This window comes from Macaca fascicularis, chromosome 19 (assembly GCF_037993035.2).
Source record: "Macaca fascicularis isolate 582-1 chromosome 19, T2T-MFA8v1.1".
In the NCBI taxonomy this organism is placed as follows: domain Eukaryota; kingdom Metazoa; phylum Chordata; class Mammalia; order Primates; family Cercopithecidae; genus Macaca; species Macaca fascicularis.
This window is the reverse complement of record NC_088393.1, coordinates 63,582,264-63,720,683: the sequence shown is the minus strand read 5'-3', so window position 1 is coordinate 63,720,683 and position 138,420 is coordinate 63,582,264. Positions and strand designations below refer to the sequence as shown.

Here is a 138,420-nt window from a genome sequence, read left to right as displayed (position 1 = left end):
GGCGGCCGGAAGTGAAGCGAGGGGCTCCCAGGACGCACAGTGCAGTGTCGAACCTCTCAGCTTGCTCCTTCCTATTCTGGCTGAAATCCCCACTTCGGAAGCTCCTCAGGTCTTCAGAAATGATAAGATAGTTGTTGGCTGTGTCCACATCCAAGGTCATATCCACTGTGGAAATAAGAACCAGCAGCTCAGCAAAGACACAGTACAGATTCCCTCTGCCCTTTTATTGCAAACACTTGAATACATTATTCACTTTTACTTTTATTCTACTTTCTTTCCCAAATCAAAATTTCCTGGGGAAACTTGTTTGGCCGCCTGATGAGGTTAAATTTTATCTACAGATTGCATGAATATAATAATAATTGTAACAAGTCCACCTTATTCATAGTAGAAATTCCTTTCGAATTAAGTTGGTGGATTTGATTAAAATTATTTTTCCATTTAGCACATAAGATACGTGAGAGAAGACAGTAGCTTGTTCTCCAAAGTATTGTACAAACTCGCACAGATTCCATGAAAAGCTATACTCGAAGGTGAGAACTGCTGTTGTTTGTGAAGCACAGAAGTTTTGGATGCTAGATATCTGCTAATGCCTGTGTTTAATGAAGAAATGTTTGAAAGTCGTTTTCCCAGTGCCTTTTATGGGTTGTGGCAAGTCATATAGATTCCTTACCTTGAAACTTCCTCATCTTTGGGTTCATTGTTAGAATAGATTTCAGCTTGGGCTCTAGTTCCTTGATGATGGAAACCAGCGCCCTCAGCTTGTACTTGGGCTTGATGTCATTCTTCTGAGAGACCACAGAGCAGAAGCGGCACAGTAAACCTTCCCCATCGGGCTCCTTCTGCAGTGCATTGAGGCATTGGAGGCAGCAGACATATCCGCATTTCAGCTGCACGGGTTCTTCAAGATCTTTTAGACAGACAGGACATCTAATGATTTGTTTGAAGTGTTCAGCCATGGCAAATGTCTATAGAAACAAAAAATGAGCATGGTATTAGAATTTCCATGAGCTGAATGAACAGCTGATAGTGCTTGGGATCTTTTATCTTTACATGCATAGAGTTTTCATTGCACGATACTTACAATCACTACTGCTGGTGACGAAGACACAACATGAATACAAATGTAAATGACTCGAGGCCCTGAACTTCTAATATCTGTAATACTCATTGGAATAAAGGGCATGATTCACCGAAAGACTTTGAGTTGAAATAGTAAAGGGGTCTACACCTGAGCTGTTTGATATGGTAGCCACCAGTCACAAATGGCTATTGAGACCTGAAATGGGGCATATCCAAATGGAGATGTGCTGTGAGCAAAATAGTGTATTTTAAAAATTTTAAAGACGTAATGGGGAAAAGAGAATGTAAACTATCTGCTTGAGAACGTTTAAAGTTGCTCACATGTTAAATGATTATATTTTGAGTTAAAATTCATTAGGCTTGTTTCTTTATATTTTATGTGACTACCAGAAAATAAGTTTACAATTACGTATATGAGTTATCTTGTGATTCTATTGGACAGTGCTGGAGTACATTTGAAGACCTTCTACTTCCCCAACTGTGCAAACTGGATGTGGTGAAAAAAGCCTGATAGCACACCAAAAGGACAAGACACAAAATACAAATTAGTTGTACCAGGTATAACTGAATCTTCTGCATAGCAAAAAAAAAACAGAAAAAGCAAAAAAACAGAACTAAAAAAAAAAGTAGCCATATATATGACAATGCATTAATATCCAAAAAATATAAGAAATTTTTTCAAGGCAATAGCAAAAAGAAATAAAACCCAAATAATCCAATTTTCGATGGGCAAAAACCTGAATAGACATTTCTCTGAAAAACACACAAATGACCAGCAAGTACTGAAGAACAAGCTCAACTTCACTCACCATCAGAGAAATTCAAACTCAAACTGAGACAGGAATACTGTGTGGTCACAAGAGAATCGAGAATGTATCAAGTGACAATTTCACATAAGAGCAAAAGAGTGGCTGTTAAAATTAGCCACTTGTCATTAAAATTACAAGGACAAGGAGGGCCCTGGGCTGATAAGGTGCTAAAAAAAACAGGAGGGAAACCATTACCACACTAATTACCATGGTCATTACCACACTGAATCACACACTCTCCAGGGTCACGGCTGACCCCAGCATGCATGCCCATATTTAGTATAACAACAGGTGCCTCCCCAATTCTACAAAATATCTGTTTTTTTTCCCTAGAAAACCTAATGATTAGTTCACCTCCTAATTAGAAGGTAACAAACCTGCACATTGTGCACATGTACCCTAGAACTTAAAGTATAATTAAAAAAATAAAAGAAAATCCGAACTCTTTGCATGCCACCAGCTCTCAGAATCAAACCCACACTTCTTCTCTCCTAAGCATGTACTTTTGCTCTGGAATAGAAGCTTCTTGCCTTTCACTTCATTCTGGCTCATCCCTGATTTCATTCTCCTGACAGCATCAAGAACCTGGAAACTGGCTGGGACTGGGGTCTCTCTGGCATCCAGGGACCCTCCTGAGCCCTCCAGCAACAAAACCGTGATGAGATACTACCTCCCCTTGCTAGGATGGCTATGATCAAAAAGACAAAACATAAGTGTTGGTAAGGAAGTAGAGAAAGGGGAACCCTTGTACACTGTTGGTGGGAGAGAAAATTGGTACAACCACTACAGAAAATAGTAGGGAGGTTTCTGAAAACATTAAGAATAGAACTATGTTCCAGCAACCCTACTTCTGTGTTTATGCATGAGAGAAATGAGGTCAGCATGTCAAAGAGATGTCTGCACTCTTAGGTTCTCTGCAGCGTTATTCACAATAGCCATGGAAATAACCCCAGAGTCTGTGGGAGAAAAATGGATAAGGAAATGGTGATATATACAATGAATTATTCCACCATAAAAAAGAAGGAAATCCTGGCATTTGCACCAATGCAGATGAAGGCTGAGGGCATTGTGGGAAGTGAAATAAGTGAGGCTGAGGGAAATAAATACTGTATGATCTCAGTTACGTGGAATCTGAGTTGACTGATCTCATAGAATCAGAAAATAACAGAAAAATGGTTGCCAGGGGTTGTGGGAAGGGGAGAATAGGAAAACAATACGAAACCCATAGGAAAACCTGACACTGAATAACCCAACCACCGAACTTCTGTTCATCATTTCAGAAAGTTTACCAAATTCTGATGAAATTCAAGAAAATAGAGATTGTCATTTCTCCAGCCTTGGTATTGAAAATCTAAGACTTACCTGGCCGGCACCGTGGCTCACGCCTGTAATCCCAGCACTTTGGAAGGTTGAGGAGGGCAGATCACCTGAGGTCAGGAGTTCAAGACCAGCCTGACCAACATGGGGAAACCCTGTCTCTACTAAAAATACAAAATTAGCCGGGCGTGTTGGCACGTGTCTGTAATACCAGCTACTCGGGAGGCTGAGGCAGGAGAATTGCTTGAACCCGGGAGGCAGAGGTTGCAGTGAGCCGAGATCACACCATTGCACTCCAACCTGGGCAACAAGAGCGAAACTCCGTCTCAAAAAAAAAAAAGAAGAAAATCTAAGACTTACATAACGGCTACCAGGGCAGAGGTCCCATTATCCCCCAAATATACAGTATGTCTATCATGGAGTTGGCCTCAGACAACACTGGTGGAATCAAGAAATTATTGCATTCCCCCAGACTGTCATACACCCTTTGTAAAAATGAATTCCATAAGCTTGAACTCACCTCTCCTTCCGGAGTTTCTCCCCTGGCCTCTAGCTGCTTCTGCGGACAACTCAGAGCTGGAGTGACAGTTGGCTGCCAGCAGCTTTTATAGGAGAAGGTCTCTCCACTACCTTAGCCACACCCTTCCCCTCCTTTTTAATCCAATCAGATTTTGATTTAATTCTGGCATCATTATGATTGTTACTATTGGATAGGTTTTTACCATAAAGGAAGATGATTGTGTTTTCAGAGTGTTATTTTTTAATTAACAAGGACAAAATATTGCCATATAATAATTTTTAGATAAGATCTTGAATATTATGGCTATTGATAAATTTGGAAATTAATTAAAATTAACATTTTAAAAATTGGGGTAACATTTAAAATTCCTCTAAAATGAATGGTGCTACTTTCAAATAGTTTTTTATTATAAATGTAACACCTTTTCACATTTCAATAAAAGAGATAAGTTAAACCTACTCAGAAGTTGTTACTAACAGAACACTCCACAGACCACACTCAACTCTCAAAAACATTTTCTCTATAATGTAAAGATTCTAATTAACAAGCTTAGAAAAGAAATCCCAAAACTGTTTCCAGACAATCAGCCAGTGAAAGTCCTGTTTTTCTTTTTTAGTTATACCATCTAAAATTAAAGGTAAAAGATATTGTTATAATCTTACTATTTCCCTTGCATCACAACATAAATAAAATGAGATTCATTTCTTTTTTTAAAATCTTCAAAAATGGGTTCCTCATGTATTAAATATATTATAGGTGATCAGAGTTCATGGATAAGAATGTAAAATCGGGAGACTGGAGGTAGGATGGAAAAGGATTTGATTACATTAATGTGATTAAATTAATGGTCTTTAATCATCTCCATAGTAATCATTCTCTGGTGATTGCTAGATTCTCTTCTTTCACATTCAAAGCCAAGGCAGTTCTCAATTCCTTTTGTCTCATGAAGGCAAATTGAGAAACGCAAAACTCTTAAGTTGTGATGCATATATTATTTCAAATCCTTGCACATTGCATTTCTTCATTGATTGGGATCTATAATATAATCTGCCACATGTATGTCCATGTATATACACATACCATATCTACACATACACATGCAGAGAGAAAATTCTTATCTCTTCTTGCATAATTCTAATTTGTTTATTTTCTTATATAAATCCTTTTAAAATACACTTACATTTATGGAAGTAGTTATTCTCCAACGCATAATTTTACTGACCCATGCTCATGAAGCACTGATCCCTAACATTTTTTAAATTTTATCTGCTTTGAGTAAATCATGAACAAAATTTATATTCTCTTTGGGAATACCAGGTGGCCTCAGTTGTGGAAACCACCAAGCCCAGTGGGTTGATTTGCCTCTAGAATGTTCTCCCAAAATATCTTTCAGCCTGCAATTGCATTCATGCTCATGTCCTCACAGAGGAATTCTTCCATTCAGAATTAGCGAATAGTGTATTAGGACTGCCAGCACACTCATGGAGTTGGTTTGGGTGTTGGATACTTTCCGTATCTTTTCCAATTGCATCTTTTCACAGAAAGTAGCTCCGCTGGCTTCTATGAAGACAGTGGTAACGTTTTCCTTGCCCACTCTCATGTACAGTTCAGAACTTTAAGGGTCTTCCATGTTTGAATAAACTTGTCCTTCAACATCCCAGTCAGGGAGGACTGTGTTCTCCATGCCCTGTCCCTGCAGGCGTGTCACAGAACCTCACGTAAATGGTTGGCGTCGGTGGCTTCTGATCCCCAGGCCCTGTTCTCTGCCACAAGCAGACTTCTGTTTTCTTTTTTTCTTTTTTTAATTATACTTTAAGTTCTGGGTTACATGTGCAGAACGTGCAGGTTTGTTACATAGGTATACACGCACCCTGGTGGTTTGCTGCACCCATCAACCCTTCACCTACATTAGGTATTTCTCCCTAATGCTATCCCTCCCCTAACCACCCTGCCACCCCACCCCGAGAGTTCCCAGTGTGTGATGTTCCCCTCCCTGTGTCTACGTGTTCTCATTGTTCAACTCCCACTTATGAGTGAGAACATGCAGTGTTTGGTTTTCCGATCTTGTCATCATTTGCTGAGAATGATGGCTTCCAGTTTCATCCATGTCCCTGCAGAAAACATGAACTCACCCTTTTTTATGGCTGCATAGTACTCCACAGTGTATATGTGCCACACTTTCTTTTTTTTTTTTTTTTTTTTTTGAGACGGAGTCTCGCTCTGTCGCCCAGGCTGGAGTGCAGTGGCCGGATCTCGGCTCACTGCAAGCTCCGCCTCCCGGGTTTACGCCATTCTCCTGCCTCAGCCTCCCGAGTAGCTGGGACTACAGGCGCCCGCCACCTCGCCTGGCTAGTTTTTTTGTATTTTTAGTAGAGACGGGGTTTCACCATGTTAGCCAGGATGGTCTCGATCTCCTGACCTTGTGATCCGCCCGTCTCGGCCTCCCAAAGTGCTGGGATTACAGGCTTGAGCCACCACGCCCGGCCTCACACTTTCTTCTTTAACAACGAAGAGAAGCTCCGAGTTTCTGACAACCCAGGACTTGGCTCAGTTTCTAAAGGAAACTGTCTTCCTTTCTCTCATTGTCAGTGTTGGAACAGCAAAGGGATTTGAGGTGAACCTGGACACTGTGGTCTGTCCCTGAGCCACTGCCCAGCATGTGGCCCCACTGTCAGTCCAACCGAGGCATGGCTGAGGTGGCTCAGAACCAGGCAGGACATGTTATTGCTCAACCGTGGCTCTGAATTCTTTTGTTCACGATTCCTTAGGTTCTGTGTTTTGCCTGGAATGTAAGGAAGCACTCACCTGGGTCGTCTTGTCACCAAGTTCTGTGAGGAGAAGCGTCAGCCGGGATGAGCTGGGACCACAGAGAAGAAAAAACAGAATTTTTGCAAAATAGTTTCATTAAGTCCAAACAAAACAAAACAAAAACAGAAAACTACAGCCCACAAATATAACAAAAAAACCTGTGAAGTTTGAGAATCTGATCTCCTGCATTTGCCACACAAAATTTCCAATTGTCAACAAACAATTATGAGGCACACAAAGAAAACAGAATGTATCAAGATGAAATAAATGTCTATGAGAAGTCAGGCCATTGGGCTTACTCTCCACAGACTAAAGTACTTGTCTAAGTAGACCCGGAAGAACTAAAGAAAACAACGGGCAAAGAACTGAAGTAAATTAGAAGAACAACACCTCACAAAATAGAAAATATCAACAACCAATAGAAATTTTTTAAATGAACTAATTAGAAATTGAGGGCCATAAAGCAAAATAACTGAAATGAAAAATTCACTAGAGAGGTTCAACAAAAGTTTTGCAATTTTTTTTGTTTTTGTTTTTACAAATGTTATTAAAATCTAATTCAAGGCTAGGCACGGTAGATCTTGCCTATAATCTCAGCATTTTGGGAGACTGAGGCAGGCGAATCACTTGAGGTCAGGAGTTTGACACCAACCTGGCCAACATGGAGAAACCCCGTCTCTACTAAACATACAATAATTAGCCCAGCATGGTGGCACACACTTGGAATTCCAGCTACTCAGGAGGCTGAGGCAGGAGAATCACTTGAATCCAGGAGGTGGAGGTTGCAGTGAGCCAAGATTGTGCCACTGGACTCCAGCCTGGATGACAGAGTGAGTAAGACTCCATCTTGAAAAAAAAAAATTTAATTAGAGTAAAACAATCTTCACCAATGTAATGTGTAAAATTTGATTATTATTTAATTTTATTTAAATTGTTAGATAATTATGTATAATTACTTTATACACCATAATATTTTGAAATATATACACAGTGCAATTGCTAAATCTAGGCAAATAATATATGCATTTTCCCAAAAAGTTATTATATTTGTGACAATAAAAACTACTCCCTTGCCATTTTTCAAGAATGCATTATTTTGTTAACTATAGTCGCCATGTTGTACTCATCTTTTGTACTCTTTTACTTATTCTGTGTAAGTAAAATTTTGTATCCTTTGATCAGTATCTTCCCAACCTGTCTCTACATCAACCCCCAATGACCCCATTTTACTTTCTAGTTCTATGAGACCAGCTTTCTTTAGATCTCACATATAAGTGAGACCATGCAGTATTTATCTTTCTATGTCTGGTTACTTCACTCGGCATTAAGTTATTCCGGTTCATCCATATTGTTGCAAATGACAGAATTTTCTTCTTTTCTATGGGTGAACAGTATTCCATTGTGTACATACATCACATTTTCTTTATTCATTCATGCATTGATAACACATAGATTTTTTTTCCATATGTTGGCTATTTTAAATACTGCTGCAATAAACATGAGACTGCAAATCTCTCTTCAACACAGGTATTTTCTTTGTATTGGATATGTATCCAGTAGTGGGGTTGCTGGATCATATGGCAATTCAATTTTTAATTATTTCAGGAACCTCTGTACTGTTTTTCACACTGGCTATACCATTTTACATCACCACCAACAGTGTACAGTTGTTCCCTTTTGCCTACATCCTGTCCAACACTTTTTTTTTGTCTTTATGATAATAGCTATTCTGACAGATGTGATCTCTCATTATGGTTTTAACTTGCATTTCTCTAATGATTAGTGATTTTGAGCATTTTTAAAAGTATCTGTTAGCTATTTGTATGTCTTCTGTTGATAAATATCTATTCAGATCGTATGTCCATTTTTTATCTGGTTGGTTGTGTTCTCAATTTTGAGGTGTGTTTCTTATATTCTGGATATGAATCCCTTGTAAGATGTATGGTTGGTAAATATTTTCTCTTACTGTTTGTGTTATCTATTCACTTCGTGAATTGTTTCCTCTGCAGAAGCATTTTCTTTTTTTTTTTTTTTTTTTTTTTTTTTTTGAGACGGAGTCTCGCTCTGTAGCCCAGGCTGGAGTGCAGTGGCCGGATCTCAGCTCACTGCAAGCTCCGCCTCCCGGGTTCACGCCATTCTCCGGCCTCAGCCTCCCGAGTAGCTGGGACTACAGGCGCTGCCACCTCGCCCGGCTATTTTTTGTATTTCTTAGTAGAGACGGGGTTTCACCGTGTTAGCCAGGATGGTCTCGATCTCCTGACCTCGTGATCCGCCCATCTCGGCCTCCCAAAGTGCTGGGATTACAGGCTTGAGCCACCGCGCCCGGCCAAGCATTTTCATTTGATGCAATCGAATTTGTTTATATCTGTTCTGTCAGCCTAAAACGAGGAAGCTGAAGAACAAAATATAATTTAAAGAGTTAACTTTTCCAAAGTGTGGACAGCTGCCTGAAAGACCCAGAACCCTGTGATCTTGGATTTGAGTTCTCTTCAGCCTTTGTTACAAGAAGGGGTTTTTTTCCTTTGTTTTTTGAGGGAGTCTCGCTCTGTCGCCCAGGCTGGAGTGCGGTGGCGCGATCTCAGTTCACTGCAACCTCCGCCTCCAGAGTCCAAGCCATTCTCCTGACTCAACCTCCTGAGTAGCTGGAACTACAGGCGCCCGCCACCATGCCTGGCTAATTTTTTTTTTTTTTTTTTTTTTTTTTTTTTTGTATTTTCAGTAGAGACGGGGTTTCACCATGTTAGCCAGGATGGTCTCGAACTCCTGACCTCGTGATCCGCCCGCCTCGGCCTCCCAGAATGCTGGGATTACCCGAGTTAGCCACCACGCCCAGACTGTTACAAGCAGGTTTTAAAGGCAAGTAGTGGAAACAGGCAGTGGACTGTTACAAAGTTGGTTGTCAGAAAATCTCATTGTCTGACAGAAATAACATTGATTAGTGATTGCTGATATATCGTTAAGCTATAAGGTATGGATTATAGTGTTCAGTGCAGCATTGTTAGTTTAACTATAGCTACTGTGGCAATAGCAAGCAGTTTCAAGAGATGAATACACAAGTGGGGGCGGAGGGGTAGGGTGTGATCGTGATCTCGTTTTAATGTCTCTCTGGGTCGGATAATTAGGACTCACATTCTTAAGATAAAAATTTATTTCTCATTTTCCCCTTTTGATCAGAAATATTTCTTCTTGAAAACACTGATGATCAAAATCTGATTCTCAAGGTGTCCCTCATCACTGGGAAGGCTCTTTTGAGTAGTCCTGTCAAAGTTATTGTGCCATAGATGCTGTGAACGGTTGAATTATCGCTAGTCTTCAGAGTACCGTGAACTTAGTTTTTTTCAGAAGAAGTAAAACCAAGTGAGATACAGAGTAGAAATATAATTCGCATAAGAATTATAATTTTAAAATTTCATATACCATGATGGAAAAAATCTATTCCATTGGGGAGTCCATTAAAAACATCATGAAGAAAATTAAAACTCGTTCATTTTTTAGGGATTCGTTGTAGCAAGAAAACAATTCAGGATTTAGTTCAAATTGTAGAAAAACAATATAAAAACAATGTAGAAATAATGGACCATCTGGCAACAGATGTACTATAGATTTCTTCTGAAAAACGATTTTTCTTTTTCCATTTCTTCATTTTTACTAAACTTCATTTTTAAGATTTACTATAAATCTTCACAGAACAAATTTATTTGCAAAATACGTTTTAGTATTATTACATTTGTCCTGCTTATTTGTACAACGTGCAATAAGAATAGTAAATCACAGGCCAGGCGCAGTGGCTCAAGCCTGTAATCCCAGCACTTTGGGAGGCCGAGACGGGCGGATCACGAGGTCAGGAGATCGAGACCATCCTGGCTAACACGGTGAAACTCCGTCTCTACTAAAAAAATACAAAAAAACTAGCCGGGCGAGGTGGCGGGCGCCTGTAGTCCCAGCTACTCGGGAGGCTGAGGCAGGAGAATGGCGTGAACCCGGGAAGCGGAGCTTGTAGTGAGCTGAGATCCGGCCACTGCACTCCAGCCTGGGAGACAGAGCGAGACTCCGTCTCAAAAAAAAAAAAAAAAAAAAAAAAAGAATAGTAAATCACCACAAAGTCTCTTTCCAAGTTGGTTTTTCTGGAACTTTTTCATAAGGAATCCAGATTACCATTTCAAATGCCTCAAGGCTAGGAAGCCAACCCAAAGATTTGCCACCAGACTCTGCCTGTAATACCTATACGAAGTAGGTGACTTTCTCTCTTCTTGAGGTCCCACAATATCTTGTTTTTCCTGTGCCTGTCTGAAAGTAACATTCTTCACTTACTGCAAAGTCATAAACCTTGCAAGGAAATTGTGTATACAAGGCATCAGCCCAGTCTTTCCAAGAGACATTTTATCATTGCTGTAACGTTAACCTCCATTCCTCCAAGCAGTCTGGTCATAATTGAAAATATGCCATTCCACTAAAAGCATTGATAAAATAACCTGTGTATCTAATTGTGTCCTGTTAAAAACCAGTCCTTTGGGAGACCGAGGCGGGTGGATCACGAGGCGGGGAGATTGAGACCATCCTGGCTAACACGGTGAAACCCCGTCTCTACTAAAAATACAAAAAATTAGCCGGGCGTGGCGGCGGAGGCCTGTAGTCCCAGCTCCTCGGGAGGCTGAGGCAGGAGAATGGCGGGAACCCGGGAGGCGGAGCTTGCAGTGAGCCAAGATGGCGCCGCTCACTCCAACCTGGGCGACAGAGCGAGACTCTGTCAAAAAAAAAAAAAAAAAAAAAAACCTTCTTATTAAACTTATGCCTACAACTATTTTCCCATAAAATAAGAATACTCACAAATGGTTTCCAAGTCCTGGAGAAATCAAACAGAAAGATAAATGTTTCCATTGTGCCCACAAATATATACTTTACCAAGTTTGTTCTAAGCTATAAATAGCTCAAAATAGAATGTTCTTGCCTCTGAAGACAAAACATAAAAGTAATTAGGCGCGATTTAGAATAAAATAGTGTAAGAATATCTAGTTATCTATTAGTTTAGCCTCGTGTAACTAATTCTGGTTCCACTTGACGTTGGGTTAGCAATCGGGTCATAACACTATTTTCCCACACTGCCAGGATTCTCACACTCGTTTCTTCTCATCTGGAGAAGCCATCACTTCTTAGTTTTGAATTTGCTCTCCTAGGGATAGGACTTTCCCCTCACCTCGATGCACCCACTTTGCATGTTGGGTGGGGTCCTGAGGCTTCACTTCTGAGTGCTTTCAGGCACAGGCTCTGTATGAATTCCTTGGTTGTAGATAGGCTGGGTGTGGCGGTTTTCCCAAATGCTGATTATTCGTGCGTTGTAATGGGCATGTGAGCAGGCTCACTGCCTCCTGCAGGACTGGGAAGGTGGAGCTCTCTAGAAGCTTCCCTCATGCCCCAGCGCTGAGAACCGTCAGTGGGTGTTATACGGATTTGTGCAATTTAACCTCCCAGCCAGCAGGTGGAGCTTGTGCGTAGGAGTTGACCCAGCGCCCTGCTATTGCGTCAGTCCCTGTAGAAAGGGGCCATGCAGGTTGACCTCCCAGCCAGCAGGAGGGGCTTGTGCATAGGAGCTGACCTAGCACCGTGACATTGCGTCAGACCCTGTAGAAAGGGGCCATGCAGGTTGACCTACCCGTGAGCAGGAGGCGCTAGCAGGAGGCAGCTTGGTGCTGGTGGGATTCACGTTTGGCCTTTGTTAATCAGGAGAAGCCCCCGGGTGTCCCAGCAAAGGGCAGAGCGTGGAACTCTCAGAGTCCGCTATTTCATGCTCTGCCTGCCAGGTGGCAAGCACTACCCCAGCAGAGGTTGGGGGACAGGTCCCAGGCCCCTGGGACAATTTTCCAGGAAAGGGAGGGGCCTCTTCACTGCCCCCAAGGAGCCCCAGAGGGGAGAGGGGCAGCTGGAACCCACAGCCCAGCTGGTGTTGGTGGGACCCGCCCAGCTCCCCCTGGCCCTGACTTGGTGGGCATCCCTCGGGGGTCTGGCCTGGCAGCACACAGCCAACCTAGCCCCAGCATCTGCATTCAGTTTCTGAAGCTGCCCCGGGCTGCCAGACTCCCTGTCTGCAGCAGAAACTGGGGCTCCCAGGCCACAGTCTTCCAGGTCAGATTCTAGGACAGGAGGGGCTCCCACCTCCACGCTGCACTGTCCTCTCAGATCTGACCACTGGGACTCCTCCTCTCCAGTCAGATCCTAAATCTCATCCCCATGCTCCTGGACAGCAAGCTGGGGCCCTAGGGGGATGGGATTAGGCCAGGGGACTTGTCCTCAGTTCCCCTAGATTCGCGCTGGATGTGATGGGGCTAGGCTGGTCCCAGGATGGGCAGTGCTGGCTGAGCTGTGGACCTGCCACTGGGAAGGGCAGGCCCCTCTCCATAGGAACAGCCATGCAGACAGCTGTAGGAGAGGCTGGCAGGCTTGGGGTGCGTGGTCTGATTGCTTCTTGGTTCTGCAGCAGCCCACAGCAGTAGCGGGGGAACCTGCCCTTGGGGCACAGGAGATCACTAAGCCTCCTCTCGCCTTTCCTGCCTGCAGTGGGCAGTGGCGGCCTCAGGGCAGGACCCAGAGCCTTGAGGGAGGGACGCCCAGAATGGCGCCCTGCTGCAGCTGCCCACTCTGGGAAGCCCATGGGGCTCCACGTGAGTTTGAACAGTGCCTCTGTGTGACCTCCAGGCGGCTCCCTATGCCAGTCTGGAGGCCTGCAGGGGTCGAGGGCCCTCTTGCACCTAGGATTGTAAAGGTTCATGGTGGGAATGGGAGTCTTGAGGGTCTCTCACTTATTCCTTCCATGCATGGTCCAGGCCCGGGGGCCGCTCCTAGCTCCCAGCAATCCCGTCTGAGCAGGCAGCCCCACTTCCCCCTTTCTGCACCCTCAGAGTCTCCCGTGGCCTCTCTGGTGAATTCTGATGTTCCTGCTCAGACAATCTATTTAAATTGTCAATATCTACTCCATATTTTGGATCCCCTCCGTGGCAGAGAGGCGCCCCAGCTGCACCTAGTCAGCCATCCTGAGCCTCTTGCTTTTCCTTCATCCCTGTATACATGTCTTAGATGGCTTCTTCCTAGTGCAAGTCCTTGAAAAAACAGGGAACACCTGCGACTCGGAGTCTGGTAGTCCAATGACAGACACAAGAAATTAGGGCTCTAGGGGTGTCTGGAGAAGCAAACTATAATCTCCCTGCATGGGGATGACCAGCAGCTTCTGGGGAGAGAAAGAGTGGCTTCATGTGGCTTATTTTCTAGACTAAAGAGACCAGGTGCATGTGTAGCAGTTGTGGAATTTAACTTCGCAGGAAAGACCAGACTGCAGATCGCACGGAGACGTTCAGTGTGGAAGGATTTGAGGTGTCAGCGTGATTTTTGGAAAAGGGAAGCAGCGTTGAGGGAAAATGCCCACTTGGAAAAATGCACTAGTCTGTGACCCACTCCTGAGTGTCCGTTGCACCCCTATTAAGACATAGATTCTGGGCCGGGTGTGGTGGCTCACGCCTGTAATCCCAGCACTTTGGGAGGCCGAGGTGGGCAGATCACGAGGTCAGGAGATCGAGACCATCCTGTCTAACACAGTGAAACCCCGTCCCTACTAACAATACAAAAAAAATTAGCCGGGCATGGTGGCGGGCGCCTGTAGTCCCAGCTGCTCGGGAGGCTGAGGCAGAAGAATGGCCTGAACCCAGGAGGCGGAGCTTGCAGTGAGTCGAGATCGCGCCACTGCACTCCAGCCTGGGTGACAGAGCAAGACTCCCTCTCAAAAAACAAACAAACAAAAAACAAAACCAGACTCATAGAAGCAGAGAGTAGAGAGGTGGCTGCCTGGGGCTGGGAGCAGAGGAAATGAAAAGATGCTGGTCAATGGGTACAAACTCTTAATAATAAGATGAATAAATTCTGAAGCCCTGATGTACAATGAGATGACCATATTTAACACTACTGTACGGTTTACTTACAATTTGTGAAGAAAGTAGATTTAAGTGTTCTTATCCCACACAAGCACAAAATGTTAATTGTGATGATGTGCTAATGTAGCTGTGGTAATCATTTCACAATTCCTATGTATAATCAAATTATCGCTTCAAACACATCGAATAGATATAATTTTTACCTGTCAATTATATTTCAATAAAGCTAGGGGAAAATCTTTTAATAAAAAAGAAATTAAAATATCATTTATTTTGGTTACTATTTTTTGGCAAATAAAATGTTCAGAAAGGTTCTTGTTTAGTTTACAAATCATTTCAAGACAGTTTCCAGCTTGTTTAAAAAACTTCTGGCCGGGCACCGTGGCTCACGCCTGTAATCCCAGCACTTTGGGAGGCCAAGACAGGCGGATCATGAAGTCAGGAGATCGAGACCGTCCTGGCTAACATGGTGAAACCCCGTCTCTACTAAAAATACAAAAAACTAGCTGGACGTGGTGGTGGCGCCTGTAGTCCCAGCTACTCGGGAGGCTGAGGCAGGAGAATGGCCTGAACCCGGGAGGCGGAGCTTGCAGTGAGCTGAGATGGCGCCACTGCACTCCAGCCTGGGCAACAAAGCGAGACTCCGTCTCAAAAAGAAAAAAGAAAAAAAAAAACTTCTGAAAACAAATTCCTGCAATTAGAAAAATATATCTGAAGAAACAATTTTATCTTCTGAGTGAGCTTTTAGGGAATATTTGTGAATAGGCTTTATCAAAAGGGTCTCTAACTACATATTTGTTACATGTGGATAAGATGCAACTTCCAACTTTTTGCCAAGAGACTTTTTTTTTTTTTTTTTTTGAGACAGAGTCTCACTCTGACACCCAGGCTGGAGTGCAGCAGCATGATCTTGGCTCACTAGAACCTCTGCCTCCTGGGTTCAAGCAATTCTAATGCCTCAGTCTCCCAAGTAGCTGGGATTACAGGCGTGTGCCACCACACCGGGCTAATTTTGTATTTTTAGTAGAGACGGGATTTCTCCATGTTGGCCAGGCCGGTCTCAAACTCCTGACCTCAGGTGATCCGCCCGCCTCGGCCTCCCATAGTGCTGGGATTACAGGCGTGAGCTACTGCACCTGGCCAATATTCAATATTTGTAAAGTCGTATGATATTGTAGCAGTAATAGAAAATAGACAAATATAGTACAACAAAATTTACAGAAAGAGACAAGGCAACAGGTGGGCATTTCATATCAAGTGGATGGCGCCAGAGAATTGGTATGGGAAGATAGGCTGTGCAATATATATGTTGAAGTAATTGGTATCAATAGATAAAATTGAACCACTACATCACATTATGAAGATTTATTATGTATAAGCAAATTGAAAATGTAAAAAGAGATGTTAATGTGTGAAAGAAAATATAGGGAAACAGTTGACTTCCTATAAATAGGAAGTATTTATATTACCCACAAATGATAAGATTAATAAAAATAGACATTAATACATTTTAAAACAACTCTACCCCTACAATACCATAAACAATAAATAGAAAAGCTCAAATTTTGGAAAAATTTATGATTTTGTATTAACTGGAAAATCGTATTTTGCATAAATATACACACAAAAATATATAAAATCAAGTAAATCTTTAAGGAAAAGAACAAGCAATTCACAAATGAGAAACTGAGTGACAGCTCAGCCCTCCCTTCCTGCCCGCCATCATCACCATCATCACCACCATCATAATCTTCATCTTCACCATCACCATCATCATCACCATCATCACCATCACCACCATCATCATAATCTTCATCTTCACCATCACCATCATCATCATCACCACCATCATCATAATCTTCATCTTCACCATCACCGTCATCATCACCATAACCATAATCATAATCTTCATCTTCACCATCACAGTCATCACCATCATCATCACCATCACCATCATCATAATCTTCATCTTCACCATCACTGTCATCATCATCATCATCACCATCACCATAATCATAATCTTTACCTTCACCATCACCGTCATCATCATCATCATCATAACCACCACCATCATCAATATCATCATGATCATCATCCTCTTCATTTCACAGAGGAGGAAAAAAAAAGTGAAGTTAATAAATACTTGCCCACAGCCACACCAACAGTCTAGAATAGAGATTGCTGTTCCAGCTCAAGTGCTTAACCACTTCTAACCTTCTATGCCAGATCCTGTGGCAGCTATCAGAAAAACTGAAAAAAGGGAGATCAAGACACAGCCTCTAATGGATGCACGCTGGCCCAGCTAAGGATGGTTTAATCAGTCAGGGTAAAGAGGTCAGGTCAGAATTTTGATGGTGAGTAGCTGGGTTAAAGAAAGGCCAAGATCCTGGAGAGGAAAGATTCTTTGAGTCTCTTAGCTCAGTCTCATTAGGTAGAACTGAGCCACATCTTCCCATAGATCCAACACAGACCTTCCTAAGCCTCACTGGGATCAATGATGCCCGGGAGGCAGCACCATGGAGCGGTTAAGGTTAAAATTCAGGGTGACCAAGTAGGAATGTTCTCAACTGTAGCCTCCACCCTGATGGCCTCAAGCGTCTTTGACAATGGGAATAATAATGCTATCTACTTCAGAGGGCTGTGAAGAGAAGGATCTTGCAGGAAATGCATTTAGCTTAGCGGTAGGGCTTTTACACCATTAGCATTCAATTAATGTTAAAGAGGGTGGAGACAAGAATGGCAGCTGTGGGTGGATAATGGCGATGAGAGTGAAGAGGGGACAGCATTCACACAGGAGTCAATGATGAGGGTAACAAGACGTTGGGAGACACCTGCAGATTCTAACTTCTGCTTCAAAGCCAGTTATTCAAGCATATTCATCGATTTCCTTATATACAAGTGCTCCTTTTGAAGTGCTCAACTTTTAAAGCGAAAGTTGAGACATGCACAAAATCGGTTCCCTTAGGAAGCTCGTAGGAGGAGTCACATACTCAGATTATGAGCCCAGTGGTTCCCATTACTAGTCTCCAAAGTAGCTCCTATGGGTGGGGAGAAGATAGTTCGCAGAAGCCCTGTGATCATATTATATTACATAGGGAGATAATACTGATAGCAGCACGGGACTTTCCAGGTGGGGGGAAAGCATTCACACCTGAGGAGTTAAAAACAAACCTAAACAATTGCCCTCTGGGTCTAGTCATCAATATCCACCACAGCCAATGAAAAGGAGAGATTCTGTGGCCAGTCACGGAGCAGCCAGGGCCTTTTATTCTTAGTTTCCACAGCTGTTCTTTGTTGAGTTCCAGCCCGGAGGACCACGGACTGGGTTGGGTAAGTCTTCCCCACCGGCCTTTCTTTCTTCTTCATTTCCCTGAACTCTCAGTGCTTCCTGAAGGTCTGGAGTGCATAAAGAACAGGTACGAGGGCACCAGAAATGATCAAGTCTTGACCTTTTGTTTTGGCAAGGATGCACTGTAGTGAAAAGCATTTATTTATTTATTTATTTATTTATTTATTTATTTATCGTTTTGAGACAGAGTTTCACTTTGTCACCCAGGCTGGAGTGCAATGGCGTGACCTCGGCCCACTGCAACCTCCGCCTCCCAGGTTCAAGCTATTCTCCTGCCTCAGCCTCCCGAGTAGCTAGGACAACAAGCGCCCTCCACCTCAGCTGGCTATCTTTTGTATTTTTAGTAGAGACGGGGTTTTGCCATGTTGCCCAGGCTGGTCTCGAACACCTGACCTCAGGTGATCTGCCCGCCTTGGCCTCCCAGTATGCTGAGATTACAGACGAGAGCTACTGTTCCTGGCCTGGAATGAAAACCAGATACATTTGCAGAGAGACTGTGTACCCAGCACTTTCACTAGTTACTCTTTTGTGTTTCCCAACTCTAAATTAGGTGAGAGAATGGGACTCTTCCAGAAGGCATTGTCTCCTCCTTTTGTTTTTTCTAAACTTGAATTCGAGATACAGTAAAGTGGAGGTCTTGGAGAGCTGAGGAGAAACGATGAAAGTATCGAAAACTGAAGGTCCATTTTCCAGACTCGGTTTGTTGGTTCTGATTGAGGGATTCAGGTAACCTGGGGAGGCAAATAATAAAACAACGAATCTCAGGCAGTGAGGAGTGAAGTGGGGGGAAGGAAGGTTGAGACTCTTGATTTGGTGACTTGGCTGATGGGTTTCGAAGTAATATTTTCTCAGCCAGTTCTAGGATGTCCTAATTTTATGCTAAACGACATATTCATCCCGTTGTCAGTAATGTTTGCTTTCGTGAGAGTAGGGGTGAGCCGGGGGTAGAATCTGGGAGGAATGAGGAGATTGTGCCAGGGACCTTGGATGGCAACAACACGAAATGGTAGTGGGTGGTGGAGCCTAGTTAAAGTCTGTGAGGTGCTAGGACGCACCGGCGAGGGGATCTCTCCCTTATCTGGACTCAGCAGCAGGAAGAATGAGGCTGATGAAACGTCAGCAAGGGAGAAACGCGGGAGATTCAGTGTCTGCAGAGGGAGGCTTCCCCTAGGGCAGGGAGGAGAAAGGAATGTTCAGAGAAGAGACTGAGGGGATGTGAGGGATTTTTTCTTTTTCTTTTTTTTTTTTTTAAACTTTTGCTGAAATATACATAAAATTCACCATCTTAACTATTTTTAAGAATACAATTCAGTGGCATTAAGTACATTCACATTGCTGTGCAGTCATCACCACCATCCCTAGAAGCTGTTCATACCAAACTGAAACTCTATGCAACGTCCATCAAACAACAACTCCCCGTTTCTTCTCCTCCAGCCCCTCTAGTCTCCCTCTGATTCCATATAATGGTCCGACTGCACCATAATATTGTCCCATTACTTAACTGTTCTTTTACTTATGAATATTTAGGCTTTTTGCCTTCAACAGTTATTTAAAAGGCTGCATTGACCATTTGTGCACACAAAACTCTGGGCACATTTGCAAAGGCTACTTTGGAATGGACACCAGGGAGTAAAATTGTGGGGGTGAAGAAACTCTTCATTTTCCATTTTACTAGAGGTTGCCACATTTTCCTCCAAAATTACATGCATTTATATTTCTTCCACCAGTGTTAAACATCCATTTCCCCATATATTACGATGAAAATTATGTATTTATTTATTTATTTGTTTGAAACTGAGTTTTGCTTTTGTCACCCAGGCTGGAGTGCAATGGCATGATCTTGGCTCACAGCAACCTCTGCCTCCCAGGTTCAAGCAAGTCTCCTGCCTCAGCCTTCCAAGTAACTGGGATTACAGGTGCCTGCCATCACACCCTGCTAATTTTTTGTAGTTTTAGTAGAGTTGGGGTTTCGCCATGTTGGGCAGGCTGGTCTCGAACTCCCGACCTCAGGTGATCCAGTCACCTCCCAAAGTGATAGGATTACAGGCGTGAGCCACTGTACCCAGCCTACAGATTTCAAATCTGGATGGCAAATGAGCTTCTAGGAAATTTTTCCTATTTTTAACAGCCATTTAAGTTTATTTCATGAAGTTTTTCCATTCCTTTCTCAATAAGTTAGCTTCTTACTTGCCTGTTATATTAAAATGTACACTTAAAATTTAACAATGGATTTCCATGCTTTTGCCTTTATTTTCTAATTTTATTGTGATTGTTGAATGAGACCAGTGATCTCTGATTTAGAATGCGTGTTTCTCTTTCAGTTTTTATTTATGCCCAAGATAAGGTCAAATTTAGTAAATGTCCCATGTGTGCTTGAATGGAATGTACATATTTGATTTGTAATGAAGCACTTTCCCATTAAAAAATATATACATATATTTCATGTACATACGCCACAAACTCTTTCTTGTGCATTACCTAAATAATATATTAAATTTTTTGGTTTTGCTTGGTGTGGTGGCTCTGGCCTGTAATCTCAGCACTTTGGGAGGCCGAGGTGGGAGGATTACTTGAGGCCAGGAGTTTGAGACCAGCCTGGGCAACATAGCAAAGACATCAGCTCTACAAAAATAAAAAAAAAAAAAAAAGTTAGCTGGGCCCGGCAGTGTGTGCCCGTAGTCCCAGCTCCTTGGGAGGCGGAGGTGGGGAGATTGAGGAGGTCCTTGAGTCCCAGTGGGTGTGGGGGGCGGGGGCCGGTTGAGTATACAGGGAGCTATGATTGGGCCACTGAACTCAGCCTGGGCACAGAGCGAGACCTTGTCTCAAAAAGTTCATTGTGGTAAAATAGACGTAATACAAAACTTAACCATCTTACCTGTTTTTAAGTGTACAGTTCAATGGTGCTAAATACATCTATAATGTTGTGCAAGCATCGGCATATCCATCTCTGTAACTGTTTATCTTATAAAACTGAAACTGTCCTCATGAAACAATAACTCCCCATTTTCTTCTTCAGCCCCTGGCAACCATCTCATTCTACATTGTCTCTGTGATTCTGACCCCTTTAAGTACCTCAGATACGTTTAATAAGACAGTATTTGTCGTTTTGTGACTGGTTTATATCCCTTAGTACATGTCCTCAAGGTTCATTCCTGTCACAGCATACATCAGAATCTCCTTCCTTTATTTACTTATTTGTTTTTTTCAGACGGAGTCCCGCTCTGTCACCCAGAGTGGAGTTCCATGACGCAATTTCCTCTCACTACAACCTCCAACGCCCAGGTTCACGCCATTCTCCTGCCTCGGCCTCCCGAGAGCTGGAACTACAGGCACCTGCCACCACACCCGGCTATTTTTTTTTTTTTTTTAATAGAGATGGGGTTTCGTTGTGTTGACCACGCTGGTCTTGAACTCCTGACCTCAGGTGGTCCACTGACCTCAGGTGTTCCACTCTCCTCAGCCTCCCAAAGTGCTGGGATTATAGGTGTGAGCCACTGCGCCTGGCTTCCTTCCTTTTTAAGGCTGTATAATGCTGTATTTATAGACCACGTTTTGCTTTTCTATTCATCTGTTGATGAACACTTGGGTCTCTAAGGCTCCTATTAACATAAGTGTCCAGATAACTCTTTGAGAGAGTCTGCTTTCAATTCTTTTGGGTTGCTGGATCTTACGGTAATTCTGTTTTTATATTTTTCAGAAAATACAATATGGTTTTCCGCAGTGGCTGAAACATTTAACATTTATATGTCACTAGGATATAAGGGTTCCAGTTTCTCTACCTTCTCATTGACACTCGTGTTGATTTTTTTGTTGTCAGTAGTTACCATCTTAGTGGATGTGAGGTATTATCTCATTGTAGTTGTGATTTGTATTTCCCTAATGGTTAGTGATGTTGAGCCTCTTTGTATGTGCTTATTGGCTATTGGCCATTTGTATATCTTTGGAGAAATGTCTATTCCAGTCCTTTTCTCATTGTTAATAAGATTGTTTTGTTACTGAGTTTTAGGCATTCCCTGTAATCTGGAATTTAATCCTTTGTGAGATATATGCTTTGCAAATATTTTCTCCCATTCTGTTGGTTGACTTTTTACTCTTTTGATATCATCTTTGTTTTTGAGACAGAGTCTCCCTCTGTCACCCAGGCTGAAGTGTAGTGGTGCAATCTAAGCTTGCTGTAGCCTCCGCCTCCCGAGCAGCTGGGATTACAAGCATGCACCACCACGCCTGGCAAATTTTTGTATTTTTAATAGAGACAGGGTTTCACCGTGTTGGCCAGGGCTCTCAAACCCCTGGCCTCCAGTGATCTGCCTGCCTCGGCCTCCCAAAGTGCTGGGATTACCGGCGTGAACCACTGCGCCTGGCCGATACTGTCTTTCGATGCACAAAATTTTAAAATTTGTATAAAGTCCAGTTTGTCTATTTTTTCTTTTGTCTGTGTCATATTCAAGAAATAATCGCCAAATCTGTGCCTGGAAGCTTTTGCCCTACGTTTTCTTCTAGGAGTTTCACACTTTGAGCCTTCCGTTTAGATCTTCAGTCCATTTTGCATTCATCTTTGTTTGTCGTATCGGGGGTCCAGATTTATTCTTCTGCATGTGGCCGTAGATGGTATGTAATCTTCGCTAATCGTTTGTAATTATCTGAAAGGTATATTAGCTCGGATACAATGATATTGTATTTGTCATTATCTCCTTGTGTGTAAAATGATATTGCCAGGTGCACATATGCTCATGAATTCTAGATCTTGGGGAACTGAATCTTGGTGTTCAAAAATTCTTCGTCCATTTAGTACTTTCTAGCTTGAGTGTTTTTCAATGCTGATATTTTTATACTGTTAATACTTTGTTGGGTAAGAATTTGCCAGGCTTTTTCTTCTTCTATTTTACTTTTCTGTGTATTTTCTAGGATTCTCTTATAAACAACATATAGCAAGATTTTTATTTATCCAATGTGAGTCTAGATATTAGTAAGCAATTTTATTTCATTCATATGTGTTAAAATTATACTGAGGCTGGGTGCAGTGGTTCACGCCTGTGATCCCAGCACTGTGGGAGGCTGAGGCGGGTGGATCACGAGGTCAGGAGTTTGAGATCAGCCTGGCCAAGATGGTGAAACCCTGTCTCTATTAAAAATACACAGACAAAAAGAAAATTAGCCGGGCATGGTGGCAGGTGTCTGTAATCCCAGTTACTTGGGAGGGTGAGGCAGGAGAATCACTTGAACCTGGGAGGCAGAGGTTGCAGTGAGCTGAGGTCATACCATTGCACTCTAGTCTGGGCAACAAGTGTGAAACTCCGTCTTAAAAAATAAAATAATGTAATATTTTATATATATATATGATATTATTTTTGCCACCTGTCTCATTTTGTCTAGCATATATTTCCACTTCATTTCCTGTCTTCTGTTGAATTGCAATGATTATCTGGAGGGTTTCTAATAGTAGGAAAGTTCACCATTCTGTTTCTGTCCGAGTTGTTAGTCTGCAAATGCTAACCTGTAATAAATCTTTTTCCTTATCTACTGTAATTAGAAGGCATATACCCCCAAACAAGACCCAAAAAATCTAAATTTGCTTTTATATCTTCTTCCTTTATTTTCATCTTCTGACTATGATCATCTGTAATTTTAATATCAATTCATTTTTTTCATTATGACAATTGGATTAGACTATACTAAGTATGGGAAGGTTTATAGAGCAAACAAACTCACAGAATGCTGGTAGGAGTGTCAGTTATTATATCCAGAAGGGAAAATCATGGAGCATTATGTAGCAAACACGGTGACCTGTGTGTGCTGTTTGACCTATAATTTCTAAATCGAGAGAAATGTGTGCTGATATGTACCAAGCTACACAGAAACACTTGTTCGTGAAAGCATCATTATGTCAGACAAAAACAAGACACTTAAATGGCAGTCAGCGCTACCATTCACATGAATTTGTTTGGAAAAAAGATAAAGCTTCTCCCCTAGATAATGTTTGATGCAAGATGTGTATGATGATATCAACAATTTTGAGCTGCTTTCGGCTGCTGGAACTTAACTCTGTAATCATATCATTCTTCTCCAGGTATCATTTATTCTTTATTTTTAAGGATCTTTCTTTTCCCTCTGGAGACACCTGAGCTCACAGTCCTGGGGAGATATGGCAGAATCTTTTTTTTCGGATTTTGGCTTGTTGTGGTATCTGAAGGAGCTCAGAAAGGAAGAGTTTTGGAAATTTAAGGAGCTCCTCAAACAACCTTTGGAGAAATTTGAACTCAAGCCAATCCCCTGGGCTGAGCTGAAGAAGGCTTCCAAAGAAGACGTAGCAAAGCTGTTGGACAAACATTACCCGGGAAAGCAGGCATGGGAGGTGACACTGCACCTGTTTCTACAGATCGATAGGAAAGATCTCTGGACGAAGGCCCAGGAAGAGATGAGAAGTAAGTGCTGGATGAAGGGGCGAGGACCCGGGCGGGGGAAGGCTGGTGTACTGGGAACAAGGCGATATCGTTGTTGAATAAGTGGCCATCCCCTCCATCAGGTGAGAATGTGTGTGGGCCAAGGTGAGAGTTGAAGGCAGGAAAAGAGTTGCAGGCCAGGGCCATTCGTACGTGGGCCAGTGATGAACTGGGGACGGATGACGTCCTGATACAAACCATTCACCTAAGGAGTGTCTTCCCATTTTCCCACCCCAAGTAGAGTCGTTGTTATGGGAGATGAGTGGCCAGTTAGTGTCTGCATTGCCAGGTCTACTGAGATGGAATTCTAGTATGGTAGTTGCCTTCTTTTCTATTTTTTACTTTTGTTTTTGAGACAGGGTCTTGCCATGTTGCTCAGGCTGGTCTTGAACTCCCAGGCTCAAGCAATCCGCCTGCCTAGACCTCCCAAAGTGCTGGGATTACAGGAGTGAGCCACCGTGCCTAACCGCCTGTCTTTGTTGACCAGACATCTACCAAGGAGTAGGTAGAATCTTAATATTTAAGACAGTCACAGACAGCGTATGTCCCGGGTACTACAGGGAGCACTCTTGCGAGCTTGTTTGGAGGTTCTGGTAGGGTGCACAGCTTCTCTTCTGCCCGTGCCCGAAGAACAGTCGTCTTCTATGGGGGAAGGTTGTCATCGCCTTTGACCCAGGGCCGAGCTTCAGAACGGACGCACATGGAGCAGTGAGGGAGGAAGCGGACACCCGCCCAGCCGACTAGATCAGCCAATAGCCCTGGCGATCAATGGGGTGACACGTCACAGCCAGGTTGCCCTCACGTCCTGGAAGCACTCTTTCTGCAGAATGTCTTTTCATTCTTATCACAACCCAGGAAAGGTTTACAATCGAGAAAACCGGACAAAACGGTGTTCCCATGTGTTACGTGACTTTTCCAAACGTGACAGATCTGACTCCAACCCAGTTCTACTGGACTCATTGATGGGGTCTCCACCCTCCTCTGGGGGGATACTTAAGAAAAACTAAATATATTCCCTGTTAGGTATCTAGTAATTAGCGTTTGTTTCTGATGATTGTTATCTTCTCCCTTTACTTTCGAGTTGAATCAACTTCTGTTACAGCGATTTCTGTTTTGTTCACGTTTGTTCTTTGTGTTGGTAATTCTAATTTGAGACCTTATTTGATATCCCCGCATGCTTGAGGGTATTTTATTTGGTTTGGAATTGCTTGCTGTGTTTTTTGTTTTTTTGTGTGTTTTTTGTTTGTTTTTTGTTTCTTGTTTTTTGTTTGTTTTTCAAATGGTGTCTTGCTCTGTTGCCCAGGTTGGAGTGCAGTGGCGTGATCTCGGTTCGCTGCAACCTCCGCCTCCCGGGTTCAAACGATTCTCCTGCCTCAGCCTCCCGAGCAGTTGGGATTACAGGCATGCGCCACCACACCCAGCTAATTTTTGTATTTTTAGTAGAGACGGGATGTCACCATGTTGGTCAGGTTGGTCTCGAACTCCTGACCTCAGGTGATCCGCCCGCCCCGGCCTCCCCAAGTGCTGGGATTACAGGTGTGAGCCACTGCACCTGGCAGTTTTCTTTATCTGTGTGGTTCGTGTCTTTGACTTTTCTGCTGATTAATGTTCTATGTTGGCGGATGAAAAAATTACCGAGTCAATGTCTGAACTGAGGGTTTCTCACTTGAGACGCTGAGGTCCTAAATGTTATATTTCATCTCTAAGATATGACCTTTTTTTTTTTTTTTTTGAGATGGAGTCTCACCCTTTCACCCGGGCTGGAGTGCAGTGGCATGGTCTCAGCTCACTGCAAGCTCCACCTCCCAGGTTCACACCATTCTCCTGCCTCAGCCTCCCAAGTAGCTGGGACTACAGGCGCCGCCACCACACCCGCTAATTTTTTGTGTTTTTAGTAGAGAAGGGGTTTCACCGGGTTAGCCAGGATGGTCTCAATCTCCTGACCTCGTGATCCGTCCGCCTAGGCCTGCCAAAGTGCTGGGATTACAGGCATGAGCCACCGCGCCCGGCCGACATGAATATTTTTAAGGTGACCTTTTCATTGTAAGAGAATGAGAGCAAGCCACTAAGTGCTGTCACCTGAGTTGCTGGAAATAGGGGTCAAAGGCTTCATTTTTCTTGCCTTTAATAAAAAAAAAAAAACTTTAACATATAGATTTTATCTTTTATTAATTATATCTTTGGTGCCTATATTTCTGGTACATCATAGATATACCACAAATAATGATAAATCATTGGGTTTTGTTTTTTGTTTTTTGTTTTTCTATTTTTTTGAGACGGAGTCTCACTCTGTCACCCAAGCTGGAGTGCAGTGGCGCGATCTTGGCTCACTGCAACCTCCGCCTCCTGGGTTCAAGTGATTCTCCTGCCTCAGTCTCCTGAGTAACTGAGACTACAGGCACTCACCACCACGCCCGGCTAATTTTTCTATTTCTAGTGGAGACGGGGTTTCACCACTTTGGCCAGGATGGTATCGATCTCTCGACCTCGCGATCCACCCGCCTCGGCCCCCCAAAGTACTGGGATTACAGGTGCGAATCATCAGTTTTAAATAACCTTACTTATGAATTTTGTCTCAAAAAACCTTGGATGTCAGCAAATGTTTATTATGGGCAAATATAGAAAGTGAATAATATAATGATAAATACATTCAATTAAATAGCATAGGGTTTTGCCAGGCGCGGTGGCTCACGCCTGTAATCCCAGCACTTTGGGAGGCTGAGGTGGGCTGATCATCTGAGGTAAGGAGTTTGAGACCAGCCTGGCCAACATGATGAGACCCTGTGTCTACTAAAAATACAAAAATTACCCACGAGTAGCGACACATGCCTGTAATCCCAGCTGCTCGGGAGGCTGAGGCATGAGAATCACTAGAACCTGGGAGGCAGAAGTTGCAGTGAGCCAAGATCACACCATTGCACTCTAGCCTGGGCCACACACAGTAAGACTCTGTCTCAAAAATTATATTTATATTTTTTAAATAAATAGCATAGGGTTTTGTGATGAAAAACGTGCATGAATTTAGAAAGATGTCCATAATACATTATTCAGTCAAAAACCATGTTTGAGAATAGTGTATGCAGTATAATTCTACTATAGAGAGAAAAATCGGGCAGAAGAAAAATACAGAGTAATACAGACACAGATTAAGCTATGAGCCATGACTATATACATTGATGAAATTTTTGGAATGACTTTATTTCCTTTCTCTTTATCTGCATTTTTTTTTAATTTAATTTTTTAATAGAGATGGAGTCTCACTATGTTGGCCAAGCTGGTCTCGGACTCCTGGCCTCAAGTGCCCCTCCTGCCTCAGCACTCCCAAAACGCTGGAATTACAGGCGTGAGCCACCATGCCTAGCATGTATGTTTTAAATTCGAGACAGTTTTACAATATTAACTTTGTATGAAGACAGTCACTGCCCAGAGACTTAAATAATTCCTGTGCGGTGATGTTAAAGGGATATAGTGGAGAATAAAGTGGATGCTGTTCCCTCCTGTGGTGTCCACAGTCAGCATGCAAGGAGAACAAAGACCATCGGTGGAACCGTCCTTGCCTTTGTGAGCGACCACAGGGCCCCTTTGCAGTCTACTTCCTTTCAGTCCCTTCCCCAGACTCAAGATTTTTCTGAAATTTGAAAACTCAGATTCTAAACAGGATTTTAATTCTCCTCCCTTCCCCATTTCTCATCACTCATCAGATAAACTTTGCATAAAATGACGTTATTTTGTGTCTGGGCGTGGTGGCTCACGCCTGTAATCCCAGCACTTTGGGAGGCCGAGGCGGGCAGATCACCTGAGGTCAGGAGTTTGAGACCAGCCTGGCCTACATGGTGAAACCCCAACCCTACTAAAAATACAAGAATTAGCCGGGCGTGGTGGCACGCGCCTGTAATCCCAGCTACTCGGGAGGCTGAGGCAGGAGAATCATGTGAACTCAGGAGGCAGAGGTTGCAGTGAGCCAAGATGGCGCCATCGCACTCCAGCCTGGGGGACAAGAGCGAGAGTTCATCTCCAAAAAAAAAAAAAAAAAAAAATATATATATATATATATATATATATAAAAAATTTGTATATTTACATATATATAATTTGTATATTTATATATATGTATATACTTTGCTGATAGGTGACCTGCTATCATCAGTTTAATTAAAGAGAATGCAGAAATTAGGAAAGGTTATATAGACAAGATCAATTTTAGCAACAATTGATACAGTAAAAATTTTTTTGAGACAGAGTCTCAGGCTGTTGCCCAGGCTTGAGTGCAGTGGTGTAATGCTAGCTTATTGCAATCTCCACCTCAAAGGTTCAAGCAATTCTTGTGCCTCATCTTCCTGAGTAGGTGGCACCACAGGCACGTACCGCCACACCCAGCCTAATTTTTTTATTTTTAGTAGAGACAGGGTTTCACCATGTGGGCCAGCCTGGTCTTGAGCTCCTGGCCTCAAGTGATCCATCTACCTCAGCCTCCCAAAATGCTGGGATTACAGGTGTGAACCACCACACCCGGCCAAAATTCTTATGTTTCTAAATTTTGGCTTGCTAACAGCTGTCACTGCAAATACCAGAGGCAATCCTGGTTCTTAATCATCAGGATTAAGAGAGACTGTCATCAAGAGACGCCGAAGCTATTGTCATTTTTTTTTTTTTTTTTTTTTGAGACGGAGTCTCGCTGTGTCGCCCAGGCTGGAGTGCAATGGTGTGATCTCAGCTCACTGTAAGCTCCGCCTCCCGGGTTTATGCCATTCTCCTGCCTCAGCCTCCCAAGTAGCTGGGACTACAGGCGCCCGCCACCTTGCCTGGCTAGTTTTTTGTATTTTTTTTTTTTTTTTTTTTTTAGTACAGACGGGGTTTCACCGTGTTAGCCAGGATGGTCTCGATCTCCTGACCTCGTGATCCGCCCGTCTCGGCCTCCCAAAGTGCTGGGATTACAGGCTTGAGCCACCGCACCCAGCCGCCATTGTCATTTTAGGAGCATACATGAGCTGCCTCTGAAGGGTGAAAGGAATAAGCTCTTCGTGTCTGTCCTGCTGTATAGAGAAGACAAAGCTGAGAATAGAAGGTGGAGTAGGATTTTGTTTCTAATAGTTGGAGTAACACTGGGTGCTTGAATGGAAACGCTCAAATCTCAGTTACTATAACTGTTGACCAAAATAAAGTGACAGAAAGGTAAAGACCGTAAAGGCAGGTTGAAAGAATGATGGGGCACGGTGTCTCACGCCTGTAATTCCAGCACTTTGGGAGGCCAAAGTGGGTGGATCACTTGAGCCCAGGAGTTCGAAACCAGCCTGGACAACATAGTGAAATTCCGTGTCCACAAAAAGAAAAAAAACCCTACACCAAAAAACAAAAATTAGCCAAGCGTGGTGGCACACGCCTATAGTTCCAGCTACTTGGGAGGCTGAGGCAGGAGGATCACTTGAGCCTGGGAGGGGGAGGTTGCAGTGAGCTGACATTGCGCCACTGCACTCCAGCCTGGGTGACAGAGTGAGATCCCGTCTCAAAAGAAAAAAAGAAATTGATGGTTCAGGGGTGGATTTCCGAAATTGAGTACAGCCAGTGTGGGGCAAGAGAAATAACCTAGACCCCATGGCTTCCAGTCCAGCAGACATGGGACATGAACCTGACCCCTGCTATCTATTCATCAGTCTAAATTAGTCCAGACACATACACTCAAACCTTTTTGGAAAGCAGAAAGCGGATGAATTTGAATGAGTGGTTGAGATGAAATGTGCGGGATCGGTAGTCATAACCTCAGCCCTGATTCCCTGTAGAGCTTCAGCAAATGGTGGTGCTTTTGGATGGGGAGATGCCACCCCCTCTTCCAGCTTGGAATATAATTCTCCAGCATTCACACCTCATGGTGGCCATCACTCTGTCTAGGTTTCCAATTTGGTCATGTGTTTCCATGAACATGATTTCAGACAGATTATGGTCCTAACAAAACTAAGTTAGCCAGCCTGGTTATCTCGATATGCACGCCAGTCTGCGTGTGTTCCAAGTGAATCTTTAGGCGTCATTCTGCCAATGAAAAGAGTCAAATTCTGTAATATATTTTAAAAGATTTATTCTGAGCCAAATATGAGTGACCATGGCCTGTGACACAGCCCTCAGGAGGTCCTGAGAACATGTACCCAAGGTAGTTGGGGTGCAGCTTGGTTTTACACTTTTTTTTTTTTTTTTTTGAGACAGAGTCTCGCTCTGTCACCCAGGCTGGAGTACAATGGCACGATCTCTGCTCACTGCAACCTCCGCCTCCCAGGTTCAAGTGATGCTTGTGCCTCAGCCTCCCGAGTAGCTGGGATTACAGGCGCCTGCCACTACGCCTGGCTAACTTTTGTATTTTTAGTAGAGATGGGGTTTCACCATGTTGGCCAGGCTGGTCTTGAACTCCTGACCTCAGGTGATCCATCTGGCTTGGCCTCCCAAAGTGCTGGGATTACAGGCATGAGCCACTGCGCCCGGCCCTGGTTTTATACATTTTAGGGAGACGTGAGACTTCAATAAGAAATACATTGGTTTGGTTCAGAAAGGTGGGACAACTGGAAGCCGGTAGCAGGGTGAGGGGGACGCTTCCAGGTTCTAGATGGGTTTAAAAATTCTCTGGTTGACGGCCGGAGGCGGAGCTTGCAGTGAGCTGAGATCACACCACTGCGCTCCAGCCTGGGCGACAGAGCAAGACTCCGTCTCAAAAAATAAAAAGAAAAAATTCTCTGGTTGACAACTGGTTGAGTTTATCTAAAGACCTGGGATCAAAGAAAAGGAAATGTCTGGGTTAAGATAAAGGATTATGGAGAGCCACGTCCTTACTTGCAGAGGAAGCCTTCAGAGAGAATAGGTTGTAAAATGTTTCTTATCAGACTCAAAGCCTGTGTTTGTGTTAATGGAGAGGTACAATGAAGTATGTCTGACCCCCACTTCCCATCATGGCATGAACCAGTCTCTCAGGTTAAATGTTAAAAGCACCCTGGCTTCAGATGGCTGACGAGTATTAGAATTTTATTTTTGGTTTACAGTTCTGAGGAGTATAAAAGAATGAGTGCGTTTTTAACTATCTTATATCCTGTTCTCACAGATAAGCTAAACCCATATAGAAAGCATATGAAGGAAAAATTTCAACTCATATGGGAGAAGGAAACCTGTCTTCCCGTCCCTGAGCATTTCTACAAAGAAACCATGAAAAATAAGTATAAAGAATTGAATGGCGCATATACTGCTGCGGCTAGACTCCACACTGTGGTCCTGGAAGGTTCCGACGGAATTGGAAAAACAACCCTTCTAAGAAAAGTGATGTTGGACTGGGCAGAGGGAAACTTATGGAAGGATAGGTTCACATTTGTGTTTTTCCTCAATGTCTATGAAATGAACGGGGTCACAGAGACCAGCTTACTGGAGCTCCTCTCCAGGGACTGGCCTGAGTCTTCAGAGACGATCGAAGACATTTTTTCCCAGCCGGAGGGAATTCTGTTCATCATGGATGGCTTTGAGCACCTGAAGTTTAACTTGAAATTTAAGGCTGACTTGAGCGATGACTGGAGGCGGCAGCAGCCAACGTCAATTATCCTGAGCAGTTTGTTGCAGAAAAAGATGCTTCCAGAATGCTCTCTGCTTATTGCCTTAGGAAAACTGGCTATGCAGAAACACTATTTTATGTTGCAGCATCCAAAACTTATAAAGCTCTCAGGATTCACTGAATCTGAAAAGAAGTCGTATATCTCCTACTACTTTGGTGAGAAGAACAAAGCCTTGAAAGTCTTCAATTTTGTGAGAGATAGTGGACCGCTGTTTATCTTGTGCCATAATCCCTTTATATGCTGGTTGGTCTGTACTTGCGTGAAACACAGGCTAGAGAGGGGAGAAGACCTTGAAATAAACTCCCAAAACACCACCTCTTTATATGCATCCTTCTTAACAAATGTATTCAAAGCAGGAAGTCAGAGTTTTGTGCCTAAGGTGAACAGAGCCCGACTAAAAAACCTGTGTGCTTTGGCTGCAGAGGGAGTATGGACATACACATTCGTATTTTGCCATGAGGATCTCCGGAGGAATGGGTTATCTGAGTCTGAGGGCTTGATGTGGGTGGATATGAGACTTCTCCAACGGAGAGGGGACTGTTTTACCTTCATCCATCTGTGTATCCAAGAGTTTTGTGCCGCCATGTTTTATTTGCTCAAACGACCCAAAGACAATCCTAACTCGGCCATTGGAAGCATAACTCAGCTTGTAAAAGCAACTGTGATTCAGCCTCAAACCCACTTGACCCAGGTGGGGATATTCATGTTTGGAATTTCAGCAGAAGAAATTGTCAGCATGCTGGAGACATCCTTTGGTTTTCCACTGTCAAAAGACCTACAGCAGGAAATAACCCAATCCCTTAAAAGTTTAAGTCAATGTGAAGCTGATAGGGAAGCCATAGGTTTCCAGGAATTATTCGTTAGTTTATTTGAAACTCAGGAAAAAGAATTTGTAACACAAGTGATGAATTTCTTTGAAGAAGTGTTCATTTATATTGGTAACATAGAACATTTGGTAATAGCTTCATTCTGCCTGAAGCATTGTCGAGGTTTAACGACACTTCGCATGTGTATGGAGAATATCTTTCCAGATGACTCAGGATGCGCCTCAGGGTGAGTCCAATGTTAATCCCCTGCCCCACTGCACTACGCTTGGAGTTTGCTCTAGTGGCCCGTGGGTGTTTCGTGGGCCTTTTGCTGCTGTGCTTAAGAGCATGGAGGTTGCAGTCAGAAAGGCTTCCTTTCGAGCCGTGGCACTACCATTTGTCAGCTGTGGGATCATGAGCTGCAACTTCTTGAACTTTTTCCATTTGTATAAAGAAGAATAAAATTTTATCGACTTCATAGGACCAATGTGAGGTTAAGAGGCTAGCAGGAGGTTTTGTTTTTGTTTTTGTTTTCTTTTGTTTTGTTTTTGAGATGGAGTCTTGCTCTATCACCAAGGCTGGAGTGCAGGGGTGCGATCTCAGCTCACTGCAACCTCCGCCTCCTGGGTTCAAGCAACTCTCCTGCCTCAGCTTCCCAAGTAGCTGGGATTGCAGGTGCACGCCACCACGCCTGGCTAATTTTTGTTTTTTTGGTACAGACAGGGTTTCACCATGTTAGCCAGGCTGGTCTTGAACTCCTGAACTACTGAACTCAGGTGATCCACCCATCTCAGCCTCCCAAAGTGCTAGGATTACAAGCATGAGCCATCACGCCTGGCCTTGCTTGCTTCCTCCCTCCCTCCCTCCTTCCCTCCTTTCCTTCCTCTTTCTTTCTCTTCCTTTTTCTCTCTTTCTTTCCTTTTCTTTTTTATTTTTTTTTCACCATTTTTATTGTTTTCAGACTGTGCTGCTTCCCCCTCCCTTCATATTTTGTGCAGTGTCCCCTGGTGACCCCACTGGGAGGGGACTCCTGGAAGTTCCTGCCTCATTTCCTCTGCATTTTTTCCATTTGCCTTTTCCCTCCGCTGATTTTGCCTTATATTCTTACGTCGGGTTCAGGTTACCAGCTCATACGTTAGCTCTCAGACACACGCTGCTGTTCGTGATAACGTTTTTGGATACAGTTCCCTGTTCACTGAGGGGTCACCAAATAACCCTTGTCCGTAGAACAATCAAGTATTCTCATCTAAAAGAAGAGGAAATGGAAACAAGAACAAGGTTGAATAGCTTGGCCAGGGTCACATAGTTACTAAATGTTTACACCAGAGTTTCATTCCAATCAATTACTCTTGTCTCAGGATCCACTTTCTTTTTTTTTTTTTTTATTTCCAACTTTTAAGTTCAGGGGTTACATGTGCAGGATGTGCAGGTTTGTGACATAGGTGAACATACGTCATGGTGATTTGCTGCACAGATCATCCCATCACCCAGGTATTAAGCCCGACATCTACTAGCTATTCTTCCTGATGCTCTCTCTCCTCCCAAGCCCCACACCCCAACAGGCCCCAGTGTGTGTTGTTCCCTTCCCTGTGTCCATGTGTTCTCATCATTTAGCTCCTACTTATAAATGAGAACATGTGGTATTTGGTTTTCTGTCCCTGAAGTAGTTTGCTAAGGATAATGGCCTCCAGCTCCATCCATGTCCTCGCAAAAGACATGATCTTGTTCCTTTTCATGACTGCGTAATATTCCATGGTGTATATGTACCACGTTTTCTTTATCCAGTCTATCATTGATGGGCATTTAAGTTGATTCCATGTCTTTGCTATTGTAAATAGTGCTCACTTTCTTTTTTTTTTTTTTCGAGACAGGGTCTTGCTCTGTTTCCCTAGCTTCGTGCAGTGGCATGATCATAGCTCACTTTAGTCTTGTACTCCTGGGTTCAAGTGATCCTCCCACCTCAGCCCTCAAATAGCTGGGACTACAGGTGTATGCCACCACATCTGGCTGATTTTTTAAATTTTTAATCGATAAGGAGTCTTGCTATGTTGCCCAGGCCATTCTCAAACTCCTAAGCTCAAGCGATTCTCTTGCCTTGGCCTCCCAAAGTGCTGGGATTACAGGCTTGAGCCACTCTGCCTGGCCAGGGCCTACTTCCTAACTATTATGTCATGTTGGCTCAGTTTACCGGGCTGACCTTCTCCCTGTTCAGGCCTGGGTGTCTGTCAGCTTTGAGGGACTTTGGAAATGGTGTTTGGCCTGTTTTGAGAATGTCTTGAATTGCATTTAGTCACTGGGGAATCACGATCTTTGTTCTCTCGTAGTTACAATGAGAAGCTCGTCTACTGGCGGGAGCTTTGCTCAGTGTTCATTACCAACAAGGACTTCCAGATATTAGACATGGAAAACAGCAGCCTCGACAACGCCTCCCTGGCGATTCTTTGCAAAGCGCTGACTCAGCCTGCTTGTAAACTCCGAAAACTCATGTAAGTTTGATGTTAACCTGTCCTTTAAGCAAGTGGCAGAGTTTCCTTCTCTCTACTGTGGCCTTTTTGGAAGAAGACCAGTACATAAATGCAGAGCTGCAATCCAGTGTGTTAAATGCAGTGACATGTACACGTATGTTTACTGCGGCACTATTCACAATAGCAAAGACTTGGAACCAACCCAAATGTCCATCAGTGACAGACTGGATTAAGAAAATGTGGCACATATACACCATGGAATACTATGCAGTCATAAAAAAGGATGAGTTCATGTCCTTTGTGGGGATACGGGTGAAGCTGGAAGCCATCATTCTGAGCAAACTATCGCAAGGACAGAAAACCAAACACTGCATGTTCTCACTCATAGGTGGGAATTGAACAACGAGAATACTTGGACACAGGGTGGGGAACATCACACACTGGGGCCTGTCGTGGGGTGGGGAGAGGGAGGAGGGATAGCATTAGGAGATATACCTAATGTAAATGACGAGTTAATGGGTGCAGCACAGCAGCATGGCACATGTATACATATGTAACAGACCTGCACATTGTGCACATGTGCCCTAGAACTTAAAGTATAATAATAATAAAAAAAAGGTAGTGACGTGTAAAATGAAATCTAGTTGGAGGGCCAGAGAGTGAGCAGTCCTGGTTAAGGGGGACCTTTGCTTGGTTGTGGATGGATGAAGAATAGATGTTTGTCAGGTGAGAAAGGAAGGGTGCTGAGGACAGACCGAAAAATAGCCTTAAATTTGTAAAAAAAAAAAAAAAAAAAAAGAAAAATAATAAAGATAAGCATAATAGGTAGCATTTATAAAACAGAGTGCTGATGTGCAATATTTTCTTGGCTTTCTTTTAATCCTAATAAAGTTTTTGTTATTACTTTTATACAAATAATATATGAGAGGATAGAAACACAGTTGTTCCCTGATATTTTACTTATCTTGATTTGCCTGGGCCATGCTGTTCTCTTTACCCCTGTAAGCAAACATTGCTTTCAGGTTAAATTTAAGTCTTCCTTCAGCTTGAAAGGTCATGTCATCACGGAAGACTGTCTGTGCTCCCAAAGCACCTTATACGTCTTTTTGGTAAGAGTTAGTGCATTGAATTATTAGCCCACATATTTGTGCAGAAAAAAGTTAACATAGCAGTCTTTAGACTGCTGTCTCTAGAAAGGCCTGTTCGCTAGGTTGGTCCTTGGCTGATGTCTTGTTTGTTTGGTTTTTTTGTTCTGTTTTGTTGTGTTGTTGTTATTGTTGTTGTTTTGAGACAGAGTTTCGCTCTTGTTGCCCAGGCTGGAGTGCAGTGGCGTGATCTCAGCTCACCGCAACCTCTGCCTCCCAGGTTCAAACGATTCTCCTGCCTCAGCCTCCCGAGCAACTGGGATTATAGGCGTGCACCACCACACCCGGCTACTTTTTGTATTAGTAGAGATGAGGTTTAACCATGTTGGCCAAGCTGGTCTCGAACTCCTGACCTCATGATCCGCTCGCCTCGGCTTCCCAAAGTGCTGGGATTACAGGTGTGAGCCACCGCACGCGGCTTGGCTGATGTCTTGAAACTTGGACTTTGGGAGAGTTTCCATCAACCTAACTGATAGGAATGGTTCACTGTTCCTAAACTGTACCAACCCTGTGGTTTATACTGAATGTCTGGTTTCCTTCAGTGAGTTTTGAATTTTGGCTCATGCTAGGCAGAAGGTGCCTGTATGACAAGCTCCAGTAAAAACCACAGACGTTGAGTCCTTCATGAGCCTCCCTGGTAGATGACGCTTCACATGTGTTCTCACATTTTGTTGCTGGAGGAATTTATTGTGTCCCGGTGATCCCACGGGGAGAGGACTCTTGCAAGCTTGTGGCTCATTTTCTCTGGATTTTTCCTATGTTCCTTTTCCCGTTGGTGGTTTCTCCTTTGTATCCTTTTGCTGAAATAAATCACAGCCATTGTATGACTGTATTGCAAGTCGTACGAGATCTCCTAGCAAGTCACCAAAGCCAGGAGTGATCTTAGGGAGCGCAGTGTTTCTCTGTTGACTAAACCTCCGTGATGGATGGGGATACCTTTACCCTCACGTCCTCAGCATCTAGAAAAATACAAAGCTTTGTACGGGCTCACTAAACATCCACTGAATGAATGTGTGCTGAAAATAATGAAGGAACTGACTCATAAAAGAATTTCTAAAGATACCACATGGATAGTAAAAAGTGGACCTCACTGAACTTTTTTTTTTCTGGAAAATATGTTAAAGTAGGGGACTGGCTTGATTATAAGGCATGAGCAGTATCAGAATTTCAGTGTGATGTGAGGAATAGTAGCAAGGAAGAGGTGGTTAGTGGTCTTGGAATTAAGACATTTGTCGTTGATTTTTATTGTATAAATTCAGGCTTAAAGCACAAGAAGTCATTGATTTTTAGATGAGATCAATGGCAACGTGAAGCAGAAGAACAGTAATCCGGATAAACCTGGGTGAAGGCATGAATTAAGATGTACATGTCCTTCCTAGGAGCCTTAGGTTACAAAATGAGGATATCAGTACTTCTTCACGGTCTTAATGACAGTGAGAATAAATCACTGATCTTTTATTTTTTAAAAAAAACTTTTTTTTAATTAAAAACTTTTTTGTGACAGTCTCACTCTGTCGCCCAGACTGGAGTGCAATGGTGCAGTCTCAACTCACTGCAACCTCCACCTCCCAGGTTCAAGCAGTTCTCCTGCCTCAGCCTCAAGTAGCTGGGATTACAGGTGCCCACCACCACACCTGGCTAATTTTGTATTTTTAGTAGAGACGGGGTTTCACCATGTTGGCCAGGCTGGTCTCAAACTCCTGACCTCATGTGATCCACCTGCCTTGGCCTCCCAATTCATTGATATTTTACACAAAGTTCTTTAGTTCAGTGTCTAGTAAATATCATTAGATTCATTTTAAGTTGTCCAGGAATGATAGAGACAGTTTAGTCATTTCTCTTCAAAAGTATCTAGCCACATGTCTTGAAACTGAAAAATGGGCCAGGTGCAGTGGCTCATGCCTGTAATCCCAACACTTTGGGAGGCTGAGGCGGGCGAATCACAAGGTCAGGAGATTGAGACCATCCTGGCTATCACGGTGAAACCCCATCTCTACTAAAAAATACAAAAAATTAGCCTGGCGTGGTGGCGGACACCTGTAGTCCCAGCTGCTGGGGAGGCTGAGGCAGGAGAATGGTGTAAACCCGGGAGGCAGAGCTTGCAGTGAGCTGAGATCTCGCCACTGCACTCCAGCCTGGGGGACAGAGCAAGACTCCGTCTCAAAAAAAAAGGAAAAAAGAAATTGAAAAATGTTTTTCCTTCATTTTGGTTCTGTACATGAAATGATAAATGCAGTTGCTGAGGCGAATAAAGAATCAGAAGCCAGGGCTCATTCCTTCAACACCAATTTTAATGCCTCCCCAAGGTTAGGGTTTAGGGAACGTTGGAGGTATCATCCAACTTCACTCACATGAGGAATGGTTAGTTCAGATCCTGTTCTATGTGCTTTATCAACTTTTTTTTTTCCCTTATAGTTAAGTGAAAAGTTATACTTGAGAAAAAGTGATAATAGTTTCTGAAAGCAGAGTGGCGTCAGTAAAGGCTGAGAGAAATAGACTGATTCCTTGGGTTATGTAGAGCAGACTGATCACAGATGGATCAGTACGTTCCAAACACACACACCTCCAGCGTTCCTTAATCCCTAACCTTAGGGAGGCACTGGAGTTGAAGTTGAAGGAATGAGCCCAGACTTCTGATTCTTTATTCATCTCAGCAATTTTTTTTTTTATCATTTATGTGCAGAAAAAGGAAAAAATCGACAAGACAAATAGTCAACAAATGGTATCATAATCAACTCTTCTATTTTAGGTTGCCCCTTTTCCTTGAGGTTGATTATCCTGAAATGGTGATGATTCCTGATTACATGTTCATCTTTGTGACTGTTTTCCCACCATATTGTCTGTTGACTCGATTGTTTGCTGCTGGCCGATGGTTGACATTCACTGCAGCTGCCTGGCTAACCAATCCCGGTGCTTTCATTAATGGGATGTGGTGGCTTGAGGGCCGGATCTTCCCATCCTTTGTGCCACCTGCCTTTGTCACAGGTGTCTCCAGATATCAAGGGGTTTCCTTGTTTTTCTTTTTCTTTTTATTTATTTTTATTTTTATTTTTATTTATGCTTTTTTGAGACAGAGTCTTGCTCTGTCTGCCCAGGCTGGAGTGCAGTGGTGAGATCGGGGCTCACTGCAAGCTCTACCTCCTGAGTTCAAGCAGTTCTCCTGCCTCGGCCTCCCCAGTAGCTGGGACTACAGGTGCATACCACCACGCCTGGCTAATTTTTTGTGTTTTAGTAGAGATGACGTTTCATCATGTTGACCAGGGTGGTGTTGAACTCCTGAACTCAGGCAATCCACCCACCTTGGCCTCCCAAAGTGCCGGGATTACAGGTGTGAGCCACCGTGCCTGGCCTGGATTCCCTGTTTTCCTGTGGAAGCACTTGCACCTGTCAGTTGTACCAAACTCTGCTCACTGGCTGCACAGATCCCTGTACATCTCCCCTCCCTGTCACCAGCTCCTGGCTTCCTTTATCTCTGGGCAGGTGGCACCTGGGTGTTGCTGATATATTTAGGGGATCACTCTGCCCACAATCCCCACAGTTCCTCCAGCCTGCCGTTTCCCTCTGTTATCTGCCCTTATCTGTCTTTTGATTCTGGTCCACTCAAAATTCCCATTCTAGTTTTTGAACATGGTAAAATATTTACTTTTAAAATTCTCCGTCATTTCTTAAAGTTGACTAGGAGAGAAATCAAGGTGTTCTCATCTGTTCTAATACCAGGAGTCACATAGAGCAAGTTTTATGTGTCATGTATTTATTCTTACGTGTGTCTGGTTTGTAAATACACATTTATCAGGCTAATAAATACATACATATATCTGTTTATGCATAAATTTTGTCTGGATTATAAGTACATATTCTGGTTTCGTATTTATCTGGTAAATACATAAAGCTGGTTTATAAATACATATTTGGTTTGTAATTACATATTTGGTTTATAAATACACATATATGGCGTATACATGTAGATATTAAAATAAAAGCCAACATGAATTGGCCGTGTTCCAGGCATTACAGTAAATGCTAATTTCTTTTTTTTGGTGACAGAGTTTTGCTCTTGTTGCCCAGGCTGGAGTGCAGTGGCGCAATCTCAGCTCACTGCAACTCGGCCTCCTGGGTTCAAGTGATTTTCCTACCTCAGCCTCCTGAGTGGCTGGGATTACAGGCACGCACCACCATGCCCAGCTAATTTTTTGTATTTTTAGTAGGGATGGGGTTTCGCCTAGTTGGCCAGGCTGGTCTCGAACTCCTGACCTCACATGACCTACCTGCCTCGGCCTCCCAAAGTGTTGGGATTACAGGTGTGAGTCACCACACCTGTCCTTAAATGCTAATTTCTTAATCACCATGACCATATCTGTGTATTTCGTGAAGAGACTGGGCCACACAGCCATTAGGTCATTTCCCCAATCTTGCAAAAGCAACAAGGAGAAAAGCAAAACATCAAATCCAGTTTCCTGTAACTCTGGAGCCTGAGTTTTTTGACACTACATAACACCGTCTCCTTTATTAAAAAAAAAAAAAAAAAAAAAATCTTAGTTTTAAAACAGAAATGGGTTATTTCCTTGGGTAACACAGTTTTGCTTGGAGCATTAATTCAGATATGTGTGTGTCTATTTTATGTGAGGCATTAATCTCAGAATTCAAAGAGGTACAAGCATAGTTTGTTCCTGTCCCCATGGGGCTCGGTTTAACATGGGGGGAGTCTGACTCATTTTCCTTATATGTTTGCTGTTATGTAGAAGTGGAGGGGCAAGGGAGAAACAGGAAAGTTCTAAGCAGCTTGAGCCTCTGCTGTCTGGTGTCTGAAGACCCCATCGAGAAATAATTTATGGGCAGGAGTAACCAGAATTCCAGAAACTGCGTGGTGAGGCCCAGCGTTCAGGGCAGGAAGAATTGTACTACAGGTGTCTGGCTTTGTGCTGGGATCTCCTTGCGTGACACTATTTTTTGTTTTACTCTTTTGCAGATTTACTTCTATGCTTAACTTTGGACATGATTCAGAATTGTTTAAGGCAGTTCTTCACAACCCTCACCTGAAGCTTCTGAGCCTATACGGCACCAGCCTCTCCCATACTGACGTCAGGCACCTGTGTGAGACGCTGAAACATCCTATGTGCAAGATAGAAGAGCTGATGTAAGTCCGGGCTGTTCGTGCTGAGCGGTGTTTCTTTCCAAGGTGGGCTTTGCGGCTTGAATATTCTTGTTCTCCTTCCCGGAGGGTCATTGCTTCAGTCTTCGTCTATCTTGTTTTTCATCTTTTGAATCTCAGTCTCTCTTGTAAGGTGAAGGTAGATTCTGCCGGGCAAGGCGTCCTCTCAGGTTTGTTTCCGCCCTCCCATCTCTCGTACTCACTTTAATTACTTTTTTTTTTTTTGGAGACAGGGTCTCACTCTGTTGCCCAGGCTAGAGTGCAATGACGCGATCTTGGCTCATTGCAATCTCAGCCTCTGGTGTTCAAGCGATCCTCCCACCTCAGCCTCCCGAGTAGCTAGGATTACAGGTGCACGCCACCACACCCAGCTGATTTTTGTAATTTTTTGTAGAGATAGGGTTTCACCATATTGCCCAAGCTGATCTTGCACTCCTGGTCTCAAGTGATCTGCCCGCCTTGACCTCCTAAAGTCCTGGGATTACAGTACTTCACACGAGCCACCACACCCAGCCTCATCTCACGGACACCTCCCTTGATACTTCCTGATTCTGCCTTCAACCAACCAGGCCAAAACAAGAACATCATTTTTTCCCCCCTAAAGATATTTATAGAAACTTAAAACTGAAGAACGTTAATGCACACAAATGTGATTGTCTGATTTGGCAGTTGACAGCGTTAAAGCCGGGGGAAAATGACTTGCCCAAAGTCATTTCTTCCTCTTGAAAATTGTCAGGGTGGCCCCTGTCCTGATTGGGTGATTTCTAGGCAGAGCAAATCTTTCTTTTTTATTAGTATTATACTTTGAAGTTCTAGGGTACATGTGCGCAACGTGCAGGTTTGTTACATAGGTATACACATGCCATGTTGGTGTGCTGCACCTATCAACTCGTCATTTACATTAGGTATTTCTCCTAATGCCATCCCTCCCCCAGCACCCTCCCCCATGACAGGCCCCGGTGTGTGATGTTCCCCACCCTGTGTCCATGCGTTCTCTTTGTTCAGCTCCCACTTAGGAGTGAGAACATGCGGTGTTTGGTTTTCTCTTCTTGTGTTACTTTGCTGAGAATGATGGTTTCCAGTTTCATCCACGTCCCTGCAAAGAACATGAACTCATCCTTTTTTATGGCTGCATAGTATTCCATGGTGTATATGTGCCACATTTTCTTTATCCAGTCTATCGTTGATGGACATGTGGGTTGGTTCCAAGACTTTGCTATTGTGAACAGTGCTGTGGTAAACACACGTGTGCATGTGTCTTTATAGTAGAATGATCACTGGGCAATCTGTCTTTCCAAAGAGAACAAAGGGAAGTCACTGAGGCAGCAATCAATATAATCAGCCCAGGCTGGGCACGGTGGCTCATGCCTGTAATCCCAGCACTTTGGGATGCCAAGGTGGGTGGATCACAAGGTCAGGAGATCAAGACCATCCTGGCTAACACAATGAAACCCTGTCTCTACTAAAAATACACACACAAAAAAAAAGGTGGGCATGGTGGCAGGTGCTTGTAGTCCTAGCTACTTGGGAGGCTGAGGCAGGAGAATGGCAGGAACCTGGGAGGCAGAGCTTGCAGTGAGCCAAGATCGCGCCACAGCACTCCAGCCAGGGGGACAGAGCCAGACTCTGTCTCAAAAAAAAAAAAAAAAGAAATGAACGCGTTCTACTTGTCCTGTTTTCTTACCAACACTTGAGGGTGTTGATCTTTTCAAACCCATTCTGCTTAGGGCGTAATATCTGAGTGGGTTTAATTTGCATTTGTCTAATGACTAATAATATGAGCGCCTTTTCATTTGTTTGACTTTCCGGGCTTCCTGTTGTGATATGTCTGACATGCTGGTGTAGCCCATTGTTTTATTGGGTTGTCTTTTTCTAATTGATTTACAGGTGTTTTTTCTCTATTGTGGAATGAATTCTAGGTCAAATATATGCATTGCCAATATCTTCTATGTGGTTTGGTTTTCCACATGCTTAATATCCTCTTTGAATTAAGAGAGATTCTTTATGAACACTGAAAGAATCTTTTCATGTTCAACTGCTTTTTGTGTTTGTTTAGGGAATTGTTGCCAGGCTTGGTGGCTCATGCCTGTGATCCCAGCACTTTGGGAGGCTGAGGCAGGAGGATCGCTTGAAGCCAGGAGTTGGAGACCAGCCTGGACAACATAGTGAAACCCCCGTCTCCAAAAACAAAACAAAACAAAATTATCTAGATATGGTGGTGGATGCCTGTAGTCCCAGATACTCAGCAGGCTGACGCAGGAGGATCTCTTGAGCCCAAAGGTCCAAAGTTGCTGCAGTGAGCTGTCATCACGTCACTGCACTCCAAGCCCAAAGTCCTAAGAATAACTTCCTATGCATTTCTCTCTAAAAGTCTTATTTTACCTTGCACAATTGGGGCTATGATCTACTTTGAATGAATGTTTCTGTGTAGTATAAAGTCAGGTGTTTTTTAAAATTTTCACATACAAACACAGAGTGCTGTCGGAAGATGACTTTTTCTCAAGTGAACAGCAGTAGTTATCGTTATAAACCAGATGACCACAGTGTAGTTGAGACCAAAACTGTTTTGATTTTATTTTTGTAGATTTTTTTCACCCATCCATCAGAGAATTGTAGGTTTTCACTGTTTTCTTTCTTTTGTTCTTTTACATGTTTTTTTTTTTTTTTTTGAGGCGGAGTTTCGCTGTCTCCCAGGCTGGAGTGCAGTGGCCGGATCTCAGCTCACTGCAAGCTCCGCCTCCCGGGTTTACGCCATTCTCCTGCCTCAGCCTCCCGAGTAGCTGGGACTACAGGCGCCCACCACCTCGCCCGGCTAGTTTTTTTTGTATTTTTTAGTAGAGACGGGGTTTCACCATGTTAGCCAGGATGGTCTCGATCTCCTGACCTCGTGATCTGCCCGTCTCGGCCTCCCAAAGTGCTGGGATTACAGGCTTGAGCCACCGCACCCGGCCTCTTTTACATGTTAAAGATGGAATTCCATCCCGTTCAGGCTTCCATGCTTTTCTCAATTTAGCCATCAGTATATTTCGTCCTATTGTAGGCAGTGTGCTCCACGTGTCTTATCTCCGGCTAATTTTAAGGGTTTTTTTTTTCCTTCCCTCCTTGGGCGTGGTTTTGGTCTTTCTTTGTGTTTATTGTGCTTAAAAATTCACGGAGCTTCCTCCATTTGTGGATGAATGTTTGCACAGGCTTCTGAGAACGCTTTACCATGATCTCGATCTTTAAATATTGCTTCTGCTCCATCTTCTCATTTCCTCTTGGTCTCAGAGGAGAGATCCCCATCATACTTTCTTTTTTTTTTTTTTTTTTTTTTGAGACGGAGTCTTGCTCTGTTGCCCAGGCTGAAGCACAGTGGCCGGATCTCAGCTCACTGCAAGCTCCGCCTCCCGGGTTCAGGCCATTTTCCTGCCTCAGCCTCCCGAGTAGCTGGGACTACAGGTGCCCGCCGCCTCACCCGGCTAGTTTTTTGTATTTTTTAGTAGAGATGGGGTTTCACCGTTTTAGCCAGGATGGTCTCGATCTCCTGACCTCGTGATCCGCCCGTCTCGGCCTCCCAGAGTGCTGGGATTACAGGCTTGAGCCACCGCGCCCGGCCCCCATCATACTTTCAATCAAGAGGCTTGAGGAATGAGGAGCTTTCTGTGCGGTGCAGAAGATAATCTGATACAGGCATGCAATAAGTAAGAAAAAAGAAAAGACCGAGGAGCTTTTTAAAAAATTACCACAATGGGGAGCAAACAATCCATGCATAAAAACTTGCAGATGCATTTCCCTCTGAGTCGGATGGAGAAGAGAGATACGAAGGCTGCCAGGGGCCGGGCGTGGCTCACGCCTATAATTCTAGCGCTCTGGGAGGCCAAGGCGGGCAGATCACTTGAGCTCAGGAGTCGAGACCACCCTGGCCAACATGGTGAAACCCCATCTCTACTAAAAATACAAAAATTAGCCGGATATGGTGGCGGGCACCTGTAATCCCAGCTAGCTGGGAGGCTGAGGTGGGATCTCAGTTCACTGTAGCCTCTACCTCCTGGGCTCAAGCAATCATTTATTAATTGTAATTGTTTTCCTGAGGTCTGTGATCCACTTTAGCAAATCTAACTCTAGGAAGAGTTTAGCAAATCTAACTTTAGCAAGTCTAACTCAAGGAAGGGGTCATGGGAACCCCCATGTATAGCCGGTCGGTCAAACACAGGCAGAGCAACCCAGTACCTGCAACTGGCATCTGAAGTCAAGGGAAGTCTTGTGGGACTGAGCTCCTACCGTACGGGATCTGACTCTCAATTTAATAAATGATCTGAAAGATACAGATGTGCAGCCAGATGGAGAGAGAGACACAGGATGAGATCTGGAAGGGTCCCGAGTGTGAAGGGGGCCTGCCCCTGCACACCTGTGGGTATTTCTTGTCGGGTTGGAGATGACAGACTGAGAAAAGAAACAAGACACAGAGACAGGCCGGGTGCGGTGGCTCAAGCCTGTAATCCCAGCACTTTGGGAGGCCGAGACGGGTGGATCACGAGGTCAGGAGATCGAGACCATCCTGGATAACACAGTGAAACCCCGTCTCTACTAAGAAATACAAAAAACTAGCCGGGCGAGGTGGCAGGCGCCTGTAGTCCCAGCTACTCGGGAGGCTGAGGCCGGAGAATGGCGTGAACCCGGGAGGCGGAGCTTGCAGTGAGCTGAGATCCGGCCACTGCACTCCAGCCTGGGCGACAGAGGAGACTCCGTCTCAAAAAAAAAAAAAAAAAAGACACAGAGACAAAGTATAGAGAAAGAACAGTGGGCCCAGGGGACCGGTGCAAGGACCCGCACGGGCGCTGGTCTCTGAGTTCCCTCAGTATTTATTGATCATTGTTTGTTCTATCTCGGCGAGGGGAGAGTAGCAGGGCAACAGGTGGGGAGAAGGTCAGCAGGGAAACATGTGAACAAAGGAATCTGTGTCATGAATAAGTTCAAGGAAAGGCGCTGTGCCCGGATGTGCACGCAGGCTAGCTTTATGTTTCTCTTCACCCAAACATCTCAGTGTAGCAAGGAGCAACAGAGCAGTGTCGCTGCCAGCGTATCTCACCCCCAGCCACAGGGCGGTTTTCTGCTATCTCAGAATAGAAGGAATGGTCGGCTTTGCACCAAGACATTCCATTCCCAGGGACGAGCTGGAGACCGAAGCCTTCCTCTTATCTCAGCTTCAAAGAGGCCTCCCTCTTTCACTAATCCTCCTCAGCACAGACCCTTTACGGGTGTCGGGCTGGGGGATGTAAGGTCTTTCCCTTCCCACGAGGCCATATCTCAGGCTGTCTCAGTGCGGGGAAACCTTGGACAATACCCAGACTTTCTTGGGCAGAGGTCCCTGTGGCTTTCCGAGTACACTGTGTCCCTGGTTAATTGGGAATGGAGAATGGCGGTGAGTTTTACCAGGCATACTGCCTGCAGACATATTGTTAACCAGGCACATCCTGCACAGCCCTAAATCCATTAATCCTTGATTCATTACAGCACATGTTTCTGTGAGCACAGGGTTGGGGCTAAAGTCACAGGTTAACGGCACCTCAAAACAGAACAATTTTTCTTAGTACAGATCAAAATGGAGTTTCTTAAGTCTTCCTTTTCTTTTTTTTTTTTTTTTTTTTTGAGACGGAGTCTCGCTCTGTCGCCCAGGCTGGAGTGCAGTGGCCGGATCTCAGCTCACTGCAAGCTCCGCCTCCCGGGTTTACGCCATTCTCCTGCCTCAGCCTCCCGAGTAGCTGGGACTACAGGCATCCACCACCTCACCCGGCTAGTTTTTTGTATTTTTTAGTAGAGACGGGGTTTCACTGTGTTAGCCAGGATGGTCTCAATCTCCTGACCTCGTGATCCGCCCGTCTCGGCCTCCCAAAGTGCTGGGATTACAGGCTTGAGCCACCGTGCCCGGCCTTCTTAAGTCTTCCTTTTCTACGTAGACACAGTGACAATCTGATCTCTCTTTCTTTTCCCCACGCGAGGACAGGAGCGTCTGTCCCTGTGGAGCTGGGGTGTGGCGTGTGGACGTGTTTGCCAACCTGGGCGCTCTCTGAACTATATCCTTTTAGGATTTTTATGGAGGCTTCATCACACAGGCATAATCGATGATCAGCTCTGTGTCTAACCCCTCTGGGGAGTGTCCGGTTTGGCTTAAGTTTTAGGACGCCCACTTAGTGGCTGCGGAAGAGCTGCCCGATATGGGGGGTGAGCTGCCCTCCCACCTCTGGTCACAGAAGCGTGTTGCACTGAGTGTGTGAAAGTAGGAAAAAAACAGTTTGGTTTTTCCTATTTCTTAAAGTGCTCTTGACAGAGAGTCAGATTTATTGAGTTCTGGATACTCCTTTGTTGCAGAGTCCGTCCTGTTCACTGAAGGATGTTCAACAGCATCCCTGGCGGCCTCCATTGTGACAGCCAGTAATACACCCAGACATTTCCACGTGTCTCCCTCAGGGCAGATCACCCCAGGCGGTGAGAAGCATGGGCTTAGACGTTTTTTCCTAACTTCAATGCAAAGCCACGGGATGAATGAGGGAGTCATGTCATTCACATTTGCACTTTTTAAAAGTTTGTAATGTGGCCGGGCGTGGTGGCTCATCCCTGTAATCCCAGGACTTTGGGAGGCCGAGGTAGGCAGATCTCTTGAGGTCAGGAGTTCGAGAACAGCCTGGCCAACATGGTGAAACCCCATCTCTACTAAAACTACGAATGAGCCGGGCGTGATGGCAGGCACCTGTAATCCCAGCTACTTGGGGGGCTAAGGCAGGAGAATCATTTGAATCTGGGAGGTGGAGGTTGCAGTGAGCCGAGATCGTACCACCGCACTCCTGTCTGGGTAACAGAGTGAGATTCCTTCTCTTTTTTTTTTTTTTTTTTTTTGAGATGGAGTCTCGCTCTGTCACCCAGGCTGGAATGCAGTGGCCGGATCTCAGCTCACTGCAAGCTCCGCCTCCCGGGTTTACGCCGTTCTCCTGCCTCAGCCTCCCGAGTAGCTGGGACTACAGGCGCCCGCCACCTCGCCCGGCTAGTTTTTTTGTATTTTTTTAGTAGAGACGGGGTTTCACCGTGTTAGCCAGGATGGTCTCGATCTCCTGATCTCGTGATCCGCCCGTCTCGGCCTCCCTGAGTGCTGGGATTACAGGCTTGAGCCACCGCGCCCGGCCGAGATTCCTTCTCAAAAAAAAAAAAAAAGTCTGTAATGTAGATAATGGATTGGCAGGTGCAAGATTAGAATCAGAGGTGTCATTTGGTCTGTGGCTGATCTTTGATGAGCGATTGAAAGCTTTGGTTCCGTCTCATGGTGTGTGTCTCACATGTAGACTGGGAAAGTGTGACATTTCCAGTGAAGATTGTGAGGACGTCGCCTCTGTCCTGGCCTGCAACAGCACGCTGAAACACCTCTCCTTGGTAGAAAATTCCTTGAGGGACGAAGGAATGATGTTGCTATGTGAAGCCCTGAAGCACCCACACTGTGCCCTGGAGACGCTGATGTAAGTTGGCCTGCGGAAAGCAGGTTCGGAGGAGATTTCCGAAGCGTGCGCCTAGATCCAGCCATTATCAAAGCAATGCAGCGCTCACTGAGGGCCGCGGCACAATGTGGAATCCATAGCTCGACCTGAGTTCCTTTTCCATGCCTCAGGTGCTCATCAGTAAAATGGAGCTGGCTGGGCCTGGTGGCTCATGCCTGTAATCCCAGCACTTTGGGAGGCTGAGGTGGGTGGATCACCTGAGCTCAGGAGTTCGAGACCAGCCTGGCCAACATGGTGAAACCCTGTCTCTACTAAAAATAGAAAAATCAGCCATGTGTAAAATTTAGCTGGGACGCATGCCTGTAATCCCAGCACTTTGGGAGGTTGAGGCAGGAGAATCGCTTGAACCTGGGAGGTGGAGGTTGCAGTGAGCCAAGATTGTGCCACTGCACTCCAGTCTGGGAGACAGAGCAAGACTCTATCTCAAAAAAGAAAAAGAAAAAAAAAATTAAAATATTTTAAAAATGCATATATTTAAGCCATACAATGTGATGTTCTAATATATACATACACTGTAAAATGATTACTACAATCAAGCTAATTAACAGATCCATCACCTCACAGAGTTACCATTTTGGAGGATGTGAGGACATTTAAAATCAACTCTCAGCAAAGGATACAGTACATTGTGATTAAATAATTTTTTTTTTTTGAGACAGCGTCTTGCTCTGTCGCCCAGGCTGGAGTGCAGTGGCGTGATCTCAGCTCACTGCAAGCCCCGCCTCCCGGGTTCACGTCATTCTCCTGCCTCAGCCTCCCAAGTAGCTGAGACTACAGGCGCCCACTACCACGCCTGGCTAATTTTTTGTATTTTTAGTAGGGACGGGGTTTCACCGTGTTAGCCAGGATGGTCTCGATCTCCTGACCTCGTGATCCGCCCGTCTCGGACTCCCAGTGTGCTGAGATTACAGGCGTGAGCCACCACGCCAGGCCAATTAAATAATTTTTAAAACAAAAATTATTTGATATACATATCCATAGTAAAAGGTTGACTGTTGTCAAGGAATTAACATACTTATCCTCTGACATAGCTGATCCATTTTATTTTTTGTGGCTCGAGCACCTAAAATCTATTCTTTTAACAAAACCTTAAATATGTATATTAAACAACAAATCAAAAATTATTCTACATGGGATATTGTCCAGTACATTCCATTAAGCCATATGTATACTCTGTTGCAAAGAATGGGTGACTTTTGCCCTAGGTCTTCCAGCTGGTGATGATCTGACTTGGAACTGGAATCTGAGATTGTTTGTTGGGACACTATATTCCACATTCTTCCTTCTGTATGTCCGTAGGTGTTACAAGTTTTAATCCCCTTCTTTTATCGTCTTTTTTTTTTTTTTGAGACATAGTTTCGCTCTTGCCGCCCAGACTGAAGTGCAATGGTGCGATCTCAGCTCACTGCAACCTCCACCTCCCAGGTTCAAGCGATTCTCCTGCCTCAGCCTCCCGAGTAGCTGGGATTACAGGCGTCCGCCACCGTGCCCGGCTAATTTTGTACTTTTAGTAGAGACGGGGTTTCATCATGTGGGTCAGGCTGGTCTCAAACTCCTGGTCTCAGGTGATCCACCTGTCTTGCTCTCCCAAAGTGCTAGGATGACAGGTGTGAGGCACCTCACCCAGCTCCTTATTTTCTTGAGTGACAGCAGAGTTCAAGGAACATCTGGAAAGGTTTTGCCTGTGACAAAGAGAATATGGTAACATTACCATAGGAAGCTTTAGTGGGCTGGGAGACGGTGTGTGTCTCTCCAGGTGGACGAGCGGCTGTTCAGTGGGCTGGGAGACAGTGTTCCTCCAGGTGGACGAGCGGCTGTTCAGTGGGCTGGGAGATGGTGTTCCTCCAGGTGGACGAGCGGCTGTTCAGTGGGCTGGGAGACGGTGTGTCTCTCCAGGTGGACGAGCGGCTGTTCGGTGGGCTGGAGACGGTGTTCCTCCAGGTGGACGAGCGGCTGTTCTGTGGGCTGGGAGACGGTGTGTCTCTCCAGGTGGACAAGCGGCTGTTCTGTGGGCTGGAGACGGTGTGTGTCTCCGGGTGGACGAGCAGCTGTTCTGTGGGCTGGAGACGGTGTGTGTCTCCGGGTGGACAAGCGGCTGTTCGGTGGGCTGGGAGACGGTGTGTCTCTCCAGGTGGACAAGCGGCTGTTCTGTGGGCTGGAGACGGTGTGTGTCTCCGGGTGGACGAGCGGCTGTTCTGTGGGCTGGAGACGGTGTGTTTCTTTGCAGGTTGATGTACTGCTGTCTCACCTGTGTCTCCTGTGACTCCATCTCCCAAGTCCTCTTGTGCAGTAAGTCCCTGTCCCTCCTCGATCTGAGCTCAAATGCCCTGGAAGATAATGGAGTGGCATCTCTGTGTGGAGCGCTGAAGCACTCGGCCTGCAGCATACAGGAGCTGTGGTAGGACCGGCTGTGATTTGCTTTACTGTCCTCCCCCACCCCCCTCCCCCCTCCCCTTCCCCCTCCCCCTCCCCCTCCTCCCTCCTCCCTCCTCCTCCCCTGTCCCCTCTTCCCTCCTTCTCCCCTTTTCCCTCCTTCTCCCCTCCTCCTTCCTCCCTCCTCCTTCCTCCCTCTTCCTCCTCTATCCCCTCCTCCCTCCTTCTCTATCCCCTCCTCCTCCCCTCTCCCCTCCTCCTCCTCCCCTCTCCCCTCCTCCCTCCTCCTCTCTCCTCTCTCTCCTCCTCTCTCCTCCTCTCTCCTCTCTCTCCTCCTCTCTCCTCTCCTCCTCCCCTCCTCCCTCCTCCTCCCCTCCCCTCCTCCCTCCTCCTCCCCTCTCCCTTCCTCCCTGCTACCTTTTCTTTCCCCTTCCCTCCCCTCTTCCCCTCGTCCCTTACCTCTTTCATCCTCCTCCCCCCTGCCCTCACTTCCATCCCCTCTTCCCCTCTCTTCCTCCCCCTTCCTCCCCCATTCTTCCCCCATCCCCTGTCCTCCCTTCTCCTCCCTGGTTCCTCACTCCTCTTCCTCTTGCCCTTCCCCACCCTCCTCATCATCTCAGCAGTACTTGGGTATTTCTTGTATCACATGAAAAAATGAAAATCAGGTGGAGCCTCGTGACTGGCCTCATAAGCACACACGTGTGTGTGTGTGTGTGTGTGTCTGTGTTTCCTCCCCCAGGTTGATGGGTTGTTTCCTTACTTCCGATTCCTGTAAGGACATTGCTGCTGTTCTTATTTGCAATGAAAAACTAAAGACCCTGAAACTTGGGCATAATGAAATAGGAGATGCTGGTGTCAGACAGTTATGTGCAGCTTTGAAGCATCCTAACTGTAAATTAGAGCAACTTGGGTGAGTATCTACCAATCATCATTGCAGGAAAATGTATCTATTTCAAGAATAGGAAGAGCCAGAGGGTCAATAGGATGGAAGGGAGGCAGGTTTTTTTTTTTTTTTTTTTTTTTGAGACAGAGTCTGGCTCTGTCGCCCAGGCTGGAGTGCAGTGGCACGATCTCTGCTCACTGCAAGCTCCGCCTCCCGGGTTCACGCCATTCTCCTGCCTCAGCCTCCCGAGTAGCTGGGACTACAGGCACCCACCACCACGCCCAGCTAATTTTTTGTATTTTTAGTAGAGACGGGGTTTCACCGTGTTAGCCAGGATGGTCTGGATCTCCTGATCTCGTGATCCGCCCATCTCGGCCTCCCAAAGTGCTGGGATTACAGGCGTGAGCCACCGCGCCCGGCCTTGGAATTCTTGCTGTTTGAAACTGGAGAGTTATTTGCCTTGGGGGCCATCCTGTGCATCATAGGATCTTCAGCAGCACCCTGGACACTATCCTCCAGTTGCCAGCAGCACCCCTCAGTTGGGATAAATGTCACTAGATGTACGTGCCCTGGAGCCCAATCACCCTGGCTGAGAAACGCTGGTCTAGATGGCAGAGTCTCCTGCCGGGAGGCGTGTAATTTGTCAAACAATTACATGCGCTTGTGAGGCTGCAAGGATGTGTGTCTGCATCCTGGTTTCTCGGTATTGACACGAGGGGCATTTTAGCCCAATTCATTCTGTGTTTTTGGGGCGGCTGTCCCATGCTTCCTGGGGTGTTGAGCAGCATCCCTGGTTCCCAGCCACTAGATGAGGACAGAAAAACGAGGGAGGAGAGGGGAGAATGGGGGAGGAAGGGGGAGGAGGAGAGGGGAAGAGGGGATGGAAGTGCGGGCAGGAGAGGAAGAGAGGGTGAAAGAGGTAAGCGACGAGGGGAAGAGGGGAAGAAGAGGTAGGAGCACCTTCTCTCCTGGCGTGGTAGACCAAAAATGTCTCCGGACACTACCAGGATCCTCCGGTGGGCAAAAATTACACACCTCCCAGCAGGAAACTCTGCCGTGTAGACCAGCATTTCTCAGCCAGGGCAGCTGTGCTCCTGGGGAAAAATCATGCCTGCCTGAAAGCCACCAACACACAGGTACACACATCAGACATATACATATGTGTGTACGAATGTGGATAGATATGTGCATATCCACACGTCTATCTATATCTATGTATACATCATCTGTCATTTATCTATTTGTCCATCTGTCCCCTATCCTCTGTCCTCTGCCTACTATCATCCTGTCTATCGGTATTAGGGGGTGATAAGTAGTTGGTAAGTAACAATGGCGTGCCCTCCAGCCTGCCCCAAGCCAGACTGGATTCTCTGGTGTGTTTCCCTTTCTGCAGTCTGCAAACATGTCCGATCACCCGTGCCTGCTGTGGTGACCTTGCCGCGGCACTCGTTGCCTGCAAAACACTGAGGAGCCTGAACCTCGACTGGATTACCTTGGAACCTGATGCAGTGGCGGTGCTGTGTGAGGCACTGAGCCACCCGGACTGTGCCCTGCAGATGCTGGGGTGAGTGACTTCAGAACGAGCTTAGTTCGCTGGCCGTTTGCTCAACTGCGACATGACGGATGTCAGGCTGGAGGGTCGTTTGTGGTGGGGGCCTGTCCTGGGCCCCTGTGGACATTGTAAAATGTCATTGTAAAATGTAAAAACTGTTGACATTGTAAGATGTCACGCAGCGTTCTCGGCCTTTCTCATGAGTTGCCGTAGCACTTCCCTCAGTTGTGACAATCAAAAGAGCTCCGGAAATTGTCAAAAGTCCCCCGGAGACACAGTTGCACCAGCTGAGAACCATTGCTCTATTAAAACATGTTCTACTGACGTTGGCCATAAATATGCAACCCCGGCTCAGACTTGGGAAGTGGTTCTGGGACGGGCTGAGCAGGGTCTGGATTCAGAAATACACTGGCTAAACGGCAGCAGTGAACGTTGTTCTGAAAATTAGGTTTGCCTTTGGAGTTGTACCTATTTGAAACCTGTAGGATGAATTTTTTAAGTTAATTTTTCCTTCTGATTTTATCTTAATTTTTAAAAGTTTTTTTTATTTTTTAAAAAATGGCAGGATCTAAATGGAAGAAGTTGAATATTGATAATGGTTCAAGTTGGTGATGAGTACATGAATTCACTGTACTAGTGTCTCTGAGAAAAGTTCACAATCTGTTAAGTTTGTTTTTGTTGTTTTTTGGTTTTTTGTATTATTGAGGCGGCATCTTGCTCTGTCACCCAGGCTGGAGTGCAGTGGCATGATCTCGGCTCACTGCAACCCCCGCCTCCCAGGCTCAAGCAATTCTCGTGCCTCAGTCTCCGGAGTAACTAGGACTACAGGCGCTCACCACCATGCTAGGCTAATTTTTGTATTTTTAGTAGAGACAGGATTTCACCATGTTGACCAGGCTGGTCTCGAACTCCTGACCTCAGGTGATCCACCCGCCTCAGCCTCCCAAAGTGCTGGGATTACAGGCGTGAGCCACCACGCCTGGCAGAGACGGTAACCTGTAAAGGAAAGAGGTTTAATTGGCTCGTGCGTGTGCAGGCTGTACGGGAAGCATAACGGTTTCTGCTTCTGAGGTGGCCTCAGGAAACTCTGAATCATGGCGGAATGTGAAGGAGAAATAGGCACGTCTTTGGTGGCGGGCGCAGGAGGAAAGGAAGCAGGGGGGATGCCACACACTTCTAAACAACCAGATCTTGTGAGAACTCACTCATGAGACCAGCACCAAAGGGATGGTGCTTAACCATTCACGAAGGATCCACCCCCACGATCCAGTCACCTCCCACCAGGCCCCACTTCCAACAGGGGGGATTACAATTAAACATGAGATTTGGGTGGGGACACAGCTCCAACCAAACCATATCATGAATATCTAGGGAGGACCCCAAGTGAAGGGGGCACAGCAAAACGCAAAGGCTCTGAGATGGTGCCAGGCCTTGTACCCTCCAGGGCTAGAAGGGGGTCCCGGGGAACTGTAGAGCAGAGAAGGGAAAAAATGAATTCAGAGAGGAGACAGAGACCCAGCGCCCATAGGGACAGGCCAGGCACTTAAGACCTGCATTATAAAATAACAATTATCTTATCTCCCTCCTCTTCAACCACCATCCCCACACCCAGAACATGTCATCTCCACAGTAGCGAGCATTCAGAGCAGTTATTTCTGGATAACTTTCTCATAGTGTCGCTGTAGCTGAAAGGAAACTTAGCCATCTTCCCTACCTCTGAAGATTTAAGGTAATAAACTCCTACTTCTCCTGTGTCTAAATGTCTATGAATTTTTGTGACCTGCTAATCCTCCTCAACTTCTTTTTATAATCGGAGATAAAAAGGCACATAACTATGAACACCAGGCAAGAAGGACGGACATGGGAGAGGGGAGAAGAAAACTGCAAATGTTAGTTATATTCTTTCAGGAGAGCCTATGTTCCAGTCTTACCAATTATTTGTGAACTTATTTTTTTTATCTTCCTGATGCTGATAACATTTAGAAGTTATAAAGATTCAATGTATAAAGCAAGAAGGATAGCTGTTGAGGGAGTAGAAGCCAGGAAGTGGTGACCAATAAGCTAAGGGAAAAAATATCTCCAACAAGAAAGTGTAATTAACTGTATTCAGTGCTAACCAGTTAAGTAGGATAGAATGTATTTAATAAATTGATGTTATTGGTGACGACAAAAACCAGTTTTGTTGAGGTGTGTTCAGGGGACAATGACATGAAAGGAACTGAAAATAGCAAAAATAGACAAGAAGGTTTGAAATATTTATGGGTGTAGCATCTGCTTTAATTATTTCTTAGAAAATGGGTGGGTTGTAAATGGAAGAGGCTGAATATTGGTAATTGTAGAAGTTGGTGATGGGTACATGAATTCATTATACTAGTGTCTCTGAGAAAGTTCATAATATGTTAATTTTTTTTTTTTTTTTTTTTGAGACGGAGTCTCGCTCTGTCACCCAGGCTGGAGTGCAGTGGCGCGATCTCGGCTCACAGCAAGCTCCGCTTCCCGGGTTTACACCATTCTCCTGCCTCAGTCTCCCGAGTAGCTGGGACTACAGGCGCCCGCCACCTCACCTGGCTAGTTTTTTGTATTTTTTAGTAGAGACTGGGTTTCTCCATGTTAGCCAGGATGGTCTCGATCTCCTGACCTCGTGATCCGCCTGTCTCGGCCTCCCAAAGTGCTGGGATTACAGGCTTGAGCCACCACGCCCGGCCAAGTTTTTTTTTTTAAAGCACATTATAAGCAGCAATAAATGTGCCAGGGCATATGAACATCAGGTGAATGGAAGTTATCCTGTTTTTTTTTCTTTTTAACTTAAATTCATCTTTTTTGAATTAAATCTTAATTGATACATGCCGTATATGAAATTTCACTTTATGGTCTAAATCAGAGGCTTCCCATCCTATAGGAAAGATGCATGCTTGTTTTTCAAATTCAGTACAATTCTCCCAGTGATTTCTAGAAGAGAATAAAGAGGAGAGGAGAGGTAGACATCAGAATGTAGAGAGGCAATACTGTGTACAAATGAAAAAGAAAACAAAAAAAACACTTTATTTCTATTTTTCCCAGGCTGCACAAATCTGGCTTTGATGAAGAAACTCAGAAGATGCTGATGTCTGTGGAAGAAAAAATGCCCCACCTGACCATTTCACACGAACCCTGGATTGACGAGGAATACAAGATCAGGGGTGTGCTCCTCTGATGGGGAACACCCTGAAGTAGTCTTCTCACAAAAGCTTTCCTTGGCCACCGTGGGCCCTTCTCCTGGCACCTCTGTCCTGTAATTGTACATCATGGCAGCAGGGCTGTGATTTCAGGGCTACTCCCTGGGTGTTCTAACAATATGATTATGGAACGTGATTCAGTGTATGTGCTGACTGTCTTTGCCTTGGTCCTATATCCCCTTGTCTTTAGAAACCCCATCCTGCCTTGCGATATTTAGAAGAACAAGTACGTTAAACAAGTGTTAAACGCTCTGGAAAGCATGGCTTTATTTTCTTAATGGATGTCTGAGTGTGTAGGGGCATGCATTTGCAGGCACCACTATCCGGATACTTCTCACATAGAAGTGATGCTAGAATGTGTCTATAGATTGTATTGCTAGCATCCAGACTTTCTAGTTTGCCCAGATTTACATTTGATCAGTTTTGTTGTCCAATAAAAAAAGCATTTCCAAATCTCTACTTATCCTTTTATATATGACACTCCAATAGATGTTTCTAAAAATTCAGTATTATTCAAATGTTTCTATACTGTTTCTATTTTAAAATACAATATTAAACACTTCACTGCCATAATTAAACATTCCCTAGTTCCCTGCAGCAAATTGGTGATGCTTTATTGGCCTGGTCTAAAATTGTTACTACAAAATATAAATGTGATACAGAAGCTGGATTATATAGTATCAGTTATTAGATTGAAATATAATCTCAGATTCTCCTGAGATTGTGAAATTGTGGACCTACCCCTGGATCTCTTGGCACACGCCTGGATTCTTTGGATACTTGGGAGGCTGAATTTTCCATAGTCTTTGATGTAGAGTGCTTGCACTTATTTGCTTAATTTTACTTCCAGGTTTTCCATATGTTTAAGCAATGATGAACTTTTTCGCCCAATTTTCTATTTGCTTTTGGCCTTTTTCTACAACTTTAAAGAATGCTGGCATAGGCTGGGCGCGGTGGCTCACGCCTGTAATCCCAGCACTTTAGGAGGCCCAGGTGGGTGGATCATGAGGTCAGGAGTTCAAGACCAGCCTAACCAATATGGTAAAAGCCTGTCTCCACTAAAAATACAAAAATTAGCTGGACATGGTGGCATGCACCTGTAGTCCCAGCTATTTGGGAGGCTGAGGCAGGAGAATCACTTGAACCTGGGAGGCAGAGGTTGCAGTGAGCTGAGATTGCACTACTGTACTCCAGCCTGGAGCACAGAGTGAGACTTCGTCTCAAAACAAACAAACAAACAAACAAAAAACTGGCATAATCTTCCTGTGTTTCCTTCCCCTACTACCAGCCCACGTGACCAGGAGTGCTGCTTCCATTCAGGAATAAAGGGGGAAAGCCTGGTGGTCCAAAGACAGACAAAGGAAGCAAGGCTGTGTGGACACATGGAAATATAAAAATATGAGTCTCCCAGCAGAGTCGTGTAGAGAGGAACTATGAGATCTGAGATGACATAGAAAAGCTTCAAATGGGATATCTTCCAGACTACTCAGACCTGGGGCAATAAGCAACCTTCACATAACCTTGAAGAGCGGTGGAACTTCACGTCATGGAGAAGACCCGACTCCGGATCATATGCAGACGCTCTGTATTCACAGGCTTCGAGTGTCAGCGTGACTTTAGAAAACTGAAAGAGGGCCGGGCGCCGTGGCTCACGCCTGTAATCCTGACACTTTGGGAGGCCGAGGTGGGCGGATCACCTGAGGTCAGGAGTTCAAGACCCGCCTGGCTAACATGGTGATACACTGTTTCTACTAAAAATACAAAATCAGCTGGCCGTGGTGGTGGGTGCCCGTAGTCTCAGCTACTCAGGAGGCTGAGGCAGGAGAATGGCGTAAACCCGGGAGGCGGAGGTTGCAGTGAGCCGAGATCATGCCATTGCACTCCAGCCTGGGTGACAGAGCGAGACTCCGTCCCAAAAAGAAAAACAGCATTGAAGAAAATGCCCAATTGTAAACAGAAAACGGGAGCCCGGACCCAGTGTTGACTGCCCCTTCCACTCTGATGACACCGGTTCAGAACTTAGATTCTCCCACGGGAGCACAGAAAGCTTCCTATGCCACTGGCTCAGCTGGTCTCCACCATCTTCTCACTAACTGCCGAAAGCTGTAACTCACCACCAGAAGGGGCTGGGGATACATTTTGTTCCTCACTGAAGATTCTCCAGACTCTCCCTGCTGACCATGTCATGGATTCTACAGATGGCATGATAATGCATCTCTGTGGGGAGATCAGCTCCAGGAACTCGCTCCTATAACTAGGGACTCAGGGGCCCCCGCTCCTCCTGACCGACACTTCCCTGCACAGAGCTCTGGAACCAAGAGGAACCAGGTGGGTGCTTCCTTATGTTCAGTCTCAGGGAAGACGACGGGACTTAGTGTCATCCCTCAAGAGAGGAACATAGAGCGGTGGTGGTGAAGTCACTCTGTCCAGAGCAGGTGATAGGCCTGCCTCACGCTGACATCCTGTTCATGCTCTGGCTGGACAGAGGCAGGTGGCAACCTGCAGGGGAGTGTCTCAGGTAGGACCACAGGTGAGGGTCACTGCAAATCCCTGAGTCCTAGAGAAAGAAGGACAGGGTCTCTTTGGAGTCTGAACCAAACCTTGGATGAACAGACCCACTGAACTCTGAACCATGAACGCAAGAGTCTGCTCATTTTCTCAGACCCAACAGATCTAGCTTTGGGTGTGAATATGTGGCCAGGCACAGTGGCTCGCACCTGTAATCCCAGCACTTTGGGAGGCCGAGGTGGGCGGATCACCTGAGGTCAGGAGTTTGAGACCAGCCTGGCCAACATGGTGAAACCCTGTCTCTACTAAAAATACAAAAATTAGCCAGGCATGGTGGCGGGTGCCTGCAATCCCCTACTCGGGAGGCTGAGGCAGGAGAATCACTTGAACCTGGGAAGCAGAGGTTGCAGTGAGCCGAGATCCTGCCATTGCACTCCAGCCTGGGCAACAAGAGCAAAACTCCATCCAAAAAAGTACAGATAATTAAAGTGCAGGATTTGTGTTAGAACTTAAATATTCTAATGCCAAAAACTAGGTCCAGTGACACACACATATAAATGGAAATTTACAGAAAGAAATCATCTATGGTACATCATGGTGGGGTGTAGTAGAATAAGACTGTCTCATTATTTCTCCAAAGATTCTGGAGACACATTTCTGTGTGTGTGTGTGTGTGTGTGTGTTGTACACTCATACTTTTATCCAAGTTAATGAAAAAATCTATCCTTCTTTAACCTGATGCAGCAAGGACAGAGAGAAAAACTTAGAACTGTAGTTATCAGATCTTATAAAACTGTAACTTTTCTTGTTTTTATTTTGAGACAGAGTCTCATTCCGTCACCCAGGCTGGAATGCAGTGGTGCAATCTTGGCTCACTGCAACCTCCGCCTCCTGGGTTCAAGTGATTCCCCTGCCTCAGCCTCCCAAGTAGCTGGGATTACAGGCACCCGCCACCATACCCAGCTCATTATTTTTTGTATTTTTAGCAGAGATGGGGTTTCACCACATTGGCCAGGCTGGTCTTGAACTCCTGACCTCAAATGATCCACCCGCCTCAGCCTCCCAAAGTGCTGGGATTACAGGCATGAGTCACCATGCCCGGCCAAGAGCTACTGATTTTTAAAGGTATTTTGTATTCACTCCCTCCTAGGAATAATGTTGAGTTCTCAAAAGTTGACACTTGTTCCTCTTGCAATTGTAATGTTACATGATCTTATGATTTGAGCAAGACTTTGCATTGTTCCCTTTTATCTTAAGTTACTGCATTCCTGTGACAGGATGATAACAATTCTAAATATGACACACTGCACCCTGTCACTGTCTCCTTCTCAGGATAATAACAATTCTAAATACCGCACACTGCACCCTGTCACTGTCTCCTTCTCAGGATAATAACAATTCTAAATACCGCACACTGCACCCTGTCACTGTCTCCTTCTCAGGATAATAACAATTCTAAATATGGCACACTGTACCGTCACTGTCTCCTCCTCAGGATAATAACAATTCTAAATACCACACACTGTACCCTGTCACTGTCTCCTCAGGATAATATGAATTGTTTTCGTTTTTTTTTTTTTTGAGATGAGGTCTTGCTCTGTCGCCCAGGCTGGAGTGCAGTGGCGTGATCTTGGCTTACTGCAACCTCCACCTTCCAGGTTGAAGCAATTCTCCTGCCTCAGCCTCCCGAGTAGCTGGGACTACAGGCATGCGCTACTATGTCTGGCTTTTTTTTTTTTTTTTTTTTTTTTTTTTAGTAGAGATGGAGTTTCAGCATGTTGGCCAGACTGGTCTCCAACTCTTGACCTCAGACAGTCCGCCCGCCTCAGGCTTCTGAAGTCCTGGGACTCCAGGCGTGAGCCACCATGCCCGGCCGGAAGCACTCCTATCACGCCTGGAATCCCAGCACTTCAGGAGGCCGAGGCAGGAGGAATGCTTCAGCCCAGGAGTTCAGGACCAGCCTGGACAACATAGCAAGACCCCATCTCAGCCTCCCGAGTAGCTGGGACTACAGGCGCATGCCACTATGCATGACTAATTTTTGTATTTTTAGTAGAGACGGGGATTTTTAATAGAGATGGAGTTTCACCATGTTGGCCAGGCTGGTCTCGAACTCCTGACCTCAAGCGATCCACCTGCCTCGGCCTCCCAAAGTGCTGGGATTACAGGATCACGCCACTTCAGGAAATGTGTTGTAGTGACTCTGGATTCTGTATTGTTCTGAGAGGTTTTTTCATTTGTTTTCATTTTTGTCTGTTTCCGTAGGCAAAAAGTTGCCTGGACACGTTTACAAAACATATCTCCCTATCTCCCTGCAGTCAGCAGCTATTTGTATCTATGCTAAGTTCCTTCAAAGACTCCTAAGAGGTCTCCATGGACCTCTGAAGTTTAAGTCAATGATTGGGTCACAGCTTACTCAGAAAGCTCAAGCCAGTAAGGCTTCCAACCACCGCCACCCAGGCCGAGTGGCTTGAGTAGCACATTCACTGTGTGGCATAATTCTGTGTTTGCCCAGGCTTTTCATTTCTACTGGGCTCCCTGGGGCCTCCCACGTGCATGTGTAGAAGATCACTCAGAGATGCTTGGAAAGTGGATGATGTCTATTGTTCTATGGATCACTTGCAATGCTTATTTTCCTGGGAACAGAAATGAGGAAGTGGGGCCAGGCGGTCTCCTCTCTATTGTCTGTATTACAGAATGAAGGGAGCGGTGCTGGAGCAGGGGGCCCAGGAGCATCCCAAGCGGCAGGCCAGTCCCCGCCAAGAAGAGAGATGTAGGTGGGATGACGCTCCGGGGACTCGGGAAAGAGACATGCGTGAGCTTTTGCGATACGAGGTGAGACAGAGCAAGGGGGCTGTGGGGTATGCGTGCATTCCCACAGACAGTGTGGATGGCTGCATTCATGTGTTAGGGCTGTCATAACAAAGTACCACCAGCTGGGAGCGCTATATAACGTCAACATATTTTCTCGCAGTTCTGGAGGCCAGAAGTTCAAGATGAAGGTGCTGCAGGGTCGGTTTCCGCCGAGGCCTCTCTCCTTGGCTCGCAGACGGCTTGTCTTCTCCCTGCGTCTTCACATGAAGGTGCAACCCCACTGTATAACAGGCAGGTTGGATTAGGACCCACCCTAATGTCCTCATTTTAACCTTACTTACCTGGGTAAAGGCCCTGTCTCCAAATACAGCCCCATTCTGGGGTATGGGGGCGGGGGAGGTGGGGGTAGGACTCCAACACAGGGCTTTCAGGAGGGCGCAGTTCAGCTAGTGACAATGACTGCAGGTGTCTACGCGGAGAGGATGGGCCACTCCCACGGGGGTCGGGTGAGCAAGGGGCGCGGGAGGAAGAGCGTGGAGATCACGTGCCGTCTAGTGTGCGCGCTGGGCTGGGAGGTGGGGGCCGGGAGGAGACCAGGACCACGAGTAGGAGCCCGCGAGAAGTACGTGTGACTTCTCCTTGTCTCCGTGTGGGCGAGAAGGCTCTAGACGGAGGAACTCTCCGAGGAACTGAATTCCTGCATTGATCGTCTGCGCGCTGGCCCAGGTGCACCAGCGCGCACGGGATCCCAGCCTCTTCCCACAACCCCGCCTGCGGCTCCGGCCGCTCTCCGGCGCCCTCTGCTGGGCCAGCGCCCGAAACGCAGGCGAGCGCTTTCCAGCTTCCTCCAGTCCCATCCCGCGCGGTAGCCGCTCCCAAGCAGGTGCTTCAACTTAAGTCCATCAAAAATAGGCAAGATTTAAAAATCTCACACTGGCCACATTTCAACTGTTCCACGTGGCATGTGGCTACTGGCATCCCTTTTGTACAGCACAGAGAACATTCCCAGCATCTCAGAAAGTTCCATCAGATGCCCTGCCAGTGACCACTCAATCTCTGCGAAAAAGTGAGGATCCCGAGCTGTGCTCGGTGGCCCACACCTGTAATCCCAGTACTTTGGGAGGCCGTGGCAGGTGGATCGCCTGAGGTCAGGAGTTTGAGACCAGCCTGGCCAACGTGGTGAATCCCCGTCTCTACTAAAAATACAAAAATTAGCCAGGCGTGGTGGTAGGCGCCTGTAATTGAGAGGCTGAGGCAGGAGAATCGCTTAAACCCGGGAGGTGGAGGTTGTAGTGAGCCAAGATCACGCCACTACACTCTAGCCTGGGTGACAAGAGTGAAACTGTCTCAAAAAAAAAAAAAGTGAGAATCCCCAACTGTCCCAACCGCATACAACACACACACACACACACACACACACAGAGCAGGAATCTCCTTGGTTGAGGGCACTTCCCACTTTGGCCCCTCGGGACAGAGTTGTCCAGGACAGAAACACACACATGGCCACACACACGTCCTCCCCTCCATCTATGGCTGGCCCAGAGCTGCCCAGCCAGAGAGGACGCAGGGCCAAAAGAGATAATCTGCTATCAGTGAAAGAAACAATGGAGTCAATACGGCTTAGATGAATGAATGCATTCACTCATTCTACTTGAAATCAACACCCAATAGATGTAAGAAACAGAAAGAAATCATTTAGGCAGATAAGGTGAAGAGAGTCCCCAGCAAAAAGCTTTCTAACAAAAAGCAGCTTAGAAATTGCTCCCTTTCTAACCACACCACCCGGTTCAAATAAGTCACTTCTCCTAACAAAGAGCAGCCTGACCTTTCAGGCTGTAAAACACAGATAAGCAACTCAGGGCACAGACTTGGGAGGTTCCTGGGTAATCACCAAGCCACATACATACGATGGTCCCCAATAAAAACAGCAGGCCTAAAGCACATTCCTTTCCCTTTAGGCACACTAAGATAGGGAAGCTGGAAGCGTGCGTGGGGGAGATGGCTGCAGCTGCAAGAAGGTGCCTGGGAATGGGCACAGACACTCTCCCTCACCTTTCAGCACACACAGATAAGCAGTGCAGAGCAGCACAAACTAAGGGCTGCCTGCAGGATCAGAGAATGGGGTGGGAGCCGGGCACAGTGGCTCATGCCTGTAATCCTAGCACTTTGGGAGGCTGAGGGCGATCACGAGATCAGATCGAGACCATTCTGGCTAACATGGTGAAACCCCGTCTGTACTAAAAATACAAAGAAAAAAAAAAAAAACAGCCTGGGCAACACAGCAAGACTGTCTCAGGGGAAAAAAAAAAAAAAAATGCATTTCTTTTTATTCAATGACAACATGAGGAAAAGGCAGAGGCCGGCTGGGAGAGGGTTTGTGTGTGTAAAATTGAGTTTCAGTATAAAACAAAGATCAAGGCAGGACTGAAAGCCCCAAGGCTGGCAGCGCAGCTCCAGAGCGAGGGGCAAGGGTAGGGCAGGGGGTGAGAGTAGAGCGAGGGGTAAGGGTAGGGCGGGGGGTGAGAGTAGAGCGAGGGGTAAGGGTAGGGCGGGGGGTGAGTAGAGCGAGGGGTAAGGGTAGGGCGGGGGGTGAGAGTAGAGCGAGGGGTAAGGGTAGGGCGGGGGGTGAGAGTAGAGCGAGGAAGGGTAGGGCGGGGGGTGAGAGTAGAGCGAGGGGCAAGGGTAGGGTGAGCACAGGTGTGAGGGGACTCTGGCAGGCCTGGACTCTGGTGGGTGGTGGGGTGACCTAGGAGTTGGCTGAAGCTCCCTCGGGCTCCAGGGAGGTTCCCTCAAGTGCCTTCCCCACCCGGCCCCTAGGCCTTGAACGGAGTCCCCAGGAATGCCCCACGCCCCATCCGCTACACCTGTCCCAGGGGAAAGTTCTGTGTGGTTTTTTCCACTTTAGCCCTCTGCGGGGAGACGCGGGGTCAGAGGCACATCTGCTCCTCTGGAGAGGTGGCCGGGCGCAACACGACTCAGGCCAAACCTGAGAATTCTGAACCTCCTCCTAGGCCCATCTGTGCACGTCCTTGTAAAATCCTTTCCGCAAATGAACCGCGCCGCCGTCCCCCACAACCCCCGCCACCCTCACATCTGATCGTCTTCTTCAGCCTCCACCATCCCCAGGTGACCTCTGATCACCCTGGCCTGCCTGCAGCAAGAATCCTGCTAGGTGGATTTAGCCAAAACCCCCCGGACCCCTGAGGTTTGCTCTTAGTGATTTTCCATCCACTGATGGTACCTGTACCTATCTCGATGGTCCTGAATAAAGTCTTCCTTATGGCCATTTAACAAGTTCGCCATCCCACCCTGGGGACAGAGACGCATTTGCTGTAGAAAGAGGGACACTAATACAGTGGGTGAACCCTCAATCGGGGACAACAGCAGGCTCCCAGCATTCAACCTTGCATGTCGCTAAGCCCAGGTGCTTGGGCTTCATGGGGGACTCTTACATGGCAGCTCCTGCTGAGCACTTTGGTGGCTGGAATATTCTGGAAAGAGGAATAAAGTAGGAGACATGAGATCCATGGCGCTACTTGGTAATTCGCACTGTAGGGAAAGGAAGATGCCGAGGATGCTGTAAAGAAGCCCCGAATTTATGTGCAAGCCTCGGGGTTTTTGTCTTGTGTTTTCAATAGTCTTGTTTTGCCAAATGAGGAAATAGTGGGGAGAACTGAAGCCTTACACCTTTAACCCTTGCACTGGACTAAGCCCAAATGTATCATTTTATCTTCTTCCTCCTCAGCTTTTCTGAAGAGAAAGGGAGCGAAGGCACGGCACTGTGAAATCGTGAAACTTATCCTTAACTTGGTGAATGGAGGAGGGTCTGACAAGTGAGGAGCTGAGGAGCTACGACCCTGTGGGGAGACCAAGATCGCCAAGAGCGGGGCTCACCTCCCCTTTCCCTGGGATCCCACTCAGAGCTGCCTTCGGCTGCCTCTCCATGCCCTGGGGGGCTCCCCCATCACATCCGCCTAGAACAGCAGGGTCTCAGAGAGCCCAAGCGTAAGGGACGCTTGCTGCTGCCCAGGAATGGCACCCCGTCCCGGGAAGTGACTCCCCCACAACATACCCAGGCCGGGTGAGAAGAGGGCTTCCCCTCCCTGGCTAAGGAAGTGAGATGCTCCTCTGCAAATGGACCTGTAACCAGCTGACCCCAAAGTTCCTGTGTCCCTGGGCCCCACCCCTTCCTGCATGGCGTGGTCAGCAATTCCTCCATCAAGCCCCCTACAACCCTCCAGACATCCTGGTCTGCAGCGGCAAGTGGAGGCCAGAGAATGCTCCAACACAGGTCATGACCCAATTCACAGCAAGTAACAGAACCCCAACCTCACGTCACCCCGATGGCACTTCTTTTGCTCAGCAATCCCCAGGTGACATAGGTCCACCAGGGAGGGGGCACACAGGGTGGCCACCAGGCCGCTTGGACACCGCAGTCACGTCCCTCTCAGGGCCTCCAACCCTCCAATGGCTGGGTGCTCCCTGGACCACAACCCACAGCAGCAAGTGTCCCTGCGACACAGCTATCTGGCCCCACCCTGAGCCTAGAGCATCTCCAGGCAGAAGGGGCAAGAAGTCGTCCGACTCCAGGGGTCTGGCCCTACACAGCCTGCACCCCACACCCCACACAGCCTGCACCCCAGCACAGCCTCCAGTGCAGCCTGCACCCCAGCACAGCCTGCACCCCAGCACAGCCTGCACCCTGCACAGCCTGCACCCTGCACAGCCTGCACCCCAGCACCTCTGACACAAGAGCTGTCGGAGTCACTGAGGGAGCGAACCCAGCCGTCAGGACTTGACCCCAGGGGATCATGGAGGGAGACTCCACATGGAAGAACAGCCTGTTCCACTTAAAACAGACACAGCCAGATCCCCGTCACTAAGGCCCTTGCTGTGGGGCCTGCAACAAGCTGTCAACTACCCCTGGAGATAACAGCAACACCCCCTCACAAGGCGGCCCGAGGCTTCTCTGCGATGATCCCATCAGGTATGGTCCAGCCCAGGACAACGGCACACAGACGACAACCAGGAGGCACCTGGTGGTTCACTCGGCTCAGCCGACAGAGGCTGACGCGGTTTCCGGAGTGCAGGGATGGATTAGTGATGCTTGCGGGGGGCCCAGGTGATGGCGATGGTGATCTGTGCTGCGTATGTGCCATCCCTCAGGATTCTTCTCCCTGAACCCCAGTGCACTCTGACCTCATCCTAGTGTTCCCTCAACACAAGAGCGAGGCCTCCTGCACTGGGAGCGTCTGGCCATGAGTGGCCTCCTGACCACCTGGACCTGCGTGGGCTACAGCTCTGCCAGGCCTCGCGCCGTCCACCCTCAACCCAGCCAACCCTTGACCCGGGAGGGTCAGGGAAATCAGGACTTCTGAGACAGAACGGCTGGTTCCCAGCCACCCTCGAGAGAGAGATGGGATCCAAGCCCCAGGTCCCTGCATGAAGGGCTCTGGGGTACACGCGAAATCACAGATGGGAAGCTGGGGGAGCCAAGCCCGTGGGAATTGCCATTTATTCCCAAAGTTGCCAAAATCATCACCAAGGATTCACCGAGGGTGCATGAGGGGGTGCGTGAGGGGAACAAGGAGGCTCAAACACTGACTGAGGGTTGAGAGTTTGGAGGGAGGGGGAATGGGTGGGGGCCCCAGCCGCCCCTCCCCCTTCTAATGCCACGGGAAAGGGGTCCTCCTCTGGCCAGCTCCCCTCCCCAGGCCCCATGTCCAGTTTCTCTCCGGGGAGGTGGGGTGGGAAAGGAAGAGGATGTAGTGTGAGTGGGCCCCAGGAGGGGGAAGGGCACTGGGGGCAGGGATCCCCCATTTCACATGCACTCACAACACTGATCTCCCAGAGAGCCAGAATGGGGCAGCTGGATGGAGCCAGGCCCCCTTCCGCCCTGGATTATAGGAGGAAGGGGTTAGTGTTGGGGGCCGGGGGGCCTGGGGGCATCATGGGGGGCAGGCCAGGGCCCCCGCCAAGGGGAGAGATGTATGTGGGTGGCGCTCCAGGGACAGGAGGCACAGGACTGAGACGGAGCTGGTTCAGGGTGAGCGTCGCAGGGGGCGCAGGCTGGAAGGGGTTCGTGACGGAGGGGCCAGTGGCTGGGCCTCCTGCAGGAAGAGAAGACCAGAGACACGGAGTGCAGTCAGTGGCGCGGCCCACCTGTGTCCATCCAGCACGTGCAGGCGAGGGGCGAAGCGTCCCTGCCCTGTGAGGCACCTGCTCTGCTGGAACCCACAGGGAGGACTTGGGCAGGTGATGGGCCCACACTCACCTCCTGGCAGGAAGGGGTTGGAGGCCTTGGCTCCAGACGGCGTGGGGCCCGGCCGGCTCACCAGCGAGTCCAGGTCGACGAGGGCTGCATTGGGCCCCAGGAATGACTCTGGCGTCTTCCGGGTGGGGGGCGTGGGAGTTGGCGTGGCTGCAGGTGGGGGGCTGCCCACAGCCTCAGCCAGAGATCCCCTGACCCCACTCATGTCAAACGCCCCAGGGCTTCGGGCCGGCACCTCTCCTGCCAGCAGCTCCAGCTCTCCTGGAAGGAGCGGGGAGAGGGGCTCAGACAGGGCAGATAGCAAGGCTCCAACCTGGGAGCAGTATAGGCCATCATAGGGGGCGCTTCAAAGAGCCCGGTGCCCAGAAGCCTCAGGAAAGAGGAACTGAGGTGCAGAACAGAGCAATGCTTGCCCAGGCCAAAAGCTTGCATGTCAGCCCAGATTCCCACAAGGTGGGTCTGATTCCAGTGAACAAACGCAAGAGGGATGATGGAAGCAGGTGTCACCCTCTGACAACCACAAGGCAGCAACTGCTTCAGGGAGGGGCTGTCCAGGGTCTCTAGGCCCACGGGGGAAGGCAGCGGGGGCCTGTTCACAGGGGCCTCCAGGCTCAGAGGAGCCTGCCCTCAGACGCTCCTTGAGTACACAGCCCCAGCGGGAGCTTCCAAGTGGACAGACAGCAAAGACACGTGTTCTGGGCCGGCGTGAAGACGTCTGTTGGCTGGAGGTCTGACTTTTTTTTTTAGACGGAGTTTCGCTCGTTTCCCTGGATTGAGTGCAATGGCACAACCTCAGCTCACTGCAACTTCCACCTCCTGGGTTCAAGCGATTCTCCTGCCTCAGCCTCCCGAGTAGCTGGGATTACAGGCGTGTGCTACCACGCCCGGCTGATTTTGTGTTTTTAGTAGAGACGGGGTTTCGGCCATGTTGGTCAGGCTGGTCTTGAACTCCTGACCTCAGGTGATCTGCCCACCTCAACCTTCCAAAGTGCTGGGATTACAGGCGCAAGCCACTGCGCCTGGCCTGATTTTCTTTTTAAATAGATTTAACAATTCTATCTACTGTTGAAAAAATGCACACATTTGTATGGGACAAAAAAAGGCCTAAAAGAAGGAAAACTGCTCTATGTTAACTTAGATAATGAGAGGAGGGGAGTGCAGGCGCAGCTCACTCCCCGTTAGCCACCGGCCTTTCATCAGGGGAAACAGGTTTCTGTACCACAACCTGTGCCTCAATAACAGCTCACTTAAACAAAAAAACCAAGAGATAAGGCTGACATGACTCATCATGGGACAGACAGGTGCCAGCTGAAGGCCATGGTGAAGCACTAGTGGCCACAATGACCTCAGACACTCCTGACGGAGTAGCCACTCAGGGACTCAGCAGATGGGCCCGTCACAGGCGGCGCGTGCCGGCTTACGCCAGCTGAAAACCCCAAGGAGCCAGGGCAGCTAAAGGCAGCACCCATGAGGACGCACCCTGGCCAGCCCTGGAGCCACCAGCAGGCGAGTGGGGACCTGGAAGGGGAGCCTCGGCTGCCTTCCAAACCCCTGTCCATGCAGCTCACTGCACAGGACAAGACAGTCCCTGTTCTTTGACACACTTGAAGAGTCTGCAAGGCACTCAAGCGATGTGGAGGCAGAGACGGGTCAGAGGTCGACATTTTGGTGGGAAACCAGAAGAATTCTGTTTCTAAGTCTGCAATTTCTCTAAAATCAAGATGCACACTTGTTTTAAAGACAAGTGGATGGTTCTGGCCCACTCTACCCAAGTCAACTTTTCATCCTTAAGTCCAGCCGGCCCTGTCTGGAGTGGGACAGAGACAGCCGGGAACGGGGCTCCCTCTGGCCACTGGGAAGAAAGGCAGGGGCTCACCCGCGCTGCTCCCGGAGGTCGGCAGTGCTGTGCGGAGTCGGTCGAAGTCAGAGAACTCGTCAGGCTCCGTGTCGAATCCCCCGCTGGCTGTGGGATCGGGATGCTCTGCTCAGCCCCTCCCTGGGGCCCCGCCTCAGCTCCCACCTCCAGTCCGGGCGTCCACCCTTCCTTAGGATGCTCGACTCTAACATCTCCCACTCACTCCTGCCCGGGGCTCCGTTCCCACCCCCACTGCAGTACCTGTGGTGCCATTGGTGCTGGGTTTGGCAGGTGACCCTCCCCAGGGATCTGAGAAGGCTGGAGCCGGTGTCCAGGGATCAGAGGCCGAGGGTCCACTGACCGGGACCCCACCTGGGTGAGGACACAAGAGCATGAGGAGCTGGCAACCTTGACTGCCCAGATGGCCGGGGGGACCATTGCCTCTGAATCTGTGGCTGTTCACACAAAAGCTCCCTTGCTCCCGGTCTCCCGCACACAAACTCAAATTCCAACTGGGCATCACTGCCAGGCTCTGGCCCTGGGACCCCAGCTGGGGTGAGGGGCTTCCCCGCAGCCTCTGCCAGACCTACCCAGCCCTCCCTCAGCTCCCCCACCCCTCCCCTGTCCAGCTGGGTGTCAGGCCCTTCTCCACCCACACCTCCCTGCTCCACCCACCGCCCTTCCCAGATGCCTACGTCACACAGGCTCTGCCCTGGCCGCAGCCTCTGTGCCCCTTGGCTGAGCTGCTCCCCATAGCACACCCCCATGTCCTCCAAGGCACAATCTCACACGCCCTGTCCTGGGATGTCTCATCTGACCCCCTCCCCTGCTCCCCTGTCCAGCTGGGTGTCAGGCCCTTCTCCACCCACACCTCCCTGCTCCACCCACCGCCCTTCCCAGATGCCTACGTCACACAGGCTCTGCACTGGCCGCAGCCTCTGTGCCCCTTGGCTGAGCTGCTCCCCATAGCACACCCCCATGTCCTCCAAGGCACAATCTCACACGCCCTGTCCTGGGATGTCTCATCTGACCCCCTCCCCTGTACCCAGGACGCCCCCACCACTGCCCGGGGCCACTTGGCTGCATCTGTCCCTGTCCAAGGGCACAGCCAACCAAGGACAGGTGCACACAGGCATAGAGGCCGCACGCAAGCAGGCCATGCACTCACCATCGGAACTTCCCCATGGATCCGGCGTGGGCCCCTCCCCGGCTGCAGGGGCTGGGGTCCCACCCCAAGGGTCAACTGAGGGTCCTGCAGGGGCAGCAGGCCTCCAGGGGTCCCCAGAGGCCGGCGTGGGGGCTGGACCTCCCCAGGGATCAGCAGCTGGAGGGACAGGGGGGCCGCCCCAGGGGTCCGAGGTGGGGGCAGCCGTGGGGACGGCAGCAGCCACGGGTGCTGGGCCCCCCCAGGGGTCTGTGGTCGGGGGAGGAGCTGGGGCTGTGAAGACGTCAGCAAGGTCCATGAGGGACGACTGTGGGGGAGAGAGAAGAGGAGGAGCATGAAGAAGTGGTGGGAAGCCCGGGACAAGGACCAAGCTGGGGCCCGTCGCTGGGGAGGTGGCCAGGCCCTGGGTGTCCAGACAGCAGCCATCCGTAAGGGGTAAGAGGGAGGCAGGCCCCAAACACACCACCCACCCTCCGTCCCTCGTACGTCCTAGGGTCGGCCCACCCCTGCCCACCTCCCCCACCCCAGGGAGCCCCAAAACAGGCCACACCCCTGCCCCACATCCAACAGGCCACACCCCTGCCCCACATCCATTCTCCACACCACGGCAGGGCAGCCCCTTAACCCCACCTGCTCCCAGGTCCTTGCCCAGCCCTGACTGAGGATGGAGGCCAAGCCCTCCCCTCACTCAACCCAAAGCAGCTCACTCCTCCCTCTGCCCACCGTGCCTTCTTCAGTCAGCCCCCAGTCCCTGCTCCATGCCTTCCCCGGGGAAGCCCCCCCTGAACCCCACTCAGGTCACCCTGAGCACCTCTCATGATGCCCCCTACATTGCCCTGCCGTCACCCCACAGTCATCGCACTGCAGTCATCTTCACTGCACCCCACAGTCATCTTCACTGCATCGCACTTCCCACGCCACACACACACGCTGCAAGGTCCTGTGTTCTGGGGTGGCACACGACAGGCCCAGCTAACCAGAGCCCGTCTCGGAAAGTGCAAGTGTCCCCAACAGACTCATGCACACATCTCCAGTCAGCACCGTGAGGCAAAGGCCCCGGGGGGATGGGAGGGGAAGAAGAGCTGAGTCCAGGGCAGGAGAAGAGATGGGTGAGATCCGGTGCTCCTCCAACGGGGCAGCCCTCACTGGGGTCACTGAGCTGTGGGGGACACTGGTAGAGACCCCTTGGCTGACGCCAACATAAAGAGGCTTTCCATCTACCAAGAAAGTCCCACTGTGCCTTATGGCCACAAGCTGTCTGCCACCTCCCATGGAGAGGGGGCCTTGTCCCCACCCCTCAAACCTGGGCTGGCCTCAGGACCTGCTGAGACCAACAGCAGTGCACAGGCTGGGAGCCAACTGCGACCCAGCCCGATGAGCCTGTGCTGGGGTGGGGCAGCAGCGGCTACTGTGCTGTGAGGACACTCGGGACAGACTAGTAACTGGGGAGAGGCCAGGGGAGGAGGCTGGAGGGCAAGGCCAGTGCGGACGCCCTGGGACCAGAGGCATGAGTGACCTCAGCTCTGACACGAAACAAAACCAGCCAGCAGGGCCCCGTCACAGAGAAGTACTGAAGCGTGACCTGAAAGCGCAAGGTTGTGGGAGGGTTTGCTACTCAGCTGCAGAGCACAGGAATGCCACAGACACACTGTCTGCAAGGGCGGGACCATGCCTCATCACTCACCAACAGACCCTGCTGTGCAGCACACGGCATGGCACCAAGGAGGTGCCGAAGAAAGTGTAACAGATGGGCGAGCCCTGCACCCTCCTTCCTGTGGCCATGTCAGGCTGTTGACCTATTCTGGGCCTCCCCATTCAGCTGTGGCGGGTGGGGGTGGCCCTCATGGTGCTCGGCCCGAAGAGGGATGGCCAGTGCTGACCACAGAAGGTGGCCACAGGGCAGCCTGGTGAGTCACCAGCCTCAGCCCAGCGGGGAGGAAGAGGCAGTGAGAGGCCGACCGGGCCTGGAAACCCAGTGCCCAGCTCCAGGACCTTGTGTTTCAGCCTCTGCTCCAGGGACCTGGCCATGCAGGAATGAGCGATGGAACGGACGGACACCTGCGGGGGCCAGGGAGGGCAGAGCAAGCCCCGCTCACCTCCTCCTTGCCCCCGGTCTCTCTCTTGCTCTCCTCGATCGCCATCTGCAGCCGCAAGTCATCCCCGCGACGGATCCGCTCCTCCTGTTGGGGCACGGGCAGCAGCCAGGGAGACATGAGAACGTGAGCCGTAGGCAGATGCCACCTCAGCCCGGAAGCCCCAGCAACCCCTCCCACCCCAACGAAGGCGGCTGAAGGATTCGATGGGATGCGGACAATGTATGACATGGGGATGGGGCACCTGGGTCAAAGGTCGGGTGGGACACGGGGATGAGGGGAGTGGGGTGCTGTGCTGGGGCACCCAGGGAGGACAGGCACCCGCCTCAGTGGTATCTCCTGCGTTGGGGGGAGGAACGGACCCTGGTCACCCAAGCAACCTTGGCACAGCTGCGCTGGCCGCCACCAGGCTCTGTCTGACCAGAGGTCCTACATCCTACAGCTGAAGGTACTGAGGCTTCAACATGCGTGAGCCTGTGGGCTTTCCAGCCCAGCAGGATGGTGGGGGGTGACTGAGGAAGGGGCGATGGGGCTGGTCTGAGGGGAGTCCCTGGCAGGGGCAGGGAGGCTGCTCTGACCTTATCATGCTCTTCTCGGCTCAAACTAAGGGCCAGCTGGAGCTGGGCGTCGTCCTCGGGGCCGCAGGATGGGGGCTGGGGGAGAGAGAGTGTGAGGGGCATGGCGGGAGGGGCCAGAGGCAGAGGCAGGAAAAGAGGTAGAGCCAGAGTCAGATAGGGTCAAAGAAAGAGAGGGCTTGGGGTCCCTGAACCAGTGAGGGACAGGCAGAGAGTGACACGCAGAGGGACGGGGGGTGAGGATGAGGCAGGACTGGGGAGGAGACGAGTGACAGCACGTGGAGCAGCGACAGTGAGGGCCAGGCCTGCGTCTGGCTGGGAGGCAGCCTGAGGTGAGACGTGGAGGCGGGTGGCGGACAGACAGCCCCAGCTGCACGCCCAGTACCTGGTCAGCCTCCTCCTTGCTCATGGCCAGGGCCAGCTGGAGCTGCAGCTCCTCCTCCCCACTGCTCTGTGGCCATGCCTGTTCCGCCTCAGGAGGGGGGCCTGAGCCCACAGCTGCTGATGAGGCTGGAGGGTGGGGGAGAAACTCGTGAGACCCAGACCAGGGAACGAGAGACAGGAAACCCCACAGCCTAGAGAGATGGGGGCTTCTGTGTCCAACCCCACCCCCCAAGTCCCCCACCCTACAGCCTCTGAAGGCCAAGACTAGGACCGAGAGGCAGAGACCAGACACCAAGTGCCCAGAGGAGAAAGGGTGGGGATGCAGGGTCCCCGGAGGGGGGTGCAGGCAGCCCCACCCATGGGAGGGGCCAGGCATCAGGGAAGGACCAGAGCAAAAGTCAGTCTGATAAGCAGATGGGGAACCCCAGGAACCTCTGAGCCCTGCCACCACCAGGACTTCCCGCGTGCCCGGGGTCTGTCGCTGGGCCCCTGGGGGATGGGAGGTCCTTCCTCCCGGGTCTCCCAGGCCTCTGTTTCCAGGGCTTGTGGAGAATGGTAGCTCTGGCAGGGAACAACTGGAATTCAGAGTGGGAGAACAGCGTCTGTTGAGACGGCAGGATCCAAGGCCTGGTCAGGGCTGGGGAGTGGGCCAGGAAGGAGCCCTTGGTTCCAGGAGCAGGAGGAGGAGGGACAGAGGACACAGGAAAGCACGGCCAGACCCTCCAGGAGGGTGCTGAGATATCCCCGCCTCCACCGCAGCATCCTCTCAGTGACCCCCGCCTACCCTCTGTCCTGACACTGTTCTCTCCGCCCTCAAGGCCTGTGGACCCTGGCCCCCTCCACAGTGCAGAGAACAGGCTCCAACCAGGCCCCAGGCCTGCCGAGCGTGGGGCCATCGCCCCAGCCTCCAAAGCCCCAGGGTGGACCTTGCCTCTCCTGCCCCGCCCTCCCCACCACTGTGCACTCGTCGGCAAGTTCTGTCCGCTCCAGCTCCAAGACGCCTTGCACCTGTGTTCTATACTTCTGTCCCCACCCAACCCACTCCCCGGGCCCAGGCCTCTCCCTGACAAGCAGGCCCTGACTCCCCTCGCCCGGAGCTACAGCAGGCAGCTGTCTGGCGGCCCCACCTGCAGCAGGTTCAGGGGCCCCCAGGCTGGCCCCCGTGCAGTGTGCCCAGCAGGACTGGGTGCATGGTATGCCCAGGGAGCACGTGGGCGGCAGAGCGAGGCCAAAGGGTGACCATCTGGGGTTATGAGTGAAGAAAGGATGAGAGAACCAGCAGCGGCTGACAGACTTGGGTGGGTAAGTGGCCGTCTAGGGGGATGGGCAGATGGAAGGGCAGCGTGGGGCACGGGTGAGGCCGGGGCACAGGGAGGACCACGCTCCTGTGGCCCCTCCTCCTCTTCCCTGCCTCTGCGACTTCCTCCTGAGCTCTGGGGACTCTCAGTGGTGGGTGCTGGGAATCTACACCCCATTGCCCAACCTCTACCTTGCATATGCCCCAACCCCCAAGCCCAGTGGTGGCTAAATCCAATGCCCAGCAGCCCTGAGGGCCGCACCTCCCACATCACAGGTAACACGGCACCCAGCCAGCAACACCCGGGCCTTCCCATCACTGGATCCCCCAGCCTCGGTGCTGCCCAGGGACCACAGGCCCTTCCCCACCCACTGGGGGTCTCAGGGCGCACTCCCTAGCTGCCCCCAACCTCCTCCCCAGCCACAGCCCTCCACACAGCTCGCTCCAGGACAGGGGCCAGCACACCACAGTGGCAGCCACAGCTGGCCTGAGAAGGTCCAAGAAAGGCCTTTACATTTTTCAATGGTGGGAAACAATGAAAAGAATGCACCAAGATGGGCGAAAACTCGAGTACCCTTAAAAAATTAAATAACTGAAAAGTCTTAAAAAGACAGTGAAAACTACATGAAATTCACATTCCTGAGTCCTTGGTGAGTGTCAGAGGGGCGCAGCCGCTTCCCAGCAACTGCTGGCAGACAGGGCCAGGCAGCTGGGATGGGAAGGCGTGGCCAGCAACGCAGAGGACGCTGGCTCTGGCCCTGCACAGAGTCTGACCACCCCCAAGCCAGGATCTCCCACCCTCAGGCCTCTTCCCTGAGGCTCCCACTCTCCTCCCAGCTCCTGCCAACGTCCCTCCTCAGTCCACCCCAACCCCGCCGCCCACCTGTCTGCCTCAAGCTGACCAGCCCCTCTCTGCCGCCCACACTCCCTCCTGGTGTCCCCGGCTCTGAGCACTCCCACGCCACGCCAGCTTCTTCCCTCCACTTCACACTCTGCTTTCACGCCGTCTACCAGCTCCTGGGTCCTTACTCTGGAGTTCTGGGCAGGGCCGTACACACCCCATCACACCCATGTATCCCCGTGGGTGCTGAACGGTGATCCCAAATGAGACCTGTCCAAACAGAAGGCCTAGACTCCCCAAACAAGTCCAGTCCCTCAAGCCGGACCCCATGGGGGCCACAGGCCCTTCGTGCTGTCTGTGGCGGCCTGGCTGACCCACCTCCATCTCCAGGGCAGTGCTCTAGCGGCCCCTCCCCATCTCACGCACCCCCACTAACTGAGGCACCTCCACTCTTCCTGGAGAGCAGAAGAGCCTCACAGACATTCTCCAGCCTCCCTCCCCGTCCTGAGCAGCAGGACTAGTCTCTTCACGGCTGTGAGCCCAGCATAGCTCACACTTTCCAGCACAGTCCAAGGCCCACACACCCATCACATAACTGGAAATGTTTCGTGGGGCAGATCTTGGCCTGACGATGTGGGAGGCACTATTTCAAGTTTTGTTTTCAGGGCTGGTAACCACCCACCAGACTGAGTCCTCCACCTCCGGAAGGCATTGCCAAGGCTCCTAACGCAGGCCCAGATGCCTGGTGCAACCTGCAGGCCCTGGCTCTGGCCTTCCTTCTGTGCCCCTTCCAGGCTACCCTCTGCCTCTCCAATGTTCCCTCATCTCGGTGCAGACAGAAGCACGGCACCCTCGGGAGTCACTGTGTGACTGTCCCCAGCACTGACCGCCCTCAGGCCCTGAGCCTATGGGGAAGTGGAATAAAAGTTCCCAGTTCTAGACCTGCCCTGGGGCACAAGGCAAGAGGCAGGAAGGGCCCCAGAGCTGCTGCATGGGAGGTCCTAAGGGAAAAAAGAGCACAAGTGAGACCAGAGCAAGGGTCCCAGGTGAGGGGAGGAAAAGGGGGACGCCTCAGTGGCTCCTGGCTGGGAGACAGGGAAGCAGGCAGAGGACAGACTCTAGGCCGTCAGGGGCCGCAGGGAGGGCTCACCCGTGGCGGTCTGTGCCAGCTTTTCCTTGGTCTTGAGCGCGTGCGCCCGCTCCTCCCGCAGCCGGTCCTCGTCGCGCAGCAGGGCCACCAGCTGCTTGGCTTTCTCGCGCACGTTCACGCCCTGGTCCTTGCCGTCGCGGTCCACGTACTGGAAGTCCTTCAGCGTCTGCACGGCGTACATGTTCTCCTTGCACTGCTGTGACACGCGCTCTGAGCCGGTCTTGATGAGGTACTCCATCAGCGTCATGGCCTGCGGGCGGGCACAGGGACGCCCGGTCAGCACGCTGGGCGGTCAGCACGCCGGGCAGGCCCCGCAAGGCAGGCTGGAGACGGCCCAGGCCCCGGGGCAGTTGACTGAGTGCAAGTCCCACAACCCACCTGTCCCCACCGAGTACGACACGGCCCCATGCTGTGACAGGGACCAGCCACGGAGGGACTGCGTTCAGCGACAGATACACAGTAGGCCACACGGCCTGGGATTCCGTCCACATGAATCATCCAGAACCGGCAAATCCAGACAGACAGAGAGTGGATTATGGGTTGCCGGGGGTGGAGGGAGGCATGGAGAGGGAACACCTGAAGGCTATGGGTTTTCTCTCGGGGGCGATGAAGGAGTTCTGAAGCTGGACAGAGGTGGTCGCACAGCACTGTGAATGGGCCGAATGCCGCTGAACTGTGCGGTATGAAGAGGACTGCACACTGTAGGAGCTCTATCTCGATCCAAATAAAAGAGGAAATGGCAGCCGCAGGCACCACAGCCGCCGTGGGCATCACCTGGCATCCCGGAGCCCTATTTCTCTACAACTGAAATCTAAAGTAACATGGCAAGAAAACCACATTAGTTAAATCACAATGAAAGGGGTCTTAGTATTCAGTTTGAAATGTGTCAGCATTTCTGACTGTAAAACCTCACGCTAGTATCAACAGCCTGGAGCAGTAGCTTGTCACCTCTGCAAGAAGGGAAGAGATCCACGCAAGGGCCCACGCAGGCCTGGGTTCTCTCGGGAGGGGCACCGAGGTTCCACACCACCAGGAGCAAGAGGACAGAGCAGAGGGAACATGATCGTTCAATCTGCACCCTTTGGTACGTTTGCATTTTATAATATGAAAACAAACTTGCTTTCAACAAGTGGAAATTAATAGTAGGGGCCGGGGGACCAAGGTCTCCGTGGCTCTTCCTAGCTCAGGCTCAAGTCCTGGGCTTGAGGGGTCATGGCCCCCTTAAGGCTCTGCAGTGGGTATCTTGGTCACTGACCTCAGAAAAAGGCACACCTTTGATTTTGCAGGTGATTCCAGGGCCTTCACAGAGCCACAGAAACCCACCCAGGGCTCCTAGGGGAGGAGTCAGCTATCACAGCTAAGCTCCGTCTGAACCAAGGAGAAATTTGCCAGGAAAGATGCCAGGGCCATTCATATCTCCTCGCCCTCTGAGGCAGCTGGACCTAGCTCTGGCAAGGGGCCTTTCAAAGGTGTGTTAACAGCATTTACAGTGTAATCAGAGATTAGTCTTTAACCGGCCCTCAAGGTATTGACACGAAAAGAGAAAGGAAAGAAGATAAGCCATTTCTATGCTTTATCACACCCTAAGCCAAGAGGCAGTCCCAGGTCCACAACTCCTGGGGCCCTTGTGTTTTGGAATTCAGAATTTTCCTGAGTTCAGACCAGGAAAACAACACACATACAACACATAAGAGAACGCTCCAGGCACAGTCCTGCCAACAGCCACATTACCGCGGGACCAGCAGACACCATATAAACGACCTCACTTCAGTCTGGGTCAGACTTGGTGCCAAATGGATCATGAAACATTTTTGTTTCCAGAGCTCTCTGGACTTTGGTATCGCAGCTAAAAAGATTGTGAAGTGGGAAATAGTGCAAAAACCCACCCACAGTGAACTGCATATATAAACTATGGTACACTCACACAGTGGGACTACCACATACACTGAAATTAAAAATAAACAAGGCCAGGCGTGGTGGCTTACACCTATAATCCCAGCACTATGGGAAGCTGAGGCAGGTGACCACTCGAGGTCAGGGATTCGAGACCAGCCTGGCCCACATGGTGAAACCGTTTCCCCTAAAAATACAAAACAATTAGCCAGGCATGGTGGTGCCCACCTGTAATCCCTGCTACTCAGGAGGCTGAGGTGGGAGGATCCCTTGGATGGGGGAGGCAGAGCTTACAGTCAGCCAAGATCACGCCACTGTACTCCAGCCTGGGAGACAGAGTGAGATTCCATTTAAAAATAAATAAATAAGGCCGGGTGTGGTGACTCATGCCTGTAATCTTACCACTTTGAGAGGCCGAGGTGGGTGGATCACAAGGTCAGGAGTTTGAGACCAGCCTGGCCAACATGGTGAAACCCCATCTCTACTAAAGATACAAAAAAGTAGCTGGGCATGGTGGTGCGCACCTGTAATCCCAGCTACTCAGGAGGGTGGGGCAAGGAGAATCGTTTGAACCCAGGAGGCAGAGGTTCCAGTAAGCCGAGATCGCATCGTTGTACTCCAGCCTGGACAACAGGGCAAGATTCCGTCTCAAAAATAAATAAGTAAATAAGTAAAATAAATCAATAAATGAAACAAATAAATATCCGGACACAGTGGCTCATGCCTGTAATCCCAGTACTTTGGGAGGCCAACGCGGGCAGATCATCTGAGGTTAGGAGTTAGAGAACAGCCTGGCCAAGATGGTGAAACCCCATCTCTACTAAAAATACAAAAAATTAGCTGGGCATGGTGGCATGCCCCTATAATTCCAGCTACTCAGGAGGCTGAGGCAGGAGAATCACTTATCTTGGGAGGCAGAGGTTGCAGCGAGCCAAGATAGCGCCACTGCACTCCAGCCTGGGCAATAAGAGCGAAACTCAGTCTCAAGAAAAAACAAAAAATAGGCCGGGCACAGTGGCTCACACCTGTAATCCCAGCACTTTGGGAGGCCAAGGTGGGCGGACCACGAGGTCAGAAGTTCAAGACCAGCCTGGCCAATATAGTGAAACCCCATTTCTACTGAAAGTACAAAAATAAGCCAGGTGTGGTGGCAGGCACCTGTAATCCCAGCTACTCAGAAGGCTAAGGCAGGAGAATTGCTTGAACCTGGGAGGCAGAAGTTGCAGTGAGCTGAGGTCGCGCCATTGCACTCCAGTCTGGGCGACACAGCGAGACTCCGTCTCATAAATAAGAAAGAATAAGTTATTACTTAATCTTATTATATTTGGTGCAGTGGCTCAATCCTGTAACCCCAGTGCTTTGGGAGGCTGAAGTGGGTGGATCACTTGAGTCTACAAGTTCAAGATCATCCTGGGCGACATGGCGAAACCCCATCTCTAAATAAATAAATAAATAAATAAAATAACAAAAAATTAGCCAGGTGTGGTGGCACGTGCCTGTCATCCCTGCTACTTGGGAGGCTGTGGCTGGAGGATTGCTTAAGCCCAGGAGGCGGAGGCTACAGTGAGCCGAGACCGCACCACTGCACTCTAGCCTGGGCAACAGTGAGACACTTTCTCAAAATAAACAAAAACTGCTTTATGCAACAGCACAGTCAACCTTGCTGACCTGATGGTGATGGTGAGCAAAAGAAGCCAGACACAAAAGACCACACGTGACTCCCCGTATATAAAGTTCAAGAACAGTCTTGGCAGACAGAAGTCAGACACGGTGCCCGCAGGAGACGGGTTTCCTGAGGGAACCTGGAAGGCTGGATGCATCCTCTACCTCCCTCTAGGCGAAGGCTACACAGGTGTCCAATGTGTTATACATTCATGATGTGCTTAGTATGCAATTCCTTAATGAAAAATTTAAAATCTTATTTTAGAAGTGAGCAGGCCGGGCACGGTGGCTCAAGCCTGTAATCCCAGCACTTTGGGAGGCCGACACAGGCAGATCACAAGGTCAGGAGATCGAGATCATCCTGGCTAACATGGTGAAACTCCGTCTCTACTAAAAAATACCAAAAAACTAGCCGGGCGTGGTGCGGGCGCCTGTAGTCCCAGCTACTCGGGAGGCTGAGGCAGGAGAATGGCAGGAACCCGGGGGGCGGAGCTTGCAGTGAGCCGAGGTCCGACCACTGCACTCCAGCCTGGGTGACAGAGCGAGACTCCATCTCAAAAAAAAAAAAAAAAAAAAAAAAAAAAGAAGTGAGCAAGTGGGCCAGATGTAGTGGCTCATGTCTATAATCCCAGCCCTCTGGGATGCCAAGACAAGAGGATCACTCGAGCCCAGGAGTTCAAGACCAACCTCGGCAATACAGTGAGACCCCTCATCTCTACAAAAAAATTTTAAAATAGCCAGGCATGGTGGTACGTGCCTGTGGTCCCAGCTATTCCTCAACTATGCCTGGAGCCCAGGAGGTCAAGGCTCGGTGAGCTACGATTGTACTGATGGATTCCAGCCTGGGCTACAGAGCAAGACCCTGTCTCTAAAAAAGTTGAAAAAAAAAAAAAAGTTTGCAGAGTAAGTTGTTTTTCCTTTGCTTTTCTAAAAACAAACAAAAAGCAGTGGGCAACTGCATAAAGTAATAGTCCTTTTTAATGCCAAAGGCAGCTTTATCAAGGACATGCTGCAATACAGAAATAAAGTTTAAAACAGGAATCAGCAAACATTCTGTAAGGAGCCAGATGAAAAAATTTCAGTTTTTCAGGCCATATACTCTCTGTCTCAACTACTCCACAGCCACAGATGAATGGGCCTGGCTGTGTTCCTTCACTTTTTTACAAAAACGGCTGTGGGTAGGATTTCACCAGTGGGCTGTACTTTGCTGACCCCTGGTTTAAAGTCAAGACTGAGAGACCCTGCATTCCTCAGAAGTGAGGTGGCAGTGCAGGGCCCAGAGGGTGGGCTCAGGGCAGGACCCAGAGTGGGGGTTCAGGACAGGGCCCAGAGGGTGGGCTCGGGGCAGGACCCAGAGCGGGGGTTCGGGGCAGGGCCCAGAGGGTGGGCTCGGGACTCCTCTTGGCTCTACCACATCCTGCGTGGTAGAGCTGAGCTCCTTTGTGTCTCAGTTTCCTCATCTGGAAAACAGAGAAAAAGGAAGAAAAGAACTTCCTTCACCAGGCAACTGTGGATTTGATGAGAACCTACATGTGCTACACATACAAGGTACCAAATAAACGCCGGCCCTTACTCACCAAGACTCACCCCCAAGGCCATGCAGGGAGGCCGTGCAGAGCCAGATCACCCTCCTTCTCCACGGGGACAATAAGATCCACAAAGTACCAGCCAGCAGGGCCACAGGGTGGGACAGCCTGGGCTCTGGACAGGCCCAAGCCCCAGCTCCCCCACAAGCCTGAGCAGGCCACCTCCCCCATCTCTGGGCCTCAGTTTCCCCATCCATCAAACTGGAAAGACTGCTCCTGCACAACCCACCACCTGGGGTGAAGTGACAAGATGAGACCATGTGGCAAAGGGATGGTGGGAAGCAAGAGGACCCGCCCTCACGCCGGAACAGGTCAGCACGGAGGGCTCCGGCGAGGCTCACAGGGCGTGCAGCAGCTCCACAGCGGCTCAGGCCTCTGGGAACTGTGGGGCTGTCCTCATCACCTGTGCTTCCAGAAGGGGACTGCGGGATAGAAGTGGTCATCCAAGAGGGGAGGCGCTGGCTAGACGTGGACGCAGGGACCCCTCCTGGACCCCTGCCCTGTGCCTATGCTCAGCTATCAGCACATGCCACAGCAGGGACAACAGTGACACGTGCTGACCTCACAAAGCTGCTCTCAGGACAGCGTCCAGCAGGCAGCACAAGCGGCAACCAAAGCAGGTTTCCACAGACACCATCAACCCTCCCCGGGGGTACTGAGGCTGAACCCCACCCTCAGTGTGAGGAATCAGCAGTTCAGGGTGGAGCAGGAACCCCACGTCCTCAGCCACATGGGCTGGGGATCCCCAAGCTCAAAGAGAAAGGCCGGCGCCCAGACTCTGCTGTGGGGAGCATAGAAAGGACAGTCTCAAGAATCAAGAGATGCTGTGAGGATGGTGAACACAGCAAGAACAGCCAGGCCTGGGGAGGGTGTCAGAGGGGCTACGAAAACCACAGGGGAGGTCTTGAGGGTGACAAAAACCTATGCCTTGGCTGTGATGACAGTTATGAAACACGTGCATCTGTCAGAACCCAGAAAACTCTATCTTGAAAGGCTGGGTTTTACTGTGTGCAAATTATACCTCAGTAAACCCACCTTTACAAAGTTATTAGAAAGAACCAGGCAAGAAAGGCTGGGTAAGACCTGTGACTGGCTGGCTGCCTCCTCCAGGAAGTCTGCCCTGACTGCCTGAGGCCCGCAGAGCCTTGTGCTGTGTTCCCTCCTTCATGGCACCCGCCAGCCTATCGGCTCAACTCCCACCGACCTGGGAGCTGCCTGAGGGTGGGGGTCGGGTTTGATCAGGGCTGGGTCCCCAGCACCGTCCAGCAAGAGGCTGCCCACAGGTAACCAACCTCAGGACAAAAGTGCGGCATGCACAAAAACAATCAAGTTGCTTCTCCATGGAGGCTCTCCCACCTCCTGTAGGAAGCACCCCAAGCCCCGGCCTGGCACTGAAGGCCATATCCCTCTCCTGCCCTGCCCTGCCGTCCACCCCGGCCACCAGCACCGCATGCTCCCTAGCAGACTCTCAGGCCTTGGCACCTGCCAGCCCTGCCCACAGGCCACTCTGTCTCTGCCCCCAGCAGCATCACTCTGGCCACTAGCCAGGAAGGATCCGCGTCTAGGGCCCCTCTGGATTCATCACCTCTGCACACCCACCCCTCCAGCCCCACCTGCCCCTCCAGCCCCGCCCCTCCTCCTTGCCTCCACAGAGGCTCCCCTGCACCCCCAGGCTTTTCCAAGATCCTCAACTAAACAAACGCCTCCCAGCCCTTCACAATAAATGACCAATAACTGATTCAACCTATGACTCAACCCAATCTTGGTGTGTCGGGCTGGGCATGAAAACCAGTCACAGGAAATAGGCCTCAGCCCCTGCTCCCACGTGGAAGTGGTGCAGCGCTCCCAGCCTCAGCCTCATCTGTGAGTGGAGGGAACTGCCCTCACCTGGGCAGAAGTCTCCAAAATCAGCAAGGACAGGGACCTCGCCCAGAAAAGGCCCAGGTTTAAGTGCACGAGGGTGGAGGCTTGCAGGTCTGGTGCACCAAGACACCCAGAGCGGGCCCTCTGCAGATGCTTGCCAATGGACCGCAACAGCAGCTGTCTAACATTCACCAGCCCCTAACCCGAGTCAGACGTGAATCAACTCCATGGGCCCTCACAGAGGGAGATTCAGGGATGAGCCCGAGATCCCACCACCGGGAGAGTAACCCGGCCCAGCCCACGTCCTTGGCCGCTTTGCCGTAACACGAGGAACACAGTAACCAAAGACCAAAGGTGGGGATGCTAAGGCCCCTGGACCCCACGAACAGCAAACTGAAAACCCACTCGCTGAGTCCTGCTCACAGGTGCGAGCCCTTTGACCCAAAACCTGCGATCTGCGTGTGTGGTCAGTGGATCAGGGCCAGCAACTAGGCCACATCCATGGAGGGCACTTTGGCCACATTTGCCAAAATTACACATGCACGAGCCTCTTGACTCGGCAACTCCAGTTCTAGAAAACAGCAAAGGTACAAGGATATTCACGGCAATCTCATTCTTAAAACACTGCAAAACCCTTTTCAAAAAAATCCATCAACAAGTCACTAGTTAAATAAATTATGACCAATCCATAGAGTTGAAAGTTCTGCAGTTGTAAAAGAAAAAAAAAAGCAGCAAATCTTTTACATCCCGATAGGCAATGTAAAGATAAAATCTCCTTTTCCTTTTTTAAATTGGGGTCTAATATACATATGGTAAGACTCGCTCATTTTAACATCAGTCTGAGTTCTGACAAATGCACAGGACATGAAGCCACCACGGCACTCAAGGCACAGAACAGTCCCGCTGCCCCCGAAATGTCCTTGTGCTGCCCTCTGTAGGTGACCCCTCCCGTCCAACTCCCGGCGAGCACCAACCTGCCCTCTGCATTCCATCCCTATGGTCCCGTCTCTCCCACTGTCGGACTGATGCCAGCAAACAGTATGCAGGCTTTTGAGTCTGACAAGCAGTGTGAGAACACGACACTGTTCCAGTGTTCATCCCCAGCGTGGCATCGCCTGTGCCACGGGGAGCACACACCTGCCTGAGGGGCGTTCACAGACGGGGCCCAGAGCAGAAACTTGGCTGCTGTGAGGAAAGGAACTGGGTATCTGGGCACACAGAAGAGATGGGCACTGTGGGCCCTTTCGGGCCTCCTGAGCATATGAATCTTACGAATGCACCACTCACTCAAAAAACAGATTTTAACCACTAGGCTCCAAACTTCTTAGCCTTACATTCGTTGCCTTCATTAAACAAAAAGAGAGATTTTACTCTTCTACAGCTCCTCTTGAGAACCGGGATGCCATCCCAGGCAGGGTGCACAACACGGGCTCCTGCCCTCCCGCCTGAGCCCCTGCACCTGCCTGGGGAGGAGAGCGGGACGCTGACCTTGTAGACGTGCCGCCAGTTCTTGCCATGGTCATTGAGCCGCTTCCAGATCATGCTCATGATCTCCGAGAAGGCGACGACGTTGTAGGTGAGGTCAGCAATCTCTGACATGAGGGAGCTGGACGGACCCCAGGGGTCATTGCTCGTGGCCTCTCGAACCTTGATCTCCGCCTCTGAGTAGTTGTGGACAATGTTCTTCATCTGGCGCCTCAAGGACGAGGTCGACATGGTGCCCGGCTGCAGCAGCAAGGGGCACAGGGCCCCTGATGCGTGGAGAGACGGGGTGACTCCTGGACGAAGGCTGCAGCAGGCGCTGGCAGGTCACCGCATCTGAGAAGGGAACAGGACCTCTGGAAACACAAGTGGGACATGGGTTGCCCAGAGCCCTCAGGGTCAAAGATGAGTTCCTAACTGTGGCCCAGAAGGCTCTGTCCCTTGTTAACCTCTAGGTCTCAAAGTAACCCCATCCATGTTTCAGTTCCTCAAACAGGCTGCCTCCTTCCTGCTGGGGCCCCTGCTCAGTGAGGCAGAGTATATGCAGTGGCACATCGCAGCCCCACACCCTGGCTCAGCTAGTTCCTGGCCAGGCCACAGTGGGTGGGCTGCCATCTCCTGCACCTCAGCTTTGCTTTCTCTTCCGTCAAATGGGGCTCCATGCAGTCATCTAGGGAACTGACGCCCTGTAAACACTGGTAGCACATCCGCAGGCACTCCATCCTGCCCATGCGCTCTTCCTTCTTCCTCGCCCAGGGATGTCCACTCACCCCAAGTGCTCTGTTTACACTTCCCAGGTCCACACTCAAACATCATGGTCACCTTTCCCTGGAGCCTCATCAGTAAACCCAGCCTCCCTCATGATTTTATATTCTTTTGTCTGATTCTGTAGCTCAGGTCAACCTACAGGCCCCATGGGGGCAGAGCGCATGTTTGTCTAGACGTGGCTTTTCCTACCAAAGAAGCTGGCCCAGAAAAACCATTCAGTAAACCATGCAAGGAGGAAGTGGAGAGGGAGGGCAGGACAGACCTCTGGAACAAGGATGGAGCGGGCAGGAATCCACAGCAAAACAAGGACACATGAGAAAGAAGGCTGATGAAGGATGAAGGGATTAAAGACAGGGGCAGGAGCACGGAGCCAACCCAGGGCGGCAGGAAGAACCGGGGAAGCCAGAAGACCAGACGTCCCAAGGACAGGGGAAGCCCAGGGCTCAGGAGAGATAAGGAACCTAACAGCCCCACTGCCTGGGTCCCAGCTGTGTGCCAGGTGCTCACTCAGCACAAGAGGGACATGACATTTTTCAATACTGCATGCAGAGACTGGGCTCCTGGAGGTTAACTAACTCAACCAAGGTCACACACCAGGAATGGCAGGACAGACTCAAACCAAGGCCCACCTGAACTCCAAAACTCATACTTTTAAATTAACCTCAATTAAACTAACCCATTCCAAGACTGGTGATGAGAAACAGGAGAGTCAAGCAAACGATGATGACACCAGCGCTCGTATCCCATGCCAGGCACTGTTTTAAGCGTTTTACATGTATTAACTCAGTTAATCTTGAAACAACCCCATGATTCATAGTCACCTCACAGGGTGGAAACTGAGACACGGAGGTTCAGCCCCGTGCCCAGGGACACACACCTTACTCCTGGAGCAGCCTGGTTCCAGAGCCAGCTCTCATCACCAGTCTGTGCAGCTCCAACAAGCCACAGAGGGAGATTTTCAAAGCCCCACCATGATGTAAGCCCAGGGAAGACAGGGATGACTGACAGAGGCTGACCTCTGCTTCGAACTCAGACTAGAGAGCCAGGCACCTGAAGACAGATGTAGCTAGTTAAAAAGAAAATCTCCGGAGTCCCAAAGCAGCCCCAGCCTGACACATTAAGATGATGAGATGATGTAATATGGAGAAGGGGACTGACAAGAAATAGAGACAGACCCGGACAGAGAGAGACACACAGAAACCCAAACCCGGGCAGAAGGAGCTAGGCAGAGACACAATGAGAAAGATACAAGCAACAGCAGATACAAGAACATGGGAAGACAGGGAGGCAGGAGGCCAAGGAGGAAAGACAGAGGCCCAGAAACAAAGAGACCTGGCGAGAAATAAGACACAAGAAAAATGGAATCTAATGGCAAAGAATATAAAATGTGGGTTCAAATCCTGGCCACATCAGCTACCTGCAGCGCCAACCTCCTTGAGATGCAGTTTGCTCAACTCTGAAATGAAAGAATTCCTACCTGGCAGGCCTGTTGATTAAATAAGATGGGTACATACAGTGCTTGGCTCTGTGCCCTACAGATAGTAGGCGCTCAATAACACTGGCTGCTATTATTATCAGAGAAAAAAACAGAGAACAGTTCCAAAAGGGTGGCGGCAGAAAATGCACTATCTTAATACTGTGTACTTATTTGGCGTGCATTAGAAAAAAATACCCAACTAGCACATCAAAGCTACCATTTCTCAGATACTGCTTAGAATGAGATCGTATTTCAAATTAAATTGATTCCAAGAGAATTATTAGATTAAAAAGAATACAAAGGATATGGCAAAGTTCTCCAAGGAGTACTCCAATAACCGACCGATATCTAACACTTACTGTGTAAAAACCTCTAAGCACCGTAATAACAAAAACCAGCGCTCCCAGTAATTACACACTTGCTATGTGTCAGATACCGTCTGGTACTTTACATGTATCACCTCAACTTACAGGCACAAAGACCCAATGATGTAGAAACTATGAACGCCTACGAACTACGAATTTCCTACGACTAGGAAACTGAGGTTTGGAGATAGAGAGTATCACCTGGCAAATACCACACAGCTTAGCAGGCAGCCGGGCCTCTGAATCCAAGGCTGGGGCTCTTCACCACCACACCAGAGACTCAGAAAACAGGGGAAAAGGGGCAGATTCTAGACCAGGGAACAGACTCCTGGAAAGAAACTTCAGGATTGGAGGTGATAGGTATGGGGGCAAAACTCCGATGTTAAGACGGGACGGGGGTAAGATTTGCACCATAGGCAGAAAAGCCCGCAGGGAAGGGCTAGAGACTAGGGAAATGAAGACTCGGAAACTCGAAAGACACAAACAAAATCCTGACAGACACAGACTTGACAGGCAGAGGAAAAAGAGACCCGGGACAGACACACTCCTCTCTCCAAACCCTTTTCTAAGTCCACTGAAACAGGCACAGGCAGAGCCCCACGGGACACAGACGCGGACAGACACAGACAGGAGAGAGAGAGACAGACAGACAGACAACCGACACGGGGGCAGTCAAGGCCGACACAGGAGCAGAGACACAAAGGCCGCCAGAGACACCCAGAACCGGCCAGGCGCGAGCCCGCGCGCGCCGCGGCCCAGGCCCGAACGCCCGGAGCAGGCGGGCCGGCGTCCCCCGCGCTCCGCCCCGCGCTCACCTCGGCCCCCTCACGCCGGGCTCTGGGGGGTCATGGCGGTCAGCCCCCTACCCCGCTCGGCCTCGGTGTCGCGCGGCGTGCGCCGGGCCCCGGGCGGCGGACCAGGAGGCGCCACGGGCGCACGCACAAACGCAAGGGGGGCCGCACGCCGACGGCTCCGCCGCCCCGCCGCCCAAAAGGGGCGCGGAGAGCCCGGCGGGGGAGGGGAGCCGCCGAGGAGACGGGAAGCAACCGAAGGAGGCGACGGACCGGAAGCGGAAATTGCTGCGTTCCCCGCCCTCCCGTGCCGCGCCCCGCCCTGGCGGGAGTCGCTTCCGCAGCCAAGCCAACCTGGAAGGCATCACTTCCGGCGCGCTGGCCCCCGTTGCTAGGCGCCTTACGTCATTTCCACCCGCTGCCGTGGGGGCTCCGCGGGGTGCTCAGCGGGCGCCGGGGGTCCCCTCAAGCTGGCTTGGCGGCAACCGCGGAGCTCCTGGCGCACCCACGCCGCGCCCGCCCCGGCCCGCTCGGCCACCCTCCCTCCTGTCGGCGGGGTGGGAGAGCACTCGGGAACCTCACGCCCCCCGGGACTATGCCTGTGCCGACCCCGAGGAGCGCGCCGCGCAAGCAGGGAAGGCCCCGAGGGTGCCGGCGCCGGCACCAGGGCGTCCCCATCAGGGGCCCACAGTTTGCAAGGGAACCGCCACCCGAGCCCAGAACCGAGGAAGAGGGTCGGACACACTGGACACACAGCCGCTCGATAAAGTAAAATACAACAAAATGTTTAATGAGCAAATTCGTCTTAGCAAATATGAAACTGCCACAGAGAGTAGGAGAGGGGCAGGGGCCACGGGGCTGGGCGCAGGTCGGGGGAGACTAAAGAGGAAAAATCAACTACGTAAGAAACCCAGGAGGGGACCAGAGAGGACCACAGGCCGAAGGAACAGAGCTGTGGTCCTGGGAAGGGAGAGGGCAGGGCACTGAGGGCCGGACAACAAAATTCAGAATAGTTTGGCCATAAAATATAAACACGCTATGTTCCTACCGTGGGGAAGGGGAGGAGAAAGGGGGTCTAAGGGAGGAGAGGCTGTTTTGGGAGGGGCTGGGGTCCTACCCCGCCCTGCTGTGCACCCTGTCCCCATCCCAACCCCTTCCCTCTGTGTCTGTGTGGGTGCGTGTTGTCTGTGTGGGCTGTGTGCGCACTTCCCCAGTCCCCTCCCTGCCCTAACCCCCCAACCCCCGCCCCCCACCCTTAATTGCTGCCATTCCAGTTGCTGCCGGCTGTCGTGTGTCTGCGGCTGTCACTCCTCTGCCCATCGTCTTCAGAGGGGGATAAGGGGGGGGCGGGAGTGGGGAGAAGCCCCCAGCCAGCCCTGCCCCCACCCTCCCCCAGCCGCCTCTACCAGAAGTCCCGGCGGTGATAAGAGTCGGGGTCACAGTATTTTGTGACAACCACTCTGTTGGCGAACTTGCGGCCCGTCAGGCCCTGCATGGCTTTCTGGCAGTCAAACACAGAGGTGAACTCCACAAAGATCTGTGGGGAAAGGAGAGGCAGGTTTGTGAACAAGGCTCAAGCCTAGCAGCCAGCCAGCCAGCACCCACCCAACCCCGGAACTGAAGGCAGAAGGGACAGGGAGGAGGGGGCTTCGCCACAGGCGTCAGAAAGGAACCCTTAGTGCAGGTTCGGTGAAGTTTACCCAAACATCCTCCAGGATCAAAAAAAAAAAAAGCAAAGACACACCATAGGCATGGAGGAGGAGAAAGAACAGAGAGACACGCTGGCGAGTCAGCAGAGCCATAGAGGGCAGGCCTAGACGAGCTCACCGTGGGGAGGGGTCCCTTGCGCTAAGCGTCTACTCCACACGAGCCACCATGGTGGGCGCTCCCAGAACCACCCCAACAGCCATGTTCTCCCAACAATAAATGGGCTAAGGGAAGCTCAGAAATTAGGATTCAAACTCAGGTTGACTAAAATTTAAAAACTTGAATCTTGATCTCTTCCAGCTTCTAACCTTACTTAAACCAATTTAGAGGAAAATGGAGGGAGGGAAGAATACAATGAGCCTACATGAACACTGAAAATCCTATACAGCAGATGAACTTCTTTTTTTTTTTTTTTTTTTTTTGAGACGGAGTCTCTCTGTGTCTTCCAGGCTGGAGTGCAGTGGCCGGATCTCAGCTCACTGCAAGCTCCGCCTCCCGGGTTTACGCCATTCTCCTGCCTCAGCCTCCCAAGTAGCTGGGACTACAGGCGCCCGCCACCGCGCCTGGCTAGTTTTTTGTATTTTTAGTAGAGACGGGGTTTCACCATGTTAACCAGGATAGTCTCGATCTCCTGACCTCGTGATCCACCCGCCTCGGCCTCCCAAAGTACTGGGATTACAGGCTTGAGCCACCGCGCCCGGCCAAACTTATTTCTTCAACAAATAAAAGAGCTTGCAAAAAAAAAAAAAAAAAAAAAAGGTGGGGAGAGAGGTACAAAGGATAAATTATAGAAACTTTTGTTACCAAATTCAAGGTAGGGACCTTGATCTGGATCCTTACTGAAACAAACTATAAAAAATATTCTTGGCTGGGCACAGTGGCTCACGCCTGTAATCCCAGTACTTTGAGAGGCTGAGGCAGGGGGATCACCTGAGGTCAACAATTCAAGACCAGCCTGGCCAACATGGCGAAACCCCATCTCTACCGAAAATAAAAAAATTAGCCGGGCATGATGGGGGGTGCCTGTCCCAGCTACTACTCTTTAACCCGGGAGATGGAGGATGCAGTGAGCCAAGATTGTGCCACTGCACTCCAGCTTGGGCAACAGAGTGAGACTCCATATCAAAAAAAGAAGAAAAATTCTTGGCCGGGCACGCTGGCTCACGTCTGTAATCCCAGCACTTTGAGAGACCAAGACCAGTGGATCACGAGGTCAGCAGATCGAGACCATCCTGGCTAACACAGTGAAACCCCATCTCTACTGAAAATACAAAAAAAAAAAAAAGCCGGGCGTGGTGGCGGTTGCCTGTAGTCCCAGCTACTCCGGAGGCTGAGGCAGCAGAATGGCGTGAACCCAGGAGGCGGAGCTTGCAGTGAGTCAGAGATCGCGCCACTGCACTCCAGCCTGGGCTACAGAGCGAGGCTCCGTCTCAAAAAATAAAATAAAAAAATTCTTGAGACAGAAAAATTTGAACATGGAATAGGCACTAAAGAATTTTGCTAATCTAATCATGCTATTGTGGTTTTGTTAAAAGAACAATTTTTTAAGGTTATCTGCTTAGAGCAATGGTTGTCAAATGGAGGAGGGGTTGTCCCCAGGGAACACGGAGCAATGTTTGGAGATGCTTTTGGGTGTCTCAAAGCGGGGAGCAGTGCTCCTGCATCTGGTGGGTGGAGGGTGGGGATACATCTCAATATCCTACAACGCACAGCGCAGGCCCCCCCAGAGAAGTTATCTGACCCAAATGTTAGTTGAGAAATTACAGAAACATACTTAATGATCTCAGATGAAATATCTCTGATATGCTTTAAAATCAGCAAAGAAAAAAGAGGAGGGGGGAGAAATAAGCTGAATATGAAAACTAAGAATGACAAAATATTGGTAACTTGAAGCCAGATGAAGGAACACCAAAATATTAGCACATATACTATGATAAACACTCATCACTATCATAGTCTCTACTTTCAGGTACATTTGAAAAGACATGTAACAAAAAATTTAAGAAGAAAACAGGAATACAATGCAGTAATTTCTTTTTTTTCTGAGACCGAGTCTTGCTCTGTCACCCAGGCTGGGAGTGCAGTGGCGCAATCTTGGCTCACTGCAACCTCCGCCTCCCGGGTTCAAGTAATTCTCCTGCCTCAGCCTCCTGAGTAGCTGGGATTACAGGCATGCGCCACCACACCTGGCTAATTTTTGTATTTTTTTTTAGCAGAGACGGGGTTTCACCACATTGGCCAGGCTTGTCTCCAACTCCTGACCTCATGATCCGCCTGTCTCAGCCTCCCAAAGTGCTGGGATTACAGGCGTGAGCCACCGCGCTCGGCCAATGCAATAAATTTAATATGTAAAACAGGTCAGCTGATCCCAAAGGCCAGGGTCTCTCCATTCCTTCTCTTCTTCCCACAAATGTTTCCTCAGCCCCTGCTTGAGCCAAGCTCCAGCCCAACACCAGAGAGCAGCCCTGACATACCAGCTCAAGGGACGGGGACTCTGGAGGGCATGGGCAGGAGCTGCAGTGAGAGGAGATGCTGCCGGCCTTCCCCTTGCCCTTCTCTAAGATGCTCCTTCCACCTCTCCAGCTGCCCCCCCAACCCTACTCTCCCACTCCGCCATCCCGACCCTGCTCTCCCACTCCGCCATCCCGACCCTGCTCTCCCACTCCGCCATCCCAACCCTGCTCTCCCACTCCGCCATCCCGACCCTGCTCTCCCACTCCGCCATCCCAACCCTACTCTCCCACTCCGCCATCCCGACCCTGCTCTCCCACTCCGCCATCCCGACCCTGCTCTCCCACTCCGCCATCCCGACCCTGCTCTCCCACTCCGCCATCCCGACCCTGCTCTCCCACTCCGCCATCCCGACCCTGCTCTCCCACTCCGCCATCCCGAGGTCCCAAGCGGGACCCTGACACCTGAGTTCCATCAGCCCTCATGCTGGGAGCACAGACCTGTCCAGCTAATTCATCCTCGACATCTCTACTGGGTGTCTCAGAAATCCAAAGCCAGCTAGCCGCCCCACCCCCGGCTCACCCCCACAACCTGCTTGTCACCCCTGCGTCTCACCTACCGTCCCCACCATCAGAGCTGCTACTGAGCAGCCCATAGGCCTCCCCCGCACACAAACACACCGATCACCAAAGTCTGGACACTTCCCAGGCACAAGTCTCCCTCAAATCCTTCAACTCTCCATCCCCTGCTGCTACTTTAAATCAGATTACCATCTTTCACCCAGTTTATCATGGGACACCTCCCCACCGTTCATCTTCCCAACTGCAGCCATAATCACCTCAAAAATGCCAGCACCACAGCACTGTTTTCTCTTTGAAAAGCCCACCACTCCAGGGGAAAGCCGAGCTGCTTCCACGACAAGGCCCCCCTGCCCAATCTGGCCCTGCACAGCCAGCCTTGGTCCTGACAAACCTGGCTGTGGCATCACTTCGGCAGCACCAAACCTGCCAGCCCCCAGCAAGGCCTCCTGTCCACAGCACCCTCTCTGCCCTCCTGCTCATCCCCATTCTGCCCTGCAGGGCTAAGCAGGGGAGGCAGAGCCCAGGGAAGCACCTGCTGTGCCTCCGCGCCCACCCCTAACCTCACCATGTGGGGCCATTTCCATCTGCCAGGCGTGACCACACTGGAGGCCTCTCAGTATTGCTTCCCTCCCATCTGGCTCAAAATAACCGGTCATTCTAAGACCCATGCAGCCCTCCAAGGCCTGCCACTCAGCCCGGGCCCCACCACCTCGCTCGCTCACCTGCTCACTGCCACCTCTTAACCTTGACCACCCTGAATGAACAGCACACCCAGGAATGCCGCCCCTGCCCCGAATCAACACAGCATGCATGTCCTCTAACAGCTGCATCCCCAGGACCTCTGCTGCACAGGACAGGAGGGACCTCTGTTCACTACTGAACCCTCAGCATCATCGTACCAGGCTCTGATGTAGACACTGAGGGCTCAGTAGTGAACAGAGGTCCCTCCAAGCCTGGTACGGTGGGAATTCCACACATACGCCGAACAAGGGGATCAAAGAGCAGGTCACACGCCCTCACCACCACCGTCTCACAAGGCAGACAAGGTGAGTTGGTTACACCTGTCACGGTGCTGGAGGTGACAGGACTTAGTGAGCTCTGAAATCAGACTCCGAGAACCTGAAACCTGCCAGTGTGAGCCACCCCAGCTGTGCCTGTCTCCTCCCACAATGGAGCTCAGGAGCTACTTAGAGGGCTCAGGGTGAGTGCAAACACAGCTTCAGCAGAGTGCCTGACATAGCAGACACCAGCAGGTGTCTTGGGACTGTTCCCAGCACTCTTCCCCACTCCACAGACCAGACAAAACCATTTGCACAAGCAAGGCCATATAAGAAGGGGGAGCAGGGCCAAGTTCTAAAGCAATACAGAGCTGCATTCCCCAACTACTGTCTCGCCTGCAGGCCTCAGACCGTCACCAACATCTCCTATGGCCAGGCCTGAGGGCAGCACTCAGTGATGGCACACACCTATATGCATGCTCAGCGAAGGGAGAGGGAGACTGAGGAGAGGAGAGGGACAGGGAAGAGAGGGAGAAAGGAGGAAAGAGAGAGAGAAGGGAGGAAAGAGAGGGCGAGAAGAGGAAGGGGGAGAGGGTGAGAAAGCTCTGAGCCCAGGGCCTCCTGACCTTTCCGCAGCCGGGCACCTCGACACCGTCCACAGGCCGGGGGATCTCGATGGACTTGACAAGCCCATACTTGCTGCACTCGTCCCGCACGTCCTCCACGATCTCCTCGTACTCCTCGTCGTCCAGCAGCTCCTCCGGCAGCACCATGTTCATGAGGCACAGGACCTCAGTCGGGTGGCCGCCCATCTGCACCTGGGAGCTCATCAGGCCCGGCACTTGCAGGGTCACTGGCGTCTGATTGATGGTGCTCTGTGGGGCCAGGGGAGGCAGGGGCGTCACAGGGGGCCCAGACCCAGTCTCCCTCTGCTCAAGCCTATGCCCCTCAGATGCCCACCCAGGGAAAAGGCCATCTCTTACACTTAAACACCTAAAGCTCCACTCCCCAACACTGCACTGAACGCCCCCCAACTGCCTTCCCATGAAAGCTGGGAGAAAGATCAGAAAGCTTGTCCCTAGCCAGCCCTCCCACCCCCGGGTCCCTCGAGCCAATGGAAGATGACGTGCCGGGGGGCTCACCAGCGTGGCATTCTTGGCTCCCACACTCGCCCTCTGGACCAGCAGCTTCTTATCCCCCAGCTGCATACCGTTCAGCCCCGCAATGGCCTGCGTTTGGAGGACGAGGGGTAGGGGTACGGGAGAGGTGGGTCAGGGACGGGGAGCCCAACACCTACCCCCAAGCCGGGGCATTGGTGGGGGAAGAGGGGAAGGCAAAGGGGATTAAGAGCCTGGAAAAAGCCAACACCACGGGACAAGGACAAGCCCACACGCAGGGCACTGCCTCAGGTTGGCCGCCTCCCGCCCCGTCCCGAGGAGGGGACACCACGGCTTGGCAACAGACGCAAGGCAGGGAAGGACAGACGCGGCAGCGGCCAGGGGCCAGGGACTCACCTGATCCGTGACGTTGATGTCCACGTACTCACAGAAGGCGTAGCCCTTGGAGAGCCCCGTGGCACTGTCCTTGACCAGGTTGAAGGCCTTGAGGGGCCCAAAGGATGTCAGCAGCTCTTTGACCTGCAGCGGCCGAGAGTCTATCAGGGCTGGGCTGAGATGGGGCCGGGGGGGCACGGGACTGGAGGGAGGCACGGAGGTTACCTGGTCATCGTTCAGGTAGTTGGGTAAGCCCCCGATGAACAGCTTGTGGGCAGAGTCAGGGACCACAGTGGACACAACCCCTATGGGCAGAGGAGAGAAGAACTTCAATTCCAGTACCAGGTTATCTTCTCAAACACCTGGACAGCCTATGGCAAGCTCCTCCATCGCCAAAAAGAACACTTCCTGCCTGATCTGACGAGGGAGGGGCCGCCACATGCCCATCCCACCCCAGCCTGATTTGACGAGGGAGGGTCCTGGGCAGTGGCACAGAGGCTCCCTGGGGAGAACGCACCTTGTCTCCCAAATCTGCCCAGCCTCAAGGGAACCTCAAACTAGAACATCCTCCAGAACGCTCCGAAGGCACAAAGTTCACACCCACATCTGCCACCTGCTGCTGTGGAATGCTGGCAGCTCACCTGGGCTCGGGACCTACTGCTGAGTCCCAACACACTCCACCCCTTCTCTGACAGCCACCCAGGCAAGGCTCCCATTAAAGCTTATCCCCGGCCGGGCATGGGGGGCTCACGCCTATAATCTCAGCACTCTGGGAGGCCAAGGCGGGTGGATCACAAGGTCAAGAGATAAGACCATCCTGGCCAACATGGTGAAACCCCATCTCTACTAGAAACACAAAAATTACCTGGGCGTAGTGGTGGGACCCTGTAATCCCAGCTACTCGGGAGGCTGAGGCAGGAGAATCGCTTGAACCCAGGAGGCGGAGGCTGCAGTGAGCTGAGATCACTCCACTGCACTCCAGCCTGGGCAACAGAGCAAGACTCCGTCTCAAAAAAAAAAAAAGCTCAGTTCCTCCCTTCACACCCTGCCAGAACAACAGGTGCCACTGCAGGGGCGCCCCTGCCCTCATGGGTGGCATGACACGACGAGGAGCCGAGGCTGCTCAGGTGCCACTGCAGGGGCGCCCCTGCCCTCACGGGTGGCAAGGCACAATGAGGAGCTGAGGCTGCTCAGCAAGTCTCAGAGCAGCATCCGCAGCATTAGCCGCTCTGATCTCACTGGGAACTCGGGGCTGACTGTGGGATGCAGGATCCAATGTCTTCGAGGGCTGACATACCAGGGTGGGGGCTTATCAGCTGAATTGATTGGCCCTTGATCCTGCCCTAGCCGCTGAACTCTGGACTCACAGACAAGTGCCTGCTGGTGGGATGATTCACAGGCTCTGCCAATGTATCCTGACGCCGTCCTGTCAGATACCAGCTATGCCAGGACCCGGTAACCAACCAGCCTGACTCCCAAGTTCAAAGCCTAGGCCATGTGGCCTCCCCTTCCTCTGCAGCCCCCACACCAGGTGTGAGTGGCCCCATCCCACCTCCATCCTGATGCTGGAAAGGAACAGGTAAGACAAGACATGGGAAGGACCCTCAGAAGCTGAGCCGCTGTGCCCATGGGAAGAGGGAGACGCCCCCACGCACCCTCTCCTACCTGCTCAAGCCCCTTCAGCCCATGATGACGCCGCCACCAGAGAACTGGAAGCACCAACCCAGCCGGCTCCAAACACCAGACTGGGGCCCCGAAGACCCCAGGAGACCGGTCTCCTATGCTACAGCGACAAGTAGCAGCAGCCCGGGAGCAGGAACACACACCAAGCACTCACCCCAAGGGCCAGGCATCCTGTCAGACTTTCAAGTCTCCTACTGCAATGCTGTTACAGCACAGAAGGCAGTAACTGAGGCACAGAGCACAGCCACAGAGGCAGGACAAAGACAGCCTCCAGAGCCCACACTCAGCTGTGACTCTCCACAGGCAGCACGGCAGGCTGCAGGCTGTGCCTGGGTCACACTGGAAGCTCGGCCTCGAGCCCGGGCTCTACACGTCTCACTTGAGCAACACAGGGCCAAGGGTGCAAGAGTTGGGCTCTCTGGGTACATGGCTCCTTGAGTTCAAGTCATGTTTGTACCGTATGAGGCTCCAAGGGCCTCAGTGTCTTCATCTGTAGAATGGGAAGAATACTGGCGTCTGTCGTGCGAGCCACGTGTGTGAGAACAGCTCGGGCCAAGTGCTGATTCAATAGAGGACGTGAAAACAGGCATGGCCGTCACCGTGGCCCGGGCATCTGTGAGACTCAATGCCCACAACAGGGCTAGCCCAGCCCAGACACACACTGTGAGCACTGTCAGTGGGGTCAGCCGCTGTTACATGACAACTACTTCAAAGGAATCTTCTCGGAGCCTCAAGTTCCTACACTCATCACTGAGGAGGACGAGCCCTACTTGGCAAGGATGTTGCAAGAGTCGGGCGGGGAAACAGGGCCCCATACCTCTTCAGCGGCTGCATCTATCAAGCATCACACCTGGAGCAAAGATGGTATGGGGAAGACCCAGCAGGGATTCCCACTGTCCTAAAGCTCTTTCTCATCTGTAAGATGGAGGAATGTCCCCTCCCATGGTGACCAGGCCATCTCGGCCCAGGGGACGCCTGAAAGGAGCTCGGCAGCCACTGCTATCACTGGGTCGCCCTCAGCTCAGCCCCTGCCAGAGCACCCCATCACCTTCAGAAGAGTCAAGCCCCTCAGCCCGGTAAGAGAAACAACCTTAGATCCATAACCCACCGTTCCTATTCCCCAAGGCCCACCACGTCCCTACCCCGGAAGCAGGCACTGCACGACGAGGCTAGCTGTGCCGCAACCAATCTTTACTTACAAAAAAACAGGCAGTGGCCGGGCGCAGTGGCTCACGCCTGTAATCCCAACACTTTGGGAGGCTGAGGCGGGTGGATCACAAAGTCAGGAGTTCAAGACCAGCCTGGCCAACATGGTGAAACCCCGTCTCTACTAAAAACACAAAAAATTAGCAGGCATGGTGGTACATGCCTATAATCCCAGCTACTCGGGAGGCTGAGGCAGGAGAATCGCTTGAACCTGGAAGGCGGAGGTTGCAGTGAGCTGAGATCGCACCACTGCATTCCCGCCAGGGCAACAGAGCAAGACTCCGTCTCAAAACAAACAAACAAACAGGCAGTGGGTCAAAGTTGGCCTCTCAATCGTAACTTGCCATCCCTGTATCGTAGGAATGTCATCCGTGGAGTGCACTTAGGACGGTGCCCGACACACAGTAAGCACCAGCAAGTGGCGGGCCACTCACAGGATTTAAAATGAACGAAAACACAGTGGAGTCACCAGGAAGAGATGTGGGGAAGAGATTCTGTAGCTTGATCGGGGAAACGCACCCATATGTAAAAAGTCCATTCAGATTGGAGCATGTCAACATACATCACAGGCTCTAAAAGGTTAGCTGAATTTACCAAAAGTCATGGTGGAAAAGCACTGGGCTGAGCGCCGCGGCTCCTGCCTGTAATACCAACACTTTGGGAGGCTGAGGTGAGTGGATCACCTGAAGTCAGGCGTTCGAGACCAACCTGATCAACATGGTGAAAACCCACCTCTACTAAGAGTACAAAAATTAGCCGAGCATGGTGGCAGGTGCCTGTAATCCCAGCTGCTCGGGAGGCTGAGGCAGGAGAATTGCTTGAACCCTGGAGGCGGAGCTTGCACTGAGACGAGATGGTGCCACTGCACTCCAGCCTGGGCAACAGAGTGAGACTCCGTCTCAAAAAACAACAGCAACAACAACAAGAAAAGCACTGGAGGCCAGTGAGGGACCCAGCCCAAGTTCTGCCTGACACAGATGTGCCTCCATCTGGGGCCCCACATTGCCTCCCTGAAGAGCTGACTCGGTTTCTAAAGGGCTCCTCCAACAGTGAGTATTGGCCAGCAGAACCCCACCTCCTCCACGTCCCAGGAGACACGGCCACACCCTGACAGGGCATCAGACAAATCCTCACTCAAATCCATTCATCAACTACAAGGGTCAGCAAACTATAGCCTGTGGGCTGACAGGGCCCATCACCTGGTTTTGTACGCCCTGCAAGCTTTCTAAAGGGAGACCATCCTGTGGCCTGTGAATAGCACAGGAAAGCCCAATCTCAGCAGCCATGCGTGTTGAGGTGTGCCGGCACACAGCCAGGCCCATGCACGCAGACACCGTCTGGCTGATTTCACACAGTGAGATAGTCTGCCAACCCCTGATTTGCTGTTACCTACCAATTAGAGACGATATTAAACACAGCTATGGGGAATGGCCCAGAACACAAGATTCAAGGCAAACATGGGAAACAAAAAACAAGTGAACACCCAGGTGCCAGACCCCACAGCAGGAACTTTGCTGCCAACTGTCGACGCACGCCAGCCCCGACGGGCACACACCGAGCCCTCCAAGGTCCCAGAGCAGGCACCAGGTCCCGACCACAAGCCCCTCACTTCCCCCAGCACCTTTGGTCTGATCCTGGCTCTGCCACGTACAAGCTGTGTGTCCCCAAGCAGGTCACAGCTCCCTCTCCCGGCCCTAAGCACTTTCTCTAACAGCAGGAGAGCACCCCACTCACACAGACTGAGGGGAAGCAGGGAAAAGGCACCTATGGTCCACAGTACTTACATGACTTCCTAAGCCACTCCAGCTGGGCTGAAGGGAAGGACGGGCCATGGGAACAGGACTGGGGAGGAAGAGGACCCTTAATGGATCCCCCACTCACCAGGCACATAGACGGAGGGGTTCTCTGACATGCCAGGAAGCGGCTGGTAGTCATGAGGCCTGCGGATCTTTAGTGACTGGCCCTGGAAGATGATGCCGTCAAAGGCCATGGCCTGGGTAGTCTCGTCCACTGAGCGGAACTGAATGAAAGAGAAAGGTGTGGTGAGGGTGGCGGCCAGTGACTGATACAGGCCCTAGTGTTCCAGGATTGGGATTTCCTCTTTCCTTTCACTCATGTGAACAAATATGACATGCCAGGCCCCAGGCTGGGCATTGGGAGGACAACAGACACGCATGTCCCTGCTGCCAGGAGCTCACACTCGACCGTGAAAGACACCAGGCACCCAACACCAACACAGAGGCACACACACAACTGCAGGCTGTGACGACGCAGAAGAGGGACAAAATGCTGAAAAAGGATGTCACGGGGAAGCCTAGTTGAATGGGGAGATGACAATACTGGAGTATTTCTGGTGAGGGGACATTTCAGCCCACATCCGGAGCAGCGCAACGGAAAGTGGACTGCAGTGAGGCAAGTACAAAGTGAGAGGGAGTGCTCAGAAACCTCTAGAGCAAGCCAACACTGCCAATGCCTTCACAGTACTTCACCAGTTATCAGTCCAAGAGTCGAAAATCAAAAACCAAGGCCCTTTCCCAACGGTTGACAAACACTGACACAGAAGACTAGTTAGGAACATCAGTCAGCTGGGGTAACGGAAGACTAGTTAGGAACATCAGTCAGCTGGGGTAACGGAAGACTAGTTAGGAACATCAGTCAGCTGGGGTAACGGAAGACTAGTTAGGAACATCAGTCAGCTGGGGTAACGGAAGACTAGTTAGGAACATCAGTCAGCTGGGGTAACGGAAGACTAGTTAGGAACATCAGTCAGCTGGGGTAACGGAAGACTAGTTAGGAACATCAGTCAGCTGGGGTAACGGAAGACTAGTTAGGAACATCAGTCAGCTGGGGTAACGGAAGACTAGTTAGGAACATCAGTTAGCTGAGGTAACGGAAGACTAGTTAGGAACATCAGTCAGCTGGGGTAACGGAAGACTAGTTAGGAACATCAGTCAGCTGGGGTGAAGAACTCTAGCCAAGCACGCAGGAGCATGGTACGACTGGGAAGGTCAGCATGGCCAGAGTGCAGAGGACTGGGCCGGAATGGTCTGGAAAAGGCCAAAAAGGTCGGCAGAGGCCAAACAGGCCTCTCGGGTCACACAGAAAGCAAAGGTAAGGCAGAAAGTAGGATCAGATCTGCAGAGCCATTACAGGGCTCACTTCAGCGACCAGGTGGAGAATGGGCTGCAGAGGGCCCAGTGGAAACAGCGCAGGGCAGCTCCACACACCTGCGGCCTGGGGGATGGGCCCTCACATCACACACGTTTCCTTGACCCCACGCACTCCCCCAGCTCACCTCCAAAAAGGCAAAATTCTTGTCCTGGTTAATCTGCACAGCCAACACCGGGTTGCCAGGGGCCTGGGTCAGCCCCCCCAGGCGCATCTGGGCATTGAAGAAATCCATCATGGCCTCCTGCAGAGGGAATAGGAGACAAGGGGGGGGCGGGGGAAGGGAGGTGGAGAGAGGAGGGGAAGGGTGAGAGAGGGAGACACAGAGGGGTTTGGGGGTAAGGGGAGAGGGATGAGGGGAGGGAGGAGGGGGGGAAGGAACAGTGGAATATGGGTGGGGGTGTAGAAGTCAATAGTAGGAACAGAAGCAAGAGAGAAAATGGGGAGGAAGCAGTAGCAAGAAGACGGCCAAGGGCAGGCGATGGACAGGCGTTGGGGGACAGCCATAGGGGTCCCAAAAAATCAGGGGAAAGGAGAAGATTGTTCAAGAAAAAGCAGAGAGAATGGTGACAACACAAAATGAAGAAAAACATGAAACAGAGGAGATGAAGAGACAGGGCACACAGGGAACGGACACCCGGTGGAGACAGAGAGAAAAGTGGCAGGAAAGTAGAAAGGAAGCGGCAGGCAGGGGCAGAGACGAGCAAAGGACAGAAAAGGAAAGCAGGACAGAGATGAGCGAGGAGGACGAGGTCAAGAGTGCAGGGGTGGGAGAGGAGGAGTGTAGGGAGGAGGGGCAGGGACGGGAGGGGAGGAGAAAAGAGTGATGTGGAGGAATCTGGCCCTGGAGTCCGGGGGCTGGTTTATCAAATGTAGCAAAGTGCAGGTTGAGAAAGTCAGAATGGACCTTACTTGCCTTCGACGATGGTAGCAAACTTTTTGTTGCTACGAGGGATCTCAGCCCCACAATATTTCACTTTAAAGAGAAATGGAAACAACTCTTTGATCTCGGGATTCTCAGGGGGTGCCACAGGAAGGGGTTGGGGAGAGGGGAGAGGGAAAAGGAGTGGTGGGGAAGGGGGAGGTCAGGGGCGATCAAAAATAAAAGAACAGCGACCATGGGAGGGACGTGGGGGAGAGGATGGGGGACAGGCGGCAGAGAAGGAGAGGCGTGTCAGAAAAAAACTGAGGGGCAGCGTGCGTCTGTGTGTGTGTGTGTGTGTGTCCAAGTCTCCCTCTCTGTCTCTCTCCGACACGTAGGTACAACACGTGGGTACATTATGTGTGTGCTTGATCCCTGGGTTGCTGGAGGAGGTTGGGGGGAGGGGAGACGGGAGAGGGAAGAGGAGGGAGGGAGGGCCACCCCCAGCCCGGCCCCTGGCTGGCTCAACTCCATCGGTCCGTCTGGGAGGGGGCCGGGGGGGCTTGCAGGAGCAGAGTCTGACCCGTGCAGGTTGGGGAAAGGGAATGGAGGGAAGGGGAGGAATGGGGTAGGGGACAAGGGAGAGGGGAGGGCAGGGGGAGGGCAGTACCTCAGTGATGCCAAAGGGGATGTTGCCCACGTAGAGGCGCCGGGCTTGTCTAGTCATCTGGCTCCCAACCACGGGCACCGGCGTTGGGGTCACAGCCAGACCGTCAGGGGTCATGGTGGGGAGAAGAGCAGTGGCTGGAATCTGACCCGCAGCTTCAAAGGGGGTAAAAGCAGGATAAAACCCCATCAGGGGAGTGTTCAGTGACCTCCCCCCACCACACGCTGGGAGTTCCCCTCCTCGGCAAAAAGCTCCTACAGGCTCTCGGCCCTAGCACCTTCCAGAATCCTCTTTCCACCTCGGGACCCCCACCCTGTAACTGCTACTCCTAAGAAGCCTCACTTCCTAATGGCGTCCAGAGGGAGGCCTCAAAAGCACAGAGACCAGACCTCCCAAGGGTGTGCAACCCTCCACCTGTGTCCTCGACCCCCTCCACGCACACACGCAGGGGAATGACTGACGGAGAATCCCAGCCCCTGCACCCTCTCGCTCTGGGAGCAGCCCGGTCAGGGCCCTACCTTGCATGGCCTTGTACTGCATTGGGGTGATGTGCTCAAAGCCCGGAGGTGGCACGTCCCAGTATTTACGGACCTTCTTCTTCTTCTCATGGCGGGGGGAACGACTGGGGGAGGTGGGAGGGGAGAGCGGGGCAGGGCAACCTCAGTCTGACTAACAGGGGGCCTGCAAGCCCCCTCCCAGGCACCCTTTCACCCTCCCCCCAACCATGTAAGCTCCACTCTCTCCAGGGAAGGAGAGGGTCTGGGGCAGGGCCTGGGGGAGGGGTGCTGGTTTCAAGGTAAGTGGACTCTTCCCAGTGCTTGGGCCAGGGCTGGAAACGGGCGGGACAGGGTGCACGGGCGTGAGGAAGGTGAAGGGAGTGGACATCAGGGAGGAAGGGGCAGGAAGAGAAGCTCACATCAGTCCACCGTGCTCCTCTTTAGCGCCTCTGGTCAAAGGTTTGCTGGGGGGTGGGAGGGAAAGGTATGGGGAGGGGTGACTGGGGACCCTCGTCTTCCCCACATGCCACACCCCCCCAAGGGCACTGAGCCCCAGGGCGGGAGCAGGGCCGAGGTGAACAAGCAGCAAGCAGGCCCCCCTCGGCCCTGCTATTTCCCCCCAAACACTCCCAACCCCCAGGAAAGAGGAAGTGAGGAAAGGAGAAAGGGGCCAGGGGCCAGGGGCCAAGAAGGACCGGTCTCTAGCTGGAGAAACTGAGCTGGGAGGAGGCAGGAGGACTTCCGCCTATCCTGCCCTTCCTCACCTAAGGGGGCAGAGAACAGAGAGGGAAGCCTAGAAGGGAAGAGGCGGTGGAAACCAACACCCCTGGGCCAGAAAGTAAGCCCAGGCTGTGGATACTGCCTCAGTCCCAAGAGCTCCCTTCTCCTGGGAGGCAGGGAAGAAAGAAACTGGAGGCAGAGACCAACCCCCTCGAAGAGAGTCCCACAGAGAGCCACAGAGAGTCGAAAAGAAGGAACAGGCCCTCAGAGTCAGAGACAGAGAACAGCCCCTTGTGAAGGAAAACACAGAATCAATTCCCAGGCTCCAGATAAAGAACCTACTGCCCCCAGCAACCCACCAGCAACCACCAAGAGAAAATGAAAGAAACCCCAGAAAGAGGGGAAAAAAATCGGAATTCAAGACAGACCAAGCAGTAGATCCCTCCCCCAGATGCATACGAAGAACAAACGAGCCACACAGGGCCCGGGCCCAGACAGACACGCACAGGCCACCCACAGGACGGCCAACACCAACCCCCCGACTCCCAGGCTGCCCCAGGAGGATCCCTGAGTCCTAGTACCTTCGTCGCCGCCTGTCCCGGGAGGCGCTCCGCTGGTCCCGGTTGCGCCGGTCACGGCTCCGGCTCCGGCGTTTGCGGTCCCGGCTTCGAGAGCGGCTGTGGCTGCGCTTCCTATGCCGGTTCTCCTTGTCCCTCTCTGGGCAAGGGTGAGAGGAGGGGCAAGGGATGAGCGGAGTAAGGCTGCGGACCCAGCCCACCCTGCGCGCTGGTGGCTATGTCCCCAGCCCCAGGGAGGCCACCCCCAAAGGGAAGGGATCCAATGGAGGAAGGGAATTAACAGGCCTCCTGGGTCCACAAGCGAGTCCAGGGACCACGAGGGGACCAGGGGGACGGGGCCTGGAAATGCCCCCGGGGTGTGAGATACCTGAGGATGCTCAGGAGGAGCTGGGAGCCAGAGAAGACAGAGGAGGCTGGCTCCTGGTCCCCTCGAGGGCTGAGGGGCCTGACCCCAGGGTCGTCCCTGAGAGGGGCAGGGCTAGAGGCTGGGGAATCAAGAGACCCAATGATGTTTTCCTGAAGGGACCCAGCGACCCCTCAGGAAAGACCTCTGCAACCAGCTGGCACCCACAGCCCCACCATCAGGCCTGGGGGTCAGGTGCCAGGCAGGATCTGATGTCCCCAGGAAGCAGGGAAACTCAACCCATCCCTTCCCAAGCCAGTGAATAATGCAGAAGCAAGCACCCTTCCCCAGGGGAAGGGAAGGGCCTCAGAGAATCCGCAGACTGAAGGGGAAAGAGGCCCTCCTCTCCTTCAGCAGGACAGGGGAGGAGCTTGCCCCATCCAGACTTGAATCCCAAACCACTTGATTCTCCCGGCCTCACTCCCTTCAAAGCCAAGCGCTGGAGAGGCTGTACTGTAGGGTAGGGGCATGCATCTCTGCCAGCCTCCAGCCGGCTCCCTCAACCCTGCATTTGCCTGACGTAGCCACTAGAAACAGAGCCTTGCTGCTAAAACCACAGAGACCTCTGCTCTCACCAGACCCTTCAACCCCTGAAGAAGGACGACCGGCCCTTTAAGATGGAGAATAAAGCATGAGCATTGAGGGTGTTCATGAGCACCGCCATACCATTTCCTTAATTCAAAGACACCCAGATTTCTCAACTAGCCACGAAGCACTCACACAAAAAAGATGCACACGTTAAGGTGCTCATGTTAACACGCATCTCCTGGAGTGATCATCCCTGGGGACAAGAGGAGGAAAAGGCACTGAGGGAGGATGTTAAACTTTAGCCTCACCCACAGCGTTTTGTCTTATGTTTTTGTGATGCAATTTGAATGTTTGGAAAAGCATCACAATTCCAAAACCACCAACACTCAGAAAAATATGCACCCAGAAGGGAAAAAAACAGAAACAAATACTGAGATGCTTCTGTACTAAATAGCTTTGTTTGTTCTTAATCCTCACTACTGTTTCGGAAAAACGCTGCGGGGGGCTGACCTAATGGGTAGAAAACTAAGGTTCAGAGAGATCACAGTTGCCCAAGGCCAGACAGCTAGGAAATGGTGATACCAGAACGTAAACACTAAAACATCAGTGAGTTAGGCACCAAGTCATACTCTTGAATGTGGATCAGGCAGAACACTCAAGTCTGGCTAGAACCACTAATGACAATATAATTGTCCCCTCGAAGGCCAAAAACCCCAAAATCAAAAACTGAAATTGGGAGGAACAATTGGCAGGACAGGCCAGCAGTGCAGAGCAGCAGGGTAAGCACGCAGGCACGGCACTGGGCACAACTCCACGCCTGTAAGATGGACAGGCTGTGAGCCCCAAGAGCCCTTCCTGCTGCTAAGGCTCTGAAACAGGCAAGCAGGCAGAGAGGAAGCCACGCAGAGAAAGCAATGACGCCCGTTGGGTGCCTGGGACACAGACAAGGAAATTCCCTATCGACACAGGTAGCAGAGGAAGGGACTGAAGCAGAAGCCGACAGGTACAGAGGCTGATGCGTCCTCCACAAAGACCCACAGGCAGAGTGACACGTGGGCAGAGCTTCCCCTATGACAAGAACCCTCTCCCACACACTGATGCTGGACAGGTAAAAACCAAGAGAGCTTCATTTGCTCAAAACACTGTATTGTGGTCATCTTATGGGAGCAGCTCCGGCAACCCAGGAGCCGTGCCAGGTCTCAGGGAGGGCCCTATCAGCACCAAGGGGGAAACCCCGGGAGAACCAGTGAAGCACCATCTGAGAGCCTCAAAGAACGGCCCGATCAGCTCCACTTGGTGGCCCAGCAGAGTGGAACCTGGCCTTGCAGCCAGCCAGAGCTCAGAATCAGTACCTGCTTTTCTGCTTACCAACAAAAACCATGCAAAAACAACTTAACCTTTAAGACTTGGTTTTTTCTCTGTAAACGAGGGTCACATCTACTCCACTCAGGTGTTGTGTGACAGAATGACATTTGGAAAGCACCTTTTCCTGCCCTTTCCCAACTGTGACACAATCTCTGTGAGTGGAAGACCCTCCTCTTTAAGCATGGAATTTTACAATTGCAAATATCGCTTACTGCACACCTAGTGTACACCAAGCCACATGCCACACACTTTACGTTACCCCATTTAATCTCAGCTCTGCCTCTGACTAGCTGAGCCCTGAGAAAGTTTTTAATTTTTCTGAGCCCTCAGTTTCCTCCCCAGTAGAGGTGGAAATCATTTTGACCTCACAGGGCTGTTACAAGGATCCCCTAAATAAAATCACGCTAAGAGTTTAGCGAAGAGCCTGGCACACATAAGCGCTCAGAGTTTAACTACACCTATCGTTACTATAATCCTTACTAATCTTCTCAAAACCGAGTGAGAAAAAATAATAATCAGTCTACAAATAGGAAAAAAAAAGAAAGATAAACGTATTAAAAGTAGTTACTAACCAACAAAGCAAGTATCTAAATCCCTGATGTGCTCAACTCCAAAGCCTATGCTCTTGAACAGTCCATCACCTAAGACAGAGTCAGACCCTCAGTAAACGTTATTTCTTCCCCAGGGCACTGTTTCCTAATACAGCCCCTGGGTTCAAAGGAAAATTCCTTAGCCCTCATTTCGTCCTCCGAACGACCTAGGATCATGGGCAGCTGAAGCCTCAAAAGAAATGAAACAAGTCCCCAACCTTCCCTAGTCCTGTGTTTCTTCACTCTCAAACTGAAACATGGAACAACTCTCCCACTTCTAATATTCTCGGAATCCCTAAGATCAGCAGGGCCCCACGCTTTTTGTTCTCACCCATCACATTCTCGATACCCTGAAAGGAACCTGCCTCCCACCTTCCCCGTTAAGTGAAGAGTTTAGCGCAGTGGGCCAGATCCCTCTTCCTCCCTCAGAACCTGTTTCCTTATCTCTACATCGAGATCTGAGGCTGAGTATTATCAGGTGCCCCGAGTTTGGGATCCTACATGATTTGCGGTTTGTCTCAAACACTCCATATCGCGATTCTCGGGACCGCCAAAAGTTCCGCATATGCAGGATGTGTGCGTGCCGACACTCAAAGAATGCAGATGCTTCAGGGAACATGCGCCCAACACGTTAATATGAGGCGCCCCACTACCAACAGACGGGGCAGAAACCACCTGGCAGAAGAGGTCGCAGCAAATCAGCAAAAAGGAAAAGGGGTATGAGACGGGCTCGTGGCCTCCAAGAGTCCCCCGAAACAGCTCTGTCCTCATCCACGTGAAGGAGGGAAAGGGGGGCCCCCCCGAGTCCTCACAACCGCCATTTTGGAAACAAAGGGGGCGTGGAGACGCGGCCGTGGGCCCGACCGGAAGCGGAAGTGCCAAGGCAGCGGGAGAAAAAGAACGGATTACGGGGCCTAACATAATCTCCTTTTCAGAGAATACAAAAAGATTTTAAAAAACAAAAGTTCACGTCGAGGTACCTGGCGCACTCGCGCCGCGTCCCCCGAGCCACCTCCGGCAGGACCACGTGGGGCACGGGGACAGCCGCCGTGCGCATGCGTCATGGGCCCGCGCCCTGCCGCCCCCTTCCCCTCGCCTAGCGCGCGGCCGAACGCTGGGGATGTCACGTGAACGAGGCGCGCGCCACGGAACCGGGGTTGGGGGGGGTCGCACGGCCGTGAGAGGTGGGGGGAAGCGAGGGAGAAAATGGCGGGGGGGCAAAGAGCGACGCGAGGAGCCGCCCACACCTCCGCCCCGCGACCCCGGCGCCCTCACCTTGTTTATTCTCGTTGAGCTGCCGCTCGAACTCGTCGAAGTCCGACATGCTGAGGCGGCCGCGTAGGGCCCTGTGCAGCTCTCGCCTCGCCTTGCCGCCCGCTCCGGCCGCTTCGGCTACTTCCGCCGCTGGCTTCGGCTACTTCCGGCCGCCGCCGGCGCTTCGCCACCTCCTACCTAATCAAGCCTCCGGCAGCCCTCCCCACCCGCCCGGGCTCCGCCCCCTCACCCGCCCGCCCGCCCGCGAGCTTGCCCCTCCCCCCGAGCCTGGCTCCGAAGCGCGTCGGCTATTTCCGGACACTGGACGAAGGAGACGCAGATGGCAGCTGCGACTGCTTCCGAAAACACCCGAAGGTAGGGTTTCGCCGACTTCCCAGGTTTCCGTAACTTTTCCAAAATTATCTCCTCAACGTTCGGAGGTTTCCGTGTGTCCTCGTGTTCCACTGCGCCCAGCCCCCTCTGCGAGTTCGGGTTCTTCCGACAATTCAATCCGTCCCAGTCTTTGGCTGCTTCCACGGATTTCCTCCGATCTTCTCCGCCGGCCCTGTCCAAGCAATCGGCCACTTCCGACAATCCTAACCGTCCCGGCCTTCGGCTCTTTCCGGAGATTTCCGGAGCTCGCCCTCGGGCCCCTCCTGGGATTAAGCTCGAGTCCAAGTTTCGGCTCTTTCCGGAGATGCCACTTGCTCACTCCGCAGATCAGAGAACTTCGGCTCCTTCCGCCACCGCTTCGTGAAGGCCTCACTCTCCGGGGACAGCTTCGGCTTTTTTCGTGGGTGCTTCGGCTCCTTCCGGCTTCGGGAACGGAAAAGGGAGGGAGGACGGAGGCGAGGTGGGTCAGGGGAAGGGATACAGAGAAGGAGACGAGGTACCGGTTCTCAGCACCTGGCTCTCCGGGTGGGGAAAGTGAAAGAAAAAAAGGACCGGCCTCGCGGAGGGCCTGAGAAGGTTGCGCGAGACAAAAGCAGCAAGAGGGGTGAACGGTGCGCGCGACCGCTGCGGAGGTTGCCAGCGCGGCTTTTTGCGCCTGCGCAGGGTGGAAGCGGCGGGTGAGGGGGAAACAGGCTTCTGCGCCTGCGTAAGTGTCTCTGTGGCGCGCTCTCCCACTGCTCCGGTGAAGGGGGTTGCGGGGACCAGGTTTCAGTCCCCGTTGCGCGTGCGCGAGATTTTCCCTTCCTGGAGTGAAAGTGCTTAATCCCCAACGGTTAAATCCGGCCACCCTCTTGGTTGTCTTGGCAACCGCATCAACGCGCTCCGGCCCCTCCCGTCGCGCAGGCGCAACAGATGGATGATCGCGCAGTCCTTCCGGGAGACAGATGATCTGGCGTTACTGCCCCCTGGCGGCCGGACGGAAGAATCCCCCAGACTTGGCCTGGCCGCTGGGTGGCCTCCCCTGCTCGAGGTCATCGAGTCCCGCCTCTCGCGCCACTCACTGGTCCGGGTAGCCCAGCGGGTAGCGTTTACGCTTTTTACTTTTTTTTTTTTTTTTTTTTTGCGACGGAGACTCTATCGCCCAGGCTAGAGTGCAGTGGCCAGATCTCGGCTCACTGGAACCTCCGCCTGCTGGGTTCAAGCGATTTTCCTGCCTCAGCCTCCCGAGTAGCTGGGACACCTGGCTAATTTTTTGTATTTTTAGTAGAGATAGGGTTTCACTGTGTTAGCCAGGACGGTCTCGATCTCCTGAACTCGTGATCCGCCTGCCTCGGCCTCCCAAAGCGCTGGGATTACAGGCGTGAGCCACCGCACCCGGCTGTGTCCGCGCTTCTTTTCCAGAGCTCTGCCTCCAAGATTTCAGGGGCACAGCTGTTTCTCCGTCTCTGCCTCCGGGGGGCTAATTACACCCTGTCCTACCCGGCCTCCCGCCTGACCGCCCACCCCCTTGGAAGCCCCAGCAACCCCATCACCGTCGTCGGGGCGACGGCCTCCCCCTCCCAGGCACGTCCCCCTCCTAGGAAAAGGCTGAGGCCCAGTTTATTCCAAATTTTCACGTCGTTTTTTAATTTAAATTCTCTGAATAATTCTCTGTCTCGCGCGGAGTTGGGGAGGTCTGTCCGGGAATCAGGTGGGCAGCTCCTCCGCGGGGCTGGGGCGGAGACGGGGTCTATACAGTCCCCCACCCGAGAGGGGGGCGGCACCCTCCTGCCTGGTTGATTTCCAGGAGGAAGGGGTCCGGCGAGGACAGGGCTGGGCAGCCCAAGCGGAAGGGGATGCCGGCGTTCGGGAAGGGGCTGCGGCCGGCCCTGGGCCGTCGCGCTTGGGGGCCGGGCTAAGGGAGCCCCCAACCCAGGGAGTGAGGAGGAGGGGCAGGGGCGCGGCAGGGAGAGGCGCAGGTCATCCACCGGGGGCCTGGGGAGGGCCGGGGTCGGCGGGGGAGGAAGGCCCGGGCGGAGGCGCGGAGGCGTGGTGCGATCACCGCTTGAAGCGGTAGGTGATGGGCAGCAGCAGCTTGCTCTTCTTGAGCGCCTGCACCTTCTTGAGCGTCTCGTCGTCCAGGGCCAGAAAGCAGCGACGGGAGTACTCGAGCAGGCGCTCCTTGGAGGGGTCGAACTCGCCCACCTCGGCCAGCTTCTCGGGGGCCACAATGAGCAGCTCGGCGATGGGCGTGGTCAGCGCCACGGTGTTCCTGTCCACGCGGTGGTGCTCGAAGGCCCGCGACATGCTCTTGAGCTTCTGGAAGGTGCCCAGGATCTTCTTGTACCGGCAGAGGACCCCGTCGGCGTCCTTCACTGCGGGGCGGAGGCGGGGACACGGAAGTGAGGAGCAGGGGCCAAGACCGAGGGGGCGGACACGGGAAGGGAAACGGCCATGGGAAGGAAGGATCCCGGCGAGCAGAGGCACTGGCGGTGCAGGAGGATACGGAGAACAGGGAAGGGAGGGGCGGAGAGGAGGGGAAGAAGCGCAGCCAGTACTTGGACCAGTGGGAAATGGGAAGAGGCAGGCCCAGGAAGGGGGGTGAGGAGAGAACATGAGCCGAGAGGCCGGGTTCAACCAACGCGGTCCCAGCAACAACACCGCCCCCCCCGCCCGCCTCTCCACCACGCCCAGCCATCACCCTCACCTCCCTGCCTCAGGTGAATTCACTTATTCAAGCCTCACCCGCCCCGAGGTAGGTCCTACTGCGCACCTCCTTCTTACCGATGAAGGTTAAGGAGGTGCCCAAGGTGGCCCTGCCCTCGAGGGTTCACCAAAACTTAAAGTAGACCCAGGACAGGCCAGGCGCTATGGCTCACGCCTTGTAATCCCAGGATTACAAGGGAGGAGGGAGAGACAGAACCCGGTGGGTCTTTCTCCAGCAAAGCTGGAGGGGCTTGGAGAGAAAGGAGGGCCTCTGGGAAGGACACACAGCAATTCAGCAGCCCAGGCCCCTCAGCGCCCGCGCCATGCACCTCACCCACCTCGCTGCCTCTCCCGGGCCTTGGGCTTCCCAAAGCGCCTCCGACTAGCACCTCCCCTCTGCTTCTGCCGCCTCCTCTCGCTGGCGCTGCCTTCTTCGGAGGCTCCACTGAGGGAGGAGGCTGCTGACTCAGGGTCCGAGGCCTCGCCCCCAGCCCCACCCCGGCTGTCCCCCTCCATCCGCCTGGGCCCAGGCTTCATCCGGCAGTGGTCCTCTGGGGAGAGAGACACACACGTGAACTATGGGACCAGACATCCCATCACAGGTCCTGGGACTGAGAGAGGCTGCAGTCCCCAGTACTGGATCCCCCAACCTGGGCTGGTCCCCTGAAGAAACGGACAGGGAGGACAGTAGAGATGCTGGTGGCTGAGTAGAGCCTGCTGGGGTCTGTGGGAGGTAGTAATGGGTGCAGCATTTTCTCAGAGGCTTGGGTTGGCAAGAGGTCTTGGGGAGGCAGCCGACCAGGGACCTCAGGACCCCTGTGAGTATATGCGGTTCCCACAGGGGAGGGAGAGATTTCTGGGGACTGGGTGGGACCTCCGGAGAGTGGCCTCTGTAAACCCAGGAGGCAGGCCAGGCCTTGGCTGGAGTCGGGGGGTCAGACCCTGAGAGAAATCAGGGGTCCTGGGTCCAGCAGGATGAGTTCCACCTCCATCTAGACAGAGGGAGCTGGCTGGCGGAGGCCCAGACACAGGGTCCTCTAGAAGGCGGCTTAGGAGAGGGGTCTGGTGCCAGGGTCCCCACTGGGAAAGTGCCGAGGCCGCAGGACCAAACCATCTGTGCAAAGGAGTCAGTCACCCAGCATGGAGCCATCAGTGGGAGGAGACAGTGGCAGGCAAGGGCAGTCAGAGGCGGTTTGTTCCAGAGCAGAGGGAAGGCCAGATCCCCAGATGCTGGGTTCCCAGTAACAGACACCACGAGACCATAGGCCCCTTGCCCAAGTTTTTGAGGGAAAAGGTTGAATTCACAAAGAGAGATGTGGGAGTTTTTGAGGGGTCTTCTCAGCCAAGGAGCTAGCAAGGCCGAGCTGAGGGTAGGTGGGGTAAAGTGTGGGTTCTCCAGGACATGGGCTGTCTGGCAAAGGGCCTGACCATCTGGGGAAGAGGATGCGGCTGGGGTCCAAAATGTATTAAGCAGGACACAGGGTCCCACCAGTCAAGAGAAGATGCTAGCTCTGAACTGGCTGGGGCTGGGGGCTGCTATGGGAGCTCTCCCGGCTGCTTCTGGCCATGAATTATAGCAGAGCAAGGTATGTGGGCGGGGACTGCCCAGGAACCTGGGGCAGGGTTTGAGGAACAGCACCTGCTGGGGTCCCCACCCAAAAAGGCCCACACAGGAAGAGCCTTAATGTCTTTCATGAGGAAGGAGAACTCATTAACCAAGGATGGGACAGGGTGGGTGGGAAGATGGCCCCTGGTGTCACACGGGGACGGGGGGGACAGGAGGAGGCTGGATGGCTGGACTCTTGGATCTTGGAGAAGACAAGGCCAGGAAGAGGATCAGGGGCCCCCTGAGGAAACCCAAAGGACTAGGGTGGGCCTCTTGGCCAAAGAGATGAAGGAAGGTCCCCCTAGGAGTCAGAAGAGAGGGACTCTCAGGTTCCAGGGTCCTGAAGTCACCATAGGCCAAGGAAGCAGATGGCAGGGCACTGGAGGCTGATGGGATTTGGGGAGCTGAAGGAAAAAGCAGGAGGACAGGCCCCAGTAGACAGTTCATGGGGATGAGGTCCTGGACATCAAGTGAAGAGGAAGCTGGGCCTGGGGGCCCAAAACAGGCAGGGGACTAGCAGAGAGGGCCAACATGGCAGGTCCCACCCAGCCAGGCAAACTGTGGAGCCTCGAGTCTGGGTGAGCGGGTACCCAGTAGCGGGACAGGGAGGCAGGTGGATCAGAGCACCCCACACATACCTGCCTCCATCCGAGCAGAAGAGATGAATTTGTCCAGCTGGCACCGCAGGAAGTCCCTCTCTTCCTCCAGGTCCTCGATGCGCTTCTGCAGCCAGGAGTTCCTCTCCAGAGCCATGTGCAGCTGGGCCTTGACGCTGTTCATCAAAGCCAGGGCGGGGGACGCAGCCTCCGGAGGCTCTAGGGACACAGCGAGGGTGGGGGGACCAGGTCACACCCTGGGACTCGGCCTGGCTTCCCAGCTGACTCCAGTCCCTCCACGCCCCCTCGGCTCACCCTCGAAGTTTCCCCGAGAGGGGCTCAGACTGTAAAAGATCTGTGAGTCTAGGTGGGGCGCCTCGTCGAAGGGGATGGAGATCTCGAAGGTCTCATCGTCCTTCACTGGAGAGGAGAGGCCCCGGGTCACCCCAGAGAAGTCCCGGGCCCCTCAGACCACCCCCCAACCACGGCAGCCTGGAGCCGACCGACCGCACCGGGACCCAGGGTAGGGAAGGGGACCCAGCTTCCTCACTTGTTCGCCTCCGGCTGCTCCGGTCATTCATGGCGTGGCTTCCTGCGGACCCCAGCAGCCGAGGGCCTCAGGGGCACTGGACAGAAACAGCAGCCACAAATGGAGGGACGCGGATGGACTCGAGGGTCCATCCTGGGGGAGGTGAAGTGAGGCAGGAAGGACCTTCTGGCCTGGATCCCTGGTCTGAGGGAGGAGGGAGCCCAGACCCCAGGACTGAGGCAAAACACGCCTGGGCTTCAAACTCCTGGGTTCCCAGAGCCAGGGACAGGGGGCCCAGCCACCGAGGTCCTAGGGGAGAAGTGAGCTGGGGACGTGGGCTCCTGGGTATCGAAGGAAAAGGAAGCTGAAGCCCTAAATTGCTGGGTGCCCCAAGGGGTCGCCTGACAGGGACACCTGGCCTGAAGGGGAAGGACTCTCATCGCGGGCCACCGCCAGGCCTAAGGAAGAGGCAGGTGCAGAGGGAAACTGCCCCAACTTCCCAGGGTAGGAGGAGGTCCAGCCCGTGCGCGCTGCCTCCCCTACCTCCGGGGTCCCACACCCCTCCCCCGCACTCGCGTGGGCGTGCGGACCCTCCCCCGGTGGTGGGGGCTGGGCGCGTGCGCAGTACGGGGAAAGGTCACGCGTGGGGATGCGCCGCCCCCGCCCTTTGTCCCGGGGGTGGGAGGGGGAGCAGTCGTGGAAAGATCCCAGCGGGGGAATGCATCAGGGCGGGGGTGCAAATACGGTCACCATCCCCCGCCCGCGGGTGCCCGGGGTCCGAGGGGCCGAGGCCCCCCGCGCTCACCCACCCGCGCGCGGAATCCGACTCGGGGACCGACGGCGGCGGCGCCCATGCCCGGCGCCGGGGAGCGTCTGCAAAGTGTCACGGGAAGCCGAGGGAAGCGCCCACCCACCCGCGAACAGGCGGGGCGGCAGGGGAGCGAGTCGTGGAACTGAGCGACGGAACGGGTACGGACGCGGGGATTCGCCCAGTCGGGCCAGACTAGCGCCCCTCGTTGGAGAGTCCCCTGGTCCAGGTGAGGCCCGCCGTTTGCGGCAGAAGCAGAGGGTCTGCACTTGCGCGATAGCCCCTTACGGCACTCCCCCGCCCTCCCCGAAGCTCAGGCAGGGAACGTCAAGAAATTCCCATTCTGGAGAGCTGGCGAGCCTCCGGGGGTCCCCGGATTGGGTGGCGGTGGGCCCAGTGGGCCCAGGAGAAGGCAGGAGTGTGTGAGACACCGGGAAAGTTGGAGCGAAAGGAGAATCTACTTTTAACGATCTCAGGAACTAGCCAGCGCAGACCCCCCAGAGCTCCCCCACCTCCTACAGCCAGACCCCAAGGTTCTCAGGGATGTGGGGGCCAAAATGGGGGGAGTTACCCCTCTCCAGAAAAACGAGGGGCAGGAACACGCCACCACCCCCCCATGTTGGTAATTAAGAGCTGGCTTTGGAACAGAGCTAGATTCCAGTCCTGACTGTTCCTGCTCCTCCCCAGCCTGTTAACTCACCTGTAAAATGGGGAAATTACAGGCCCCTCTACATTTCTTGTGAGGACACAGTGATGGGACACACAGCTCAGCCCAGCACCTGGCCATAGTCAGGGCTTGAGAGAGGAGCGCTGCTGGTATTATTTGAGGTCAGATGGTGGGGTATGATCGTAACCTCTGGGAGGCTCTTTCCTTTCCCACTCTGGGGAGTACGAACGGAAGATTTGTTCTTCCTCCCAAAAAAAAGAGGTCGGAAGAGCAAATGAGGCCTAGCACAGTGCCTGGCACAGACAGGCAAGAAAAATGAATTAATAAGCAGATGTTTATTTAGCTTCAGGCTCAGCTCCACCTGCCTCTCCTGTTCACCAGAAGCATCCATGCTCTGGACTCTGGCCAGCCCTTAGGAGAGCAAGGTCTTAACCCGATGGAGGGAGAATCTAAACGTCTGCACCGCCTGCAAAGCTGTACCCATGATCCTCCCCTCCCCACTTCACTTTACAAATAAACTGCAGCCTGGTCCAGAAATTCCAGGGGGAGCCACCTGCCCTAGATTAGTCTTTTCCAAACTATAGGTTCATGGGTGGAGAATTCAATAGAATAGGATGAAATCAGCAGTTTAAAAAAATATGTAGCTGGGCGTGGTGGTGCGTGCCTGTAATCCCAGCTACTCAGGAGGCTGAGGCAGGAGAATCGCTTGAACCAGGGAGGTGGAGGTTGCAGTGAGTGGAGATTGCACCACTGCTCCAGCCTGGGCGACACTGCGAGACTCCATCTCAAATAATAGCAGCTAATGAAAAAAAATCTACACATACTAAAGCTAACTATGGTAAAGAAACTTTTGTTTCCAGGCCCAGGGTCCTGAGGGAGGCTGAGGTGTGTGGATCACCTGAGGTCAGGAGTTCGAGACCAGCCTGGCCAACGTGGTGAAACCCATCTCTACTAAAGGTACAAAATTAGCCGGGCATGGTGGCACATGCTTGTAACCCTAATTACTTGGGGGGCTGAAGCAGGAGAATCGCTTGAACCCAGGATGTAAAGGCTGCAGTGAGCCAAGATCTTGCCATTACACTCTAGCCTGGGTGACAAGAGCGAAACTCCATCTAAAAAAAAAAAAAAAAAAGGGAAGGAAACTTGGTTCACATATATTTTGCATATCTGTGTACTCTATTACCATATAAAATGTGTTTGTGATAGGAGGTTGTGGTTTTAAAATTGTTTCAGCTTAAAAACATTCTTCCCAGATGACCCAGGTGTTCAGGAGCTGAGGAGGGGATAACCCCAAGGCAGGCCAACCTTCCCATTCCCCAGCCAGGCAAGCTGAGGTCTCCCTGCTAGGCAGCCACCAAAGAGGGTCTGAGATGCCGTCTCTAAAAACAAACCTCGAGTGCTCAGGGTGGGAAACGCGTTTATTGTTTGATCGGTCTCAGGCCTGGTTGGGGGGTGGAAGGCAGGACTGGGGTCCCTTCCCCAACAACAGCACAGAAGCCTCAGGAAGATGGCACAGATTCCTGATGACCCACAGCCATCTTTTATGAGGCCAGAGACTTTACATACGACACTCCCCACCCGCATCCAGTCAAGGCTCTGCCACGGAACAGCTGATATCTTTAGGCTAGAGGACTCCATTTTGTGTAGGAGCTCATTCCCATCTCAGCTCCACAACACGGAGGACCTGAAGATTACTCACGGATTCCTCCTTCAGGCAGGGCTCTGCCTTTGAGATGCGGCTGCTCTGTGTCTGTGTCCGGGGGCCTGAACACCAGCCTCGGGCTCTCACCAGGTGTCTGGACAGGAGTCCAGGCTCCCTGCAAAGTCCTGTGGTACCTGGGGCGCCCGGCAGCCCAGCTCACGGATGCTTCCACCGCGTGTGCTTCTGCAGCGTGTTCTGCTCCATAAAGCGGCGAGGGCAGTGTGGACACTGAAATGGGCGTTCCCCAGAGTGCACCCGGCTGTGCTGGGCCAGCTCCCCCGCATCCCGGAAGCGGCGAGGGCAGAGCGGGCAGCCGTGGGGCCGCCCACCACCCGCCAGGTGAATGGAATGGTGCCGTGCCAAGTGGCTGGCGCGCTTGAATGCCTTCCCACAGATGTCGCACTCGAAGGGCTTTACCTCCGAGTGGGTGATGCTGTGTCGCTGAAGGTAGGACATGTATTCGAAGACCCTTGAGCACACGGGGCAGCTGTAGCACTTTTTCTGGCCTGAAGCCCCATTGGCCCCTGGCTCCCTCTGTGACTCCTCGTCCACCAGCACTGTGTAGGGGACACCCTGAGTGTCAATGAGCAGGTAGTGGTTGGGCCTTGGAGGAGATGAAGCCTGGGGAGATCCGATGGAGGAGGAAGGTCCAGGTTCTGGGGAGCGGCATGTCCGACGGGGAGGGCCCTCCATGGTCTCAACGGAGGAAAATGCCAGAGGCTGAGGGCAGGGGGATGGCAGCACCAGCATCCGGAGGGCTGGCTGAGGCCTGGTGGATGGGAGATGGGATAAGGTTATATAGAAGAGGGCAGCTCAGCACCGCAGGCTCCATCCTTTTCCCTCCCTTTAAACGGCCCAGGACCTCTACATCCTGCTGCCCTCAGTCCCTCTTCTCCAGTCCTACTCACAGCTGGACTCTGTGACCCCCTAAAAGGTCCCCAGGGTTTCCCTCCTTGGAAAAGCTCTCCTAGCCTCGGTGCTCCACCACACACTGTACTCACAGGATCTCTTGACCTGCTCTGCACAACCTGGACCTCGCTCTAACTTTCCTCTTTGTGGCCTCCCAGGTCAGTGGGTGCCCCACCCCGCAGGCCTCCAGGCCTCTCCCTCCCCTCCTTCTAGCCCTTTGCAGGGTCTGCGTGTTGGCCCATCCTACATACTCAAGCCTTTCCTGACCGCCTCCATACAAGCCAAACCTATTCACAGGGGCTCCGACGTGAGGACCCCCAGGTTCTGGCCCTCTCCAGCGACATGTCTGAACAACTCCGTGCTCCCACCCGTCCACCCACCTCAGGCTCTCTCTAGTGCTCGCCCGGCCACCACCAGGCTCGTTCTAGGTCCCAGCGCTCTCGGGGTTCCACCCCCGGGGCCACAGCCCTCGCTTCCTGGGCCTTTCTGTGTAAGTTCTCGCCCCCTGCAAGCTCCAGAAGAGCCTCCTCCGGCGCCTGCCCCACTCCCGCCCCGGCCCAGGTACCCTCCACGCGGTCCAGCCCCTCCCGCCGCCCGCTCCCAGCCCCCTCCCTCCTCCCGGCCCCCGTACCCAGTGCAGCAGCCTCTCAGGTCCGGGCGACTCCAAGCGGCCCCGGGCTACCCTCGCAGTTGCAGGCGGCGGCGGGAAGGGGACCTCTGGGTGTGCCCCAGGAGCTGGCGGCGCCGGCCGAAAGAGAGAAGCCGAAGGGAGAGGAAAGGGTCTAGGGAAGGAAGGTGGGGGCGGGGCGCCCGGGCCGTCGCGAAACGGCTCCGGCCAGAAACACACACCGAGAGGAAAGTACCCAAGCGAGGAAGATCCGGTCTCCACCCCCCAGCACCCAACGCGCACGTACACGCAAGGAAGAGCTTGAAAATGAAGTGCGGAATGTTTATTGAGCAAAGGGTAGGGGACGTGGGCGGAAGGGGGGTAGATACAGAAATGAACCAGACCGTGCCCGTGCTCTTTATCATCTCTTCCCCACAGTCAACCACCGGTTCACCGCTCCAGAGAGCAGAAAACCAAGGTTTAGAGAGGTCATGTCACTTGCAAAGGCTCACACAGCACAGCTGGACCGGAACCCAGTTCCGACTGGTTCCCAGGCCCAGGGAGGGGCAACGACTTTGGTCTACATCACACAGCTAGAAAGGGGGTAAGGAAGGAATGATGCTCCTCCCTTTGGAAGGTGGGGAAACTGAGGCCCAGGGTAAGGCAGTAACCTCAGCGGAGCCAGGGAGTGTGTGTGGGAGTGAGTGACGCTGTGTGGGTCAGACTTCGTGGCCCTGAGAGGGGCAGGGCAGCTCAAGCCGGGTCTCGAGCTTAGTGGAGGCGCACGTGCTGCGCCAGCTCCGCGGGGTCTTGGAAGCGGCGTGGGCAGAGCGGGCAGGTGTGCGGCGGCCCGGCGCGGGCGCGGTGCGTGGCGCGATGCCGCGACAGGTGGCTGGAGCGCTTGAAGGCCTTGCCGCAGGCGCCGCACGTGAAGGGCTTGAGGTCCGAGTGCGACACGCGGTGGCTCTGCAGCCGCAGAGGGCTGGCAAAGACACGGGCGCACTCCGGGCAGCTGTAGCCCTTGCGAGGGCCGGGCTCTCCTGGGGGCGCCTCGCGCTGGGGCGGGCCCCGGGGCTCCTCCTCCAGCTGCACCGTGTATGTGTAGGGGACCCCATTGGCGTCGATGAGGAGGTGGCGGCCCAGCCGCGGGGGTCGGGGCCCCGCCGCCGAGGAAGGAGTGGAGGAGGGGCCTTCCGCCTTGGGGAAAGGGGGAGCCTTGGGGGGCGGTGGGTCCATGGCCTCCGGAGAGGAGGACCGAGGGTGGGGTGGCCGCGGCGGCAGCAGCAGCATCTGGAGCGGCAGCTGGGAGCGGCGGAGGGGAGATTAGTTAAAATTGCCACTTCCTTTTAGGAAAAGCTTCCTAAAATGGAAAGCGTCCCCACTATCGCTGCTTGTTACCCTTTGTGCGCCACTGACCACCTCCCCAGCAAAATAACAACTCACTCCAGCCCAGCTCTCCCACGTTCCATCAAGCTGCCTCGGAGAGGACATCCAATTGAGCTCTGCAAAACCCCGCCACCACTTGCCACTCCTGGATCCACCTCTCAGCACCCAGGTCAGGTCTGAGGGCGTAGTCCCCCGACTTTTCTTCCCTTTTCCTCTCTCAACCCACCCCAGCAATCAATCCCTCAATCTGTTTACCTCTCTACATCTCACACCCCGGCCCTGCTGATCGCCTAGATTTCTCTAATCTGTGGTTTCTTCTTTCCCTGTTGCCCAGCCCCAGTTCAGGTTGCTTCCCCTCCCTCTGCCGCACCCCCCGCCCAACCAGCCCCCGCATCGGCTTCCAGGCCCTCCTGGGGCTCCATCCCCACTACATGCCACAGGGCCTCCCCATCTTCATATTCCGTGGCCTCCCTCACTTCCTCTCTAGGTACCTCCCCAGAGCCCCACTAACCCAATTCCCCACATTTCACTAGGGCCTTTCCATCCTGTTCCTACACTTAGCACCTCGAAGTCTAGCCACCTCTACTCACTGCAGAACCCATCGTCTCACTACATCTATACACCCCTCAAATGCCTTCCTTCTGTATACCCCAACCTCCCAACCTGGCTACCTGCTACATTCTCCCCAAGGGCCCCCTTTTCTCCCCCGCCCCTATATATGGCGGTGACATCGTTACTTCTTTCTGTACCCATCAGGGGCCCTCTCCCAAACCCCGTTATGCGCACCAGGCCCCGGGTCTCCGCTTCCCACAGCACCTCTCCCAAGCCCACTTCCCCTCCTTTCTGTGTACATCTGGCATCTCTCCTTCTCTTCTTCACCTCTTCCAGGAGCCCCATCCCTCTCCCTGTTACACACAGCACGGCCCCCGCCCGTTCTTTTGCTCTACTCCCCTTGTTTCTGGGAACCCCAGCACCCGGGCGTTTTCGCCCCCATCCCGCTACACACCGCCCCCCGCCTCCCGGCCCCGGGGCCCCTCCTATTCCCCTCACTTCCCCAAGGAGCCTTGGCGCCTCGACTGCCCCTCCCGTCCCTCCGCCCGACCCTGCCGCTCCCCACCCCCATCCCCATCTCCGGCGGCTCCAGCGCACTCCCCCAGCCTGCCCGGCCTCGGCGTCGTCCCGGGGCCAGGCTCCTCCCTCCATCCCGGCCCCCGTACCCCGTGCGGCGGCCTCTCGGGTCCGGAGGAGCGGGCCGAGGTCCCGGGCGGCCCCGGGCTTCCCCTGGCGAGCGCCGGCGGCGGAACCGAGACTTCCGGGCAGCTCCGGGCCGGCGGCGCCGGGGACGCGGGGACTGGGGGCGCGGGCGCGGGGGTGCGAGGGGTTGGCTGCGTCCCTGGGAAAAGGCGCCGGCCGGAAGCGCGCGAGCCCCGTGCGGAGGTTCCGCCGCCTGGAGCCGGCGCTCCCACCCCTCGGCTCTGCGGAGCGCCCTGCGGGGAGGGGACCGGAGGCGCGGGGCTCGCTGAAGACGCCCGCCCCCGGCGGCCCCGCTCCCCTCCCACCTCCGGACTGGAACGATTCCGCCGCTTGACAAGAGATCGGCCAATAAACCGAGACTAAGCAAAGTTACGTCTTTGCCCGAAGGCCCACAAGGGTTTGTCCTCTTTCCACTGGGCCGTCGCTGTCTGCTCGGCCGTGGCCACCCACCGAGGTAGAGGGCGGGAGAAGGGATGTTCCTGCCGGCTGGGCAAATGTGGAGACCGAGGTCCAGAGGCCAGCCATTGGCTCCGATGTGGCCGGGCCGTGATTCTCCACCCAGCAAATGGGGAGACCGAGGCCCGGAGAAGGCCAGATGCTGCCAGATAGTTGGGGAAGGTGTGTGCTTCCCACAGGGCACATGCGGGCACCGAGGCCCACAGAGGGCCAGACGGCTACGTGCGCAGGTGGGGAGGTGTGGTATTTCCAGAAGGCACATGGGGACACCGAGACGCAGCGAAGGCCAGGCCTTGCCAGATGCGGAGGTGGGAAAGGCTGGCACTGCCCACGGGGCCCACTGGAAGCCTGATGCGGGCTCGCGGGCTGCGCCAGGTCCTGGGGCACTTGAGGCCCAGGCGCTGGCTGCGCATGCGAAGGACTCGGGCGTCGAAAGCAACGCGCGGTGGCGCTGCAGCTGCACTGGAGAGGGCTGCACATGCGGCCGCTGCAGCTCCTCCTCCAGCCACGTGGCGCCGCGGCCTCGCAGGAGGGCGGCAGCAGCAGCATCTGCAGGTGCAGGTGCAGCTGGGAGTGGGGGACAGAAGAGGAGTAACAGTTGCAGCCAGCCCCAGGACCCTGGGGGTGCCACCGCTACATCCTAGAGCACTGTCCATCAGAACTTTCTGCAGTGGTACCAAGTTCTATGACGGTCACTAGGCACGTGGGACTCTTACACTCTTGAAATTTGGCTGGTGTATCAGAGGACCTGAATTTTAAATTGTATTAAATTTCCAGTAATCAGCACAGTGGCTCACGCCTGTAACCCCAGCACTTTCGGAGGCCATGGTGGGCGGATCACCTGACGTCAAGAGTTTGAGACCAGCCTGGCCAAAATGGTGAAACTCCGTCTCTACTAAAAATACAAAAATTAGCCGGGTGTAGTGGTGCCCCCCTTCAGTTCCAGCTACTTGGGAGGCTGAGGCAGGAGAATCGCTTGAACCTAGGAGGTGGAGGTTGCAGTGTGCCAAGATCATGTCACTACACTGCAGCCTGGGCAACAGAGGGAGACTCTCAAAAAGTAATAATTTCCCATAATCAAAATTTAAGCCACATGTGGCTCCTGCCTTATGGAACAACTCCAGAGACCACTGTCAACCAGTTGTAAACTGCAGGCCCAACAGCCCAAAAGGCCTCACAGTTATATTTGGTTTGGAACACAAGGTACTTTTTAAACATTTCACTGGGCGGTATGTCTATTTTTTGAGACAGAGTCTCACTCTGTCACCCACGCTGGAGTGCAGTGGCATGCTTCTGGCTCACTGCACCCTCAACCTCCCAGGTGCAAGTGATCCTTTTCCACTTCAGTCTCCTAAGCAGCTGGGACTACAGGCGTGGGCCACCACACATTTTGAGCCAGACCACTCTTTGTTGTGGGGGACCATCCCGTGCACTGTAGGATGTTGAGCAGCATCATTGGCCTCCGCCCACCAGATGCCAGTAGCACCCTTCCCCAACCCCAGTCGTGACACCCCAAAATGTCTCTAGACATTGCCTGTGTCCCCTAGGGGGCAACATTGCTCCTGGTTGAGAACCCCTGGTCTACTTGGACAATTACCCAACCTGAGTCTCTTGCCCAGATCCCTGATAAAATGTTTGTCTCCTCCAATTTTTTTTTTTTTTTTTTTTTTTTTTTTTTTTTTTTTTTTTTTGAGATGGAGTCTTGCTCTTCGCCCAGGCTAAAGTGCAGTGGCACAATTCTAGGCTCACTGCAACCTCCAACTCCCGGGCTCAGTCGATTCTTCTGCCTCAGCCTCCCAAATACCTGAGATTACAGGCATGCGTTACCACTCCCGGCTAATTTTATATTTTTGGTAGAGACAAGGTTTCACCATATTGGCCACCTGGTCTCCAACTCCTGACCTCACATGATCCACTTGCCTCGGCCTCCCAAAGTGCTGGGACTACAGGGTTGAGCCACCACACCTGGCCTCCTCCAAATCTCATGTTGAAATGTAATCCCCAGTGTTGGAGATGGGGCTTGGTGGGAGGCATTTGGATCACGGAGGTGGATCCTTCATGAATGGCTTGGTGCCATCCTTGAGGTAATGACTGAGATCTCGCTGAGTTCACGAGATCTAGTTGTTTAAAAGAACATGTCAGGCCGGACGTAGTGGCTCACACCTGTAATCCCAACACTTTGAGAGGGTGAGGCAGGCGGATCATGAGGTCAAGAGATCGAGACCATCCTGGCCAACACGGTGTAACCCCATCTCTACTAAAAATACAAAAACTAGCTGGGTGTGGTGGTGGGCGCCTGTAGTCCCAGCTACTCGGGAGGCTGAGGCAGGAGAATCACTTGAACCTGGGATGCAGAAGTTGCAGTGAACCAAGATTGTACCACTGCACACCACCCTGGCAACAGAGCAAGACTCCATCTCAAAAAAACAAAAAACAAAAGCGTGTCACCTCTCACCAGTCTTTTCCCCCCACCATATGCCAACCACCCCTTTACCTTCCACCATGATTGTAAGCTTCCTGAAGCCCTCGCCAGAAACAGCTGCCAGGACCACACATCCTGTACAGCCTGCAGAACCATGAGCCAATTAAACCTCTTTTCTTTGTAAATTACCCAGCCTCAAGTATTCACTCATAGAGACGCAATGAAACTAACACAATCCCTCTCTTGAGTTTCAGACCATATAACTATTGGCATTATAGTGGCCACAACCCCCACCCCCACTGCTGTCCCCAGAAATAATGACAACAATAACCACCATTTATTGAGCCCTCACTCGGGAACAGCCATTGCTAAATGCACAGCATCCTCAGGGCAGAGCTACAAGGAAAGTACCATGAGGATCCGTGTTTTACAGATGAGGGAAGCAAAGCTCAAAGAGATCGTGTGATTGGCCTGAGGTCACATATCCTCAAGCAGGATGGCCAGGACAGCACCTGCCTCTGCCCGCACTGGGTCAGTGCACATGACCCTGTCAGCAAGCCATACATTTCCCTGGAATCCCACCGTCGCCGCTGCCACCCCAGCGCCAACCACCACCAATTACCCCCAGCTTATAGCAGTAGCAGCCTTCCCTCCATCACTCTCCCTCCCCTCTCGTTTTTCTGTTGCTGTTTCTTTTTTCAGACAGAGTCTCGCTCTGTCACCCAGGCTGGAGTGCAGTGGTGGGATCTCGGCTCACTGCAGCCTCCACCTCCCAGGTTCAAGCAATTCTCCCACCTCAGCCTCCTGAGTAGCTGGGATTACAGGCGTGCACCACCACAGCCAGCTACTTTTTTGTAATTTTAGAAGAGACAGGGTTTCACCGTGTTGCCCAAACTGATCTCGAACTCCCGGCCTCGAGCATCCACCTGCCTCAGTCTCCCAAAGTCCTGGGATTATAGGCGTAAGCCATCATGCCTGGCCTTCTCCCTCCCTTCCTTGTGGCAATTTCCAAGTGATTTTTTAAGCTCATAGAATCATTCCCTGACTTAAAACCTTCCCTTCTGAGACTGAGCAACATATTGAGACCCTGTCTCTCCAAAAAAGTAATAATAATTAGGCAGAGGTGGTGGTGCCTGCCTACAGTCCCAACTACCCAGGAAGCTGAGACAGGAGGACTGCCTGAGCCCAGGAATTACAGAACGCAGTGCATTATGATCTAAACCTTCCCTTCTGCCCTTAGAGTAAACCCAGACACTGCAAGGCCCTGCATAGACTGTCCTCGCAGCTGCCTTCCCTTCTGGGCATCATGGTGCTGCCTCTCCCTTGCCTGATGCACTGGCCTCTCCCATCTGGAACGCCTTTGTGCTTGCTCTTCCCCTCTCTGTGATATTCCTTTCAGCTCCTCACAAGAATGGCTCCTTCCTGGCCTTCAGGTTTCAGCTCACAGAACACCTGGTCACAGCAGCCTTTAGTGACCGTGTTAGCTCCAGGTGCCCTGCTCGGTGTCCTCCGTCTGTTCGTTTCCTTCACATCCCACAGCACGATCCATGATGGCCTCGTCGATCTACTGCCTGCTGTGTGACTGCCTGCCTTCCCCACTCTCCAAGGCCCAGCTCCATCCTGGTCAATTTTCTACTCTCAGAATCTATCAAAGGTCTCAGGAAAGGGTAGGGAATCAATTCGATATTGGTTGAATAAATGAATGAATTTGATCGCCCCGTCCAAAAGTCAAGCATTACCTCCCTACCCAGCTCCCCAACAAAGAGAACCCCTGCTCACCCCCAAGACATGATCATCGGGAAGCCACACCATCTAGACAAAATTCTTGTCCCACCATCTAGAACTTTGAACGTCCCCATTTCCTCCCACTCCCTCACTCCCCAAAGTCAGACAAGCACCAAGTTCCATCACCTCCACCCCCTGAGGGCACTCCCCTCCGTTCTCCAAGAGCTGGGCAATGCCCTCCATTCTCCAGACGAAGTTCTGGCCCCTTCCTTCTCACCAGCACCACCACACAAGCCTTCTCCCTGGTACCCTGGCCTCCAGTTCCTCCCCCACATTGGCCTGACCTCGACAGGTTCTTCTCACAGCTGTGTTGAATGCAACCTCAGCACCATGCGTAACATTCTCCTGGCTCCCTTTACCCTCAGGACCAAGTCCGAGTTTCTCAGCCTAGACTCTGAGACCCTTTGTGAGGTGGCCCAGCCACTTCCCCACCTCACTTCTCATTCCTGTGCTCCAAGCACACACGGCATCTCACAGGCCCCTGGCCAGACCTTGCATTTACACAGCTCCACACGCAAAGGCGTCTGTGTTTTCCTCGCCCTGAGAATTCTTCCCCTTTGCTGGCAGCCTTCTCCTTAGCCTTCTGGAATCATGTATTCTGACCTCTCAAGTTGGCTAGGTGTCACCTATATGCCCTGCTCACCAGTCCACCAGCTCCTCTGCTTAAAATCCTCCCTACAGTATAAGCCTCTCAGCCTGGCATGAAAGGCCTCGCCCAACCTGACCTCAGCCACCTTTCCCACCCTTGCCCTCACCCAACCTGTTCCACACAGCTGCAGCGAATCATTGACTTCTCCATTTACACCTCAAATCTTGGGCCACTGTGACTGATTACTCATGTCCCCAAACTTCAGTTCACACTGCATATTCATATCCAGGGTCTCGATGAATCCTCTCAACGGTCCAGCGAGGCTGGCAAACAGACGCACTCCACAGCGCAGAGGGAGCAGAAGCCGCTCAGATCTCCGGCTAGAGTGACCGAGTGACCCCCGCTCCAGCACCCTCACCTCCCTCTGGCTGCCCAAACCCTCCCCAGCCTGCAGTCTGGGTCCTGCGTCCTTCAGGAACCTTTTCTTGGCCACCCCCTCTTCTCAAGGTCCACTATTCATCCCACTTTGTCTTCCCATGGGAAATAGCCCCTTCTCCCCTTGGGAAATACAGTGAGTCCCAGGCCTGTGCCTCTCGGGCAACTGGATCCAAGCCCACTCCCAAGGCTTTCTGCCCTCCTCTTCCTATACCTCGTCCCCTGGTCTCCGCAGCCCCTCTCCAAGCCTCCTTCGCAGGGCCTCTCAGTTTCCAATGCCCACTGCCCTGGGGACCACTCTGTCCCACACCCCAAATCCCTCACTTGGGCAGGACTCTTAAGAATGCCGTCACGGCTAAACCTGCTCACTCCCCGCAGTCCGGCCCGGTCTCCCTAGCCCTACGCAGCAAACTTTCACGTCCGGAAGTGGCCGCAGGGACGACTTCCGGGATACTCCGACTTCTCCGACAGCTTCCGGATTCAGAGAGCAGCAGGAAAGCACTCCGTCCGGAAACGCACCCATAAGAGAAAGGTTCCTGCGTCGCGCAGCTTGCTACTCCACACACACTACACAAAAGTTAAAATGAAATCACTATTTGGCGCCGTGCCGGATGCTGAGGGAGGGAATACAACAGAGCTGGCTTTTGTCAAAAAAAAAAAAGGACTTTTCTTTTTTTTTGAGACGGAGTCACGCTCTGTTGCCCAGGCTGGAGTGCAGGAGTTCACCGGAGTGATCTCGGCTCGCTGCAACCCCCGCATCTGGAGGTTCAAGCTATTCTCCTGCCTCAGCCTCCCGACTAGCTGAGATTGCAGGCGTCCGCCACTACGCCCGGCTGATTCTTTTTGTATTTTTAGTAGACACGGGGTTTCACCATGTTGACCAGGCTGGTCTCGAACTCCTGACTTTGTGATTCGCCTGCCTCCGCCTCCCAAAGTGTTGGCATTACAGGCGTGAGCCACCGCGCCCAGCTAGAAAAGGACTTTCCTTAAAAAGTCACTTTATCCTTCTGGGCTCGAGAAGGAGCCAGTCTTTCTACAAAGGGAAAGACTATACAATAGAAAAGACTTTCTTCCTCCCTTCCCTTGTCCCCCAGGGCTACTGAGCCAAGGAAAGACTTTCATTTATTCCCATTTACTTACTTATTTATTTATTTATTTATTTATTTATTTATTTTGGGACGGGGTCTTGCTTTGTCGCCCAGGCTAGAGTGCAGTGGCGTGATCTTGGCTCACTGCAACCTCCACCTCCCGGGTTCAAGCGATTATCCTGCCTCAGCCTCCCGAGTAGCTGGGATTACAGGTGCACACCACCACCGTCGGCTAATTTTTGTACTTTTAGTAGAGATGGGGTTTCACCATGTTGTCCAGGCTGGTCTTGAACTCCTGACCTCAAGTGATCCACCCAACCCACCTCAACAATGATTGAGCTCACCGTTTTTGTTCTGTACCTGGGAAGATAAGCATTATCAGTGTGAAATCAAACAGACTTTAGTTTTAGGAACTAGACTTAGATTGCAGACCTAAAGTTACAAGGGACATGTTCTATTATTATTATTATTATTATTATTATTATTAGACAGAGTCACTCTGTCATCCACACTGGAGTGCAGTGGCGCCATCTTGGCTCACTGGAACCTCCAGCTCCCAGGTTCAAGCGATTCTCCTGCCCGGGCCTACCCAAGTAGCTGGGATTGCAGGTATGGGTCACCACACCCGGCTAATTGTTTTTTTTTTTTTTTTTTTTTTTTTGGTTTGTTTGTTTGTTTTTGGTTTTTTAATTTTTTTTTTTTTACTAGAGACGGGATTTCACCATGTTGGCCAGGCTGGTCTGGAACTTCTGACCTCAGGTGATCTGCCCGCCTCCACCTCCCAAATTGTTGGGATTACAGGTGTGAGCCACAGCACCCGGCCCATTTTCTTGTTTTATGGGAGGAAGGATGGACGACAGCAAAGAACAATCTGTACTGGTGGTCCTGTGGAGATGCCTGAGGCCCTTTGTCTTTCTGTGAGGGTCTGGCTAATGTGTAATGCTTTGACACCGGGTTGTGAAGCAACGACAGCAGTTTGGGAAGCAGACAGCAGTGTTGCATGACTCAGTCTCCAGGCTTACCTTGGGCATAATGAATTTGGCAGCCCTGAGACTTTTATTTTCCTTTACATCCTACTAGCCAGCTTTGACTAGCAGTGTGATCCAGGGCCAATGACTGCCCCTCTATGGCCTTGGCATTACCACCTAACCAATGGGGATATGGTACTCCATTTTCTTGCCATGGAGCATATCAAGAGTTAGGGTCTGTCTTCAACTGTCTCATGAGTTGAAGAATTTCCGCCCTCTGCCTTTGCTCTGTAGCAACAGACAAATTGCTAGACCTTTCTGATTTCAGGTCCGATTTCTAGAAATACTTTATGCTGTCTTTCCTACTCTAGAAAATCTTTCCTGGCCGGGCACAGTGGCACACACCTGTAATCCCAGCACTTTGGGAAGCTGAGGCGGGAGGATCACTTGAGGTCGGGAGTTCGAGACCAGCCTGACCAACATGGAGAAACCCCATCTCTACTAAAAACACAAAATTAGCAGGGCGAAGTGGCACATGCCTGTAATCCCAGCTACTTGGGAGGCTGAGGCAGGAGAATCGCTTGAACCCGAGAGGCGGAGGTTGCAGTGAGCCGAGATGGCGCCATTGCACTCCAGCCTGGGCAACAAGAGTGAAACTCCTGGCCGGGCACGATGGCTCACGCCTGTAATCCCAGCACTTTGGGAGCCCGAAGCGGGCGGATCACGAAGTCAGGAGATTGAGACCATCCTGGCCAACACGGTGAAACTCCGTCTCTACTAAAAATACAAAAAAAATTAGCCGGGCATGGCAGCGGGCGACTGTAGTCCCAGCTGCTGGGGAGGCTGAGGCAGGAGAATGGCAAGAACCCGGGATGGGGAGCTTGCAGTGAGCCGAGATCGGGCCACTGCACTCCAGCCTGGGCGACAGAGCAAGACTGCATCTCAAAAAAAAAAGGAAAAAAAAGCGAAACTCCGTCTCTAAATAAATAAATAAATAAATAAAGTATGTGGCCTCAGCCTCCGCAGCCAGCCGGGATATGCTGAGCCACCTCCTGGAAATGTTGGGAACAATGGATAGAGAGTCAGTGATCATCCACCCAGGTGGCAGAGGCGGCTGGAGTACTTAAAGACTTTTCCACAGGACCACACACATGTTCATGTCATAAGGCCAGGAGGATGCTGAGTGTGAGACATGATGCTCTGTGAAGTAGAGCAGGCCCTTGAAGGTTTGTAGGAACTCAGGGCAAGGCTGGGAACTGGGCCCTGGTTCTTCGCTTTCTCCTGAGCCAGCTTCTTTAACCACAGTACTATATGTGTAGGGCACCCCCTGGTGGCCAATAAGGTAATGACAGTTTGCACTTAAGGATACAAGTGAGGACAAAATAGGTGAGCAACTCACCCTGGTTTGGAAGAAGTCTTGGGGCTATCCAGTTTTAAAACTGAGAGGGGAAAAATAAAGAAGAACAAGGCAAGAAAATAGATGTCTTAGATTTGGCAAATCACCACCATCTGGCTGTTGACAAGGAGGAGATAAGTTATTCCCTTTTATCGATGGGGCTACTGAGACCAGAGAGTAAACTCCCTATTCACAAAGTCCAGCAGGTGCAGAGTTGAAATAGATTACACTGAGTTACACTAATAGGGGAAAGAAGACCAGCAGTTACCCTAGGTGGCAAGTAAATCTTTCTCACTTCTTCTTTTTTTTTTTTTTTTTTTTTTTTTTTTTTGAGACGGAGTTTCGCTCTCGTTGCCCAAGCTGGAGTGCAACGGCATGATCTCAGCACACCTCACTGCAACCTCCGTCTCCCGGGTTGAAGCGATTCTCCTGCCTCAGCCTCCGGAGTAGCTGGGATTACAGGCATGCGCCACCACGCCGGGCTAATTTGTATTTTTAGTAGAGACGGGGTTTCTCCATGTTGATCAGGCTGGTCTTGAACTCCTGACCTCAGGTGATCCGCCCTCCTCGGCCTCCCAAAGTGCAGAGATTACAGGCCTGAGCCACAGCACCTGGCGGATTGATCTTTATTGGACACCTGGGGCGATAGGGAACCCTCCTAGGCCTCGTGGGGGCGACAAAGACCAAAATATCAAAATGTCTCACCCACCTTAGAACCTGGGAGAAGTAGGTAGGGGACTACTGTTTCCTCTAGCCTACAGAAACTCAAGTTCAAAGACTCGTTCAGCCTCACTAAAGAATCTTACCTAACTCACGACTAGAATTTGGAAGAAGGCCCCTTGGTTTCTCAAATTCAGCACTAACATTTCACAGATAAGGAAACTGAGGACCAGAGAGGTTGAATGAAATTATGGCAGTAGGCCTGGCGCGGTGGCTCACGCCTGTAATCCCAGCACTTTGGGAGGCCGAAGTGGGTGGATCAGGAGGTCAGGAGTTCGAACCCAGCCTGGCCAAGATGGTGAAATCCTGTCTCTACTAAAAATACAAAAATTAGCTGGGTGTGGTGGCAGACACCTGTAATCCCAGCTACTCAGGAGGCTGAGTCAGGGAACTGCTTGAACCCGGGAGGCGCAGGTTGCAGTGAGCTGAGATCACGCCACTGCACTCCAGCCTGGGTGACAGGGTGAGACTCGCTCTCAAAAAAAAAGAAAAGAAAAGAAAAAAAACAGAAATTATGGCGGCTAGACATGGTAGCTCACATCTGTCATCCCAGCACTTTTGGAGGTCAAGGTGGGAGGATTACTTGAGCCCAGGAGTTCAAGACCAGCCAGGGCAACATGGTGAAGCCCTGTCTCTACAAAAAAATACAAAACTTAGCCGGGTGTGATGGCGTGAACACCTGTAGTGCAAGTTACTCAGGAGGCTGAGGTGGCAGGATCGCTTGAGCCCAGGAGGTCGAGGCTGCAGGGAGCAATGACTGTGGCACTGCACACCAGCATGGGTGACAAAGCAAGACCCTATCTCAGAAAAAAAAAAAAAAAAAAAAAGAAAGAAAGGAAGAAAAAGATAAAGGGGCTGGGCGCAGTGGCTCATACCTGTAGTCCCAGCACTTTGTGAGGCCGAGGCAGGCGGATCACTTGAGGTCAGGAATTCGAGACCATCCTGGCCAACATGGTGAAACCCTGTCTCTACTACAAATACAAAAATTAGCCGGGCATGGTGGCAGGTACCTGTGTTCCCAGCTACTTGGGAGGCTGAGGCAGGAGAATCGCTTGAGCCCAAGAGGCGGAGGCTGCAGTGAGCCAAGATCACGCCACTGCACTCTGGCCTGGGCAACAGAGCGAGACTCTGTCTCAAAAAACAAACAAACCAAAAAATAAAAAAAGAAAAAGAAGATCGTTTGGGCCCATCTTGTATGTTTCCTGTCCCATTCCTACCATCATTTTCCCAAGGAGTCCTGGGAGATTGGTATCAGAAACCAACACCTGGGTGCTTAGTGTGCTCATTGCTGCTGGGGCATCATGGCTTCTAAGCCCTTTCAGCCAACAGAGCAAGGAAATACTTACACCTATAGTCTTCTATGTATATGCTAGCCAGTGTAAATATACATATATAATTATTTCTGTCTAATAGTTGCCACATTGATAAAGTAAAAAACAAACAGGTGAAGTGCATATGAATAACATTTTATTGAACCCACCCTATCTAAAATATTACCAAAACTTTTCACATATAAGCAGTATAAAAATTACTGAGTTGCGTTACATTCATTTTCGTTGTACTAAATCTTGGATATCTAGTGTCTATTTTCCACTTACAGCATGTTTCAATTTGGCCTAATACAATTTCAAGCCACATGTGGCTAGTAACTTAACCATATTGCACAGACAGGTCTCCAGAAGTAGACAGGTAAACAAACAGGCAATCATAATGCAGGGTCATAAGTGCAATGACAGGTGCAAGAGGCCAGAAGGGCCACTTGACTCAGCAGGGGAGAGGAATAGAATTGGAAAGGTTTTCCAGTGTGACATCTGAGTTGTCTTGGAGAACACAAGAGAGTTAGCCAAGATGGGGAAGCGGGTATAAAAGCCAGGACTGAAAGAGCCTAAAGAACTGTCCATCTTTCAGGGCAACTGAGCACACACAATGGACCAAGCAGGGGACGATGCTGGTGGAGACATCCACAACTACCAGACTAAAGAATCTGGACTTGGCCGGACACGGTGGCTCACGCCTGTAATCCCAGCACTTTGGGAGGCCGAGGCGGGTGGATCACCTGAGGTCAAGAGATCGAGACCATCCTGGCCAACATGGTGAAACCCTGTTTCTACTAAAAACACAAAAATTAGCCAGGCGTGGTGGCGGGCGCCTGTAGTCCCTGTTTTTCGGGAGGCTGAGGCGGGAGAATGGCGTGAACCCGGGAGGCGGAGCTTGCAGTGAGCCGAGATTGTGCCACTGCACTCCAGCCTGGGCGACAGAGCGAGACTCCGTCTCAAACAGAACAAACAAACAAACACACAAACAAAAAGGATCTGTCTATGTTCAGCGGCTGAGTTGGGAGCTGAGAGACTAGGGAAGGGAGGAGGAGGCTGGCTGATACTGTGACCCACATGAGAAAGAATGAAGTCTGAGCTCGGGACGAGGCTTTAGAGACGGAGACACCTTGAGAGTGATTATATGGGAATCCTCAGATCTCTCTCTCTCTCTCTCTCTCTCTCTCTCTCTCTCTCTTTTAATGCACGAGTGCCTAGTTTTAATTCCCTGATGAACTTCAGAGCTGCAGAAGAACTTCAGAGTGGGAAAATAATAGCAGCCGTTCCCAGGTGTCCCATATTATCTGTGCAAAGGCACTATGCTTAGTCCTTTCATACATGATTTTATTTCATCACCCTGAGCGGTAACAGAATCATTCCTGTTTTACAAGTGACAAATAATATGAAGCCGACTAAGAGTTCACAGCTCTAGGGCACGCTGGTAGCGTTGGACTGAGACTAAAGACCTCCCGACATGCCAACATCCCTCAACCCAAGGAGATCCGTTTTCCGTTCCCGCCTTCGGAGGCCAGCGGCCCGCCCCACACTGCATCTCGCTCCTGACGGCCCGTCTAGCCGTCCCGCGTCTCTAGTGTTTTCCCTTCTTGCCCATCTACCCGCAGGCTTCCTCTCGTCTGCACTCCCACATTGGCCCCTCTACCCGCCCGCCTCTCTATGGTTCCCCCATCTCCCCAGGCCCAGCCATCCGCCTTGTTACAACTTCTCCTTCTCTAAGCTCCTCAGCACTGGAGCCAGCGGGTCCTAGGCGGGTTGGGTCGGCTATCCAGGCTGCCTCTCTGGTCCAGCCGAGAGGAAACGGCGGCCAGTGAGAGTGCTTTTAGGAAAGGCCCGGGCCGTGACTGGGGAGAGTCCCTGGGAAAAAGGAGCGCGTTTCGGGCCCTTTGCGAAAACGCTCCGGCTGGAAACACAAGGCTCCGAGAGGAAGGAGCCGCTCTCCGCTCTGACCCACCCCACCCCCTTCAGTAAGTGGGGACCCCTCCGCCCCCCAACTCCCCAAACGATCACGCTCCGCCGAGGGGCTTCCTGTCTCTCGTTCATTTTTGTTCTGACAGCGCTGGGAACCAACGGGGAGATCGGGATGTGCCCACCTCATCACACAGACGAAAACCTCAGGCGCCAGAATGGGGAGGAACTCGCTCAGAACCAGCCAGGAGCCAGCTGGGGCTCCCGACTCTCGGTTCTGGGAACCTCCGTGTTTTTCTGTTGGAAGATAGGCGGGGTAGGTAGCGACAAGAAGGGTCCTGAGAAAGGCGTGGAGGACCCCCACAATCCGGTTCCAAGCCGGAGTCCAGTCTTACCTCTCAGGATTCCCCCTTTCGTGTAGCAAAGCGGATATGATTCTTTCCCTTAAAAGTCGTTAAACGTAGCTGTTCAGGTGGATTTACCACGAAGCTAACAAAGCTTAACCTTCCGAGGCTCCTCGCGGGCACGACCACTTCTCTACCTAGTGGGTGTCAACAATTCAAAGAATATTTAAGATTAGTCACTGCTCAAAAAAGTTTGCCATGCCTTGTAAACTTAAATTCATACCTGAAAGAAACGTGATTTTGATTTTCCCAAACTCGACCGTGCTAAATCTGCAACTGTCCTGAATCTGAAATAAAACTTGCTTAAACTGTAAATTGTTGTGGTATGAAATACAGATCGAAGGATGCAGGGAGGAAAGTGTTACAGAGCTGTGTAAGGTTGTAAATTAATAAAAATGTCTTGTATGCTTTGTAATTGGAGGTTGCATATGGTAATTGTCATCTTGTAAATGTCATTAGGTGGGATTTATTTTCTCATACTAAATGTTCGCTTGCGTATCTTATTTTGTATTTTTAGCTTAGTACTCTTTTTCTTAATTGGATAAGCTTCGCTTTCTGCAAAATCTGGACCTGCCTCCCCTCACAGTCAGTGAGCGCTCAATATATATTAGCTATTATTGTTAATGTTATTGTTACTTTGCAGATCGAACAGGAAGGTTTGAGGAGGATCTCTGAGGATTACTATTGGCGTAGGACTTCAGACGGCCATTGTTACCAGCTACTTATTCATCTCTGTATTCATTTCACATTCAATACACTTATGTGTTGATTCACTAATTCAATTCATGTGTATTGAATATCTGAATACTCCCAGACACTAGTGTGGACGTCAGAGATATGGGAGGTGAAGATGTGAACATGGTGTCTACCTTCAGGGAACTGACAGTATCATGAGAATTATCATGGAATTGATTTGAGGTTTTCAAAATTCAGATTACAAAAACAGTCTACAGGCTCCCACACCAACATTTTATTATGAAAAATTTCAAATATATAGAAAAGTTGAAAGAATCGCGTAGTGAACATCCATATACTTACCATACCAGGTTTATAGTTTTTAAATAGCATCTACAGTTTGATCCTGAAAGGTCATCATGTTCAGCCAATTATTATTATTATTATTATTATTATTATTATTATTATTTTGAGATGGAGTCTTGCTCTGTCACCCAGGCAGGAGTGCAGTGGTGTGATCTCCGCTCGCTGCAACCTCTGCCTCCTGGGTTCAAGCGATTCCCCTTGCCTCAGCCTCCTGAGT

At 51.3% G+C, this 138,420-nt stretch overlaps 7 protein-coding genes, 1 long non-coding RNA gene and 1 pseudogene across 26 annotated transcripts in view; 2 read left to right on the top strand and 7 right to left on the bottom strand.

Annotated features, from left to right (window-relative positions):
- The window catches only part of RFPL4A (ret finger protein like 4A), a 4,465-nt gene extending 657 nt beyond the window's left edge, over positions 1-3,808 (bottom strand). The window contains exons 1-3 of the mRNA XM_045380516.1: positions 3,730-3,808; positions 674-968; positions 1-165 (exon numbers count right to left, since the gene is read on the bottom strand). The exon at positions 1-165 is cut by the window's left edge and continues 657 nt beyond it. Coding sequence (XP_045236451.1) covers positions 1-165; positions 674-959 — 451 coding nt within the window. The 5' untranslated portion in view covers positions 960-968; positions 3,730-3,808. The remainder of the gene's footprint in view (positions 166-673; positions 969-3,729) is intronic.
- A 13,938-nt stretch (positions 3,809-17,746) lies between these two features.
- Positions 17,747-57,383, top strand: NLRP9 (NLR family pyrin domain containing 9). 4 transcript variants are annotated; one of them, XM_045380092.3, is made up of 11 exons: positions 17,747-17,783; positions 23,870-24,224; positions 31,321-32,872; positions 34,950-35,111; positions 41,202-41,369; positions 48,698-48,868; positions 51,135-51,305; positions 52,020-52,190; positions 53,557-53,727; positions 55,328-55,444; positions 56,776-57,383. In XM_045380092.3, the coding sequence occupies exons 2-10, from the start codon at positions 23,945-23,947 to the stop codon at positions 55,398-55,400; spliced, it is 2,919 nt and encodes a 972-aa protein (XP_045236027.2). In that variant the 5' UTR covers positions 17,747-17,783; positions 23,870-23,944; the 3' UTR covers positions 55,401-55,444; positions 56,776-57,383. The 4 variants fall into 4 exon arrangements, with proteins under 4 accessions (XP_045236027.2, XP_045236026.2, XP_065391028.1 ...); XM_045380091.3 differs by lacking the exon at positions 55,328-55,444; XM_065534956.2 differs by lacking the exons at positions 17,747-17,783; positions 55,328-55,444 and adding an exon at positions 22,301-22,410.
- An 8,695-nt stretch (positions 57,384-66,078) lies between these two features.
- On the bottom strand, positions 66,079-67,016 carry LOC141409152 (uncharacterized; annotated as a pseudogene).
- Positions 67,017-67,750: 734 nt separating this feature from the next.
- EPN1 (epsin 1) lies at positions 67,751-90,027 on the bottom strand. Of its 4 annotated transcripts, none has more exons than XM_045380085.2 (11): positions 89,795-90,027; positions 86,376-86,725; positions 77,884-78,133; positions 74,597-74,721; positions 74,215-74,289; positions 73,640-73,723; positions 71,547-71,850; positions 70,640-70,750; positions 70,400-70,486; positions 68,527-68,784; positions 67,751-68,362 (listed from the first exon to the last, which is right to left on the bottom strand). In XM_045380085.2, the coding sequence occupies exons 2-11, from the start codon at positions 86,601-86,603 to the stop codon at positions 68,154-68,156; spliced, it is 1,731 nt and encodes a 576-aa protein (XP_045236020.1). In that variant the 5' UTR covers positions 86,604-86,725; positions 89,795-90,027; the 3' UTR covers positions 67,751-68,153. The 4 variants fall into 4 exon arrangements, with proteins under 4 accessions (XP_045236020.1, XP_045236019.1, XP_045236022.1 ...); XM_045380084.2 differs by having other exon boundaries at positions 86,376-86,705; XM_045380087.2 differs by lacking the exon at positions 74,215-74,289.
- Positions 90,028-90,534: 507 nt separating this feature from the next.
- Positions 90,535-110,667, bottom strand: U2AF2 (U2 small nuclear RNA auxiliary factor 2). Of its 7 annotated transcripts, none has more exons than XM_074024830.1 (13): positions 110,543-110,667; positions 106,749-106,866; positions 106,385-106,520; positions 105,503-105,547; positions 105,105-105,208; positions 104,590-104,741; positions 103,185-103,301; positions 101,771-101,909; positions 97,226-97,305; positions 97,022-97,144; positions 96,638-96,736; positions 96,134-96,382; positions 90,535-91,307 (listed from the first exon to the last, which is right to left on the bottom strand). In XM_074024830.1, exons 5-13 carry the CDS (start codon positions 105,124-105,126, stop codon positions 91,173-91,175), a joined length of 1,116 nt encoding a protein of 371 aa, XP_073880931.1. In that variant the 5' UTR covers positions 105,127-105,208; positions 105,503-105,547; positions 106,385-106,520; positions 106,749-106,866; positions 110,543-110,667; the 3' UTR covers positions 90,535-91,172. The 7 variants fall into 7 exon arrangements, with proteins under 7 accessions (XP_073880931.1, XP_073880932.1, XP_005590482.1 ...); XM_074024831.1 differs by having other exon boundaries at positions 96,650-96,736; XM_005590425.4 differs by lacking the exon at positions 106,749-106,866.
- A 1,845-nt stretch (positions 110,668-112,512) lies between these two features.
- On the bottom strand, positions 112,513-117,929 carry CCDC106 (coiled-coil domain containing 106). Of its 5 annotated transcripts, none has more exons than XM_065534958.2 (6): positions 117,839-117,929; positions 116,352-116,427; positions 116,117-116,221; positions 115,844-116,020; positions 113,938-114,150; positions 112,513-113,268 (listed from the first exon to the last, which is right to left on the bottom strand). In XM_065534958.2, exons 2-6 carry the CDS (start codon positions 116,380-116,382, stop codon positions 112,952-112,954), a joined length of 843 nt encoding a protein of 280 aa, XP_065391030.1. In that variant the 5' UTR covers positions 116,383-116,427; positions 117,839-117,929; the 3' UTR covers positions 112,513-112,951. The 5 variants fall into 5 exon arrangements, with proteins under 5 accessions (XP_065391030.1, XP_045236015.1, XP_005590478.1 ...); XM_045380080.2 differs by lacking the exon at positions 117,839-117,929 and adding an exon at positions 117,140-117,205 and having other exon boundaries at positions 116,352-116,534; XM_005590421.4 differs by lacking the exon at positions 117,839-117,929 and adding an exon at positions 117,140-117,205.
- Positions 116,993-119,010, top strand: LOC135968404 (uncharacterized). Its single transcript, XR_010583154.2, has 2 exons — positions 116,993-117,367; positions 118,666-119,010. It is a non-coding gene; the product is annotated as an uncharacterized lncRNA (long non-coding RNA).
- A 195-nt stretch (positions 119,011-119,205) lies between these two features.
- ZNF581 (zinc finger protein 581) lies at positions 119,206-121,173 on the bottom strand. Its single transcript, XM_065534960.1, has 2 exons — positions 121,048-121,173; positions 119,206-120,276 (listed from the first exon to the last, which is right to left on the bottom strand). Exon 2 carries the CDS (start codon positions 120,255-120,257, stop codon positions 119,664-119,666), a length of 594 nt encoding a protein of 197 aa, XP_065391032.1. The 5' UTR covers positions 120,258-120,276; positions 121,048-121,173; the 3' UTR covers positions 119,206-119,663.
- Positions 121,174-121,351: 178 nt separating this feature from the next.
- ZNF580 (zinc finger protein 580) lies at positions 121,352-129,797 on the bottom strand. Of its 3 annotated transcripts, none has more exons than XM_045380082.3 (2): positions 129,087-129,797; positions 121,352-122,325 (listed from the first exon to the last, which is right to left on the bottom strand). In XM_045380082.3, exons 1-2 carry the CDS (start codon positions 129,123-129,125, stop codon positions 121,795-121,797), a joined length of 570 nt encoding a protein of 189 aa, XP_045236017.1. In that variant the 5' UTR covers positions 129,126-129,797; the 3' UTR covers positions 121,352-121,794. The 3 variants fall into 3 exon arrangements, with proteins under 3 accessions (XP_045236017.1, XP_065391036.1, XP_005590476.1); XM_065534964.1 differs by having other exon boundaries at positions 129,565-129,797; XM_005590419.4 differs by lacking the exon at positions 129,087-129,797 and adding an exon at positions 123,627-123,762.
- Positions 129,798-138,420: the final 8,623 nt, after the last annotated feature.

Excerpts from the sequence above, each read along its gene's own strand:
- NLRP9 (XM_045380091.3), top strand. The coding sequence starts at position 23,945 with ATGGCAGAATCTTTTTTTTCGGATTTTGGCTTGTTGTGGTATCTGAAG. Across the intron at positions 35,112-41,201 it reads TGTAAACTCCGAAAACTCAT|ATTTACTTCTATGCTTAACT; the intron begins GTAAGTTTGATG and ends ACTCTTTTGCAG. Across the intron at positions 52,191-53,556 it reads TGTAAATTAGAGCAACTTGG|TCTGCAAACATGTCCGATCA; the intron begins GTGAGTATCTAC and ends CCCTTTCTGCAG.
- EPN1 (XM_045380085.2), bottom strand. The coding sequence starts at position 86,603 with ATGTCGACCTCGTCCTTGAGGCGCCAGATGAAGAACATTGTCCACAAC. Across the intron at positions 70,751-71,546 it reads TCCATGGGGAAGTTCCGATG|GTGGGGTCCCGGTCAGTGGA; the intron begins GTGAGTGCATGG and ends GTCCTCACCCAG. Across the intron at positions 68,363-68,526 it reads CAACCCCTTCCTGCCAGGAG|GAGGCCCAGCCACTGGCCCC; the intron begins GTGAGTGTGGGC and ends CTCTTCCTGCAG.
- U2AF2 (XM_074024829.1), bottom strand. The coding sequence starts at position 110,591 with ATGTCGGACTTCGACGAGTTCGAGCGGCAGCTCAACGAGAATAAACAA. Across the intron at positions 105,548-106,384 it reads CGGGACAGGCGGCGACGAAG|CAAACCTTTGACCAGAGGCG; the intron begins GTACTAGGACTC and ends CCCACCCCCCAG. Across the intron at positions 104,742-105,104 it reads GCAGTACAAGGCCATGCAAG|CTGCGGGTCAGATTCCAGCC; the intron begins GTAGGGCCCTGA and ends CCCCCTTTGAAG.
- CCDC106 (XM_065534958.2), bottom strand. The coding sequence starts at position 116,382 with ATGAATGACCGGAGCAGCCGGAGGCGAACAA. Across the intron at positions 116,222-116,351 it reads GAGCAGCCGGAGGCGAACAA|TGAAGGACGATGAGACCTTC; the intron begins GTGAGGAAGCTG and ends TCTCCTCTCCAG. Across the intron at positions 116,021-116,116 it reads CTCTCGGGGAAACTTCGAGG|AGCCTCCGGAGGCTGCGTCC; the intron begins GTGAGCCGAGGG and ends CTGTGTCCCTAG.
- ZNF581 (XM_065534960.1), bottom strand. The coding sequence starts at position 120,257 with ATGCTGGTGCTGCCATCCCCCTGCCCTCAGCCTCTGGCATTTTCCTCC.
- ZNF580 (XM_045380082.3), bottom strand. The coding sequence starts at position 129,125 with ATGGAGAAGTCAATGATTCGCTGCAGCTGTGTGGAACAG. Across the intron at positions 122,326-129,086 it reads GCTGCAGCTGTGTGGAACAG|CTGCCGCTCCAGATGCTGCT; the intron begins GTTGGGTGAGGG and ends CGCCGCTCCCAG.